Source organism: Pristiophorus japonicus, chromosome 6 (genome assembly GCF_044704955.1).
Source record: "Pristiophorus japonicus isolate sPriJap1 chromosome 6, sPriJap1.hap1, whole genome shotgun sequence".
NCBI lineage: Eukaryota > Metazoa > Chordata > Chondrichthyes > Pristiophoridae > Pristiophorus > Pristiophorus japonicus.
This window is the reverse complement of record NC_091982.1, coordinates 136094163-136236688: the sequence shown is the minus strand read 5'-3', so window position 1 is coordinate 136236688 and position 142526 is coordinate 136094163. Positions and strand designations below refer to the sequence as shown.

General features: G+C 48.1%; 1 pseudogene; it reads left to right on the top strand.

Annotated features, from left to right (window-relative positions):
* The first annotated feature begins 52993 nt into the window (after nt 1–52993).
* On the top strand, nt 52994–103076 carry LOC139266183 (large ribosomal subunit protein P2 pseudogene; annotated as a pseudogene).
* Nucleotides 103077–142526: the final 39450 nt, after the last annotated feature.

The window sequence follows — 142526 nt, the reverse complement described above, 5'->3', positions numbered from 1 at the left end:
CTAATTCTGCCCTCCTGAGCATCACTGATTATAATCGCTCAACCATTGGTGGCCGTGTCTTCAGTTACCTGGGCCCCAAGCTCTGGAACTCCCTCCCTAAACCTCTCCACTTCACTCCCTCTCTTTCCTCCTTTAAGACGCTCCTTAAAACCTCCCTCTTTGACCAAGCTTTTGGTCATCTGCCTTGATTTCTCCTTTTGTGGCTCAGTGTAAAATTATTTTGTCTTTATAGTGCCTTGTGACTTTTTACAACAATAAAGGCGCGATATAAATACAAGTTGTTGTTGCTGTTTTAGAGAGGGCGTTACTCCGTGCAGCGATGTCCAAAATCACAGTCGTGCGTGAAATCAGGCTTGGCACGTCGATTGACCTCACAATTTGCCCAGTTGAATTTGAGCGGGGCTCCCGACCGCGTGCAGCCCTTGTGTCCGGGCAGAAGCAATGTGACCACCAGTGTTTGAAGAAATACAGCACTAACAGTCGGAGGTAAGGTAGAGAATTTCTAGGCCCCTGTCTTCTCCAATACTCAGATTTACTTGATGTAAAATTTGACATAACTAAGAGTCTTCGAATGTCTCTATGTTCTTTCATTCTCGGGAGAATGATGTTTTATATTTAATATTCTGTCTCTTAACCTTTGCCTACAAAACTGTGCACTGCTTTTCTCTGATGAAAATGTTGCTGCATAAAACTGAACGATTCAATTCATTTTGATATTGAAATGTGTGCTGGTTCGTGCCCCGACAATTACACGAGCTGCCAGATTGCCTGTGAACAGTCAGCCCCAGAGCCCAGATACAAGCCTTTTGATGCAATTAAACAAAGTAACAGCAGCTGCTGACAACGCATTGAAAGCACCAATGGTTTCATCGGGAGAATCAAATGCACTTTTACAACTTTTCTCCAAACCTTATTGACAAATTGTCAAAGAAAACCCAACCAGAATTATTCAGCAGCAAGAGCAGAACTCCATAAAGCCATTCGCTGACCTCATGCTTTGAAGTTGGCGATCGCTTTGTCAAAGCAGACGTGATTTTTTTACTTTCAAATGGAAAAACGTACAAATATATTTATTGTGTTCCTAACACAGATGAGGCTGCACACAGGGAGGTTAAAGTAACAGTGACCTCAGTTTTTAATAAGACACTCCAGAGTGAGGAACAGGCCTCAGATGCCAGCTTTTTTACAGTGCCCTAAGGGATGCTGGGATCCCTTGGGACTTCAGGGGATGCGCTCCCTGGTGGCGGAACATGGGAGTGCATGCTTTACAACTGCACAACATCACTCCGCCGCCAAAGTCAAAGTGAAAACTATTTACAAGGTGAGGTGGTCGGGAGCCTTTCTTTCCCTGGTGGACCGCCTCGGTACAAATGTCTGTTCTGGTGTGTTGGCTGTGCCCTCGCTGGGCTGGTATGTTGTTGGCCCTGCAGGGCTTCTGGGTGAGCCTGGCCTTGCTGGGCTGTTGGGCGTGATGGGTTCGTTTTCCTGGCCCGGCGTGGTGTCGTTGATCCTTTGGGTGTGTGTTGTGGGCTCGAAAAAGGTGGTGTCTGCTGTGGGTTGTTCAGGGCAGTCTGTGAACCGCAACCTCGTTTGGTCCAGGTGCTTTCTGCAAATTTGTCCATTGTCCAGTTTGACTACAAACACCCTATTCCATTCTTTAGCTATCACCATGCCCGCGATCCACTTGGGACCATGTCCATAGTTTAGCACATACACAGGGTCATTTGGATCAATTTCCCATGACACAGTGTCGCGCCCATCGTTTACATTTTGTTGCTGCTGCCTGCTCTCTACCTGATCATGCAGGTTGGGGTGAACCAGCGAGAGTCTGGTTTTAAGTGTCCTTTTCATGAGTAGCTCAGCCGGGGGCACCCCTATGAGCTAGTGGGGTCTCGTGTGGTAGCTGAGCACTACTCGGGACAGGCAGGTTTGGAGTGAGCCTTCTGTGACTCGTTTAAGGCTGTTTGATGGTTTGTACTGCCCGCTCTGCCTGCCCATTGGAGGCTGGTTTAAACGGGGCCGAGATGACATGTTTGATCCCATTTCGGGTCATGAATTCTTTAAATTCGGCACTGGTGAAACATGGCCCGTTGTCACTGGCCAGTATGTCAAGCAGGCCGTGGGTGGCAAACATGGCCCTCAGGCTTTCAATGGTGGTGGTGGCGGTGCTTCCTGACATTATTTCACATTCAGTCCAATTTGAAAAAGCATCCACCACCACCAGGAATATTTTACCGAGAAATGGGCCTGCATAGTCGACCATGGTCTGGAGGGCCAGGACCACAAACTTAGTGGTGCCTCTCTGGGCACGTTGCTCAACTGAGCACATACGCTGCATTGCCGTACACAGGAATCTAAGTCAGAGTCGATACCGGGCCATCACACATGGGATCTGGCTATCGTTTTCATCATTACTATACCCGGGTGTGTGCTGTGGAGATCCGAGGTGAATGAGTAGCACTACATGGTTACCCACAACAGGCAGTCTGCTTGAATGGACAACTCATCCTTTCGCTGCTGGAATGGCTTTATTGGCTCCTGTATTTCAACGGGGATGCTGGCCCAGCTCCCATGCAGTACACAGTTTTTTACGAGGGACAGCAGGGGATCTTGGCTGGTCCAAGTCCTAATCTGGCGGACCGTGACAGGTGATTTATCATTTTCAAACGCTTCCATGACCTTCAACAAGTCTGCGAGCTGCGCCACCATCAACAAGTTTGCAGGCTGCGCTATTTCCACCCCCGTGGTGGGCAATGGTAGCCAACTAAGAGCATCCGCACAGTTCTCGATGCCTGGCCTGTGGTGGATGGTATAGTTATATGCTGATAGCATGAGTGCCCACCTTTGTATGCGGGCTGAGGCATTAGTATTTATCCCCTTGTTTTCAGCAAACAGGGATATGAGGGGCTTGTGATCGGTTTCCAGCTCAAATTTGAGGCCAAACAGGTATTGATGCATTTTCTTTACCCAGAACACACACGCTAATGCCTCTTTCTCAATCATGCTTTAGGCCCTCTCAGCCTTAGACAAGCTCCTGGAGGCATAGGCGACAGGTTGCAACTTCCCCACAACGTTAGCTTGTTGTAATACACACCTGACTCCGTAAGACGACACGTCACATGCTAGCACAAGTCTTTTACACGGGTTATACAATACAAGCAGCTTGTTGGAGCATAAAATGTTTCTGGCTTTCTCAAAAGCAATGACTTGTTTTTTTCCCCATACCCAGTTCTCACCTTTGCGCAATAACACATGTAGGGGCTCTAAAAGGGTGCTTGACCCCGGTAGGAAGTTACCAAAATAGTTGAGGAGTCCCAGGAACGACCGCAGCTCCGTGATGTTCTGCAATCTGGGCGCGTTCCTGACAGCCTCTGTCTTGGCGTCTGTGGGCCGAATGCCGTCCGTCGCGATCTTTCTCCCCAAAAACTCCACTTCCATTACCATGAAGACGCATTTTGACCTCTTCAGCCGCAGCCCTATGCGATCCAATTGCTGGAAGAGTTCCTCCAGGTTTTGTAGGTGCACGGCGGTGTTCCAACCCGTGACCAATATGTCGTCCTGAAAAAACACCATGTGTGGTACCGACTTGAGTAGGCTCTCCATGTTTCTCTGGAAGATCGCTGCCTCCGACCGAATTCCAAACGGGCATCTGTTGTAGATGAACAGTCCCTTGTGCGTGTTGATGCAGATGAGGCCCTTCAAAGACTCCTCCAGCTCCTGTGTCATGTAGGCCGAAGTCAGGTCGAGCTTGGTGAATGTCTTGCCTTCTGCCAGCGTCGCAGATAGGTCGTCTGCCATAGGTAGCGGGTATTGGTCCTGTTGCGAGAAACGATTAATAGTTCCTTTATAAATGCCGCAAATTCTGACCGTGCCATCACTTTTGAGTACTGAAACAATCGGGCTGGCCCACTCGCTGAATTCCACTGAGGAGATGATGCCCTCGCATTGCAGCCTGTCCAGCTCAATTTCCACTCTCTCCCTCATCATGTGAGATACCGCTCGTGCCTTGTGGTGAATGGGTCGTGCCTCTGGGACCAAGTGGATCCGCACAATTGCCCTGGAAAAGTTTCAATGCCTGGCTCAAAAAGGGAAGGAAATTTGTTAAGAACCTGGGTACATGAGGCCTCATCGACATGTGATAGCACTCGGATGTCATCCCAGTTCCAGCGGATTTTGCCCAGCCAGCTCCTTCCAAGCAGTGTGGGGCCATCGCCCGGGACAATACAGAGTGGCAGTTCGTGCACAGTGCCCTCGTAGGTGACCTTAACCATGGCACTGCCCAGGACAGTGATAAGCTCTTTGGTGTACGTTCTCAGTTTTGTGTGGATGGGGCTCAGGGCTGGTCTGAATGCCTTATTGCACCACAGTCTCTCAAACATCTTTTTACTCATGATAGATTGGCTAGCGCCAGTGTCCAGTTCCATGGCTACGGGTAAGCCATTCAATTTTACGTTTAGCATTATAGGTGGACTATTCATCGAAAATGTGTGCACCCCGTGTACTTCAGCATCTGCCTCCTCTCTCTGAGGCTCAAAATTGCTTTGATCCACCATGGACAGATCTTCCTCTGCCACGTTGTGGTTCGCAGGTTTTGCAGAGCTTGCAGCTCATTTGCAAGCTCGTTGGAGGTGCCCCATTATTCCACAGCTGTTGCAAACATACCCTTTGAAGCGGCATGAATAGGCTGAATGGAAGCCTCCACAACGCCAACAAGGTGTGAATTGCCTTGCATTCATCCTTTGTTGTGGACTCTGAGTCATTTGAGTCACCTGAGGCCTGCTGGCAGTTACAGACTCGTGGGTTCTGCCCTGTATATTTCTGCTCGCAAACACAGTTCCAGTTAATTTATGAATATTGCTAGCACTTGTGTGCTGAGAGATTTGTTTGGTGTTATCACTGGTAGACATAAACGCCTGTGTTATTGCAATGGCCTTACTGAGGGTCAGTGTCTCTACAGTCAAAAGTTTTCGTAGGATGGTCTCGTGGCCAATGCCCAGTGTAAAAAAGTCTCTGAGCATTTGCTCCAGGTAGCCATCAAACTCACATTGTCCTGCAAGTCGTCTTAGCTTGGTGACGTACCTCGCCACTTCCTGACCTTCAGATCGCTGGCACATGTAGAACTGATACCTCGCCATCAGCATGCTCTCCCTCGGGTTAAGATGCTCCCGAACCAGTGTACACAGCTCCTCATACGACTTATCTGTGGGTTTCACCGGAGCCAGAAAATTCTTCATGAGGCTGTAGGTCGGTGCCCCGCATACTGTGAGGAGGACCGCTCTCCTTTTTGCAGCACTTCCTTCTCCGTCCAGCTCTTTGGCTACAAAGTACTGGTCTAGCCATTCGACATAGGCTTCCCAGCCCTCACCCTCCGAGAACTTCTCCAGGATGCCCACAGTTTGCTGCATCTTTGCGTCGGATTCGTATTCTCGACGCCAGTTATTGTGTTCCTAGCACAGATGAGGCTGCACACAGGGAGGTTAAAGTAACAGTGACCTCAGTCTTTAATAAGACACTCCAGAGTGAGGAACAGACCTTAGGGGCCGGCTTATATACAGTGCTCCTAAGGAATGCTGGGATCCCTTGAGACTTCAGGGGATGAGCTCCCTGGTGGCGGAACATGGGAGTGCATGTTTTACAGATACACAACAATATTGTGTGTGTGTTTATGTATCTGTGTGCGTGTATCTGTGATAGTGTGTGTATGTGGTCTGTGTGTATCTGTGATAGTGTGTGTATCTGTCTAGAGAGAGGCTTTGTTTGTCGAGAGAGTGGTTTGTTTATCGAGAGAGTGGGTTTGTTTGTCGAGAGAGTGGGTTTGTTTGTCGAGAGAGTGAGTTTGTTTGTCGAGAGAGTGGGTTTGTTTGTCGAGAGAGTGGGTTTGTTTGTCGAGAGAGTGTGTTTGTTTGTTGAGAGACTGGTTTGTTTGTCGAGAGAGTGGGTTTGTTTGTTGAGAGAGTGGGTTTGTTTGTCGAGAGAGTGGGTTTGTTTGTCGAGAGAGTGGGGTTGTTAGTCGAGAGAGTGGGTTTGTTTGTCGAGAGAGTGGGTTTGTTTGTCGAGATAGTGGTTTTGTTTGTCGAGAGAGTGGGATTGTTTGTCGAGTGAGTAGGTTTGTTTGTCGAGAGAGTGAGTTTGTTTTTCGAGTGAGTGCGTTTGTTTGTCGAGAGAGTGGGTTGGTTTGTCGAGAGAGTGGGTTTGTTGTCGAGTGAGTGGGTTTGTTTGTCGAGAGAGTGGGTTTTTTTTGTCGATAGAGTGGGTTTGTTTGTCGAGAGAGTGGGTTTGTTTTTCGAGAGAGTGGGTTTGTTTGTCGAGTGAGTGGGTTTGTTTGTCGAGAGAGTGGGTTTGTTTGTCGAGAGAGTGGATTTGTTTGTCGGTGAGTGGGTTTGTTTGTCGGTGAGTGGGTTTGTTTGTTGAGACAGTGGGTTTGTTTGTCGAGAGAGTGGGTTTGTTTGACGAGAGAGTGGGTTTGTTTGTCGAGAGAGTGGGTTTGTTTGTCGAGAGAGTGTGTTTGTTTGTTGAGAGACTGGTTTGTTTGTCGAGAGAGTGGGTTTGTTTGTTGAGAGAGTGGGTTTGTTTGTCGAGAGAGTGGGTTTGTTTGTTGAGAGAGAGGGTTTGTTTGTCGAGAGATTGGTTTGTTTGTCGAGTGAGTGGGTTTGTTTGTCGGTGAGTGGGTTTGTTTGTTGAGAGAGTGGGTTTGTTTATCGAGAGAGTGGTGTTGTTTGTCAAGAGAGATGGTTTGTTTGTCGAGAGAGTGGTTTGTTTGTCGAGAGAGTGGGTTTGTTTGTCGGTGAGTGGGTTTGTTTGTCGGTGAGTGGGTTTGTTTGTTGAGAGAGTGGGTTTGTTTGTCGGTGAGTGGGTTTGTTTGTCGGTGAGTGGGTTTGTTTGTTGAGAGAGTGGGTTTGTTTGTCAAGGGAGTGGGTTTGTTTGTTGGTGAGTGGGTTTGTTTGTCGGTGAGTGGGTTTGTTTGTTGAGAGAGTGGGTTTGTTTGTCAAGAGAGTGGGTTTGTTTGTCGGTGAGTGGGTTTGTTTGTCGGTGAGTGGGTTTGTTTGTTGAGAGAGTGGGTTTGTTTGTCAAGGGAGTGGGTTTGTTTGTTGGTGAGTGGGTTTGTTTGTTGAGAGACTGGTTTGTTTGTCGAGAGAGTGGGTTTGTTTGTTGAGAGAGTGCGATTGTTTGTCGAAAGAGTGGTTTGTTTGTCGAGAGAGTGGGTTTGTTTGTCGAGAGAGTAGGTTTGTTTGTTGAGAGAGTGCGATTGTTTGTCGAAAGAGTGGTTTGTTTGTCGAGAGAGTGGGTTTGTTTGTCGAGAGAGTAGGTTTGTTTTTCGAGAGAGTGGGTTTGTTTGTCGAGTGAGTGGGTTTGTTTGTCGAGAGAGTTGGTTTGTTTGTCAAGAGAGTGGGTTTGTTTGTTGAGAGAGTGCGATTGTTTGTCGAAAGAGTGGTTTGTTTGTCGAGAGAGTGGGTTTGTTTGTCGAGAGAGTGGTTTGTTTGTCGAGAGAGTGGGTTTGTTTGTCGAGAGAGTGGTTTGTTTGTCGAGTGAGTGGGTTTGTTTGTCGAGAGAGTTGGTTTGTTTGTCGAGAGAGTGGGTTTGTTTGTCGAGAGAGTGGGTTTGTTTGTCGAGAGAGTGGGTTTGTTTGTCGAGTGAGTGGGTTTGTTTGTCGAGAGAGTTGGTTTGTTTGTCGAGAGAGTGGGTTTGTTTGTCGAGTGAGTGGGTTTGTTTGTCGAGAGAGTTGGTTTGTTTGTCGAGAGAGTGGGTTTGTTTGTCGAGAGAGTGGTTTGTTTGTCGAGAGAGTTGGTTTGTTTGTCGAGAGAGTGGGTTTGTTTGTCGAGAGAGTGGTTTGTTTGTCGAGAGAGTTGGTTTGTTTGTCGAGAGAGTTGGTTTGTTTGTCGAGAGAGTGGGTTTGTTTGTCGAGAGAGTGGTTTGTTTGTCGAGAGAGTGGGTTTGTTTGTCGGTGAGTCGGTTTGTTTGCCGAGAGAGTGGGTTTGTTTGTCGGTGAGTGGGTTTGTTTGTCGGTGAGTGGGTTTGTTTGTCGAGAGAGTGGGTTTGTTTGTCGAGAGAGTGGGTTTGTTTGTCGAGAGAGTGGTTTGTTTGTTGAGAGAGGGGGTTTGTTTGTCGAGAGAGTGGGTATGTTTGTCGAGAGACTGGTTTGTTTGTCGAGAGAGTGGGTTTGTTTGTCGAGAGAGTGGGTTTGTTTGTCGAGTGAGTGGGTTTGTTTGTCGAGAGAGTGGGTATGTTTGTCGAGAGACTGGTTTGTTTGTCGAGAGAGTGGGTTTGTTTGTTGAGAGAGTGGGTTTGTTTGTCGAGAGAGTGGGTTTGTTTGTTGAGAGAGAGTTTGTTTGTCGAGAGAGTGGTTTGTTCGTCGAGTGAGTGGGTTTGTTTGTCGGTGAGTGGGTTTGTTTGTTGAGAGAGTGGGTGTGTTTATCGAGAGAGTGGGTTGGTCTGTCGAGAGAGAGGGTTTGTTTGTCGAGAGAGTGGTTTGTTTGTCGAGAGAGTGGGTTTGTTTGTCGAGAGAGTGGGTTTGTTTGTCGAGAGAGTGAGTTTGTTTGTCGAGAGAGTAGGTTTGTTTGTCGAGAGAGTGGGTTTGTTTGTCGAGAGAGTGGGTTTGTTTGTCGAGTGAGTGGGTTTGTTTGTCGAGAGAGTGGGTTTGTTTGTCGAGAGAGTAGGTTTGTTAGTCGAGAGAGTGGGTTTGTTTGTCGAGAGAGTGGGTTTGTTTGTCGAGATAGTGGTTTTGTTTGTCGAGAGAGTGGGATTGTTTGTCGAGTGAGTAGGTTTGTTTGTCGAGAGAGTGGGTTTGTTTGTCGAGAGAGTGGGTTTGTTTGTCGAGAGAGTGAGTTTGTTTGTCGAGTGAGTAGGTTTGTTTGTTGAGAGAGTGGGTTTATTTGTCGGTGAGTGGGTTAGTTTGTCGGTGAGTGAGTTTGTTTGTTGAGAGAGTTGGCTTGTTTGTCGAGAGAGTGGATTTGTTTGTCGAGTGAGTGGGTTTGTTTGTCGAGAGAGTAGGTTTGTTTGTCGATATATTGGGTTTGTTTGTCGAGAGAGTGGGTTTGTTTGTCGAGAGAGTGAGTTTGTTTGTCGAGTGAGTAGGTTTGTTTGTCGAGAGAGTGGGTTTATTTGTCGGTGAGTGGGTTTGTTTGTCGGTGAGTGAGTTTGTTTGTTGAGAGAGTTGGCTTGTTTGTCGAGAGAGTGGGTTTGTTTGTCGAGAGAGTGGGTTTGTTTTTCGAGAGAGTGGGTTTGTTTGTCGAGTGAGTGGGTTTGTTTGTCGAGAGAGTGGGTTTGTTTGTCGAGAGAGTGGGTTTGTTTGTCGGTGAGTGGGTTTGTTTGTCGAGAGAGTGGGTTTGTTTGTCGAGAGAGTGGGTTTGTTTGTCGAGAGAGTGGTTTGTTTGTTGAGAGAGGGGGTTTGTTTGTCGAGAGAGTGGGTTTGTTTGTCGAGAGAGTGGGTTTGTTTGTCGAGAGAGTGGGTATGTTTGTCGAGAGACTGCTTTGTTTGTCGAGAGAGTGGGTATGTTTGTCGAGAGACTGGTTTGTTTGTTGAGAGAGTGGGTTTGTTTGTCGAGAGAGTGGGTTTGTTTGTTGAGAGAGAGGGTTTGTTTGTCGAGAGAGTGGTTTGTTCGTCGAGAGAGTGGGTTTGTTTGTCGAGAGAGTGGGTATGTTTGTCGAGAGACTGGTTTGTTTGTCGAGAGAGTGGGTTTGTTTGTTGAGAGAGTGGGTTTGTTTGTCAAGGGAGTGGGTTTGTTTGTTGGTGAGTGGGTTTGTTTGTTGAGAGAGTGGGTTTGTTTGTCGAGAGAGTGGGTTTGTTTGTTGAGAGAGTGCGATTGTTTGTCGAAAGAGTGGTTTGTTTGTCGAGAGAGTGGGTTTGTTTGTCGAGAGAGTGGGTTTGTTTTTCGAGAGAGTGGGTTTGTTTGTCGAGTGATTGGGTTTGTTTGTCGAGAGAGTGGCTTTGTTTGTCGGTGAGTGTGTTTATTTGTCGGTGAGTGCGTTTGTTTGTCGAGAGAGTGGGTTTGTTTGTCGAGAGAGTGTGTTTGTTTGTCGAGAGAGTGGTTTGTTTGTTGAGAGAGTGGTTTTGTTTGTTGAAAGAGTGGGTTTGTTTTTCGAGAGAGTGGGTTGGTTTGTCCAGAGAGAGGCTTTGTTTGTCGAGAGAGTGGTTTGTTTGTCGAGAGAGTGGGTTTGTTTGTCGAGATAGTGGTTTTGTTTGTCGAGAGAGTGGGATTGTTTGTCGAGTGAGTAGGTTTGTTTGTCGAGAGAGTGAGTTTGTTTGTCGAGTGAGTGCGTTTGTTTGTCGAGAGAGTGGGTTGGTTTGTCGAGAGAGTGGGTTTGTTGTCGAGTGAGTGGGTTTGTTTGTCGAGAGAGTGGGTTTGTTTGTCGATAGAGTGGGTTTGTTTGTCGAGAGAGTGGGTTTGTTTGTCGAGAGAGTGAGTTTGTTTGTCGAGTGAGTAGGTTTGTTTGTCGAGAGAGTGGGTTTATTTGTCGGTGAGTGGGTTAGATTTTCGGTGAGTGGGTTTGTTTGTTGAGAGAGTGGGTTTGTTTGTCGAGGGAGTGGGTTTGTTTGTCAAGGTAGTGGGTTTGTTTGTCGGTGAGTGGGTTTGTTTGTTGAGAGAGTCGGTTTGTTTGTCGAGAGAGTGGGTTTGTTTGTCGAGTGAGTGGGTTTGTTTGTCGAGAGAGTGGGTTTGCTTGTCGATAGATTGGGTTTGTTTGTCGAGAGAGTGGGTTTGTTTGTCGAGAGAGTGAGTTTGTTTGTCGATTGAGTAGGTTTGTTTGTCGAGAGAGTGGGTTTGTTTGTCGGTGAGTGGGTTTGTTTGTCGGTGAGTGAGTTTGTTTGTTGAGAGAGTGGGCTTGTTTGTCGAGAGAGTGGGTTTATTTGTCGAGAGAGTGGTTTGTTTGTCAAGAGAGTGGGTTTGTTTGTCGAGAGAGTGGGTTTATTTGTCGAGAGAGTGGTTTGTTTGTTGAGAGAGTGGGTTTGTTTGTTGAGAGAGTGGGTTTGTTTGTCGAGAGAGTGGGTTTGTTTGTCGAGAGAGTTGGTTTGTTTGTCGAGAGACTGGTTTGTTTGTCGAGAGAGTGGGTTTGTTTGTTGAGAGAGTGGGTTTGTTTGTCGAGAGAGTGGGTTTGTTTGTTGAGAGAGATGGTTTGTTTGTCGAGAGAGTGCTTTGTTTGTCGAGTGAGTGTGTTTGTTTGTCGGTGAGTGGGTTTGTTTGTTGAGAGAATGGGTTTGTTTGTCGAGAGAGTGGGTTTGTTTGTCGAGAGAGTGGGTTTGTTTGTCGAGAGAGTGGGTATGTTTGTCGAGAGACTGCTTTGTTTGTCGAGAGAGTGGGTATGTTTGTCGAGAGACTGGTTTGTTTGTTGAGAGAGTGGGTTTGTTTGTCGAGAGAGTGGGTTTGTTTGTTGAGAGAGAGGGTTTGTTTGTCGAGAGAGTGGTTTGTTCGTCGAGAGAGTGGGTTTGTTTGTCGAGAGAGTGGGTATGTTTGTCGAGAGACTGGTTTGTTTGTCGAGAGAGTGGGTTTGTTTGTTGAGAGAGTGGGTTTGTTTGTCAAGGGAGTGGGTTTGTTTGTTGGTGAGTGGGTTTGTTTGTTGAGAGAGTGGGTTTGTTTGTCGAGAGAGTGGGTTTGTTTGTTGAGAGAGTGCGATTGTTTGTCGAAAGAGTGGTTTGTTTGTCGAGAGAGTGGGTTTGTTTGTCGAGAGAGTGGGTTTGTTTTTCGAGAGAGTGGGTTTGTTTGTCGAGTGATTGGGTTTGTTTGTCGAGAGAGTGGCTTTGTTTGTCGGTGAGTGTGTTTATTTGTCGGTGAGTGCGTTTGTTTGTCGAGAGAGTGGGTTTGTTTGTCGAGAGAGTGTGTTTGTTTGTCGAGAGAGTGGTTTGTTTGTTGAGAGAGTGGTTTTGTTTGTTGAAAGAGTGGGTTTGTTTTTCGAGAGAGTGGGTTGGTTTGTCCAGAGAGAGGCTTTGTTTGTCGAGAGAGTGGTTTGTTTGTCGAGAGAGTGGGTTTGTTTGTCGAGATAGTGGTTTTGTTTGTCGAGAGAGTGGGATTGTTTGTCGAGTGAGTAGGTTTGTTTGTCGAGAGAGTGAGTTTGTTTGTCGAGTGAGTGCGTTTGTTTGTCGAGAGAGTGGGTTGGTTTGTCGAGAGAGTGGGTTTGTTGTCGAGTGAGTGGGTTTGTTTGTCGAGAGAGTGGGTTTGTTTGTCGATAGAGTGGGTTTGTTTGTCGAGAGAGTGGGTTTGTTTGTCGAGAGAGTGAGTTTGTTTGTCGAGTGAGTAGGTTTGTTTGTCGAGAGAGTGGGTTTATTTGTCGGTGAGTGGGTTAGATTTTCGGTGAGTGGGTTTGTTTGTTGAGAGAGTGGGTTTGTTTGTCGAGGGAGTGGGTTTGTTTGTCAAGGTAGTGGGTTTGTTTGTCGGTGAGTGGGTTTGTTTGTTGAGAGAGTCGGTTTGTTTGTCGAGAGAGTGGGTTTGTTTGTCGAGTGAGTGGGTTTGTTTGTCGAGAGAGTGGGTTTGCTTGTCGATAGATTGGGTTTGTTTGTCGAGAGAGTGGGTTTGTTTGTCGAGAGAGTGAGTTTGTTTGTCGATTGAGTAGGTTTGTTTGTCGAGAGAGTGGGTTTGTTTGTCGGTGAGTGGGTTTGTTTGTCGGTGAGTGAGTTTGTTTGTTGAGAGAGTGGGCTTGTTTGTCGAGAGAGTGGGTTTATTTGTCGAGAGAGTGGTTTGTTTGTCAAGAGAGTGGGTTTGTTTGTCGAGAGAGTGGGTTTATTTGTCGAGAGAGTGGTTTGTTTGTTGAGAGAGTGGGTTTGTTTGTTGAGAGAGTGGGTTTGTTTGTCGAGAGAGTGGGTTTGTTTGTCGAGAGAGTTGGTTTGTTTGTCGAGAGACTGGTTTGTTTGTCGAGAGAGTGGGTTTGTTTGTTGAGAGAGTGGGTTTGTTTGTCGAGAGAGTGGGTTTGTTTGTTGAGAGAGATGGTTTGTTTGTCGAGAGAGTGCTTTGTTTGTCGAGTGAGTGTGTTTGTTTGTCGGTGAGTGGGTTTGTTTGTTGAGAGAATGGGTTTGTTTATCGGGAGAGTGGGTTTGTTTGTCGAGAGAGAGGGTTTGTTTGTCGAGAGAGTGGTTTGTTTGTCGAGAGAGTGGGTTTGTTTGTCGAGAGAGTGGGTTTGTTTGTCGAGAGAGTGGGTTTGTTTGTTGAGAGGGTGCGATTGTTTGTCGAAAGAGTGGTTTGTTTGTCGAGAGAGTGGGTTTGTTTGTCGAGAGAGTGGCTTTGTTTTTCGAGAGAGTGGGTTTGTTTGTCGAGTGAGTGGGTTTGTTTGTCGAGAGAGTGGGTTTGTTTGTCGAGAGAGTGGATTTGTTTGTCGGTGAGTGCATTTGTTTGTCGGTGAGAGGGTTTGTTTGTCGAGAGAGTGGGTTTGTTTGTCGAGAGAGTGGGTTTGTTTGTCGAGAGAGTGGGTTTGTTTGTCGACAGAGTGGGTTTGTTTGTCGAGAGACTGGTTTGTTTGTCGAGAGAGTGGCTTTGTTTGTTGAGAGAGTGGGTTTGTTTGTCGAGAGAGTGGGTTTGTTTGTTGAGACAGAGGGTTTGTTTGTCGAGAGAGTGGTTTGTTTGTCGAGTGAGTGGGTTTGTTTGTCGGTGAGTGGGTTTGTTTGTTGAGAGAGTGGGTTTGTTTATCGAGAGAGTGGGTTTGTTTGTCTAGAGAGAGGGTTTGTTTGTCGAGAGAGTGGTTTGTTTGTCGAGAGAGTGGGTTTGTTTTTCGAGAGAGTGGGTTTGTTTGTCGCGAGAGTGAGTTTGTTTGTCGAGAGAGTGGGTTTGTTTGTCGAGAGAGTGGGTTTGTTTGTCGAGAGAGTGGGTTTGTTTGTCGAGTGAGTGGGTTTGTTTGTCGAGAGAGTGGGTTTGTTTGTCGAGAGAGTGGGTTTGTTAGTCGAGAGAGTGGGTCTGTTTGTCGAGAGAGTGGGTTTGTTTGTCGAGATATTGGTTTTGTTTGTCGAGAGAGTGGGATTGTTTGTCGAGTGAGTAGGTTTGTTTGCCGAGAGAGTGGGTTTGTTTGTCGAGAGAGTGGGTTTGTTGTCGAGTGAGTGGGTTTGTTTGTCAAGAGAGTGGGTTTGTTTGTTGATAGAGTGGGTTTGTTTGTCGAGAGAGTGGGTTTGTTTGTCGAGAGAGTGAGTTTGTTTGTCGAGTGAGTGGCTTTGTTTGTCGGTGAGAGGGTTTGTTTGTCGAGAGAGTGGGTTTGTTTGTCGAGAGAGTGGGTTTGTTTGTCGAGAGAGTGGGTTTGTTTGTCGACAGAGTGGGTTTGTTTGTCGAGAGACTGGTTTGTTTGTCGAGAGAGTGGCTTTGTTTGTTGAGAGAGTGGGTTTGTTTGTCGAGAGAGTGGGTTTGTTTGTTGAGACAGAGGGTTTGTTTGTCGAGAGAGTGGTTTGTTTGTCGAGTGAGTGGGTTTGTTTGTCGGTGAGTGGGTTTGTTTGTTGAGAGAGTGGGTTTGTTTATCGAGAGAGTGGGTTTGTTTGTCTAGAGAGAGGGTTTGTTTGTCGAGAGAGTGGTTTGTTTGTCGAGAGAGTGGGTTTGTTTTTCGAGAGAGTGGGTTTGTTTGTCGCGAGAGTGAGTTTGTTTGTCGAGAGAGTGGGTTTGTTTGTCGAGAGAGTGGGTTTGTTTGTCGAGAGAGTGGGTTTGTTTGTCGAGTGAGTGGGTTTGTTTGTCGAGAGAGTGGGTTTGTTTGTCGAGAGAGTGGGTTTGTTAGTCGAGAGAGTGGGTCTGTTTGTCGAGAGAGTGGGTTTGTTTGTCGAGATAGTGGTTTTGTTTGTCGAGAGAGTGGGATTGTTTGTCGAGTGAGTAGGTTTGTTTGCCGAGAGAGTGGGTTTGTTTGTCGAGTGAGTGCGTTTGTTTGTCGAGAAAGTGGGTTCGTTTGTCGAGAGAGTGGGTTTGTTGTCGAGTGAGTGGGTTTGTTTGTCAAGAGAGTGGGTTTGTTTGTTGATAGAGTGGGTTTGTTTGTCGAGAGAGTGGGTTTGTTTGTCGAGAGAGTGGGTTTATTTGTCGAGGGAGTGGGTTTGTTTGTCAAGGGAGTGGGTTTGTTTGTTGGTGAGTGGGTTTGTTTGTTGAGAGAGTGTGTTTGTTTGTCGAGAGAGTGAGTTTGTTTGTTGAGAGAATGGGCTTGTTTGTCGAGAGAGTGGGTTTGTTTGTCGAGAGAGTGGGTTTGTTTGTCGGTGAGTGGGTTTGTTTGTCGGTGAGTGGGTTTGTTTGTCGAGAGAGTGGGTTTGTTTGTCGAGAGAGTGGGTTTGTTTGTCGAGAGAGTGGTTTGTTTGTTGAGAGTGGGGGTTTGTTTGTCGAGAGAGTGGGTTTGTTTGTCGAGAGAGTGGGTTTGTTTGTCGAGAGAGTGGGTATGTTTGTCGAGAGACTGCTTTGTTTGTCGAGAGAGTGGGTATGTTTGTCGAGAGACTGGTTTGTTTGTTGAGAGAGTGGGTTTGTTTGTCGAGAGAGTGGGTTTGTTTGTTGAGAGAGAGGGTTTGTTTGTCGAGAGAGTGGTTTGTTCGTCGAGAGAGTGGGTTTGTTTGTCGAGAGAGTGGGTATGTTTGTCGAGAGACTGGTTTGTTTGTCGAGAGAGTGGGTTTGTTTGTTGAGAGAGTGGGTTTGTTTGTTGAGAGAGTGCGATTGTTTGTCGAAAGAGTGGTTTGTTTGTTGAGAGAGTGGGTTTGTTTGTCAAGGGAGTGGGTTTGTTTGTTGGTGAGTGGGTTTGTTTGTTGAGAGAGTGGGTTTGTTTGTCGAGAGAGTGGGTTTGTTTGTTGAGAGAGTGCGATTGTTTGTCGAAAGAGTGGTTTGTTTGTCGAGAGAGTGGGTTTGTTTGTCGAGAGAGTGGGTTTGTTTTTCGAGAGAGTGGGTTTGTTTGTCGAGTGATTGGGTTTGTTTGTCGAGAGAGTGGGTTTGTTTGTCGAAAGAGTGCGTTTCTTTGTCGGTGAGTGGGTTTGTTTGTCGAGAGAGTGGCTTTGTTTGTCGGTGAGTGTGTTTATTTGTCGGTGAGTGCGTTTGTTTGTCGAGAGAGTGGGTTTGTTTGTCGAGAGAGTGTGTTTGTTTGTCGAGAGAGTGGTTTGTTTGTTGAGAGAGTGGTTTTGTTTGTTGAAAGAGTGGGTTTGTTTTTCGAGAGAGTGGGTTGGTTTGTCCAGAGAGAGGCTTTGTTTGTCGAGAGAGTGGTTTGTTTGTCGAGAGAGTGGGTTTGTTTGTCGAGATAGTGGTTTTGGTTGTCGAGAGAGTGGGATTGTTTGTCGAGTGAGTAGGTTTGTTTGTCGAGAGAGTGAGTTTGTTTGTCGAGTGAGTGCGTTTGTTTGTCGAGAGAGTGGGTTTGTTTGTTGAGAGAGTGGGTTTGTTTATCGAGAGAGTGGGTTTGTTTGTCGAGAGAGAGGGTTTGTTTGTCGAGAGAGTGGTTTGTTTGTCGAGAGAGTGGGTTTGTTTTTCGAGAGAGTGGGTTTGTTTGTCGCGAGAGTGAGTTTGTTTGTCGAGAGAGTGGGTTTGTTTGTCGAGAGAGTGGGTTTGTTTGTCGAGAGAGTGGGTTTGTTTGTCGAGTGAGTGCGTTTGTTTGTCGAGAGAGTGGGTTTGTTTGTCGAGAGAGTGGGTTTGTTAGTCGAGAGAGTGGGTCTGTTTGTCGAGAGAGTGGGTTTGTTTGTCGAGATAGTGGTTTTGTTTGTCGAGAGAGTGGGATTGTTTGTCGAGTGAGTAGGTTTGTTTGCCGAGAGAGTGGGTTTGTTTGTCGAGTGAGTGCGTTTGTTTGTCGAGAAAGTGGGTTCGTTTGTCGAGAGAGTGGGTTTGTTGTCGAGTGAGTGGGTTTGTTTGTCAAGAGAGTGGGTTTGTTTGTTGATAGAGTGGGTTTGTTTGTCGAGAGAGTGGGTTTGTTTGTCGAGAGAGTGGGTTTGTTAGTCGAGAGAGTGGGTCTGTTTGTCGAGAGAGTGGGTTTGTTTGTCGAGATAGTGGTTTTGTTTGTCGAGAGAGTGGGATTGTTTGTCGAGTGAGTAGGTTTGTTTGCCGAGAGAGTGGGTTTGTTTGTCGAGAGAGTGGGTTTGTTGTCGAGTGAGTGGGTTTGTTTGTCAAGAGAGTGGGTTTGTTTGTTGATAGAGTGGGTTTGTTTGTCGAGAGAGTGGGTTTGTTTGTCGAGAGAGTGAGTTTGTTTGTCGAGTGAGTGGCTTTGTTTGTCGGTGAGAGGGTTTGTTTGTCGAGAGAGTGGGTTTGTTTGTCGAGAGAGTGGGTTTGTTTGTCGAGAGAGTGGGTTTGTTTGTCGACAGAGTGGGTTTGTTTGTCGAGAGACTGGTTTGTTTGTCGAGAGAGTGGCTTTGTTTGTTGAGAGAGTGGGTTTGTTTGTCGAGAGAGTGGGTTTGTTTGTTGAGACAGAGGGTTTGTTTGTCGAGAGAGTGGTTTGTTTGTCGAGTGAGTGGGTTTGTTTGTCGGTGAGTGGGTTTGTTTGTTGAGAGAGTGGGTTTGTTTATCGAGAGAGTGGGTTTGTTTGTCTAGAGAGAGGGTTTGTTTGTCGAGAGAGTGAGTTTGTTTGTCGAGAGAGTGGGTTTGTTTGTCGAGAGAGTGGGTTTGTTTGTCGAGAGAGTGGGTTTGTTTGTCGAGTGAGTGGGTTTGTTTGTCGAGAGAGTGGGTTTGTTTGTCGAGAGAGTGGGTTTGTTAGTCGAGAGAGTGGGTCTGTTTGTCGAGAGAGTGGGTTTGTTTGTCGAGATAGTGGTTTTGTTTGTCGAGAGAGTGGGATTGTTTGTCGAGTGAGTAGGTTTGTTTGCCGAGAGAGTGGGTTTGTTTGTCGAGTGAGTGCGTTTGTTTGTCGAGAAAGTGGGTTCGTTTGTCGAGAGAGTGGGTTTGTTGTCGAGTGAGTGGGTTTGTTTGTCAAGAGAGTGGGTTTGTTTGTTGATAGAGTGGGTTTGTTTGTCGAGAGAGTGGGTTTGTTTGTCGAGAGAGTGGGTTTATTTGTCGAGGGAGTGGGTTTGTTTGTCAAGGGAGTGGGTTTGTTTGTTGGTGAGTGGGTTTGTTTGTTGAGAGAGTGTGTTTGTTTGTCGAGAGAGTGAGTTTGTTTGTTGAGAGAATGGGCTTGTTTGTCGAGAGAGTGGGTTTGTTTGTCGAGAGAGTGGGTTTGTTTGTCGGTGAGTGGGTTTGTTTGTCGGTGAGTGGGTTTGTTTGTCGAGAGAGTGGGTTTGTTTGTCGAGAGAGTGGGTTTGTTTGTCGAGAGAGTGGTTTGTTTGTTGAGAGTGGGGGTTTGTTTGTCGAGAGAGTGGGTTTGTTTGTCGAGAGAGTGGGTTTGTTTGTCGAGAGAGTGGGTATGTTTGTCGAGAGACTGCTTTGTTTGTCGAGAGAGTGGGTATGTTTGTCGAGAGACTGGTTTGTTTGTTGAGAGAGTGGGTTTGTTTGTCGAGAGAGTGGGTTTGTTTGTTGAGAGAGAGGGTTTGTTTGTCGAGAGAGTGGTTTGTTCGTCGAGAGAGTGGGTTTGTTTGTCGAGAGAGTGGGTATGTTTGTCGAGAGACTGGTTTGTTTGTCGAGAGAGTGGGTTTGTTTGTTGAGAGAGTGGGTTTGTTTGTTGAGAGAGTGCGATTGTTTGTCGAAAGAGTGGTTTGTTTGTTGAGAGAGTGGGTTTGTTTGTCAAGGGAGTGGGTTTGTTTGTTGGTGAGTGGGTTTGTTTGTTGAGAGAGTGGGTTTGTTTGTCGAGAGAGTGGGTTTGTTTGTTGAGAGAGTGCGATTGTTTGTCGAAAGAGTGGTTTGTTTGTCGAGAGAGTGGGTTTGTTTGTCGAGAGAGTGGGTTTGTTTTTCGAGAGAGTGGGTTTGTTTGTCGAGTGATTGGGTTTGTTTGTCGAGAGAGTGGGTTTGTTTGTCGAAAGAGTGCGTTTCTTTGTCGGTGAGTGGGTTTGTTTGTCGAGAGAGTGGCTTTGTTTGTCGGTGAGTGTGTTTATTTGTCGGTGAGTGCGTTTGTTTGTCGAGAGAGTGGGTTTGTTTGTCGAGAGAGTGTGTTTGTTTGTCGAGAGAGTGGTTTGTTTGTTGAGAGAGTGGTTTTGTTTGTTGAAAGAGTGGGTTTGTTTTTCGAGAGAGTGGGTTGGTTTGTCCAGAGAGAGGCTTTGTTTGTCGAGAGAGTGGTTTGTTTGTCGAGAGAGTGGGTTTGTTTGTCGAGATAGTGGTTTTGGTTGTCGAGAGAGTGGGATTGTTTGTCGAGTGAGTAGGTTTGTTTGTCGAGAGAGTGAGTTTGTTTGTCGAGTGAGTGTGTTTGTTTGTCGAGAGAGTGGGTTTGTTTGTTGAGAGAGTGGGTTTGTTTATCGAGAGAGTGGGTTTGTTTGTCGAGAGAGAGGGTTTGTTTGTCGAGAGAGTGGTTTGTTTGTCGAGAGAGTGGGTTTGTTTTTCGAGAGAGTGGGTTTGTTTGTCGCGAGAGTGAGTTTGTTTGTCGAGAGAGTGGGTTTGTTTGTCGAGAGAGTGGGTTTGTTTGTCGAGAGAGTGGGTTTGTTTGTCGAGTGAGTGCGTTTGTTTGTCGAGAGAGTGGGTTTGTTTGTCGAGAGAGTGGGTTTGTTAGTCGAGAGAGTGGGTCTGTTTGTCGAGAGAGTGGGTTTGTTTGTCGAGATAGTGGTTTTGTTTGTCGAGAGAGTGGGATTGTTTGTCGAGTGAGTAGGTTTGTTTGCCGAGAGAGTGGGTTTGTTTGTCGAGTGAGTGCGTTTGTTTGTCGAGAAAGTGGGTTCGTTTGTCGAGAGAGTGGGTTTGTTGTCGAGTGAGTGGGTTTGTTTGTCAAGAGAGTGGGTTTGTTTGTTGATAGAGTGGGTTTGTTTGTCGAGAGAGTGGGTTTGTTTGTCGAGAGAGTGAGTTTGTTTGTCGAGTGAGTAGGTTTGTTTGTCGAGAGAGTGGGTTTATTTGTCGAGGGAGTGGGTTTGTTTGTCAAGGGAGTGGGTTTGTTTGTTGGTGAGTGGGTTTGTTTGTTGAGAGAGTGTGTTTGTTTGTCGAGAGAGTGAGTTTGTTTGTTGAGAGAATGGGCTTGTTTGTCGAGAGAGTGGGTTTGTTTGTCGAGAGAGTGGGTTTGTTTGTCGGTGAGTGGGTTTGTTTGTCGGTGAGTGGGTTTGTTTGTTGAGAGAATGGGCTTGTTTGTCGAGAGAGTGAGTTTGTTTGTCGAGTGAGTAGGTTTGTTTGTCGAGAGAGTGGGTTTATTTGTCGAGGGAGTGGGTTTGTTTGTCAAGGGAGTGGGTTTGTTTGTTGGTGAGTGGGTTTGTTTGTTGAGAGAGGGGGTTTGTTTGTCGAGAGAGTGGGTTTGTTTGTCGAGAGAGTGGTTTGTTTGTTGAGAGAGTGGGTTTGTTTGTCGAGAGAGTGGGTTTGTTTGTCGAGAGAGTGGGTTTGTTTGTCGAGAGAGTGGGTATGTTTGTCGAGAGACTGCTTTGTTTGTCGAGAGAGTGGGTATGTTTGTCGAGAGACTGGTTTGTTTGTTGAGAGAGTGGGTTTGTTTGTCGAGAGAGTGGGTTTGTTTGTTGAGAGAGAGGGTTTGTTTGTCGAGAGAGTGGTTTGTTCGTCGAGAGAGTGGGTTTGTTTGTCGAGAGAGTGGGTATGTTTGTCGAGAGACTGGTTTGTTTGTCGAGAGAGTGGGTTTGTTTGTTGAGAGAGTGGGTTTGTTTGTCAAGGGAGTGGGTTTGTTTGTTGGTGAGTGGGTTTGTTTGTTGAGAGAGTGGGTTTGTTTGTCGAGAGAGTGGGTTTGTTTGTTGAGAGAGTGCGATTGTTTGTCGAAAGAGTGGTTTGTTTGTCGATAGAGTGGGTTTGTTTGTCGAGAGAGTGGGTTTGTTTTTCGAGAGAGTGGGTTTGTTTGTCGAGTGATTGGGTTTGTTTGTCGAGAGAGTGGGTTTGTTTGTCGAAAGAGTGCGTTTCTTTGTCGGTGAGTGGGTTTGTTTGTCGAGAGAGTGGCTTTGTTTGTCGGTGAGTGTGTTTATTTGTCGGTGAGTGCGTTTGTTTGTCGAGAGAGTGGGTTTGTTTGTCGAGAGAGTGTGTTTGTTTGTCGAGAGAGTGGTTTGTTTGTTGAGAGAGTGGTTTTGTTTGTTGAAAGAGTGGGTTTGTTTTTCGAGAGAGTGGGTTGGTTTGTCCAGAGAGAGGCTTTGTTTGTCGAGAGAGTGGTTTGTTTGTCGAGAGAGTGGGTTTGTTTGTCGAGATAGTGGTTTTGGTTGTCGAGAGAGTGGGATTGTTTGTCGAGTGAGTAGGTTTGTTTGTCGAGAGAGTGAGTTTGTTTGTCGAGTGAGTGCGTTTGTTTGTCGAGAGAGTGGGTTGGTTTGTCGAGAGAGTGGGTTTGTTGTCGAGTGAGTGGGTTTGTTTGTCGAGAGAGTGGGTTTGTTTGTCGATAGAGTGGGTTTGTTTGTCGAGAGAGTGAGTTTGTTTGTCGAGTGAGTAGGTTTGTTTGTCGAGAGAGTGGGTTTATTTGTCGGTGAGTGGGTTAGTTTTTCGGTGAGTGGGTTTGTTTGTTGAGAGAGTGGGTTTGTTTGTCGAGGGAGTGGGTTTGTTTGTCAAGGTAGTGGGTTTGTTTGTCGGTGAGTGGGTTTGTTTGTTGAGAGAGTCGGTTTGTTTGTCGAGAGAGTGGGTTTGTTTGTCGAGTGAGTGGGTTTGTTTGTCGAGAGAGTGGGTTTGCTTGTCGATAGATTGGGTTTGTTTGTCGAGAGAGTGGGTTTGTTTGTCGAGAGAGTGAGTTTGTTTGTCGATTGAGTAGGTTTGTTTGTCGAGAGAGTGGGTTTGTTTGTCGGTGAGTGGGTTTGTTTGTCGGTGAGTGAGTTTGTTTGTTGAGAGAGTGGGCTTGTTTGTCGAGAGAGTGGGTTTATTTGTCGAGAGAGTGGTTTGTTTGTCAAGAGAGTGGGTTTGTTTGTCGAGAGAGAGGGTTTATTTGTCGAGAGAGTGGTTTGTTTGTTGAGAGAGTGGGTTTGTTTGTCGAGAGAGTTGGTTTGTTTGTCGAGAGACTGGTTTGTTTGTCGAGAGAGTGGGTTTGTTTGTTGAGAGAGTGGGTTTGTTTGTCGAGAGAGTGGGTTTGTTTGTTGAGAGAGATGGTTTGTTTGTCGAGAGAGTGGTTTGTTTGTCGAGAGAGTGGGTTTGTTTGTCGAGAGAGTGGGTTTGTTTGTTGAGAGAGATGGTTTGTTTGTCGAGAGAGTGCTTTGTTTGTCGAGTGAGTGTGTTTGTTTGTCGGTGAGTGGGTTTGTTTGTTGAGAGAATGGGTTTGTTTATCGGGAGAGTGGGTTTGTTTGTCGAGAGAGAGGGTTTGTTTGTCGAGAGAGTGGTTTGTTTGTCGAGAGAGTGGGTTTGTTTGTCGAGAGAGTGGGTTTGTTTGTTGAGAGAGTGGGTTTGTTTGTCGAGAGAGTGGGTTTGTTTGTTGAGAGGGTGCGATTGTTTGTCGAAAGAGTGGTTTGTTTGTCGAGAGAGTGGGTTTGTTTGTCGAGAGAGTGGCTTTGTTTTTCGAGAGAGTGGGTTTGTTTGTCGAGTGAGTGGGTTTGTTTGTCGAGAGAGTGGGTTTGTTTGTCGAGAGAGTGGATTTGTTTGTCGGTGAGTGCATTTGTTTGTCGGTGAGAGGGTTTGTTTGTCGAGAGAGTGGGTTTGTTTGTCGAGAGAGTGGGTTTGTTTGTCGAGAGAGTGGGTTTGTTTGTCGACAGAGTGGGTTTGTTTGTCGAGAGACTGGTTTGTTTGTCGAGAGAGTGGCTTTGTTTGTTGAGAGAGTGGGTTTGTTTGTCGAGAGAGTGGGTTTGTTTGTTGAGACAGAGGGTTTGTTTGTCGAGAGAGTGGTTTGTTTGTCGAGTGAGTGGGTTTGTTTGTCGGTGAGTGGGTTTGTTTGTTGAGAGAGTGGGTTTGTTTATCGAGAGAGTGGGTTTGTTTGTCTAGAGAGAGGGTTTGTTTGTCGAGAGAGTGGTTTGTTTGTCGAGAGAGTGGGTTTGTTTTTCGAGAGAGTGGGTTTGTTTGTCGCGAGAGTGAGTTTGTTTGTCGAGAGAGTGGGTTTGTTTGTCGAGAGAGTGGGTTTGTTTGTCGAGAGAGTGGGTTTGTTTGTCGAGTGAGTGGGTTTGTTTGTCGAGAGAGTGGGTTTGTTTGTCGAGAGAGTGGGTTTGTTAGTCGAGAGAGTGGGTCTGTTTGTCGAGAGAGTGGGTTTGTTAGTCGAGAGAGTGGGTCTGTTTGTCGAGAGAGTGGGTTTGTTTGTCGAGATAGTGGTTTTGTTTGTCGAGAGAGTCGGTTTGTTTGTCGAGAGAGTGGGTGTGTTTGTCGAGTGAGTGGGTTTGTTTGTCGAGAGAGTGGGTTTGCTTGTCGATAGATTGGGTTTGTTTGTCGAGAGAGTGGGTTTGTTTGTCGAGAGAGTGAGTTTGTTTGTCGATTGAGTAGGTTTGTTTGTCGAGAGAGTGGGTTTGTTTGTCGGTGAGTGGGTTTGTTTGTCGGTGAGTGAGTTTGTTTGTTGAGAGAGTGGGCTTGTTTGTCGAGAGAGTGGGTTTATTTGTCGAGAGAGTGGTTTGTTTGTCAAGAGAGTGGGTTTGTTTGTCGAGAGAGTGGGTTTATTTGTCGAGAGAGTGGTTTGTTTGTTGAGAGAGTGGGTTTGTTTGTCGAGAGAGTTGGTTTGTTTGTCGAGAGACTGGTTTGTTTGTCGAGAGAGTGGGTTTGTTTGTTGAGAGAGTGGGTTTGTTTGTCGAGAGAGTGGGTTTGTTTGTTGAGAGAGATGGTTTGTTTGTCGAGAGAGTGGTTTGTTTGTCGAGAGAGTGGGTTTGTTTGTCGAGAGAGTGGGTTTGTTTGTTGAGAGAGATGGTTTGTTTGTCGAGAGAGTGCTTTGTTTGTCGAGTGAGTGTGTTTGTTTGTCGGTGAGTGGGTTTGTTTGTTGAGAGAATGGGTTTGTTTATCGGGAGAGTGGGTTTGTTTGTCGAGAGAGAGGGTTTGTTTGTCGAGAGAGTGGTTTGTTTGTCGAGAGAGTGGGTTTGTTTGTCGAGAGAGTGGGTTTGTTTGTTGAGAGAGTGGGTTTGTTTGTCGAGAGAGTGGGTTTGTTTGTTGAGAGGGTGCGATTGTTTGTCGAAAGAGTGGTTTGTTTGTCGAGAGAGTGGGTTTGTTTGTCGAGAGAGTGGCTTTGTTTTTCGAGAGAGTGGGTTTGTTTGTCGAGTGAGTGGGTTTGTTTGTCGAGAGAGTGGGTTTGTTTGTCGAGAGAGTGGATTTGTTTGTCGGTGAGTGCATTTGTTTGTCGGTGAGAGGGTTTGTTTGTCGAGAGAGTGGGTTTGTTTGTCGAGAGAGTGGGTTTGTTTGTCGAGAGAGTGGGTTTGTTTGTCGACAGAGTGGGTTTGTTTGTCGAGAGACTGGTTTGTTTGTCGAGAGAGTGGCTTTGTTTGTTGAGAGAGTGGGTTTGTTTGTCGAGAGAGTGGGTTTGTTTGTTGAGACAGAGGGTTTGTTTGTCGAGAGAGTGGTTTGTTTGTCGAGTGAGTGGGTTTGTTTGTCGGTGAGTGGGTTTGTTTGTTGAGAGAGTGGGTTTGTTTATCGAGAGAGTGGGTTTGTTTGTCTAGAGAGAGGGTTTGTTTGTCGAGAGAGTGGTTTGTTTGTCGAGAGAGTGGGTTTGTTTTTCGAGAGAGTGGGTTTGTTTGTCGCGAGAGTGAGTTTGTTTGTCGAGAGAGTGGGTTTGTTTGTCGAGAGAGTGGGTTTGTTTGTCGAGAGAGTGGGTTTGTTTGTCGAGTGAGTGGGTTTGTTTGTCGAGAGAGTGGGTTTGTTTGTCGAGAGAGTGGGTTTGTTAGTCGAGAGAGTGGGTCTGTTTGTCGAGAGAGTGGGTTTGTTAGTCGAGAGAGTGGGTCTGTTTGTCGAGAGAGTGGGTTTGTTTGTCGAGATAGTGGTTTTGTTTGTCGAGAGAGTGGGATTGTTTGTCGAGTGAGTAGGTTTGTTTGTCGAGAGAGTGGGTTTGTTAGTCGAGAGAGTGGGTTTGTTTGTCGAGAGAGTGGGTTTGTTAGTCGAGAGAGTGGGTCTGTTTGTCGAGAGAGTGGGTTTGTTTGTCGAGATAGTGGTTTTGTTTGTCGAGAGAGTGGGATTGTTTGTCGAGTGAGTAGGTTTGTTTGCCGAGAGAGTGGGTTTGTTTGTCGAGTGAGTGCGTTTGTTTGTCGAGAAAGTGGGTTCGTTTGTCGAGAGAGTGGGTTTGTTGTCGAGTGAGTGGGTTTGTTTGTCGAGAGAGTGAGTTTGTTTGTCGAGTGAGTGGCTTTGTTTGTCGGTGAGAGGGTTTGTTTGTCGAGAGAGTGGGTTTGTTTGTCGAGAGAGTGAGTTTGTTTGTCGAGTGAGTGGCTTTGTTTGTCGGTGAGTGGGTTTGTTTGTCGAGAGAGTGGGTTTGTTTGTCGAGAGAGTGAGTTTGTTTGTCGAGTGAGTGGCTTTGTTTGTCGGTGAGAGGGTTTGTTTGTCGAGAGAGTGGGTTTGTTTGTCGAGAGAGTGGGTTTGTTTGTCGAGAGAGTGGGTTTGTTTGTCGACAGAGTGGGTTTGTTTGTCGAGAGACTGGTTTGTTTGTCGAGAGAGTGGCTTTGTTTGTTGAGAGAGTGGGTTTGTTTGTCGAGAGAGTGGGTTTGTTTGTTGAGACAGAGGGTTTGTTTGTCGAGAGAGTGGTTTGTTTGTCGAGTGAGTGGGTTTGTTTGTCGGTGAGTGGGTTTGTTTGTTGAGAGAGTGGGTTTGTTTATCGAGAGAGTGGGTTTGTTTGTCTAGAGAGAGGGTTTGTTTGTCGAGAGAGTGGTTTGTTTGTCGAGAGAGTGGGTTTGTTTTTCGAGAGAGTGGGTTTGTTTGTCGCGAGAGTGAGTTTGTTTGTCGAGAGAGTGGGTTTGTTTGTCGAGAGAGTGGGTTTGTTTGTCGAGAGAGTGGGTTTGTTTGTCGAGTGAGTGGGTTTGTTTGTCGAGAGAGTGGGTTTGTTTGTCGAGAGAGTGGGTTTGTTAGTCGAGAGAGTGGGTCTGTTTGTCGAGAGAGTGGGTTTGTTTGTCGAGATAGTGGTTTTGTTTGTCGAGAGAGTGGGATTGTTTGTCGAGTGAGTGGGTTTGTTTGTCGAGTGAGTGCGTTTGTTTGTCGAGAAAGTGGGTTCGTTTGTCGAGAGAGTGGGTTTGTTGTCGAGTGAGTGGGTTTGTTTGTCAAGAGAGTGGGTTTGTTTGTTGATAGAGTGGGTTTGTTTGTCGAGAGAGTGGGTTTGTTTGTCGAGAGAGTGAGTTTGTTTGTCGAGTGAGTAGGTTTGTTTGTCGAGAGAGTGGGTTTATTTGTCGAGGGAGTGGGTTTGTTTGTCAAGGGAGTGGGTTTGTTTGTTGGTGAGTGGGTTTGTTTGTTGAGAGAGTGTGTTTGTTTGTCGAGAGAGTGAGTTTGTTTGTTGAGAGAATGGGCTTGTTTGTCGAGAGAGTGGGTTTGTTTGTCGAGAGAGTGGGTTTGTTTTTCGAGAGAGTGGGTTTGTTTGTCGAGTGAGTGGGTTTGTTTGTCGAGAGAGTGGGTTTGTTTGTCGGTGAGTGGGTTTGTTTGTCGGTGAGTGAGTTTGTTTGTTGAGAGAATGGGCTTGTTTGTCGAGAGAGTGGGTTTGTTTGTCGAGAGAGTGGGTTTGTTTTTCGAGAGAGTGGGTTTGTTTGTCGAGAGAGTGGGTTTGTTTGTCGAGAGAGGGGGTTTGTTTGTCGGTGAGTGGGTTTGTTTGCCGAGAGAGTGGGTTTGTTTGTCGGTGAGTGGGTTTGTTTGTCGGTGAGTGGGTTTGTTTGTCGAGAGAGTGGGTTTGTTTGTCGAGAGAGTGGGTTTCTTTGTCGAGAGGGTGGTTTGTTTGTTGAGAGAGGGGGTTTGTTTGTCGAGAGAGTGGGTTTGTTTGTCGAGAGAGTGGGTTTGTTTGTCGAGAGAGTGGGTATGTTTGTCGAGAGACTGGTTTGTTTGTCGAGAGAGTGGGTTTGTTTGTTCAGAGAGAGGGTTTGTTTATCGAGAGAGTGGTTTGTTCGTCGAGTGAGTGGGTTTGTTTGTCGGTGAGTGGGTTTGTTTGTTGAGAGAGTGGGTGTGTTTATCGAGAGAGTGGGTTGGTTTGTCTAGAGAGAGGGTTTGTTTGTCGAGAGAATGGTTTGTTTGTCGAGAGAGTGGGTTTGTTTGTCGAGAGAGTGGGTTTGTTTGTCGAGAGACTGGTTTGTTTGTCGAGAGAGTGGGTTTGTTTGTTGAGAGAGAGGGTTTGTTTGTCGAGAGAGTGGGTTTGTTTGTCGAGTGAGTGGGTTTGTTTGTCGGTGAGTGGGTTTGTTTGTCGGTGAGTGAGTTTGTTTGTTGAGAGAGTGGGCTTGTTTGTCAAGAGAGTGGGTTTGTTTGCTGGTGAGTGGGATTGTTTGTTGAGAGAGTGTGTTTGTATGTCGAGAGAGTGGGTTTGTTTGTCGAGAGAGTGGATTTGTTTGTCGAGAGAGTGGGTTTGTTTGTCGAGAGAGTGGGTTTGTTTGTCGAGTGAGTGGGTTTGTTTGTCGAGAGAGTGGGTTTGTTTGTCGAGAGAGTGGGTTTGTTTGTCGGTGAGTGGGTTTGTTTGTCGGTGAGTGGGTTTGTTTGTTGTGAGAGTGGGATTGTTTGTCGAGAGAGTGGGTTTGTTTGTCGAGAGAGTGGTTTGTTTGTTGAGAGAGTGGGTTTGTTTGTCAAGGGAGTCGGTTTGTTTGTTGGTGAGTGGATTTGTTTGTCGGTGAGTGGGTTTGTTTGTTGTGAGAGTGGGATTGTTTGTCGAGAGAGTGGGTTTGTTTGTCGGTGAGTGGGTTTGTTTGTCGGTGAGTGGGTTTGTTTGTTGTGAGAGTGGGATTGTTTGTCGAGAGAGTGGGTTTGTTTGTTGAGAGAGTGGGTTTGTTTGTCGAGAGAGTGGGTTTGTTTGTCGAGAGAGTGGGTTTGTTTGTCGAGAGAGTGGTTTGTTTGTTGAGAGAGTGGGTTTGTTTGTCGTCAGAGTGAGTTTGTTTGTCGAGTGAGTGGTTTGTTTGTTGAGAGAGTGGGTTTGTTTGTCGAGAGAGAGGGTTTGTTTGTCGGTGAGTGGGTTTGTTTGTCTGTGAGTGGATTTGTTTGTTGAGAGACTGGCTTTGTTTGTCGTGAGAGTGGATTTGTTTGTCGAGAGAGTGGTTTGTTTGTTGAGAGAGTGGGTTTGTTTGTCAAGAGAGTGGGTTTGTTTGTTGGTGAGTGGATTTGTTTGTTGTGAGAGTGGGTTTGTTTGTCGAGAGAGTGGGTTTGTTTGTTGAGAGAGTGCGATTGTTTGTCGAAAGAGTGGTTTGTTTGTCGAGAGAGTGGGTTTGTTTGTCAAGAGAGTGGGTTTGTTTGTTGGTGAGTGGGTTTGTTTCTCGGTGAGTGGGTTTGTTTGTTGAGAGAGTGGGTTTGTTTGTCGAGAGAGTGGTTTGTTTGTTGAGAGAGTGGGTTTGTTTGTCGAGAGAGTGGGTTTGTTTGTCGAGAGAGTGGGTTTGTTTGACGAGAGAGTGGTTTGTTTGTTGAGAGAGTGGGTTTGTTTGTCGAGAGAGTGGGTTTGTTTGTCGAGAGAGTGGGTTTGTTTGTCGAGAGACTGGTTTGTTTGTCGAGAGAGTGGATTTGTTTGTTGAGAGAGTGGGCTTGTTTGTCGAGAGAGTGGGTTTGTTTGTTGAGAGAGAGGGTTTGTTTGTCGAGAGAGTGGGTTGTTTGTCGAGTGAGTGGGTTTGTTTGTCGGTGAGTGGGTTTGTTTGTTGAGAGAGTGGGTTTGTTTATCGAGAGAGTGGGTTTGTTTGTCGAGAGACTGGTTTGTTTGTCGAGAGAGTGGGTTTGTTTGTCGAGAGACTGGTTTGATTGACGAGAGAGTGGGTTTGTTTGTTGAGAGAGTGGGCTTGTTTGTCGAGAGAGTGGGTTTGTTTGTTGAGAGAGAGTGTTTGTTTGTCGAGAGAGTGGGTTGTTTGTCGAGTGAGTGGGTTTGTTTGTCGGTGAGTGGGTTTGTTTGTTGAGAGAGCGGGTTTGTTTATCGAGAGAGTGGGTTTGTTTGTCGAAAGAGAGGGTTTGTTTGTCGATAGAGTGGTTTGTTTGTCGAGAGAGTGGGTTTGTTTGTCGAGAGAGTGGGTTTGTTTGTTGAGAGAGTGGGTTTGTTTGTCGGTGAGTGGGTTTGTTTGTCGGTTGGTGGGTTTGTTTGTTGAGAGAGTGGGTTTGTTTGTCAAGGGAGTGGGTTTGTTTGTTGGTGAGTGAGTTTGTTTGTTGAGAGAGTGGGTTTGTTTGTCGAGAGAGTGGGTTTGTTTGTTGAGAGAGTGCGATTGTTTGTCGAAAGAGTGGTTTGTTTGTCGAGAGAGTGGGTTTGTTTGTCGAGAGAGTGTGTTTGTTTTTCGAGAGAGTGGGTTTGTTTGTCGAGTGAGTGGGTTTGTTTGTCGAGAGAGTGGGTTTGTTTGTCGAGAGAGTGGGTTTGTTTGTCGGTGAGTGGATTTGTTTGTCGAGAGAGTGGGTTTGTTTGTCGAGAGACTGGTTTGTTTGTTGAGAGAGTGGGTTTGTTAGTCGAGAGAGTGGGTTTGTTTGTCGAGAGAGTGGGTTTGTTTGTCGAGAGAGTGGGTTTGTTTGTCGGTGAGTGGGTTTGTTTGTCGGTGAGTGGGTTTGTTTGTCGAGAGAGTGGGTTTGTTTGTCGAGAGAGTGGGTTTGTTTGTCGAGAGAGTGGGTTTGTTTGTCGGTGAGTGGGTTTGTTTGTCGGTGAGTGGGTTTGTTTGTCGAGAGAGTGGGTTTGTTTGTCGAGAGAGTGGGTTTGTTTGTCGAGAGAGTGGGTTTGTTTGTCGGTGAGTGGGTTTGTTTGTCGAGAGAGTGGGTTTGTTTGTCGAGAGAGTGGGTTTGTTTGTCGGTGAGTGGGTTTGTTTGTCGGTGAGTGGGTTTGTTTGTCGAGAGAGTGGTTTGTTTGTCGGTGAGTGGGTTTGTTTGTCGGTGAGTGGGTTTGTTTGTCGAGAGAGTGGGTTTGTTAGTCGAGAGAGTGGGTTTGTTTGTCGAGAGAGTGGGTTTGTTTGTCGAGATAGTGGTTTTGTTTGTCGAGAGAGTGGGTTTGTTTGTCGAGAGAGTGGTTTGTTTGTTGAGAGAGTGGGTTTGTTTGTCGAGAGAGTGGGTTTGTTTGTCGAGAGAGTGGGTTTGTTTGTCGAGAGAGTGGGTTTGTTTGTCGAGAGACTGGTTTGTTTGTCGAAAGAGTTGGTTTGTTTGTTGAGAGAGTGGGTTTGTTTGTCGAGAGAGTGGGTTTCTTTGTTGAGAGAGAGGGTTTGTTTGTCGAGAGAGTGGTTTGTTTGTCCAGTGAGTGGGTTTGTTTGTCGGTGAGTGGGTTTGTTTGTTGAGAGAGTGGGTTTGTTTATCGAGAGAGTGGGTTGGTTTGTCTAGAGAGAGGGTTTGTTTGTCGAGAGACTGGTTTGTTTGTCGAGAGAGTGGGTTTGTTTGTCGAGAGAGTGGGTTTGTTTGTCGAGAGAGTGGGTTTGTTTGTCGAGAGAGTGGGATTGTTTGTCGAGTGAGTTGGTTTGTTTGTCGAGAGAGTGGGTTTGTTTGTCGAGAGAGTGGGTTTGTTAGTCGAGAGAGTGGGTTTGTTTGTCGAGAGTGTGGGTTTGTTTGTCGAGATAGTGGTTTTGTTTGTCGAGAGAGTGGGTTTGTTTGTCGAGAGAGTGGGTTTGTTTGTCGAGAGAGTGGGATTGTTTGTCGAGTGAGTTGGTTTGTTTGTCGAGAGAGTGGGTTTGTTTGTCAAGAGAGTGGGTTTGTTAGTCGAGAGAGTGGGTTGGTTTGTCGAGAGAGTGGGTTTGTTGTCGAGTGAGTGGGTTTGTTTGTCGAGAGAGTGGGTTTGTTTGTCGATAGAGTGGGTTTGTTTGTCGAGAGAGTGGGTTTGTTTGTCGAGAGAGTGAGTATGTTTGTCGAGTGAGTAGGTTTGTTTGTCGAGAGAGTGGGTTTATTTGTCGGTGAGTGGGTTAGTTTTTCGGTGAGTGGGTTTGTTTGTCGAGGGAGTGGGTTTGTTTGTCAAGGTAGTGGGTTTGTTTGTCGGTGAGTGGGTTTGTTTGTTGAGAGAGTCGGTTTGTTTGTCGAGAGAGTTGGTTTGTTTGTCGAGTGAGTGGGTTTGTTTGTCGAGAGAGTGGGTTTGCTTGTCGATAGATTGGGTTTGTTTGTCGAGAGAGTGGGTTTGTTTGTCGAGAGAGTGAGTTTGTTTGTCGAGTGAGTAGGTTTGTTTGTCGAGAGAGTGGGTTTGTTTGTCGGTGAGTGGGTTTGTTTGTCGGTGAGTGAGTTTGTTTGTTGAGAGAGTGGGTTTGTTTGTCAAGAGAGTGGGTTTGTTTGTCGAGAGAGTGGGTTTATTTGTCGAGAGAGTAGGTTTGTTTGTTGAGAGAGTGGGTTTGTTTGTCGAGAGAGTGGGTTTGTTTGTCGAGAGAGTGGGTTTGTTTGTCGAGAGAGTTGGTTTGTTTGTCGAGAGACTGGTTTGTTTGTCGAGAGAGTGGGTTTGTTTGTTGAGAGAGATGGTTTGTTTGTCGAGAGAGTGCTTTGTTTGTCGAGTGAGTGGGTTTGTTTGTCGGTGAGTGGGTTTGTTTGTTGAGAGAGTGGGTTTGTTTATCGGGAGAGTGGGCTTGTTTGTCGAGAGAGAGGGTTTGTTTGTCGAGAGAGTGGTTTGTTTGTCGAGAGAGTGGGTTTGTTTGTCGAGAGAGTGGGTTTGTTTGTTGAGACAGTGGGTTTGATTGTCGAGAGAGTGGGTTTGTTTGTTGAGAGGGTGCGATTGTTTGTCGAAAGAGTGGTTTGTTTGTCGAGAGAGTGGGTTTGTTTGTCGAGAGAGTGGGTTTGTTTGTCGAGTGAGTGGGTTTGTTTGTCGGGAGAGTGGGTTTGTTTGTCGAGAGAGTGGATTTGTTTGTCGGTGAGTGCATTTGTTTGTCGGTGAGAGGGTTTGTTTGTCGAGAGAGTGGGTTTGTTTGTCGAGAGAGTGGGTTTGTTTGTCGAGAGAGTGGGTTTGTTTGTCGACAGAGTGGGTTTGTTTGTCGAGAGACTGGTTTGTTTGTCGAGAGAGTGGCTTTGTTTGTTGAGAGAGTGGGTTTGTTTGTCGAGAGAGTGGGTTTGTTTGTTGAGACAGAGGGTTTGTTTGTCGAGAGAGTGGTTTGTTTGTCGAGTGAGTGGGTTTGTTTGTCGGTGAGTGGGTTTGTTTGTTGAGAGAGTGGGTTTTTTTATCGAGAGAGTGGGTTTGTTTGTCTAGAGAGAGGGTTTGTTTGTCGAGAGAGTGGTTTGTTTGTCGAGAGAGTGGGTTTGTTTTTCGAGAGAGTGGGTTTGTTTGTCGCGAGAGTGAGTTTGTTTGTCGAGAGAGTGGGTTTGTTTGTCGAGAGAGTGGGTTTGTTTGTCGAGAGAGTGGGTTTGTTTGTCGAGTGAGTGGGTTTGTTTGTCGAGAGAGTGGGTTTGTTTGTCGAGAGAGTGGGTTTGTTAGTCGAGAGAGTGGGTTTGTTTGTCGAGAGAGTGGGTTTGTTTGTCGAGATAGTGGTTTTGTTTGTCGAGAGAGTGGGATTGTTTGTCGAGTGAGTGCGTTTGTTTGTCGAGAAAGTGGGTTCGTTTGTCGAGAGAGTGGGTTTGTTGTCGAGTGAGTGGGTTTGTTTGTCAAGAGAGTGGGTTTGTTTGTTGATAGAGTGGGTTTGTTTGTCGAGAGAGTGGGTTTGTTTGTCGAGAGAGTGAGTTTGTTTGTCGAGTGAGCAGGTTTGTTTGTCGAGAGAGTGGGTTTATTTGTCGGTGAGTGGGTTAGTTTGTCGGTGAGTGGGTTTGTTTGTTGAGAGAGTGGGTTTGTTTGTCAAGGGAGTGGGTTTGTTTGTCAAGGTAGTGGGTTTGTTTGTCGGTGAGTGGGTTTGTTTGTTGAGAGAGTCGGTTTGTTTGTCGATTGAGTGCGTTTGTTTGTCGAGAGAGTGGGTTTGTTTGTCGAGTGAGTGGGTTTGTTTGTCAAGAGAGTGGGTTTGTTTGTCGATAGAGTGGGTTTGTTTGTCGAGTGAGTGGGTTTGTTTGTCGAGAGTGGGTTTGTTTGTCGATAGATTGGGTTTGTTTGTCGAGAGAGTGGGTTTGTTTGTCGAGAGAGTGAGTTTGTTTGTCGAGTGAGTAGGTTTGTTTGTCGAGAGAGTGGGTTTGTTTTTCGGTGAGTGGATTTGTTTGTCGGTGAATGGGTTTGTTTGTTGAGAGAGTGGGCTTGTTTGTCAAGAGAGTGGGTTTGTTTGTTGGTGAGTGGGATTGTTTGTTGAGAGAGTGGGTTTGTTTATCGAGAGAGTGGGTTTGTTTGTCTAGAGAGAGGGTTTGTTTGTCGAGAGAGTGGTTTGTTTGTCGAGAGAGTGGGTTTGTTTGTCGAGAGAGTGGTTTGTTTGGCGAGTGAGTGGGTTTGTTTGTCGAGAGCGTGGTTTGTTTGTCGAGAGAGTGGTTTGTTTGGCGAGTGAGTGGGTTTGTTTGTCGGTGAGTGGGTTTGTTTGTTGAGAGAGTGGGTTTGTTTATCGAGAGAGTGGGTTGTTTGTCTAGAGAGAGGGTTTGTTTGTCGAGAGAGTGAGTTTGTTTGTCGATTGAGTAGGTTTGTTTGTCGAGAGAGTGGGTTTGTTTGTCGGTGAGTGGGTTTGTTTGTCGGTGAATGGGTTTGTTTGTTGAGAGAGTGGGCTTGTTTGTCGACAGTGTGGGTTTGTTTGTCGAGAGTGTGGTTTGGTTGTCGGTGAGTGGGATTGTTTGTTGAGAGAGTGGGTTTGTTTGTCGAGAGAGTGGGTTTGTTTGTCGAGAGAGTGGGTTTGTTTGTCGAGAGAGTGGTTTGTTTGTTGAGAGAGTGGGTTTGTTTGTCGGTGAGTGGGTTTGTTTGTCGGTGAATGGGTTTGTTTGTTGAGAGAGTGGGTTTGTTTGTCGAGAGAGTGGGTTTGTTTGTCGAGAGAGTGGTTTGTTTGTTGAGAGAGTGGGTTTGTTTGTCGAGAGACTGGGTTTGTTTGTCGATAGAGTGGGTTTGTTTTTCGAGAGACTGGTTTGTTTGTCGAGAGAGTGGGTTTGTTTGTTGAGAAAGTGGGTTTGTTTGTCGAGAGAGTGGGTTTGTTTGTTGAGAGAGATGGTTTGTTTTTCGAGACAGTGGTTTGTTTGTCGAGTGAGTGGTTTTGTTTGTCGGTGAGTGGGTTTGTTTGTTGAGCGAGTGGGTTTGTTTGTCATGAGAGTAGATACGTTTGTCGAGAGAGTGGGTTTGTTTGTCCAGAGAGTGGGTTTCTTTGTCGAGTGAGTGGTGTTGTTTGTCGAGAGAGAGGGTTTGTTTGTCAGTGAGTGGGTTTGTTTGTCGGTGAGTGGGTTTGTTTGTTGTGAGACTGGGTTTGTTTGTCGTGAAAGTGGATTTGTTTGTCGAGAGAGTGGGTTTGTTTGTCGAGAGAGTGGTTTGTTTGTTGAGAGAGTGGGTTTGTTTGTCGAGAGAGTGGGTTTGTTTGTCCAGTGAGTTGGTTTGTTTGTTGAGAGAGTGGCTTTGTTTGTCAACGGAGTGGGTTTGTTTGTCGGTGAGTGGGTTTGTTTGTTGAGAGAGTGGGTTTGTTTGTCGAGTGAGTAGGTTTGTTTGTCAAGAGAGTGGGTTTGTTTGTCGGTGAGTGGGTTTGTTTGTCGGTGAGTGGGTTTGTTTGTTGAGAGAGTGGGTTTGTTTGTCAAGAGAGTCGGTTTGTTTGTTGGTGAGTGGGTTTGTTTGTTGAGAGAGTGGGTTTGTTTGTCGAGAGAGTGGGTTTGTTTGTCGAAGAGTGGGTTTGTTTGTCGAAGAGTGGGTTTGTTTATCGAGAGAGTTGGTTTGTTTGTCGGTGAGTGGCTTTGTTTGTCGAGAGAGTGGGTTTGTTTGTAGGTGAGTGGGTTTGTTTGTCGAAAGAGTGGGTTTGTTTGTAGGTGAGTGGGTTTGTTTGTCGAGAGAGTGGGTTTGTTTGTAGGTGAGTGGGTTTGTTTGTCGAAAGAGTGGGTTTGTTTGTAGGTGAGCGCGTTTGTTTGTCGAGTGAGTGGGTTTGTTTGTCGGTGAGTGGGTTTGTTTGTCGAGAGAGTGGGTTTGTTTGTCGAGAGAGTGTGTTTGCTTGTCGAGAGAATGGGTTTGTTTATCGAGTGATTGGATTTGTTTGTTGGTTAGTGGGTTTGTTTGTTGAGAGAGTGGGTTTGTTTGTCGAGAGAGTGGGTTTGTTTGTTGGTGAGTGGGTTTGTTTGTTGAGAGAGTGGGTTTGTTTGTCGAGAGAGTGGGTTTGTTTGTTGAGAGAGTGCGATTGTTTGTCGAAAGAGTGGTTTGTTTGTCGAGAGAGTGGGTTTGTTTGTCGAGAGAGTGGGTTTGTTTGTCGAGAGAGTGGTTTGTTTGTCGAAGAGTGGGTTTGTTTGTAGGGGAGTGGGTTTGTTTGTCGAGAGAGTGGGTTTGTTTGTAGGGGAGTGGGTTTGTTTGTCGAGAGAGTGGGTTTGTTTGTCGAGAGAGTGGGTTGTTTGTAGGTGAGCGCGTTTGTTTGTCGAGTGAGTGGGTTTGTTTGTAGGTGAGCGCGTTTGTTTGTCGAGTGAGTGGGTTTGTTTGTCGGTGAGTGGGTTTGTTTGTAGGTGAGCGCGTTTGTTTGTCGAGTGAGTGGGTTTGTTTGTAGGGGAGTGGGTTCGTTTGTCGAGAGAGTGGGTTTGTTTGTCGAGAGAGTGGGTTTGTTTGTATGTGAGCGCGTTTGTTTGTCGAGTGAGTGGGTTTGTTTGTAGGTGAGCGCGTTTGTTTGTCGAGTGAGTGGGTTTGTTTGTAGGTGAGCGCGTTTGTTTGTCGAGTGAGTGGGTTTGTTTGTAGGGGAGTGGGTTTGTTTGTCGAGAGAGTGGGTTTGTTTGTCGAGAGAGTGGGTTTGTTTGTCGGTGAGTGGGTTTGTTTGTAGGTGAGCGCGTTTGTTTGTCGAGTGAGTGGGTTTGTTTGTAGGGGAGTGGGTTTGTTTGTCGAGAGAGTGGGTTTGTTTGTCGAGAGAGTGGGTTTGTTTGTCGAGAGAGTGGATTTGTTTGTCATAGAGTGGGTTTGTTTGTCGAGAGAGTGGGTTTGTTTGTCGAGTGATTGGATTTGTTCGTCGAGAGAGTAGTTTTGTTTGTCGGTGAATGGGTTTGTTTGTCGCTGAGTGGGTTTGTTTGTTGAGAGAGTGGGTTTGTTTGTCGAGAGAGTGGGTTTGTTTGTCGAGAGAGTGGGCTTGTTTGTCGAGAGAGTGGGTTTGTTTGTTGAGAGAGTGGGTTTGGTTGTCGAGAGAGTGGGTTTGTTTGTCGGTGAGTGGGTTTGTTTGTTGAGAGAGTGGGTTTGTTTGTCGGTGAGTGGGTTTGTTTGTCGAGAGAGTGGGCTTGTTTGTCGAGAGAGTGGGTTTGTTTATCGAGAGAGTGGGTTTGTTTGTCGGTGAGTGGGTTTGTTTGTCGAGAGAGTGGGTTTGTTTGTCGGTGAGCTTGTTTGTTTGTCAAGAGAGTGTGTTTGTTTGTCGAGAGAGTGGGTTTGTTTGTCGAGTGAGTAGGTTTGTTTGTAGGTGAGTGGGTTTGTTTGTCGAGAGAGTGGGTTTGTTTGTCGAGAGAGTGGGTTTGTTTGTCGGTGAGTGGGTTTGTTTGTCGGTGAGTGGGTTTGTTTGTCGAGAGAGTGGGTTTGTTTGTCGAGAGAGTGGGTTTGTTTGTCGAGAGAGTGGTTTGTTTGTCGAGAGAGTGGGTTTGTTTATCGAGAGAGTGGGTTTGTTTTTCGAGAGAGTGGGTTTGTTTATCGAGAGAGTGGGTTTGTTTGTCGGTGAGTGGGTTTGTTTGTCGAGAGAGTGGGTTTGTTTATCGAGAGAGTGGGTTTGTTTGTCGAGTAAGTGGGTATGTTTGTCGAGAGAGTGGGTTTGTTTGTCGAGAGAGTGGATTTTGTTTGTCGAGAGAGTGGTTTTGTTTGTCGAGAGTGTGGGTTTGTTTGTCGAGAGAGTGGGTTTGTTTGTCGAGAGAGTGGGTTTGTTTATCGAGTGAGTGGGTTTGTTTGTCGAGAGAGTGGTTTTGTTTGTCGAGAGAGTGGATTGTTTGTTGAGAGTAGGTTTGTTTGTTGAGAGAGTGGGTTGGTTTGTTGAGAGAGTGGGTTTGTTTGTCAAGGGAGTGGGTTTGTTTGTCGGTGAGTGGGTTTGTTTGTTGAGAGAGTGGGTTTGTTTGTCGAGAGAGTGGGTTTGTTTGTCGAGTGAGTGGGTTTGTTTCTCGAGAGAGTGGGTTTGTTTGTCGATAGAGTGGGTTTGTTTGTCGAGAGAGTGGGTTTTTTTGTCGCAAGAGTGAATTTGTTTGTCGGTGAGTGGGTTTGTTTGTTGAGAGACTGGGTTTGTTTGTCGAGAGAGTGGGTTTGTTTGTCGAGAGAGTGGGTTTTTTTGTCGTGAGAGTGCATTTGTTTGTCGAGAGAGTGGGTTTGTTTGTCGAGAGAGTGTTTTGTTTGTTGAGAGAGTGGGTTTGTTTGTCGAGAGAGTGGGTTTGTTTGTCGGTGAGTGGGTTTGTTTGTTGAGAGAGTGAGTTTGCTTGTCGAGAGAGTGGGTTTGTTTGCCGAGAGACTGGGTTTGTTTGTCGAGAGAGTGGGTTTGTTTGTCTAATGAGTGGGTTTGTTTGTTGAGAGAGTGGGTTTGTTTGTCAAGGGAGTAGTTTTGTTTGTCGGTGAGTGGGTTTGTTTGTCGCTGAGTGGGTTTGTTTGTTGAGAGAGTGGGTTTGTTTGTCGAGAGAGTGGGTTTGTTTGTAGGTGAGCGCGTTTGTTTGTCGAGTGAGTGGGTTTGTTTGTCGGTGAGTGGGGTTGTTTGTCGGTGAGTGGGTTTGTTTGTCGAGAGAGTGGATTTGTTTGTCATAGAGTGGGTTTGTTTGTCGAGAGAGTGGGTTTGTTTGTCGAGTGATTGGATTTGTTCGTCGAGAGAGTAGTTTTGTTTGTCGGTGAATGGGTTTGTTTGTCGCTGAGTGGGTTTGTTTGTTGAGAGAGTGGGTTTGTTTGTCGAGAGAGTGGGTTTGTTTGTCGAGAGAGTGGGCTTGTTTGTCGAGAGAGTGGGTTTGTTTGTTGAGAGAGTGGGTTTGGTTGTCGAGTTAGTGGGTTTGTTTGTCGGTGAGCTTGTTTGTTTGTCAAGCGAGTGGGTTTGTTTGTCGAGAGAGTGGGTTTGTTTGTCGAGTGAGTAGGTTTGTTTGTCGGTGAGTGGGTTTGTTTGTCGAGAGAGTGGGTTTGTTTGTCGAGAGAGTGGGTTTGTTTTTTAGAGAGAGTGGTTTGTTTGTCGAGAGATTGGGTTTGTGTGTCGAGAGAGTGGGTTTGTTTTTTAGAGAGAGTGGTTTGTTTGTCGAGAGAGTGGGTTTGTTTGTCGATAGAGTGGGTTTGTTTCTCGAGAGAGTGAGTTTTGTTTGTCGAGGGAGTGGGTTTGTTTGTCGAGAGAGTGGGTTTGTTTGTCGAGAGAGTGGGTTTGTTTGTCGATGAGTGGGTTTGTTTGTCGAGAGATTTGGTTTGTCGAAGAGTGGGTTTGTTTATCGAGAGAGTTGGTTTGTTTGTCGGTGCGTGGGTTTGTTTGTCGAGAGAGTGGGTTTGTTTGTAGGTGAGTCGGTTTGTTTGTCGAAAGAGTGGATTTATTTGTCGGTGAGCGGGTTTGTTTGTCGAGAGAGTGGGTTTGTTTGTCGGTGAGTGGGTTTGTTTGTCGAGAGAGTGGGTTTGTTTGTCGGTGAGTGGGTTTGTTTGTCGAGAGAGTGGGTTTGTTTGTCGAGAGAGTGGGTTTGTTTGTAGAGAGTCTGTTTGTTTGTAGGTGAGTGGGTTTGTTTGTCGAGAGAGTGGGTTTGTTTGTCGGTGAGTGGGTTTGTTTGTCGAGAGAGTGGGTTTGTTTGTCGATAGAGTGGGTTTGTTTGTTGAGAGAGTGGGTTTGTTTGTAGGTGAGTGGGTTTATTTGTCGAAAGAGTGGTTTGTTTGTCGAGAGAGTCGGTTTGTTGTCGGTGAGTGGGTTTGTTTGTCGAGAGAGTGAGTTTGTTTATCGAGAGAGTCGGTTTGTTTGCCGAGGGTGTGGGTTTGTTTGTCGAGAGAATGGGTTTATTTGTCGAGGGAGTGGGTTTGTTTGTTGAGAGAGTGGGTTTGTTTGTACAGAGCTTTTTTTGTTGCAGAAGAAAAAATGCAATCTCAGCATCCCGAAGTTGCCCTTCAATTTAGAGTTGCCTTCCTGGAACTCCTGCTGCAAGGAGTTGTTGCCGGCAGGGAGGTCCTATTGCCTGATGATGGCAGGAACATGCCAGACTCAGACACCATGAAGTGGTTGGAGATAGTATCAGAAGAGTGCAGCAGGATTATGATACGCAGGCATCACTGGCAAGACCGGCATTTATTGCCCATCCTAATCGCCCTTGAGAAGGTGGTGGTGAGCCGCCTTCTTGAACCGCTGCAGTCCGTGTGTTGAAGGTGCTCCCACAGTGCTGTTAGGGAAGGAGTTCTAGGATTTTTACCCAGTGACGATGAAGGAACGGCCGATATATTTCAAAGTCGGGGGAGTGTGTGACTTGGAGGGGAACGTGGAGGTGGTGGTGTTCCCATGCGCCTGCTGCCCTTGCCCTTCTAGGTAGTGGAGGTTGTGCGTTTGGGAGGTGAGTTTTAAGCTGAATAAGCCTTGGCGAGTTGCTGCAGTGCATCTTGTAGATGGTGCACACTGCAGCCATGGTGCGCCGGTGGTGGAGGGAGTGAATGTTTAAGGTGGTGGATGAGGTGCCAATCAAGCGGGCTGCTTTGTCCTGGATGGTGTCGAGCTTCTTGAGTGTTGTTGGAGCTGCACTCATCCAGGCAAGTGGAGAGTATTCCATCACACTCCTGACTTGTACCTTGGAATGGCTTTGGGGAGTCAGGAGGTGAGACACTCGCTGCAGAATACCCAGCCTCTGACCCGCTCTTGTTGCCAATGTATTTATGTGACTGGTCCAGTTAAGTTCCTGGTCAATGATGACCCAGTCTGTTCATCCTTTCCTGATAGCTATACACTTGCAGTTCTGGTCTCATCCTTGTCAATCTGTTTTGCATCCTCTCCAGTGCCTCTATATCCTTCTTATAACATGGTGACCATCAGTCAGTGGTGAGAATGTAGAACTCGATACCATAAGGTATGATTGAGGGGAAGAGTCTCGATGCAATCAAGGGGAAGCTGGGTAAACACATGAGGGAGAAGGCACGAGAGGGATGTGTTGATAGGGTGAGATGAAGTGGGGTGGGAGGAGGTTTATGTGGAGGTTGAACACCAGCATGGACCCATTGGGTCGGTGGCCTGTTTCTGTGCTGTAAAATGTAATTCAATGTCAGATTTATGGGATGGTCACTGTTTTGTAAAGAAGTACCCTGTGCAGTGAAGGGTGGTTACAGAGAGAACTATCGATGAAATACAACCAAAGGGGGTCTGACAGACTGTGCAGTGACTACCCATTACAGGATGTGCTCAATATTTATATCCTTTATATTTAAAGGAGCTAAGTCTTTCATCACAGAATATTAAATAAAGAGGACTTAATGTCGTGAACATTTTTGTCATCACATCATTATACTCTTACCCACATCCTTTCCACCTCTGCTCGCAGATTCCAGCTTATCGCAGCAGACTGCTGTCGGACACTGTTGCTATGGTAACATCGTGAGCTTTCGTCAGTTGTTAGTCCGAAAGAGTTACTTCACACAATCCTTCAAATTATAATTTGCATCAGTAACATTATTTTTTTTACAATAATACTCTATGAAATAGTTCCTACATCTTAAAATAATGAATTTTAGTTACATTAAGGAAGACTTGCCTTTTGCAATCTCAGGTTGTCCCAAAGTGCTTTACAGCCAATGAAGTACTTTTGAAGAGCAGTTTCTGTTGTAATGTAGAAAACACGGCACCCAATATGCGCACTGCAAGCTCCCAGAAACAGCAATGTGATAATGGCCAGATAATCTGCTTCAGTGGTGTTTATTGAGGGATAAATATTGGCCAGGGCACCAGGGATAACTCCCTTGTTCTTTTCGAAATAGTGCCTGGGATCCTTCATGCCCACCTGAGGGGGCATGAAGGATCCGTTTAACGTCATATCCGAAAAATGGCAACTTCAACAGTGCAGCACTCCCTCCGCACTGCACTGAAGCACTGTAAGGTAAAAGTGATTTGACATATGAAGTTTTTTAGTGCAACAAACTAATATGCTGATAATAATGCTCACCAATTTCCCACCAAAACAATCTCTGCTGGCATCTTCCACAGGTTTACCCTAATTAATGGTGCGGTCCCAGCCTGTTTTGGGCCTGACTCTGAGAGCTAGGCAAAGGGAACAGATCGGATATCATAAGTGTCAATATCTTAACGGTAAGTGCCTGCACATGCAAGAGAAAAACCTGCCGCAAAGCTGCAATTATTTCAAACGTGTATAATTTTTGCCTTTCTAAAAACTGTGGGAAAAAACAGTGACGAGTTGAAATCAATGAATGGAAATATTAATGTGGAGTTAGGAAACGAGTCTGTGAGCAAATGTTGGAGCGGTGCAGTACCTGAACCATTGTCTGATCAATCATGACATAGATATGGTGCTGCGTGAAGTGCAATAGTTCGGGCTGCCCTGGTTGGTGCGACACGGCACCATCCCCAGATGATAGCATTCCTGCCAAGAAGTGGCAGCCCAGTCCAACACTGTGTGCATGATCATGGAACAGGTGGCACACCTTAAGGAAGCTGTCAAGATAAGGCTGCCAAACTGTGCCACTTACCAGGTACTTGGACTAAGGATGCCTGTAAACCATGGACTATTCACTGTGGGAGGAGAGTGACGGCAGTGAAGAGGGCGACTGGATTGGACGTCACCAAGGTCCAGGTCGGTGATTGGAGCGTGGGCAGGTACAGCAGGAGCGGCGAGTTCGGGGCGAAGGAGTGGCGAGAGATTATAGAGGGAGGTGATCGGGGCCCAGGAGAGGCGTGAGTTCGGGTCCCAGGAGAAGTGAGGGCCCACGGGCAGCATGGGCCAGCCCACACTGCGATATGTGTGCACACTAGGTCCGTGCAGCCGAGCTGGTCTCCAGTCATCTTGGTTAACCCTTGCCACTGGACCAAGACCTAGCTCTGTCAAGCCCGTGTGGTGGCTGGTGTGTAACGGTCACCCCATATTAAAAAAATCCATGCACAGGCATCTTCCAGATTTAGTTCCGGGACCTGGAATATTAGGTACTGCATTGAAACACCTGTGAATTTTTTGGCGTGGAAGCAAGTCATCCTCGATTCGAGGGACTGCCTATGGTGATGATGAAAGGAACAGTCAGACATATACGCTGCAATGAACAATTGAAAGCCTTGGCACACTGACCCCTTCAAATGGCTTTGATCATCAAATGCTGGGCACAAATCTGTCACTTGTGTATGTGCTCCTTCAATTTACAACACAGGAAGACTACTTTTATGGTAGTATAACAAGATGCCACCAAACGGAGGGGAGAGACCCAAACTGGAGCAGGGTAAGGAGCTGCAAGCCTTATGCTCTTTTCCAGTGGTACTATCGGTCTGGGGAAACACATCACCACGCTTCATTCTCAACTTCCAGGAATCCATTTTTATGTTTGCCTATTTTATTATTATTATTATCTTTGACCTTCTCTTCCCTCTCCCAACAGGAAGTGTCAGAAGTTTAGCCCCTGATCACCAGGATTCAGCACCATTTGCATATTTCCCACTTCCTGACCACTTCTTTGGTTTTTTTGCCTGCTCCAGGTACTCAAGTCCTCAAATCTGCCCCCATTTGTTGGGCTTCCAACCCATCTCTCCACTCAAGGAAACACTTCGTGATCTTGGCCACCTCAACAATCAGAGCCACAATCCCTGGCTTTGACCCATCTCTAATCAGAGTCACACTCCCTAACCTTGGCCATCTCTCCGCTCAGTCACACTCCCTGATTAAAGCTCACCTCTCCATCAGATTAATCAGAGTCTCACTTACTGACCTTAGCCTATCTCCAATCGGAAACACACTCCCTGACATAAACCATTGCTCCAATCAAAATCACACTCCCTGACTATGACCAAACCCTGCATATAGCGTCTCACACCATAACCTTGGCACATCTCTCCAATCAGAGTCAAACTCCTTGACTTTGGGCCAACTCTACAATTAGAATTTAACCCCTTGACCTTGTCCCATCTCTCCAATCAGAATCACTCTCCTTGAATTTTGCTCATCATACCAACCAGCATCACATTCCATAAGCTTGGCTGTAGGTTATATGGACTTCCAGAAGGCATTCGATAATGTTCTACATAAAAGACTTAGCTAAAATTAAAGATGTTGAAATTGAAGGCAAGTTATTGACCTGGTTAGGCAATTGGTTAGACAGTAGAAGTTAGAGTGTTTGAATAATTGGTATGCACTCAAATTAGAAGGGACATAAGAAATAGGAGCAGGAGTATGCCATACGGCCTCTCGAGCCAACTCCACCATTCAATAAGATCATGGCTGATCTTCTACCTCAACTCCACTTTCCCACCTGATCCCCATATCCCTTGATTCCCCATGATTCCAGAATTCTATCTATCTCAGCCTTGAATATATTCAGAGACTCAGCATCCACAGCTCTCTGGGGCAGAGAATTCCAAAGATTCACAATCCTCTGAGTGAAGAAATTCCTCCTCATTCTGTCCTAAATGGCCTTCCCCTTATCCTGATACTGTGCCCCCTGGTCCTAGACATTCCACCTCTCAGCATCTACCCTGTCAATCCCCTTCAGAATCTTGTATGTTTCAATGAGATCACCTCTCATTCTTCTAAACTCCAGAGAGTATCGGCCCATTCTATACAATCTGTACCATTTCCAAGACAATTATATCCTTCCTTAGATAATGAAGTGACTTGTGGTCCCACAAGGATATATGCTGGGACCTCAACTATTCATTATATTTATTAATGACTGAGCATAATAGAGACCCAAATATCCAAGTTTGGCGATGACACAAAGATGGGTGATGTAGTAAGTAGACGGGAAAGAGTTAGGCGTCCATGTACACAGATCACTAAAATATACAGGTACAAAAAATAATTGAAAAGCTAATGGAATGTTAAACTTTATCAATGGAGGGCTAGTATATAATGGGGAGGAAGATTTGTTGCAGCTTTACAAAGCCCTGGTTAGACCACACCTGGAGTGCTGGGTACAGTTCTGGGCACTGCACCTTAGCAAGGATATATTGGCCTTGGAAGGAGTGCAGAGCAGATTCACCAGAATATTACCCGGGTTCCAAGGGTTAGGTTATAAGGAGAGGTCTTGGAACTGCACCTTGCTTTGGGCTTTTTGCTCCTTCTCCAAGGCAGGTCTTCTCTCCTGTCCCTGCAACTACCTGGGCTTTCCCCGAGCAGCTCTTATTTCGTGGTGCAAAGTGGATTAACTTTGAAATGACAAGATCACCGCCTTTCACACCGCCTGGAACTCTGCCCTTCCCAACCCTCCTTAAAATCACATTCATCTTTCACCAAGGTCCAGTTCATCAATAGTAAGCTCTGTGAGGGTCATTTTAAGCTGCAAAAATGGATGGGTTTGGGTCATGTGGGATGTTGAAATGCAAAAAATTTAAAAATCTCAAACCCTAACCTAACCCGCTTTGAACCCGCCCATTTCCTGTTTTAACGAAGGCGGGATGAGGCCGGACAACCAACTCCCGCCCAGGAGGCCGGTTGCTAATTTAAATATTGTAATGAGGCTGTGTGCCTCAGAATTTATCTCTCTTCCTGCTTCAGGACACCCGGCAGCTAAATGAAGGCAGGGCCTGTTGGATGGAATAGCGAGGTGCCTTTGCAGCACTGCTTGTGGGCCAGGAGGGGCCGGTGTGCTACCCCCCACCCCCGCGCCCTCAAACTCAGCCCCCCAAACCTCAGCCCCCCAAACTCATCCCCCCCAACCTCAACCCCCCAAACTCAGCCCCCCCAAATCTCAGCCCCCCAAACTTCAGCCCCCCCAACCTCAGCCCCCCCAAACCTCAGCCCCCTAAACACAGCCCCCCAAGCCTCAACCCCCCACTCTCAGCACCCCCCAACCTCAGCCCCCCCAACCTCAGCCTCCCAAACCTCAGCCCCCCTAACCTCAGGCCCCCCCAAACCTCAGCAGCCCCTCCCAACCTCAGCCCCCCCAAACCTCAGCCCCCCAACCTCAGCCTCCCAAACCTCAGCCCCCCCCCCAATCTCAGCCCCCCGCAAACCTCAGCCACCCCAACCTCAGCCTTCCAAACCTTAGCCTCCAAAACTTCAGCTCCCCCAACCTCAGCCCCCCCAAACCTCAGCCCCCCAAGCTAACCTGCTTCCCTCCCACCCTGCGAACAGGATTTCCCCGCGGGCACGGAGCAAACCCATCAGAGCCCAAGCTGCGATCACTGAACCCCGATCTCCCATCTCTGCCCCCGATCTCTCTCCGACCATCCGCGCTCAGCCCCCGACCCTCCTCCCAACCCTCCACGCTCAGCCCCCGACCCTCCGCGCCACACTGTCCCCAGTGGCGTATCGAGAGGATGCGGGCCCCAATGCAAATATATAAAATAACTTTATTTAGACATAATTTAAATACAGCTGTTCAAAATTGTATCTTTATAAATAAAATATAGAGCAGAGACTTTTATTAATTAACAACTGTTGCATTAAATTTTCCATCTGAAAGAAAATAGTTTTACATTTTTTTTACAAAGAAAAATTATACGGTTTTCGGTCCTATTTCACGTTTGTTTGGTTAAGTTTTGCCGAAATATTTCCTTTTCTTAAAAACGAATTATTTAATGAAAAAATTTGTTTCAATTTTGCTTTTGTTCGATTCAATTTTACTTACTCCAAAAATGAACACTGAAATAAATCAACATTCAACTCCAACAACTCGTCAAAATTTTGCAAAAATAATTAATGAACGACGAGGAACAATAATAAAAAATCCTAATGATGGAAAGAACATTTCTGAAATTGCAGCATACAAGGGATTATCGCAGTACAGTGAGAAGTATTATAAAAAGATACTTAACAACTGAGTGTAACGTAGCCAAGTTTGCTGATGATACAAAGATGGGAGGAAAAGCAATTTGTGAGGAGAATACAAAAAATATGAAAAAGATCATAGAGAGGCTAAGTGAGTGGGCAAAAATTTTGCAGATGGTGTATAATGTTGGAAAGTGTGAGGTCATGCACTTTGGCAGGAAAAATTAAAGAGCAAGTTATTATTTAAATGGAGAAAGATTGCAGAGTGCTGCAGGACAGCGGGACCTGGGGGTACTTGTGCATGAAACACAAAAGGATAGTATGCAGGTATAGCAAGTGATCAGGAAGGCCAATGGCCTTTATTGCAAAGGGGATGGAGTATAAAAGCAAGGAAGTCTTGCTACAGTTGTACAGGGTATTGGTGAGGCCACACCTGGAATACTGCGTACAGTTTTGGTTTCCATATTTACAAAAGGATATATTTGCTTTTCGGCAGTTCCGAGAAGGTTCACTAGGTTGATTCCGGAGATGAGGGGGTTGACTTATGAGGAAAAGTTGAGTAGGTTGGGCCTCTACTCATTGGAGTTCAGAAGAATGAGAGGTGATCTAATTGAAACGTATAAGATTATGAGGGGGGCTTGTCAAGGTGGATGCAGAGAGGATGTTTCCACTGATGGGGGAGACAAGAATTAGAGGGCACGATCTTAGAAAAAGGGGCCGTCCATTTAAAACAGAGATGAGGAGAAATTTCTTCTCTCAGACGGTTGTGGATCTGTGGAATTCGCTGCCTCAGAGAGCTGTGGAAACTGGAACATTGAATAAATTTAAGACAGAAATATACAGTTTCTTAATCGATAAGGTATTAAGGGGTTATGGAGAGCGGGCAGGGAAGTGGACCTGAGTCCATGATCAGATCAGCCATGATCTTATTGAAAGGCGGAGCAGACTCGAAGGGCTGTATGACCTACTCATCTTCAAATTTCTTATGTTCTTATGTTATGTTTAAAACGTTACTTATATATCATATTACTATTCGAATTGTATAGTTATTTAAAATTTTAGCAAAATTGAATCGAAAACAATGATTAAATAATTTGTTTTTAGAGGTTAGGGAATTTTGCGACGAAATTGAACCGGGTTTTTTTATTAAATAATTAGTTTTTAAGATATGAAAATATTTAGGCGAAATTGAACTGAACAAAAGCGAAATAGGACAGAACACCCTATAAAATGAAAAGTTTTTTTTTTAAATCCTAAAATTCAAGGGCCCCCTTCAGGCGAGGGCCCCAATGCCGCTGCATTGGCTGCATTGGCGCAGTTACACCACTGGCTGTACCCACCCTACCCCCTCCCCATCGCTCCCCCAGGAGCAGGAGATCTACCTGCTCTTGGGATGCGGCTTCTTCTGCAGTGATCCCCATCCGACAGGAGTCCAGCCCATCAATCAGGCAGGCTTCCGGGCAGGGAACCTGTAAGTAAAACACGCACTCAGACCAGAACTCTACCTCCCCACCCACCCACACTTGGAAATCACGCCCCAGTACAGATCGGGGCTATGTATTTTCTGCTAAGTCATGCTTTCTATCACGGGTGTTATTTTCTGTGCTACAGAAGTTGACTGTGGAAGAATATCCCACATTAAAAAAGTTATAGATTATACTGATAATTCCAGCACTAATAAGTATATTTGAATTCTTTACAAAGTGAGTCTTATGCAACTGTTTGAAATTACTGTTCTCGTCAGTGGAAAGTAGAATGAAGTTGCAGATAGATTAAGTGTGTTTAATGAATGTACTTGGATTTATAATTTCTTGTTAAACACCACATTATTAATCATTTTAAAATGGATGTTATATTGTTACCACATTTTTTTGTGGTTGTTTTTGGCTTATTTTAAAACTCTGGTAGCTTGCCAAAGGGTAACACAATATCTGTTTTGTCAAATTGTCTGGCACATTCTGACTGAGAACAGAATGAATATCTCTCCTCCGTGTTATCTTAGCGAACATTTTACAGGAGGCCCACCACAATCTTGTCGAGACCCAGCAGTGAAGCATGCAGCCATTGTAAATTGCCTTGCAAAGGCATAGCTGCGTGCAGCTCAATGTGCTGCATTGTGGCTGGTATCAACGAATATTCCAACATCGGAAGGCCTCACCGGCAAGCCTGTACCGTTACAATGCACCAGACCAAAACCGTCTCAGAGAAATTATTATACATGTATTTTATTTTTTAAATCCCCATTTGGTAAAATTCAGCTTACATAAATTATCATAAACTGCTGGTGGTAGTAGAAGAAATGACAGAAAAGATGTGTTCATTTGCCCTTTTGCAAAATTTACATATCATTATAATATTAATGAGGCATATAATGATACTGTGCACAACATTAATGGCAAGACAAGTGGCACTTTGATACATAGATGCTGTGGTCTGCATGTAAATTGTGCAAACTCAGTGATTTGTGTGTCGATGTGGAATGTCCCACACTCTGACACCAATTCACTTATCGCATGGTCAGCCCTTTGAAGGTTGCAGTAGCATTTCTGAACAATAAGCATATTATATACATTATATATATATAAAACTAAATTCTTTCAGTGGGTAGCACTCTTGCCTCTGAGTCGAAAGGTTGAAGGTTCAAGTCCCACTCTAGGCTGACACTCCAGTGCAGTGCTGAGGGAGTGCTGCACTGTCAGAGGTGCCGTCTTTTGGAAGAGATGTTAAATCGAGGCCCTACCTGCCCTCTCAGGTGGATGGAAACGATCCCATGGTACTATTTCAAAGAAGAGCAGGGGCGTTCTCCCTGGTATACTGGACAAAATTTTAACTAACATCACTAAAAGAGATGATCTGGTAATTATCACATTATCAATTTGCTGTGCGCAAATTGGCTGCTGCAAAAGATTGAAGTATTGAGAAAGAAACTGATGAATGACGGAGCAGGAAATAGGGTAATTAGAGTCAAACTAGGTACAGAAAGATAAATAAAGAGAGAGAAAGAAAGATAGGATTAAGAGAGAAAGAGAGAAGGAACAACAATTGACTACCTCTAAGAATGAGACTCCACAGTTTCAATTGTTCCATCTGTGGGCCAGAGAGGTTGAATATCCATGCAGGAACAGAAATCTTGCCACTTAAAGGGTCCTTATGCTGTTAAATTCCAGCCCTAACTTTCTGCGGAGAGTTTATTAATGCACAAACGCAACGATTTTTCAAACTCCCGGGGAGGTTCAGGTCGAGTTATCGTTTTTCTGAGGCTAACGGAGGAGCGATGCAAATCATCCAGCAACTTGCGGCGATTCACAACTCATTGGGTATCTCTCCCTCATCGCAGGTTGCTGGATTATTTACATACTAATAACGGCGAGGGAATTCAACTCACTGTGAGTTTGGCAGAAAAATCTGGCCCAATGTTTCCCCTGGCTGGGGAGTCTAGAACCAGGGGTCACAGTTTCAGAATAAGGGGTCGGCCATTTAGGACAGAGTTGAGGAGAAACCTCTTCACTCAGAGGTTGGTGAATCTTTGGAATTCTCTACCCCAGAGGACTGTGGAGGCTCAGTCATTGAGTATATTCAAGACAGAGAGTGATAGATTTTTGAATATTAAGGTGATCATGGGAAATGGGGATCGGGCAGGAAAGTGGAGTTGAGGTCGAAGATCGGCCATGATCTCATTGAACGGTGGATCAGGCTCGGGGGACAGAATGGACTGCTCCTAATTCTTATGTTCTTGTGTTCTAAAACGTGCTTGCTGTGCAAATCACATAATACGCACCACAAATGAAAATATGTTCACATCTGGGCGCAAAATGCCTTAAATTGCAAACACAGTATGAAATGTAATTACTTTCAGAGCATAAAATAACTCAGTGATAATAAGGAAATACTTGCTTTTACTAATAAGGAATTACAGCTTACAATATCCAACTGCAATCTCAAACCACACATTCAATCAAACCTCGGGTCTGTGTGGCCCGGTTAGAAATGGGGAATGAACGGAGGAGGCACCACCAGCACGCTTAACTTAAAACAAATCACTCAAATTAACCAAAGCTGTTTTGTCATTAAGATCTTTACTTGGAATTTCCAGATATGCCAGAGGTTACTGATGTAGACCAATTACTCCCTACGCATCAACTGAATGCAGGGAGAGTGCCAGCATTTAACGATTTTGTCAAAGAATTAAATAAATTAAATAAACACAATCATACGCCATAACACACAGATAATGAAAAATTAAATGAGTCATGAATTATTTATTATTAGTGTCTAATCTGATATTAGCCTCTCAACAAAAATGTATAGACTGATTAAAGCCTTGGGACAAGCTATACTTGCTTGGGCTAACAACAAGTAAGATTTAAATCTATATTCACAAGGATTTGTCATTAACCAAATGAATTGTTAATACTGATCTTCCTTGGAGAGAAGAGAGAGGTTTATTTTACTTTACTGATGTGGCGACTGGTATTAAGGAGCTTGTTTAATGGAGCATACATTTCTCTATGGAAACAGGAGATATTTCAGGGGTAGATGAAAATCTTCTCACATCTGAGTGTGGGTCGAGGAGCCCTATATCTGGAGGGTGGGGGTGATTGGGTTGTCAACCCTGGTTGGATGCATTCTGGGAGGTTTCATCACATGATCACCTGGCCCATCACACACTCCCGCCATTGATGATCCGACCAGTCCATCCTTACTGCCTTCGCACGCCAATCGGCAAACAAACAGATGCCTGATTGGATGATTCTTGATGCTCTGTCAAACAAACCTTGCCCCATCTCCAATACTTTTATAACAAGAAAGTGAAAAAACACAGACAAACTTTTGTTACTAGCCCTATGATTATTCTCCTGAGCGGATCACAGCCATTTCCTGGAGATTCCTTTTCAATCCCGGGAGACCCCAGGACAATCCGGGAGGGTTGCTGACCTGAGGAGGGGCATGGAGCGGCAGTGGTCCAGGCTGCTTTTGTGGGGTTCGGCTTCCTCTACCTGGCACAGCAAATACAAAGAAGTACTTACCTTCAGCATCTGTCTGACAACCCACTGCGCTCCTAACATGGTAATCACAGGACATCGACTTAAATATTGAAATTAGACGCGCGCCCAATTCAGGCAGCTGACCGGGCCGCCGATTCACAGGACCCCAGCCAAATGGAAATGGCCGCAGGGGTGGGAGGGCTGTCATTTCTTGCTGGCCATTTTCGAGGTGCTACCCTCCTCGCTACCACCTGATAGGAGGCCTCAACACTCAGACCTTTCACCAAAAGTCTGGCTTGAATGACATGAAGGATTTAATCACTGGCAGTTCCCTACTTTACCACAGTGACTGCACTTCATTCGCTGTGAAGCTTTTTGGGACGTCCTGAGGCTTTGAAAGGCGCTATATAAATGCAATCCCACACAAGTCGGGGCTGGCACGCTGTCGGGTCCTTAAAAGGTGCGACGTGCAGCGGTCCGTGCACAATGTGGCGGCCCCGGCCTCCGTGGGAACATCAGCGGCAGGTTGGGGCCTTAAAAGGAGCGATATGCTGGGGTCCCTGGACAGCAAGGCAGCATACCACTGCAAGGAGCAGCACAAGCTGATGTAGGAGGACAACGGCAGTGAAGAGGGCGACTGGATTGGACGTCACCATAACCCAGGTCGGTGATTGGAGCGTGGGTAGGTACAGCGGGAGCGGCGAGGTCAAGGTGAAGGAGCAGCGAGAGATTGCAGAGTGATTTAATCAGGGCCCAGTAGAGGCGAGGGCCCAGGGGCAACACGGGCCAACCCACACTGCGATACATCTCATAGAAACATAGAAAATAGGTGCAGGAGCAGGCCATTCAGCCCTTCTAGCCTGCACCGCCATTCAATGAGTTCATGGCTGAACATGAAACTTCAGTACCCTCTTCCTGCTTTGTGTTGTCCTGATAAACCCTTGCCACTGGACCAAGACCAAGCTCTGTCAAGCCCATTTGGTGGCTGGTGTGCAACGGCCACCCCACGTTAAAAAAATCCATGCACAGGTATCTTCCACCCTTCAGGATATAGGTCAGGATCCGGAATATTATGTCCTTCATTGAAACACCTGTGAACTCATCCCTTTTTGGTGTTGAAGCAAGTCATCTTCAATTTGAGGGACTGCTTAAGAAGAAGATAAATGCAATGTCTGTCTTCTTTCTATAGTCAACTGGAAGTTAGTGAGGGGTAAGGGAGAGGGCAGGGCCTATATGGACAAGGGAAAGACGATTTGGTGGGTATTGCTATTTGTAAGAGGTAAATATTATTTAACAATTTTTAAGAAAGAATCATGGTATGATCACATCAGTCCATGTGGTCATGTGGTTCATTGAATTTTCAGAGGTCCAACGGATGTGAATCCTTCCAACGCCATCCATTCTTCTCACAGGTTCAGTTTCCAAATTTGTCAATCATTTTTGTGTTAGAACTTATAGGAGAGAGCCATTACTTTATACTGCACACTTTCCGGCCATCCAATTCTAAATTGAATGCTCCAATGCAAAAATGTTTTAAACCCACATTTAACAACAATAAGCTGAGAGAGTGTTCAAAACACAGGCATTCTAAGTCCATAACACACAACAGTAGTCTAATAAACTCTTACATTTTACCCTCGGGTGGAATGGAATCCATGAGGGGTTATAATGCACCATTTAACACATTGTTCAACCTTTCTGATCCTTAATAAACTAGTCCTGGTGATTTGCACAGCTATTGTATTTAACCTGTGGTATAGTGTGAAGGAAGGAGGGATATAGGTGCCTCAGTGCAGCTAGGTGGTCAGCTCAGTCATCAGTTAGTAATCAGATTGCCAAGAGTTCCTAGAACTGCATCTGCTGTTAAACGCTTTCCAAATCAGAGACATTCTGTTCTATAGACTGTCTCTTTTCAGACAAATCATTTCTTAATGAATTTATCAAACATGACCATTAATATAAAGGTGAAAAAACAGGGGTTTTTTTTAGCCTCAGCCCTTTTACGCTGAGTATATGTTCATTTAAAGGCAAAGGGGGAGAATTTTGGCTGCGCCACATTTGTGGCGGTAATCCAGGCGGTGCGGTAATTTTAGCGCCTTGAAAAAGTTTGTGCCCTCCGCCCAAAATTTGTCAGAATCGGGTGAGGAACTGACAGGGGCGCTAAGTCAGCCATTGCTCACCAGAGCTGGGGGGCGGCCATAACGAAAGTTTGGTCGGTACATTTTGCAGATCCACTGAACATGCGCTGTACTCCAAATCAGATCCAGACAACAGGCGGTTTTTTTCCGCGGCTGAGCATATGCTGGAGCGTGTGTGTCCGCTTCACTCGCCAAAATGCGTTACGTTACAGCTTCCCTCCTTATTGTACTGGCTGGCAATGATGCCCCAGCTTCAAAGGGCAGCAAGAAGATTCCGGAGAGTGTTGGTATTGAAGCCGATGATGAGCGACTGAATAAGGTTATCAGTGAGCTGAAAAGCAAGAATGTGGATGATGTCATCACTGCTGGCAAGGCCAAGCTTACGTGTGTCGCAGCTGCAGGTGTGTAACTGCTGGTGCTGTACTGGGGACTGCACCAGCTGCAGGTGTGTAACTGCTGGTGCTGTACTGGGGACTGCTCCAGCTGCAGGTGTGTAACTGCTGGTGCTGTACTGGGGACTGCTCCAGCTGCAGGTGTGTAACTGCTGGTGCTGTACTGGGGACTGCTCCAGCTGCAGGTGTGTAACTGCTGGTACTGTACCACGGACTGTTCCAGCTGCAGGTGTGTAACTGCTGGTGCTGTACTGGGGACTGCTCCAGCTGCAGGTGTGTAACTGCTGGTACTGTACCACGGACTGCTCCAGCTGCAGGTGTGTAACTGCTGGTACTGTACTGGGGACTGCTCCAGCTGCAGGTGTGTAACTGCTGGTACTGTATCAGGGAGTGCTCCAGCTGCAGGTGTGTAACTGCTGGTGCTGTACTGGGGACTGCTCCAGCTGCAGGTGTGTAACTGCTGGTACTGGACTAGGGACTGCTCCAGCTGCAGGTGTGTAACTGCTGGTGCTGTACCAGGGACTGCTCCAGCTGCAGGTGTGTAACTGCTGGTGCTGTACCAGGGACTGCTCCAGCTGCAGGTGTGTAACTGCTGGTACTGTACTGGGGACTGCTCCAGCTGCAGGTGTGTAACTGCTGTTACTGTACTGGGGACTGCTCCAGCTGCAGGTGTGTAACTGCTGGTACTGTACCATGGACTGCTCCAGCTGCAGGTGTGTAACTGCTGGTACTGTACTGGGGACTGCTCCAGCTGCAGGTGTGTAACTGCTGGTACTGTACTGGGGACTGCTCCAGCTGCAGGTGTGTAACTGCTGGTGCTGTACTAGGGACTGCTCCTGCTGCAGGTGTGTAAATGCTGGTACTGTACAAGGGACTGCTCCAGCTACAGGTGTGTAACTGCTGGTACTGTACTAGGAACTGCTCCAGCTACAGGTGCGTAACTGCTGGTAGTGTATCAGGGACTGCTCCAGTTGCAGGTGTGTAACTGCTGGTACTGTACTGGGGACTGCTCCAGCTGCAGGTGTGTAACTGCTGGTGCTGTACTCGGGACTGCTCCAGCTGCAGGTGTGTAACTGCTGGTACTGTACTGGGGACTGCTCCAGCTGCAGGTGTGTAACTGCTGGTGCGGTACTCGGGACTGCTCCTGCTGCAGGTGTGTAAATGCTGGTACTGTACTAGGGACTGCTCCAGCTACAGGTGTGTAACTGCTGGTACTGTATCAGGGACTGCTCCAGCTGCAGGTGTGTAACTGCTGGTATTGTACCATGGACTGCTCCAGCGACAGGTGTGTAACTGCTGGTGCTGTACCAGGGACTGCTCCAGCTGCAGGTTTGTAACTGCTGGTACTGTACTAGGGACTGCTCCAGCTGCAGGTGTGTAACTGCTGGTACTGTACCACGGACTGCTCCAGCTGCAGGTGTGTAACTGCTGGTACTGTACCGGGGACTGCTCCAGCTGCAGGTGTGTAACTGCTGGTACTGTACTGGGGACTGCTCCAGCTGCAAGTGTGTAACTGCTGGTACTGTACCATGGACTGCTCCAGCTGCAGGTGTGCAACTGCTGGTACAGTACCATGGACTGCTCCATTGCAGGTGTGTAACTGCTGGTACTGTACCACGGACTGCTCCATTGCAGGTGTGTAACTGCTGGTACTGTACTGGGGACAGCTCCAGCTACAGGTGTGTAACTGCTGGTACTGTACCACGGACTGCTCCAGCTGCAGGTGTGGAACTGCTGGTCCTGTACCATGGACTGCTCCAGCTGCAGGTGTGTAACTGCTGGTACTGTACTGGGGACTGCTCCAGCTGCAGGTGTGTAACTGCTGGTACTGTTCTGGGGACTGCTCCAGCTGCAGGTGTGTAACTGCTGGTACTGTACTGGGGACTGCTCCAGCTGCAGGTGTGTAACTGCTGGTACTGTACCAGGGACTGCTCCAGCTGCAGGTGTGTAACTGCTGGTACTGTACTGGGGACTGCTCCAGCTGCAGGTGTGTAACTGCTGGTACTGTACTAGGGACTGCTCCAGCTGCAGGTGTGTAACTGCTGGTACTGTACTGGGGACTGCTCCAGCTGCAGGAGTGTAACTGCTGGTAATGTACTGGGGACTGCTCCAGCTGCAGGTGTGTAACTGCTGGTACTGTACCAGGGACTGCTCCAGCTGCAGGTGTGTAACTGCTGGTACTGTACTGGGGACTGCTCCAGCTGTAGGTGTGTAACTGCTGGTACTGTACCATGGACTGCTCCAGCTGCAGGTGTGTAACTGCTGGTACTGTACCACGGACAGCTCCAGCTGCAGGTTTGTAACTGCTGGTACTGTACTGGGGACTGCTCCAGCTGCAGGTGTGTAACTGCTGGTACTGTACTGGGGACTGCTCCAGCTGCAGGTGTGTAACTGCTGGTACTGTATCATGGACTGCTCCAGCTGCAGGTGTGTAACTGCTGGTGCTGTACCATGGACTGCTCCAGCTGCAGGTGTGTAACTGCTGGTACTGTACTGGGGACTGCTCCAGCTGCAGGTGTGTAACTGCTGGTGCTGTACCACGGACTGCTCCAGCTGCAGGTGTGTAACTGCTGGTACTGTACCATGGACTGCTCCAGCTGCAGGTGTGTAACTGCTGGTGCTATATCATGGACTGCTGCAGCTGCAGGTGTGTAACTGCTGGTGCTGTACTGGGGACTGCTCCAGCTACAGGTGTGTAACTGCTGGTACTGTACTGGGGACTGCTCCAGCTACAGGTGTGTAACTGCTGGTAATGTACTGGGGACTGCTCCAGCTACAGGTGTGTAACTGCTGGTACTGTACTGGGGACTGTTCCAGCTACAAGTGTGTAACTGCTGGTACTGTACTGGGGACTGCTCCAGCTGCAGGTGTGCAACTGGTGGTGCTGTACCATGGACTGCTCCAGCTGCAGATGTGTAACTGCTGGTGCTGTACTGGGGACTGCTCCAGCTACAGGTGTGTAACTGCTGGTGCTGTACCAGGGACTGCTCCAGCTGCAGGTGTGTAACTGCTGGTACTGTACTAGGGACTGCTCCAGCTGCAGGTGTGTAACTGCTGGTACTGTACCATGGACTGCTCCTGCTGCAGGTGTGTAACTGCTGGTACTGTACCATGGACTGCTCCTGCTGCAGGTGTGTAACTGCTGGTGCTGTACTGGGGACTGCTCCAGCTGCAGGTGTGTAACTGCTGGTACTGTACTGGGGACTGCTCCAGCTGCAGGTGTGTAACTGCTGGTACTGTACCATGGACTGCTCCTGCTGCAGGTGTGTAACTGCTGGTGCTGTACTAGGGACTGCTCCAGCTGCAGGTGTGTAACTGCTGGTGCTGTACCAGGGACTGCTCCAGCTGCAGGTGTGTAACTGCTGGTACTGTACTGGGGACTGCTCCTGCTGCAGGTGTGTAACTGCTGGTACTGTACCACGGATTGCTCCAGCTGCAGGCATGTAACTGCTGGTGCTGTACTGGGGACTGCTCCAGCTGCAGGTGTGTAACTGCTGGTGCTGTACTGGGGACTGCTCCTGCTGCAGGTGTGTAAATGCTGGTACTGTACTAGGGACTGCTCCAGCTACAGGTGTGTAACTGCTGGTACTGTACTAGGGACTGCTCCAGCTACAGGTGCGTAACTGCTGGTAGTGTATCAGGGACTGCTCCAGTTGCAGCTGTGTAACTGCTGGTACTGTACTGGGGACTGCTCCAGCTGCAGGTGTGTAACTGCTGGTGCTGTACTCGGGACTGCTCCAGCTGCAGGTGTGTAACTGCTGGTACTGTACTGGGGACTGCTCCAGCTGCAGGTGTGTAACTGCTGGTGCTGTACTCGGGACTGCTCCTGCTGCAGGTGTGTAAATGCTGGTACTGTACTAGGGACTGCTCCAGCTACAGGTGTGTAACTGCTGGTACTGTACTGGGGACTGCTCCAGCTGCAGGTGTGTAACTGCTGGTGCTGTACTCGGGACTGCTCCAGCTGCAGGTGTGTAACTGCTGGTACTGTACTGGGGACTGCTCCAGCTGCAGGTGTGTAACTGCTGGTGCTGTACTCGGGACTGCTCCTGCTGCAGGTGTGTAAATGCTGGTACTGTACTAGGGACTGCTCCAGCTACAGGTGTGTAACTGCTGGTACTGTATCAGGGACTGCTCCAGCTGCAGGTGTGTAACTGCTGGTATTGTACCATGGACTGCTCCAGCGACAGGTGTGTAACTGCTGGTGCTGTACCAGGGACTGCTCCAGCTGCAGGTTTGTAACTGCTGGTACTGTACTAGGGACTGCTCCAGCTGCAGGTGTGTAACTGCTGGTACTGTACCACGGACTGCTCCAGCTGCAGGTGTGTAACTGCTGGTACTGTACCAGGGACTGCTCCAGCTGCAGGTGTGTAACTGCTGGTACTGTACTGGGGACTGCTCCAGCTGCAAGTGTGTAACTGCTGGTACTGTACCATGGACTGCTCCAGCTGCAGGTGTGCAACTGCTGGTACAGTACCATGGACTGCTCCATTGCAGGTGTGTAACTGCTGGTACTGTACCACGGACTGCTCCATTGCAGGTGTGTAACTGCTGGTACTGTACTGGGGACTGCTCCAGCTACAGGTGTGTAACTGCTGGTACTGTACCACGGACTGCTCCAGCTGCAGGTGTGGAACTGCTGGTCCTGTACCATGGACTGCTCCAGCTGCAGGTGTGTAACTGCTGGTACTGTACTGGGGACTGCTCCAGCTGCAGGTGTGTAACTGCTGGTACTGTTCTGGGGACTGCTCCAGCTGCAGGTGTGTAACTGCTGGTACTGTACTGGGGACTGTTCCAGCTACAAGTGTGTAACTGCTGGTACTGTACTGGGGACTGCTCCAGCTGCAGGTGTGCAACTGGTGGTGCTGTACCATGGACTGCTCCAGCTGCAGATGTGTAACTGCTGGTGCTGTACTGGGGACTGCTCCAGCTACAGGTGTGTAACTGCTGGTGCTGTACCAGGGACTGCTCCAGCTGCAGGTGTGTAACTGCTGGTACTGTACTAGGGACTGCTCCAGCTGCAGGTGTGTAACTGCTGGTACTGTACCATGGACTGCTCCTGCTGCAGGTGTGTAACTGCTGGTACTGTACCATGGACTGCTCCTGCTGCAGGTGTGTAACTGCTGGTGCTGTACTGGGGACTGCTCCAGCTGCAGGTGTGTAACTGCTGGTACTGTACTGGGGACTGCTCCAGCTGCAGGTGTGTAACTGCTGGTACTGTACCATGGACTGCTCCTGCTGCAGGTGTGTAACTGCTGGTGCTGTACTAGGGACTGCTCCAGCTGCAGGTGTGTAACTGCTGGTGCTGTACCAGGGACTGCTCCAGCTGCAGGTGTGTAACTGCTGGTACTGTACTGGGGACTGCTCCTGCTGCAGGTGTGTAACTGCTGGTACTGTACCACGGATTGCTCCAGCTGCAGGCATGTAACTGCTGGTGCTGTACTGGGGACTGCTCCAGCTGCAGGTGTGTAACTGCTGGTGCTGTACTGGGGACTGCTCCTGCTGCAGGTGTGTAAATGCTGGTACTGTACTAGGGACTGCTCCAGCTACAGGTGTGTAACTGCTGGTACTGTACTAGGGACTGCTCCAGCTACAGGTGCGTAACTGCTGGTAGTGTATCAGGGACTGCTCCAGTTGCAGCTGTGTAACTGCTGGTACTGTACTGGGGACTGCTCCAGCTGCAGGTGTGTAACTGCTGGTGCTGTACTCGGGACTGCTCCAGCTGCAGGTGTGTAACTGCTGGTACTGTACTGGGGACTGCTCCAGCTGCAGGTGTGTAACTGCTGGTGCTGTACTCGGGACTGCTCCTGCTGCAGGTGTGTAAATGCTGGTACTGTACTAGGGACTGCTCCAGCTACAGGTGTGTAACTGCTGGTACTGTACTGGGGACTGCTCCAGCTGCAGGTGTGTAACTGCTGGTACTGTACTCGGGACTGCTCCTGCTGCAGGTGTGTAAATGCTGGTACTGTACTAGGGACTGCTCCAGCTACAGGTGTGTAACTGCTGGTACTGTATCAGGGACTGCTCCAGCTGCAGGTGTGTAACTGCTGGTATTGTACCATGGACTGCTCCAGCGACAGGTGTGTAACTGCTGGTGCTGTACCAGGGACTGCTCCAGCTGCAGGTTTGTAACTGCTGGTACTGTACTAGGGACTGCTCCAGCTGCAGGTGTGTAACTGCTGGTACTGTACCACGGACTGCTCCAGCTGCAGGTGTGTAACTGCTGGTACTGTACCAGGGACTGCTCCAGCTGCAGGTGTGTAACTGCTGGTACTGTACTGGGGACTGCTCCAGCTGCAAGTGTGTAACTGCTGGTACTGTACCATGGACTGCTCCAGCTGCAGGTGTGCAACTGCTGGTACAGTACCATGGACTGCTCCATTGCAGGTGTGTAACTGCTGGTACTGTACCACGGACTGCTCCATTGCAGGTGTGTAACTGCTGGTACTGTACTGGGGACTGCTCCAGCTACAGGTGTGTAACTGCTGGTACTGTACCACGGACTGCTCCAGCTGCAGGTGTGGAACTGCTGGTCCTGTACCATGGACTGCTCCAGCTGCAGGTGTGTAACTGCTGGTACTGTACTGGGGACTGCTCCAGCTGCAGGTGTGTAACTGCTGGTACTGTTCTGGGGACTGCTCCAGCTGCAGGTGTGTAACTGCTGGTACTGTACCAGGGACTGCTCCAGCTGCAGGTGTGTAACTGCTGGTACTGTACTGGGGACTGCTCCAGCTGTAGGTGTGTAACTGCTGGTACTGTACCATGGACTGCTCCAGCTGCAGGTGTGTAACTGCTGGTACTGTACCACGGACAGCTCCAGCTGCAGGTTTGTAACTGCTGGTACTGTACTGGGGACTGCTCCAGCTGCAGGTGTGTAACTGCTGGTACTGTACTGGGGACTGCTCCAGCTGCAGGTGTGTAACTGCTGGTACTGTATCATGGACTGCTCCAGCTGCAGGTGTGTAACTGCTGGTGCTATACCATGGACTGCTCCAGCTGCAGGTGTGTAACTGCTGGTACTGTACTGGGGACTGCTCCAGCTGCAGGTGTGTAACTGCTGGTGCTGTACCACGGACTGCTCCAGCTGCAGGTGTGTAACTGCTGGTACTGTACCATGGACTGCTCCAGCTGCAGGTGTGTAACTGCTGGTGCTATATCATGGACTGCTGCAGCTGCAGGTGTGTAACTGCTGGTGCTGTACTGGGGACTGCTCCAGCTACAGGTGTGTAACTGCTGGTACTGTACTGGGGACTGCTCCAGCTACAGGTGTGTAACTGCTGGTAATGTACTGGGGACTGCTCCAGCTACAGGTGTGTAACTGCTGGTACTGTACTGGGGACTGTTCCAGCTACAAGTGTGTAACTGCTGGTACTGTACTGGGGACTGCTCCAGCTGCAGGTGTGCAACTGGTGGTGCTGTACCATGGACTGCTCCAGCTGCAGATGTGTAACTGCTGGTGCTGTACTGGGGACTGCTCCAGCTACAGGTGTGTAACTGCTGGTGCTGTACCAGGGACTGCTCCAGCTGCAGGTGTGTAACTGCTGGTACTGTACCAGGGACTGCTCCAGCTGCAGGTGTGTAACTGCTGGTACTGTACTAGGGACTGCTCCAGCTGCAGGTGTGTAACTGCTGGTACTGCACCATGGACTGCTCCTGCTGCAGGTGTGTAACTGCTGGTACTGTACCATGGACTGCTCCAGCTGCAGTGTGTAACTGCTGGTACTGTACCATGGACTGCTCCTGCTGCAGGTGTGTAACTGCTGGTACTGTACCATGGACTGTTCCTGCTGCAGGTGTGTAACTGCTGGTGCTGTACTAGGGACTGCTCCAGCTGCAGGTGTGTAACTGCTGGTGCTGTACCAGGGACTGCTCCAGCTGCAGGTGTGTAACTGCTGGTACTGTACTGGGGACTGCTCCTGCTGCAGGTGTGTAACTGCTGGTACTGTACCACGGATTGCTCCAGCTGCAGGCATGTAACTTCTGGTGCTGTACTGGGGACTGCTCCAGCTGCAGGTGTGTAACTGCTGGTGCTGTACTGGGGACTGCTCCAGCTGCAGGTGTGTAACTGCTGGTACTGTACTAGGGACTGCTCCAGCTGCAGGTGTGTAACTGCTGGTACTGTACCAGGGACTGATCCAGCTGCAGGTGTGTAACTGCTGGTACTGTACTAGGGACTGCTCCAGCTGCAGGTGTGTAACTGCTGGTGCTCCACCATGGACTGCTCCAGCTGCAGGTGTGTAACTGCTGGTACTGTACTGGGGACTGCTCCAGCTGCAGGTGTGTAACTGCTGGTGCTCCACCATGGACTGCTCCAGCTGGAGGTGTGTAACTGCTGGTACTGTACTGGGGACTGCTCCAGCTGCAGGTGTGTAACTGCTGGTACTGTACCAGGGACTGCTCCAGCTGCAGGTGTGTAACAGCTGGTACTGTACTGGGGACTGCTCCAGCTGCAGGTGTGTAACTGCTGGTACTGTACCATGGACTGCTCCAGCTGCAGGTGTGTAACTGCTGGTACTGTACCATGGACTGCTCCAGCTGCAGGTGTGTAACTGCTGGTACTGTACTGGGGACTGCTCCAGCTGCAGGTGTGTAACTGCTGGTACTGTACCATGGACTGCTCCAGCTGCAGGTGTGTAACTGCTGGTACTGTACTGGGGACTGCTCCAGCTGCAGGTGTGCAACTGCTGGTACTGTACCATGGACTGCTCCAGCTGCAGGTGTGTAACTGCTGGTACTGTACCATCAACTGCTCCAGCTGCAGGTGTGTAACTGCTGGTACTGTACTGGGGACTGCTCCAGCTGCAGGTGTGTAACTGCTGGTACTGTACTGGGGACTGCTCCAGCTGCAGGTGTGTAACTGCTGGTACTGTACCATGGACTGCTCCAGCTGCAGGTGTGTAACTGCTGGTACTGTACCATGGACTGCTCCAGCTGCAGGTGTGTAACTGCTGGTACTGTACCACGGACTGCTCCAGCTGCAGGTGTGTAACTGATGGAACTGTACCATGGACTGCTCCAGCTGCAGTGTGTAACTGCTGGTACTGTACCACGGACTGCTCCAGCTGCAGGTGTGTAACTGCTGGTACTGTACTGGGGACTGCTCCAGCTGCAGGTGTGTAACTGCTGGTACTGTACTGGGGACTGCTCCAGCTGCAGGTGTGTAACTGCTGGTACTATACCATGGACTGCTCCAGCTGCAGGTGTGTAACTGCTGGTACTGTACTGGGGACTGCTCCAGCTGCAGGTGTGTAACTGCTGGTACTGTACTGGGGACTGCTCCAGCTGCAGGTGTGTAACTGCTGGTACTGTACTGGGGACTGCTCCAGCTGCAGGTGTGTAACTGCTGGTACTGTATCATGGACTGCTCCAGCTGCAGGTGTGTAACTGCTGGTACTGTACCAGGGACTGCTCCAGCTGCAGGTGTGTAACTGCTGGTACTGTACCACGGACTGCTTATGCTGCAGGTGTGTAACTGCGGGTACTGTACTAGGGACTGCTCCAGCTGCAGGTTTGTAACTGCTGGTACTGTACTGGGGACTGCTCCAGCTGCAGGTGTGTAACTGCTGGTACTGTACCATGGACTGCTCCAGCTGCAGGTGTGTAACTGCTGGTGCTGTACTGGGGACTGCTCCAGCTGCAGGTGTGTAACTGCTGGTACTGTACCATGGACTGCTCCAGCTGCAGGTGTGTAACTGCTGGTACTGTACTGGGGACTGCTCCAGCTGCAGGTGTGTAACTGCTGGTGCTGTACTGGGGACTGCTCCAGCTGCAGGTGTGTAACTGCTGGTACTGTACCGGGGACTGCTCCAGCTGCAGGTGTGTAACTGCTGGTACTGTACCATGGACTGCTCCAGCTGCAGGTGTGTAACTGCTGGTGCTGTACTGGGGACTGCTCCAGCTGCAGGTGTGTAACTGCTGGTACTGTACTGGGGACTGCTCCAGCTGCAGGTGTGTAACTGCTGGTACTGTACCAGGGACTGCTCCAGCTGCAGGTGTGTAACTGCTGGTACTGTACTGGGGACTGCTCCAGCTGCAGGTGTGTATCTGCTGGTACTGTACTAGGTACTGCTCCAGCTGCAGGTGTGTAACTGCTGGTACTGTACCATGGACTGCTCCAGCTGCAGGTGTGTAACTGCTGGTACTGTACTTGGGACTGCTCCAGCTGCAGGTGTGTAACTGCTGGTACTGTACTAGGGACTGCTCCAGCTGCAGGTGTGTAACTGCTGGTAGTGTACCACGGATTGCTCCAGCTGCAGGCATGTAACTGCTGGTGCTGCATGAGGGCCTGCTCCAGCTTCTGCTGCTGTTGATGCAGAAAGGAAAGCTAAGAAGAAAGAAGAGTCTGAAGAATCAGATGATGCCATGGGCTTGGTCTCTTTGACTAAATGCAAAACAGTCTTAAAATTAACTGTGCTGTGTTCTAAAAAAATAACAGCCGAGTTTTGAAGGCACGGCACAGTAATGCATCCATTAATGTTTTCAAAATCACTTGTTATCAAGCTGCACTGTTATGTCTGTCTGCCGCTGCAAAGTGGGAGGCTCATGCACCATGCTGTGTGTAAACGTTGCAAAGACTGTGACTGAGGCTCACGCACTGTGCTGTGTGTAAACGTTCCACAGATTCACAACCCTCTGGGAGAAGAAATTCCTTCTCAACTCGGTTTTAAATTGGCTCCCCCGTATTTTGAGGCTGTGCCCCCTAGTTCTAGTCTCCCCGACCAGTGGAAACAACCTCTCTGCCTCTATCCTGTCGATCCCCTTCATTATTTTAAATGTTTCTATAAGATCACCCCTCATCCTTCTGAACTCCAATGAGTAAAGACCCAGTCTAATCAATCTATCATCATAAGATAACCCCCTCATCTCCAGAGTCAGCCTAGTGAATCGTCTCTGTACCCCTTCCAAAGCTAGTATATCCTTCCTTAAGTAAGGTGACCAAAACTGCACGCAGTACTCTAGGTGCGGCCTCACCAATACCCTGTACAGTTGCAGCAGGACCTCACTGCTTTTGTGCTCCATCCCTCTCGCAATGAAGGCCGACATTCCATTCACCTTCCTGATTACCTGCTGCACCTGCAAACTAACTTTTTGGGATTCATGCACAAGGACCCCCAGGTCCCTCTGCACTGCAGCATGTTGTAATTTCTACACATTCAAATAATATTCCCGTTGACTTTTTTTTCCAAGGTTGATGACCTCACATTTTCCGACATTGTATTCCATCTGCCAAACATTAGCTCATTCGCTTAACCTATCTAAATCTCTTTGCCGCCTCTCTGTGTAGTCTACACAACCCGCTTTCCCATTAATCTTTGTGTCAACTGCAAATTTTGTTACACTACACTCTGTCCCCTCTTCCAGGTCATCTATGTATATTCTAAACAGTTGTGGTCCCAGCACCGATCCCTGTGGCACACCACTAACCACCGATTTCCAACCCGAAAAGGACCCATTTATCCCGACTTTCTGCTTTCTGTTTGCCAGCCAATTCTCGATCCATGCTAATACATTTCCTCTGACTCCACGTACCTTTATCTTCTGCAGTAACCTTTTGTGTGGCATCTTATCGAATGCCTTTTGGAAATCTAAATACACCACATCCATCGGTACACCTCTATCCACCATTATCGTTATATCCTCAAAGAATTCCAGTAAATTAGCTAAACATGATTTCCCCTTCATGAATCCATGCTGTGTCTGCTTGATTGCACTATTCCTATCTGGATGTCCCGCTATTTCTTCCTTAATGATAGCTTCAAGCATTTTCCCCACTGCAGATGTTAAACTAACCAGTCTATAGTTACCTGCCTTTTGTCTGCCCCCTTTTTTAAACAGAGGTGTTACATTAGCTGCTTTCCAATCCGATGGCACCTCCAGAGTCCAGAGAATTTTGGTAGATTATAACGAATACATCTGCTATAACTTCCGCCATCTCTTTTAATACCCTGGGATGCATTTCAACAGGACCAGGGGACTTGTCTACCTTGAGTCCCATTAGCCTTTCCAGCACTACCCCCCTAGTGATAGTGATTGTCTCAAGGTCCTCCCTTCCCACATTCCCGTGACCAGCAATTTTTGGCATGGTTTTTGTGTCTTCCACTGTGAAGACCGAAGCAAAATAATTGTTTAAGGTCTCAGCCATTTCCACATTTCCCATTATTAAATCCCCTTTCTCATCTTCTAAGGGACCAACATTTACTTTAGTCACACTTTTCCATTTTATATATCGGTAAAAGCTTTTACTATTTGTTTTTTTGTTTTGCGCAAGTTAACGTTCGTAATCTATCTTTCCTTTCTTTATTGCTTTCTTAGTCATTCTTTGCTGTCGTTTAAAATTTTCCCAATCTTCGAGTTTCCCACTAACCTTGGCCACCTTACACGCATTGGTTTTTAATTTGATACTCTCCTTTATTTCCTTGGTTATCCACGGCTGGTTATCCCTTCTCTTACCGCCCTTCTTTTTCACTGGAAAATATTTTTGTTGAGCATTATGAAAGAGCTCCTTAAAAGTCCTCCACTGTTCCTCAATTGTGCCACCGTTTAGTCTGTGTTCCCAGTCTACTTTAGCCAACTCTGCCCTCATCCCACTGTAGTCCCTTTTGTTTAAGCATAGTATGCTCGTTTCTGACACAACTTCCTCACCCTCAATCTGTATTACAAATTCAACCATACTGTGATCACTCATTCCGAGAGGATCTTTTATGAGGAGATCATTTATTATTCCTGTCTCATTACACAGGACCAGATCTAAGATAGCTTGCTCCCTTGTAGGTTCTGTAACATACTGTTCTCAGAAACAATCCCGTATGCATTCTATGAATTCCTCCTCTTGGCTACCACGTGCGATTTGATTTGACCAATCGATATGTAGGTTAAAACCCCCATGATTACTGCTGTTCCTTTTTCACATGCCTCCATTATTCCCTTGATTATTGTCCGCCCCACCGTGAAGTTATTTTTTGGGGGCCTATAAACTATGCCCACCAGTGACTTTTTCCCCTTACTATCTCTAATCTCCACCCCACAATGATTCAGCATTTTGTTCATTAGATCCAATATCGTCTCTCAAAACTGCCCTGATATCATCCTTTATTAACAGAGCTACCCCAACTCCTTTCCCTTCTTGTCTATCTTTCCGAATTGTCAGATACACCTGTATGTTTAATTCCCAGTCTTGGCCACCCTGCAACCACGTTTCTGTAATGGCTACTAAATCATACCCATTTGTAATGATTTGTGCCGTCAACTCATTTACTTTATTTCGAATGCTGCGTGCGTTTAGGTAGAGTGTTTTAATACTTGTTTTTAAACCATGATTTTTAGTTTTGACCCCTCCTGCATCCCCTTTATATTCATACATATTGTCCCTTCCTATCACCTTGTGGTTTACACTTACCCCAGTGCTACTCTGCTCTGTTGCCTCCTGCCTTTTGCATTCTTTCTTGGGGTTCTGTTCATCTGAGCTCTCACCCACTCTAACTAGCTCAGAGCCCTCTCCTGGGTTCCCATCCCCTTGCCAAGCTAGTTTAAAGCCCTCCCAACCATACTATCGAAACCACCCGCGAGAACATTGGTCCGAATTGTACAGGTCCCACCTTCCCCAGAAGCAGTCCCAACTGTTCAGGAAACTAAAGCCCTCCCTCCTACACCAACGGGAGAGTGGAGAGCACCAGTTCCAACTGTCACAGGAGAGAGAGTGGAGAGCACCAGTTCCCACTGTCACAGGACAGAGAGTGGAGAGCACCAGTTCCAACTGTCACAGGACGGGAGAGTGGAGAGCACCAGTTCCAACTGTCACAGGAGAGAGAGTGGAGAGCACCAGTTCCAACTGTCACAGGACGGGAGAGTGGAGAGCACCAGTTCCAACTGTCACAGGAGAGAGAGTGGAGAGCACCAGTTCCCACTGTCACAGGAGAGAGAGTGGAGAGCACCAGTTCCAACTGTCACAGGAGAGAGAGTGGAGAGCACCAGTTCCAACTGTCACAGGACAGAGAGTGGAGAGCACCAGTTCCAACTGTCATAGGAGAGAGAGTGGAGAGCACCAGTTCCCACTGTCACAGGACAGAGAGTGGAGAGCACCAGTTCCAACTGTCACAGGACAGAGAGTGGAGAGCACCAGTTCCAACTGTCATAGGAGAGAGAGTGGAGAGCACCAGTTCCCACTGTCACAGGACAGAGAGTGGAGAGCACCAGTTCCAACTGTCACAGGAGAGAGAGTGGAGAGCACCAGTTCCCACTGTCACAGGACAGAGAGTGGAGAGCACCAGTTCCAACTGTCGCAGGAGAGAGAGTGGAGAGCACCAGTTCCAACTGTCACAGGACAGAGAGTGGAGAGCACCAGTTCCAACTGTCACAGGAGAGAGAGTGGAGAGCACCAGTTCCAACTGTCACAGGAGAGAGAGTGGAGAGCACCAGTTCCAACTGTCACAGGAGAGAGAGTGGAGAGCACCAGTTCCCACTGTCACAGGACGGGAGAGTGTAGAGCACCAGTTCCAACTGTCACAGGAGAGAGAGTGGAGAGCACCAGTTCCAACTGTCACAGGACGGGAGAGTGGAGAGCACCAGTTCCAACTGTCACAGGAGAGAGAGTGGAGAGCACCAGTTCCAACTGTCACAGGAGAGAGAGTGGAGAGCACCAGTTCCAACTGTCGCAGGAGAGAGAGTGGAGAACACCAGTTCCAACTGTCACAGGAGAGAGAGTGGAGAGCACCAGTTCCAACTGTCACAGGAGAGAGAGTGGAGAGCACCAGTTCCCACTGTCACAGGAGAGAGAGTGGAGAGCACCAGTTCCCACTGTCACAGGACAGAGAGGGGAGAGCACCAGTTCCAACTGTCACAGGAGAGAGAGTGGAGAGCACCAGTTCCAACTGTCACAGGACAGAGAGTGGAGAGCACCAGTTCCAACTGTCACAGGAGAGAGAGTGGAGAGCACCAGTTCCCACTGTCACAGGACGGGAGAGTGTAGAGCACCAGTTCCCACTGTCACAGGACGGGAGAGTGGAGAGCACCAGTTCCAACTGTCACAGGACGGGAGAGTGGAGAGCACCAGTTCCAACTGTCACAGGACAGAGAGTGGAGAGCACCAGTTCCAACTGTCACAGGAGAGAGAGTGGAGAGCACCAGTTCCAACTGTCACAGGAGAGAGAATGGAGAGCACCAGTTCCAACTGTCACAGGACAGAGAGTGGAGAGCACCAGTTCCAACTGTCACAGGAGAGAGAGTGGAGAGCACCAGTTCCAACTGTCACAGGAGAGAGAGTGGAGAGCACCAGTTCCAACTGTCACAGGACAGAGAGTGGAGAGCACCAGTTCCAACTGTCACAGGAGAGAGAGTGGAGAGCACCAGTTCCCACTGTCACAGGACGGGAGAGTGTAGAGCACCAGTTCCCACTGTCACAGGACGGGAGAGTGGAGAGCACCAGTTCCAACTGTCACAGGACGGGAGAGTGGAGAGCACCAGTTCCAACTGTCACAGGACAGAGAGTGGAGAGCACCAGTTCCAACTGTCACAGGAGAGAGAGTGGAGAGCACCAGTTCCCACTGTCACAGGACAGAGAGTGGAGAGCACCAGTTCCAACTGTCACAGGAGAGAGAGTGGAGAGCACCAGTTCCAACTGTCACAGGACGGGAGAGTGGAGAGCACCAGTTCCAACTGTCACAGGAGAGAGAGTGGAGAGCACCAGTTCCAACTGTCACAGGAGAGAGAATGGAGAGCACCAGTTCCAACTGTCACAGGAGAGAGAATGGAGAGCACCAGTTCCAACTGTCACAGGAGAGAGAGTGGAGAGCACCAGTTCCAACTGTCACAGGAGAGAGAATGGAGAGCACCAGTTCCAACTGTCACAGGAGAGAGAGTGGAGAGCACCAGTTCCCACTGTCACAGGACAGAGAGTGGAGAGCACCAGTTCCAACTGTCACAGGAGAGAGAGTGGAGAGCACCAGTTCCAACTGTCACAGGACGGGAGAGTGGAGAGCACCAGTTCCAACTGTCACAGGAGAGAGAGTGGAGAGCACCAGTTCCAACTGTCACAGGACGGGAGAGTGGAGAGCACCAGTTCCAACTGTCACAGGACAGAGAGTGGAGAGCACCAGTTCCAACTGTCACAGGACGGGAGAGTGGAGAGCACCAGTTCCCACTGTCACAGGACGGGAGAGTGGAGAGCACCAGTTCCAACTGTCACAGGAGAGAGAGTGGAGAGCACCAGTTCCAACTGTCACAGGACAGAGAGTGGAGAGCACCAGTTCCCACTGTCACAGGACGGGAGAGTGGAGAGCACCAGTTCAAACTGTCACAGGACAGAGAGTGGAGAGCACCAGTTCCAACTGTCACAGGAGAGAGAGTGGAGAGCACCAGTTCCAACTGTCACAGGACAGAGAGTGGAGAGCACCAGTTCCAACTGTCACAGGAGAGAAAGTGGAGAGCACCAGTTCCAACTGTCACAGGACAGAGAGTGGAGAGCACCAGTTCCCACTGTCACAGGACGGGAGAGTGGAGAGCACCAGTTCCAACTGTCACAGGAGAGAGAGTGGAGAGCACCAGTTCCAACTGACACAGGACGGGAGAGTGGAGAGCACCAGTTCCAACTGTCACAGGACAGAGAGTGGAGAGCACCAGTTCAAACTGTCACAGGAGAGAGAGTGGAGAGCACCAGTTCCAACTGTCACAGGACGGGAGAGTGGAGAGCACCAGTTCAAACTGTCACAGGAGAGAGAGTGGAGAGCACCAGTTCCAACTGTCACAGGACAGAGAGTGGAGAGCACCAGTTCCAACTGTCACAGGACGGGAGAGTGGAGAGCACCAGTTCAAACTGTCACAGGAGAGAGAGTGGAGAGCACCAGTTCCAACTGTCACAGGACGGGAGAGTGGAGAGCACCAGTTCCCACTGTCACAGGAGAGAGAGTGGAGAGCACCAGTTCCAACTGTCACAGGACGGGAGAGTGGAGAGCACCAGTTCCAACTGTCACAGGACAGAGAGTGGAGAGCACCAGTTCCAACTGTCACAGGACGGGAGAGTGGAGAGCACCAGTTCCAACTGTCACAGGACGGGAGAGTGGAGAGCACCAGTTCCAACTGTCACAGGACGGGAGAGTGGAGAGCACCAGTTCCAACTGTCACAGGACAGAGAGTGGAGAGCACCAGTTCCAACTGTCACAGGACGGGAGAGTGGAGAGCACCAGTTCCAACTGTCACAGGACAGAGAGTGGAGAGCACCAGTTCCAACTGTCACAGGACGGGAGAGTGGAGAGCACCAGTTCCAACTGTCACAGGACGGGAGAGTGGAGAGCACCAGTTCCAACTGTCGCAGGACAGAGAGTGGAGAGCACCAGTTCCCACTGTCACAGGACGGGAGAGTGGAGAACACCAGTTCCAACTGTCACAGGACGGGAGAGTGGAGAGCACCAGTTCCCACTGTCACAGGACAGAGAGTGGAGAGCACCAGTTCCAACTGTCACAGGACAGAGAGTGGAGAGCACCAGTTCCAACTGTCACAGGAGAGAGAGTGGAGAGCACCAGTTCCAACTGTCACAGGACAGAGAGTGGAGAGCACCAGTTCCAACTGTCACAGGACGGGAGATTGGAGAGCACCAGTTCCAACTGTCACAGGACAGAGAGTGGAGAGCACCAGTTCCAACTGTCACAGGACGGGAGAGTGGAGAGCACCAGTTCCAACTGTCACAGGACGGGAGAGTGGAGAGCACCAGTTCCAACTGTCGCAGGACAGAGAGTGGAGAGCACCAGTTCCAACTGTCACAGGACAGAGAGTGGAGAGCACCAGTTCCAACTGTCACAGGAGAGAGAGTGGAGAGCACCAGTTCCCACTGTCACAGGACGGGAGAGTGGAGAACACCAGTTCCAACTGTCACAGGACAGAGAGTGGAGAGCACCAGTTCCCACTGTCACAGGACAGAGAGTGGAGAGCACCAGTTCCAACTGTCACAGGATGGGAGAGTGGAGAGCACCAGTTCCAACTGTCACAGGACGGGAGAGTGGAGAGCACCAGTTCCAACTGTCACAGGACGGGAGAGTGGAGAGCACCAGTTCCAACTGTCACAGGACAGAGAGTGGAGAGCATCAGTTCCAACTGTCACAGGACAGAGAGTGGAGAGCACCAGTTCCAACTGTCACAGGACAGAGAGTGGAGAGCATCAGTTCCAACTGTCACAGGACAGAGAGTGGAGAGCACCAGTTCCAACTGTCACAGGACAGAGAGTGGAGAGCACCAGTTCCAACTGTCACAGGACAGAGAGTGGAGAGCATCAGTTCCAACTGTCACAGGACAGAGAGTGGAGAGCACCATTTCCCACTGTCGCAGGACAGAGAGTGGAGAGCACCAGTTCCAACTGTCACAGGAGAGAGAGTGGAGAGCACCAGTTCCAACTGTCACAGGAGAGAGAGTGGAGAGCACCAGTTCCAACTGTCACAGGAGAGAGAGTGGAGAGCACCAGTTCCAACTGTCACAGGACAGCGAGTGGAGAGCATCAGTTCCAACTGTCACAGGACAGAGAGTGGAGAGCATCAGTTCCAACTGTCACAGGACAGAGAGTGGAGAGCATCAGTTCCAACTGTCACAGGACAGAGAGTGGAGAGCACCAGTTCCAACTGTCACAGGACAGAGAGTGGAGAGCACCAGTTCCAACTGTCACAGGAGAGAGAGTGGAGAGCACCAGTTCCAACTGTCACAGGACAGAGAGTGGAGAGCATCAGTTCCAACTGTCACAGGACAGAGAGTGGAGAGCACCAGCTCCAACTGTCACAGGACGGGAGAGTGGAGAGCACCAGTTCCAACTGTCACAGGACAGAGAGTGGAGAGCATCAGTTCCAACTGTCACAGGACAGAGAGTGGAGAGCACCAGCTCCAACTGTCACAGGACGGGAGAGTGGAGAGCACCAGTTCCAACTGTCACAGGAGAGAGAGTGGAGAGCACCAGTTCCAACTGTCACAGGACAGAGAGTGGAGAGCATCAGTTCCAACTGTCACAGGACAGAGAGTGGAGAGCACCAGTTCCAACTGTCACAGGACGGGAGAATGGAGAGCACCAGTTCCAACTGTCACAGGAGAGAGAGTGGAGAGCACCAGTTCCAACTGTCACAGGACGGGAGAGTGGAGAGCACCAGTTCCAACTGTCACAGGAGAGAGAGTGGAGAGCACCAGTTCCAACTGTCACAGGACAGAGAGTGGAGAGCACCAGTTCCAACTGTCACAGGACAGAGAGTGGAGAGCACCAGTTCCAACTGTCACAGGACAGAGAGTGGAGAGCACCAGTTCCAACTGTCACAGGACAGAGAGTGGAGAGCACCAGTTCCAACTGTCACAGGACGGGAGAGTGGAGAGCACCAGTTCCAACTGTCACAGGACAGAGAGTGGAGAGCACCAGTTCCAACTGTCACAGGACAGAGAGTGGAGAGCACCAGTTCCAACTGTCACAGGACGGGAGAGTGGAGAGCACCAGTTCCAACTGTCACAGGAGAGAGAGTGGAGAGCACCAGTTCCAACTGTCACAGGACAGAGAGTGGAGAGCATCAGTTCCAACTGTCACAGGACAGAGAGTGGAGAGCACCAGTTCCAACTGTCACAGGACGGGAGAATGGAGAGCACCAGTTCCACTGTCACAGGACAGAGAGTGGAGAGCACCAGTTCCCACTGTCACAGGACGGGAGAGTGGAGAGCATCAGTTCCAACTGTCACAGGAGAGAGAGTGGAGAGCACCAGTTCCAACTGTCACAGGACAGAGAGTGGAGAGCACCAGTTCCAACTGTCACAGGACAGAGAGTGGAGAGCACCAGTTCCAACTGTCACAGGAGAGAGAGTGGAGAGCACCAGTTCCAACTGTCACAGGACAGAGAGTGGAGAGCACCAGTTCCAACTGTCACAGGAGAGAGAGTGGAGAGCACCAGTTCCAACTGTCACAGGACAGAGAGTGGAGAGCACCAGTTCCAACTGTCACAGGAGAGAGAGTGGAGAGCACCAGTTCCAACTGTCACAGGACAGAGAGTGGAGAGCACCAGTTCCAACTGTCACAGGAGAGAGAGTGGAGAGCACCAGTTCCAACTGTCACAGGAGAGAGAGTGGAGAGCACCAGTTCCAACTGTCACAGGACAGAGAGTGGAGAGCACCAGTTCCAACTGTCATAGGAGAGAGAGTGGAGAGCACCAGTTCCAACTGTCACAGGACGGGAGAGTGGAGAGCACCAGTTCCAACTGTCACAGGAGAGAGAGTGGAGAGCACCAGTTCCAACTGTCACAGGAGAGAGAGTGGAGAGCACCAGTTCCAACTGTCACAGGAGAGAGAGTGGAGAGCACCAGTTCCAACTGTCACAGGAGAGAGAGTGGAGAGCACCAGTTCCAACTGTCACAGGACAGAGAGTGGAGAGCACCAGTTCCAACTGTCACAGGAGAGAGAGTGGAGAGCACCAGTTCCAACTGTCACAGGACAGAGAGTGGAGAGCACCAGTTCCAACTGTCACAGGAGAGAGAGTGGAGAGCACCAGTTCCAACTGTCACAGGAGAGAGAGTGGAGAGCATCAGTTCCAACTGTCACAGGAGAGAGAGTGGAGAGCACCAGTTCCCACTGTCACAGGACGGGAGAGTGGAGAGCACCAGTTCCCACTGTCACAGGACAGAGAGTGGAGAGCATCAGTTCCAACTGTCACAGGAGAGAGAGTGGAGAGCACCAGTTCCAACTGTCACAGGAGAGAGAGTGGAGAGCACCAGTTCCAACTGTCACAGGACAGAGAGTGGAGAGCACCAGTTCCAACTGTCACAGGAGAGAGAGTGGAGAGCACCAGTTCCAACTGTCACAGGAGAGAGAGTGGAGAGCACCAGTTCCAACTGTCACAGGACGGGAGAGTGGAGAGCATCAGTTCCAACTGTCACAGGAGAGAGAGTGGAGAGCATCAGTTCCAACTGTCACAGGAGAGAGAGTGGAGAGCACCAGTTCCAACTGTCACAGGACAGAGAGTGGAGAGCACCAGTTCCAACTGTCACAGGAGAGAGAGTGGAGAGCACCAGTTCCAACTGTCACAGGACAGAGAGTGGAGAGCACCAGTTCCCACTGTCACAGGAGAGAGAGTGGAGAGCACCAGTTCCCACTGTCACAGGACAGAGAGTGGAGAGCACCAGTTCCAACTGTCACAGGAGAGAGAGTGGAGAGCACCAGTTCCAACTGTCGCAGGAGAGAGAGTGGAGAGCTCCAGTTCCAACTGTCACAGGACAGAGAGTGGAGAGCACCAGTTCCCACTGTCACAGGACAGAGAGTGGAGAGCACCAGTTCCAACTGTCACAGGAGAGAGAGTGGAGAGCACCAGTTCCAACTGTCACAGGACAGAGAGTGGAGAGCACCAGTTCCAACTGTCACAGGAGAGAGAGTGGAGAGCACCAGTTCCAACTGTCACAGGACAGAGAGTGGAGAGCACCAGTTCCAACTGTCACAGGACGGGAGAGTGGAGAGCACCAGTTCCAACTGTCACAGGAGAGAGAGTGGAGAGCACCAGTTCCAACTGTCACAGGACAGAGAGTGGAGAGCATCAGTTCCAACTGTCACAGGACAGAGAGTGGAGAGCACCAGTTCCAACTGTCACAGGACGGGAGAATGGAGAGCACCAGTTCCACTGTCACAGGACAGAGAGTGGAGAGCACCAGTTCCAACTGTCACAGGAGAGATAGTGGAGAGCACCAGTTCCAACTGTCGCAGGAGAGAGAGTGGAGAGCTCCAGTTCCAACTGTCACAGGACAGAGAGTGGAGAGCACCAGTTCCAACTGTCACAGGAGAGAGAGTGGAGAGCACCAGTTCCAACTGTCACAGGACAGAGAGTGGAGAGCACCAGTTCCAACTGTCACAGGACAGGAGAGTGGAGAGCACCAGTTCCAACTGTCACAGGACAGGAGAGTGGAGAGCATCAGTTCCAACTGTCACAGGAGAGAGAGTGGAGAGCACCAGTTCCAACTGTCACAGGACAGAGAGTGGAGAGCACCAGTTCCAACTGTCACAGGAGAGAGAGTGGAGAGCACCAGTTCCCACTGTCACAGGACAGAGAGTGGAGAGCACCAGTTCCCACTGTCACAGGAGAGAGAGTGGAGAGCACCAGTTCCAACTGTCACAGGAGAGAGAGTGGAGAGCACCAGTTCCAACTGTCACAGGAGAGAGAGTGGAGAGCACCAGTTCCAGCTGTCACAGGAGAGAGAGTGGAGAGCACCAGTTCCAGCTGTCACAGGACAGAGAGTGGAGAGCACCAGTTCCCACTGTCACAGGAGAGAGAGTGGAGAGCACCAGTTCCCACTGTCATAGGACAGAGAGTGGAGAGCACCAGTTCCCACTGTCATAGGACAGAGAGTGGAGAGCACCAGTTCCAACTGTCACAGGAGAGAGAGTGGAGAGCACCAGTTCCAACTGTCACAGGAGAGAGAGTGGAGAGCACCAGTTCCAACTGTCACAGGACAGAGAGTGGAGAGCACCAGTTCCAACTGTCACAGGACAGAGAGTGGAGAGCACCAGTTCCAACTGTCACAGGTCAGAGAGTGGAGAGCACCAGTTCCCACTGTCACAGGAGAGAGAGTGGAGAGCACCAGTTCCCACTGTCACAGGACAGAGAGTGGAGAGCACCAGTTCCAACTGTCACAGGAGAGAGAGTGGAGAGCACCAGTTCCCACTGTCACAGGACAGAGAGTGGAGAGCACCAGTTCCAACTGTCACAGGAGAGAGAGTGGAGAGCACCAGTTCCAACTGTCACAGGACAGAGAGTGGAGAGCACCAGTTCCAACTGTCACAGGAGAGAGAGTGGAGAGCACCAGTTCCAACTGTCACAGGACAGAGAGTGGAGAGCACCAGTTCCCACTGTCACAGGACAGAGAGTGGAGATCACCAGTTCCAACTGTCACAGGACAGAGAGTGGAGAGCACCAGTTCCAACTGTCACAGGAGAGAGAGTGGAGAGCACCAGTTCCAACTGTCACAGGACAGAGAGTGGAGAGCACCAGTTCCCACTGTCACAGGACAGAGAGTGGAGATCACCAGTTCCAACTGTCACAGGACAGAGAGTGGAGAGCACCAGTTCCAACTGTCACAGGAGAGAGAGTGGAGAGCACCAGTTCAAACTGTCACAGGAGAGAGAGTGGAGAGCACCAGTTCCAACTGTCACAGGACGGGAGAGTGGAGAGCACCAGTTCCAACTGTCACAGGACGGGAGAGTGGAGAGCACCAGTTCCCACTGTCACAGGACGGGAGAGTGGAGAGCACCAGTTCCAACTGTCACAGGACGGGAGAGTGGAGAGCACCAGTTCCAACTGTCACAGGACAGAGAGTGGAGAGCACCAGTTCCAACTGTCACAGGACGGGAGAGTGGAGAGCACCAGTTCCAACTGTCACAGGACGGGAGAGTGGAGAGCACCAGTTCCAACTGTCACAGGACAGAGAGTGGAGAGCACCAGTTCCAACTGTCACAGGAGAGAGAGTGGAGAGCACCAGTTCCAACTGTCACAGGAGAGAGAGTGGAGAGCACCAGTTCCAACTGTCACAGGAGAGAGAGTGGAGAGCACCAGTTCCAACTGTCACAGGAGAGAGAGTGGAGAGCACCAGTTCCAACTGTCACAGGACGGGAGAGTGGAGAGCACCAGTTCCCACTGTCACAGGAGAGAGAGTGGAGAGCACCAGTTCCAACTGTCACAGGACAGAGAGTGGAGAGCACCAGTTCCAACTGTCACAGGACGGGAGAGTGGAGAGCACCAGTTCCAACTGTCACAGGACGGGAGAGTGGAGAGCACCAGTTCCAACTGTCACAGGACAGAGAGTGGAGAGCATCAGTTCCAACTGTCACAGGACAGAGAGTGGAGAGCACCAGTTCCAACTGTCACAGGACAGAGAGTGGAGAGCATCAGTTCCAACTGTCACAGGAGAGAGAGTGGAGAGCACCAGTTCCCACTGTCACAGGACAGAGAGTGGAGAGCACCAGTTCCAACTGTCACAGGACAGAGAGTGGAGAGCACCAGTTCCAACTGTCACAGGACGGGAGAATGGAGAGCACCAGTTCCAACTGTCACAGGACAGAGAGTGGAGAACACCAGTTCCCACTGTCACAGGAGAGAGAGTGGAGAGCACCAGTTCCAACTGTCACAGGACAGAGAGTGGAGAGCACCAGTTCCAACTGTCACAGGAGAGAGAGTGGAGAGCACCAGTTCCAACTGTCGCAGGAGAGAGAGTGGAGAGCACCAGTTCCCACTGTCACAGGACAGAGAGTGGAGAGCACCAGTTCCCACTGTCACAGGACAGAGAGTGGAGAGCACCAGTTCCAACTGTCACAGGACAGAGAGTGGAGAGCATCAGTTCCAACTGTCACAGGACAGAGAGTGGAGAGCACCAGTTCCAACTGTCACAGGAGAGAGAGTGGAGAGCACCAGTTCCAACTGTCACAGGAGAGAGAGTGGAGAGCACCAGTTCCAACTGTCACAGGAGAGAGAGTGGAGAGCACCAGTTCCAACTGTCACAGGACAGAGAGTGGAGAGCACCAGTTCCAACTGTCACAGGACAGGAGAGTGGAGAGCATCAGTTCCAACTGTCACAGGAGAGAGAGTGGAGAGCACCAGTTCCAACTGTCACAGGACAGAGAGTGGAGAGCACCAGTTCCAACTGTCACAGGACAGAGAGTGGAGAGCACCAGTTCCCACTGTCACAGGACAGGAGAGTGGAGAGCATCAGTTCCAACTGTCACAGGAGAGAGAGTGGAGAGCACCAGTTCCAACTGTCACAGGAGAGAGAGTGGAGAGCACCAGCTCCAACTGTCACAGGACAGGAGAGTGGAGAGCATCAGTTCCAACTGTCACAGGAGAGAGAGTGGAGAGCACCAGCTCCAACTGTCACAGGACAGAGAGTGGAGAGCACCAGTTCCAACTGTCACAGGAGAGAGAGTGGAGAGCACCAGTTCCCACTGTCACAGGACAGAGAGTGGAGTGCACCAGTTCCAACTGTCGCAGGACGGGAGAGTGGAGAGCACCAGTTCCAACTGTCACAGGACAGAGAGTGGAGAGCACCAGTTCCAACTGTCACAGGACGGGAGAGTGGAGAGCACCAGTTCCAACTGTCACAGGACAGAGAGTGGAGAGCACCAGTTCCAACTGTCACAGGACGGGAGAGTGGAGAGCACCAGTTCCAACTGTCACAGGAGAGAGAGTGGAGAGCACCAGTTCCCACTGTCACAGGACAGAGAGTGGAGAGCACCAGTTCCAACTGTCACAGGAGAGAGAGTGGAGAGCACCAGTTCCAACTGTCACAGGACAGAGAGTGGAGAGCACCAGTTCCAACTGTCACAGGACGGGAGAGTGGAGAGCACCAGTTCCAACTGTCACAGGAGAGAGAGTGGAGAGCACCAGTTCCAACTGTCACAGGAGAGAGAGTGGAGAGCACCAGTTCCAACTGTCACAGGACAGGAGAGTGGAGAGCACCAGTTCCAACTGTCACAGGAGAGAGAGTGGAGAGCACCAGTTCCAACTGTCACAGGAGAGAGAGTGGAGAGCACCAGTTCCCACTGTCACAGGACAGAGAGTGGAGAGCACCAGTTCCAACTGTCACAGGACAGAGAGTGGAGAGCACCAGTTCCAACTGTCACAGGAGAGAGAGTGGAGAGCACCAGTTCCAACTGTCACAGGAGAGAGAGTGGAGAGCACCAGTTCCCACTGTCACAGGACAGAGAGTGGAGAGCACCAGTTCCCACTGTCACAGGACAGAGAGTGGAGAGCACCAGTTCCAACTGTCACAGGAGAGAGAGTGGAGAGCACCAGTTCCCACTGTCACAGGACAGAGAGTGGAGAGCACCAGTTCCCACTGTCACAGGACAGAGAGTGGAGAGCACCAGTTCCAACTGTCACAGGACAGAGAGTGGAGAGCACCAGTTCCAACTGTCACAGGAGAGAGAGTGGAAAAGCACCAGTTCCCACTGTCACAGGACAGAGAGTGGAGAGGCACCAGCTCCCACTGTCACAGGACAGAGAGTGGAGAGCACCAGTTCCAACTGTCACAGGACGGGAGAGTGGAGAGCACCAGTTCCAACTGTCACAGGAGAGAGAGTGGAGAGCACCAGTTCCAACTGTCACAGGAGAGAGAGTGGAGAGCACCAGTTCCAACTGTCACAGGACAGAGAGTGGAGAGCACCAGTTCCAACTGTCACAGGATGGGAGAGTGGAGAGCACCAGTTCCAACTGTCACAGGACAGAGAGTGGAGAGCACCAGTTCCAACTGTCGCAGGAAGAGAGAGTGGAGAGCACCAGTTCCAACTGTCACAGGACGGGAGAGTGTAGAGCACCAGTTCCAACTGTCACAGGACGGGAGAGTGGAGAGCACCAGTTCCAACTGTCACAGGACGGGAGAGTGGAGAGCACCAGTTCCAACTGTCACAGGGACGGGAGAGTGGAGAGCACCAGTTCCAACTGTCACAGGACAGTGAGTGGAGAGCACCAGTTCCAACTGTCACAGGACGGGAGAGTGGAGAGCACCAGTTCCAACTGTCACAGGACGGGAGAGTGGAGAGCACCAGTTCCCACTGTCACAGGACGGGAGAGTGGAGAGCACCAGTTCCAACTGTCACAGGAGAGAGAGTGGAGAGCACCAGTTCCCACTGTCACAGACGGAGAGTGGAGAGCACCAGTTCCAACTGTCACAGGACGGGAGAGTGGAGAGCACCAGTTCCAACTGTCACAGGACGGGAGAGTGGAGAGCATCAGTTCCAACTGTCACAGGACGGGAGAGTGGAGAGCACCAGTTCCCACTGTCACAGGACGGGAGAGTGGAGAGCACCAGTTCCCACTGTCACAGGACGGGAGAGTGGAGAGCACCAGTTCCAACTGTCACAGGAGAGAGAGTGGAGAGCACCAGTTCCAACTGTCACAGGACGGGAGAGTGGAGAGCACCAGTTCCAACTGTCACAGGACGGGAGAGTGGAGAGCACCAGTTCCCACTGTCACAGGACGGGAGAGTGGAGAGCACCAGTTCCAACTGTCACAGGAGAGAGAGTGGAGAGCACCAGTTCCCACTGTCACAGGAGAGAGAGTGGAGAGCACCAGTTCCAACTGTCACAGGAGAGAGAGTGGAGAGCACCAGTTCCCACTGTCACAGGACGGGAGAGTGGAGAGCACCAGTTCCAACTGTCACAGGACGGGAGAGTGGAGAGCACCAGTTCCCACTGTCACAGGAGAGAGAGTGGAGAGCACCAGTTCCCACTGTCACAGGACGGGAGAGTGGAGAGCACCAGTTCCCACTGTCACAGGAGAGAGAGTGGAGAGCACCAGTTCCAACTGTCACAGGATGGGAGAGTGGAGAGCACCAGTTCCAACTGTCACAGGACGGGAGAGTGGAGAGCACCAGTTCCAACTGTCACAGGAGAGAGAGTGGAGAGCACCAGTTCCAACTGTCACAGGACGGGAGAGTGGAGAGCATCAGTTCCAACTGTCACAGGACGGGAGAGTGGAGAGCACCAGTTCCCACTGTCACAGGACGGGAGAGTGGAGAGCACCAGTTCCCACTGTCACAGGACGGGAGAGTGGAGAGCACCAGTTCCAACTGTCACAGGAGAGAGAGTGGAGAGCACCAGTTCCAACTGTCACAGGAGAGAGAGTGGAGAGCACCAGTTCCAACTGTCACAGGAGAGAGAGTGGAGAGCACCAGTTCCAACTGTCACAGGAGAGAGAGTGGAGAGCACCAGTTCCAACTGTCACAGGACGGGAGAGTGGAGAGCACCAGTTCCCACTGTCACAGGAGAGAGAGTGGAGAGCACCAGTTCCCACTGTCACAGGACGGGAGAGTGGAGAGCACCAGTTCCAACTGTCACAGGAGAGAGAGTGGAGAGCATCAGTTCCAACTGTCACAGGACAGAGAGTGGAGAGCACCAGTTCCCACTGTCACAGGACAGAGAGTGGAGAGCACCAGTTCCAACTGTCACAGGACAGAGAGTGGAGAGCACCAGTTCCAACTGTCACAGGAGAGAGAGTGGAGAGCACCAGTTCCAACTGTCACAGGACGGGAGAGTGGAGAGCACCAGTTCCAACTGTCACAGGAGAGAGAGTGGAGAGCACCAGTTCCAACTGTCACAGGACAGAGAGTGGAGAGCACCAGTTCCAACTGTCACAGGACAGAGAGTGGAGAGCACAAGTTCCAACTGTCACAGGACGGGAGAGTGGAGAGCACCAGTTCCAACTGTCACAGGAGAGAGAGTGGAGAGCACCAGTTCCCACTGTCACAGGACAGAGAGTGGAGAGCACCAGTTCCCACTGTCACAGGACAGAGAGTGGAGAGCACAAGTTCCAACTGTCACAGGACGGGAGAGTGGAGAGCACCAGTTCCAACTGTCACAGGACGGGAGAGTGGAGAGCACCAGTTCCAACTGTCACAGGATGGGAGAGTGGTGAGCACCAGTTCCAACTGTCACAGGAGAGAGAGTGGAGAGCACCAGTTCCAACTGTCACAGGAGAGAGAGTGGAGAGCACCAGTTCCAACTGTCACAGGTCAGAGAGTGGAGAGCACCAGTTCCAACTGTCACAGGACAGAGAGTGGAGAGCACCAGTTCCAACTGTCACAGGTCAGAGAGTGGAGAGCACCAGTTCCAACTGTCACAGGACAGAGAGTGGAGAGCACCAGTTCCAACTGTCACAGGTCAGAGAGTGGAGTGCACCAGTTCCAACTGTCACAGGACAGAGAGTGGAGAGCACCAGTTCCAACTGTCACAGGACAGAGAGTGGAGAGCACCAGTTCCAACTGTCACAGGACGGGAGAGTGGAGAGCACCAGTTCCAACTGTCACAGGAGAGAGAGTGGAGAGCACCAGTTCCAACTGTCACAGGACAGAGAGTGGAGAGCACCAGTTCCAACTGTCACAGGTCAGAGAGTGGAGAGCACCAGTTCCAACTGTCACAGGACAGAGAGTGGAGAGCACCAGTTCCAACTGTCACAGGAGAGAGAGTGGAGAGCACCAGTTCCAACTGTCACAGGACGGGAGAGTGGAGAGCACCAGTTCCAACTGTCACAGGAGAGAGAGTGGAGAGCACCAGTTCCAACTGTCACAGGACAGAGAGTGGAGAGCACCAGTTCCAACTGTCACAGGAGAGAGAGTGGAGAGCACCAGTTCCAACTGTCACAGGAGAGAGAGTGGAGAGCACCAGTTCCAACTGTCACAGGACGGGAGAGTGGAGAGCACCAGTTCCAACTGTCACAGGAGAGAGAGTGGAGAGCACCAGTTCCAACTGTCACAGGACAGAGAGTGGAGAGCACCAGTTCCCACTGTCACAGGAGAGAGTGGAGAGCACCAGTTCCAACTGTCACAGGACAGAGAGTGGAGAGCACCAGTTCCAACTGTCACAGGACAGAGAGTGGAGAGCACCAGTTCCAACTGTCACAGGAGAGAGAGTGGAGAGCACCAGTTCCAACTGTCACAGGAGAGAGAGTGGAGAGCACCAGTTCCAACTGTCACAGGAGAGAGAGTGGAGAACACCAGTTCCAACTGTCACAGGACGGGAGAGTGGAGAGCACCAGTTCCAACTGTCACAGGACAGAGAGTGGAGAGCACCAGTTCCCACTGTCGCAGGAGAGAGAGTGGAGAGCACCAGTTCCAACTGTCGCAGGACGGGAGAGTGGAGAGCACCAGTTCCAACTGTCACAGGAGAGAGAGTGGAGAGCACCAGTTCCAACTGTCGCAGGACGGGAGAGTGGAGAGCACCAGTTCCAACTGTCACAGGAGAGAGAGTGGAGAGCACCAGTTCCAACTGTCACAGGAGAGAGAGTGGAGAGCACCAGTTCCAACTGTCACAGGAGAGAGAGTGGAGAGCACCAGTTCCCACTGTCACAGGACGGGAGAGTGGAGAGCACCAGTTCCAACTGTCACAGGAGAGAGAGTGGAGAGCACCAGTTCCAACTGTCACAGGAGAGAGAGTGGAGAGCACCAGTTCCAACTGTCACAGGAGAGAGAGTGGAGAGCACCAGTTCCAACTGTCACAGGACAGAGAGTGGAGAGCACCAGTTCTCACTGTCACAGGACAGAGAGTGGAGAGCACCAGTTCCAACTGTCACAGGACAGAGAGTGGAGAGCACCAGTTCAAACTGTCACAGGAGAGAGAGTGGAGAGCACCAGTTCCAACTGTCACAGGACGGGAGAGTGGAGAGCACCAGTTCCAACTGTCACAGGACAGAGAGTGGAGAGCACCAGTTCCAACTGTCACAGGACGGGAGAGTGGAGAGCACCAGTTCCAACTGTCACAGGACAGAGAGTGGAGAGCACCAGTTCCCACTGTCACAGGACAGAGAGTGGAGAGCACCAGTTCCAACTGTCACAGGACGGGAGAGTGGAGAGCACCAGTTCCAACTGTCACAGGACAGAGAGTGGAGAGCACCAGTTCCCACTGTCACAGGACAGAGAGTGGAGAGCACCAGTTCCAACTGTCACAGGACAGAGAATGGAGAGCACCAGTTCCAACTGTCACAGGACGGGAGAGTGGAGAGCACCAGTTCCAACTGTCACAGGACAGAGAATGGAGAGCACCAGTTCCAACTGTCACAGGAGAGAGAGTGGAGAGCACCAGTTCCCACTGTCACAGGACAGAGAGTGGAGAGCACCAGTTCCAACTGTCACAGGACGGGAGAGTGGAGAGCACCAGTTCCCACTGTCACAGGACAGAGAGAGTGGAGAGCACCAGTTCCCACTGTCACAGGACAGAGAGAGTGGAGAGCACCAGTTCCAACTGTCACAGGACAGAGAGTGGAGAGCACCAGTTCCAACTGTCACAGGACAGAGAGTGGAGAGCACCAGTTCCCACTGTCACAGGACAGAGAGAGTGGAGAGCACCAGTTCCAACTGTCACAGGAGAGAGAGTGGAGAGCACCAGTTCCCACTGTCACAGGACGGGAGAGTGGAGAGCACCAGTTCCAACTGTCACAGGAGAGAGAGTGGAGAGCACCAGTTCCAACTGTCACAGGAGAGAGAGTGGAGAGCACCAGTTCCAACTGTCACAGGAGAGAGAGTGGAGAGCACCAGTTCCAACTGTCACAGGACGGGAGAGTGGAGAGCACCAGTTCCTACTGTCACAGGACAGAGAGTGGAGAGCACCAGTTCCAACTGTCACAGGACAGAGAGTGGAGAGCACCAGTTCCAACTGTCACAGGACGGGAGAGTGGAGAGCACCAGTTCCTACTGTCACAGGAGAGAGAGGGGAGAGCACCAGTTCCAACTGTCACAGGACGGGAGAGTGGAGAGCACCAGTTCCAACTGTCACAGGAGAGAGAGTGGAGAGCACCAGTTCCAACTGTCACAGGAGAGAGAGTGGAGAGCACCAGTTCCAACTGTCACAGGACAGAGAGTGGAGAGCACCAGTTCCCACTGTCACAGGAGAGAGAGTGGAGAGCACCAGTTCCAACTGTCACAGGACGGGAGTGTGGAGAGCACCAGTTCCCACTGTCACAGGACGGGAGTGTGGAGAGCACCAGTTCCCACTGTCACAGGAGAGAGAGTGGAGAGCACCAGTTCCCACTGTCACAGGACAGAGAGTGGAGAGCACCAGTTCCAACTGTCACAGGACGGGAGAGTGGAGAGCACCAGTTCCCACTGTCACAGGACGGGAGAGTGGAGAGCACCAGTTCCAACTGTCACAGGACAGAGAGTGGAGAGCACCAGTTCCAACTGTCACAGGACGGGAGAGTGGAGAGCACCAGTTCCAACTGTCACAGGAGAGAGAGTGGAGAGCACCAGTTCCAACTGTCACAGGACAGAGAGTGGAGAGCACCAGTTCCAACTGTCACAGGAGAGAGAGTGGAGAGCACCAGTTCCAACTGTCACAGGAGAGAGAGTGGAGAGCACCAGTTCCAACTGTCACAGGACGGGAGAGTGGAGAGCACCAGTTCCAACTGTCACAGGAGAGAGAGTGGAGAGCACCAGTTCCAACTGTCACAGGACAGAGAGTGGAGAGCACCAGTTCCAACTGTCACAGGACGGGAGAGTGGAGAGCACCAGTTCCAACTGTCACAGGACGGGAGAGTGGAGAGCACCAGCTCCAACTGTCACAGGACGGGAGAGTGGAGAGCACCAGTTCCAACTGTCACAGGACGGGAGAGTGGAGAACACCAGTTCCAACTGTCACAGGACAGAGAGTGGAGAGCACCAGTTCCAACTGTCACAGGACAGAGAGTGGAGAGCACCAGTTCCCACTGTCACAGGATGGGAGAGTGGAGAGCACCAGTTCCCACTGTCACAGGACAGAGAGTGGAGAGCACCAGTTCCAACTGTCACAGGACGGGAGAGTGGAGAGCACCAGTTCCAACTGTCACAGGAGAGAGAGTGGAGAGCACCAGTTCCAACTGTCACAGGACAGAGAGTGGAGAGCACCAGTTCCAACTGTCACAGGACGGGAGAGTGGAGAGCACCAGTTCCAACTGTCACAGGAGAGAGAGTGGAGAGCACCAGTTCCAACTGTCACAGGACAGTGAGTGGAGAGCACCAGCTCCAACTGTCACAGGAGAGAGAGTGGAGAGCACCAGTTCCAACTGTCACAGGACAGTGAGTGGAGAGCACCAGCTCCAACTGTCACAGGAGAGAGAGTGGAGAGCACCAGCTCCAACTGTCACAGGACAGAGAGTGGAGAGCACCAGTTCCAACTGTCACAGGACGGGAGAGTGGAGAGCACCATTCCAACTGTCACAGGAGAGAGAGTGGAGAGCACCAGTTCCAACTGTCACAGGACAGTGAGTGGAGAGCACCAGCTCCAACTGTCACAGGAGAGAGAGTGGAGAGCACCAGTTCCAACTGTCACAGGACAGAGAGTGGAGAGCACCAGTTCCCACTGTCACAGGACAGAGAGTGGAGAGCACCAGTTCCCACTGTCACAGGATGGGAGAGTGGAGAGCACCAGTTCCCACTGTCACAGGACAGAGAGTGGAGAGCACCAGTTCCAACTGTCACAGGACGGGAGAGTGGAGAGCACCAGTTCCAACTGTCACAGGAGAGAGAGTGGAGAGCACCAGTTCCAACTGTCACAGGACAGAGAGTGGAGAGCACCAGTTCCAACTGTCACAGGACGGGAGAGTGGAGAGCACCAGTTCCAACTGTCACAGGAGAGAGAGTGGAGAGCACCAGTTCCAACTGTCACAGGACAGTGAGTGGAGAGCACCAGCTCCAACTGTCACAGGAGAGAGAGTGGAGAGCACCAGTTCCAACTGTCACAGGACAGTGAGTGGAGAGCACCAGCTCCAACTGTCACAGGAGAGAGAGTGGAGAGCACCAGCTCCAACTGTCACAGGACAGAGAGTGGAGAGCACCAGTTCCAACTGTCACAGGACGGGAGAGTGGAGAGCACCATTCCAACTGTCACAGGAGAGAGAGTGGAGAGCACCAGTTCCAACTGTCACAGGACAGTGAGTGGAGAGCACCAGCTCCAACTGTCACAGGAGAGAGAGTGGAGAGCACCAGTTCCAACTGTCACAGGACAGAGAGTGGAGAGCACCAGTTCCCACTGTCACAGGACAGAGAGTGGAGAGCACCAGTTCCCACTGTCACAGGACGGGAGAGTGGAGAGCACCAGTTCCAACTGTCACAGGAGAGAGAGTGGAGTGCACCAGTTCCAACTGTCGCAGGACAGAGAGTGGAGAGCACCAGTTCCAACTGTCACAGGACAGAGAGTGGAGAGCACCAGTTCCCACTGTCACAGGACGGGAGAGTGGAGAGCACCAGTTCCAACTGTCACAGAAGAGAGAGTGGAGTGCACCAGTTCCAACTGTCGCAGGACAGAGAGTGGAGAGCACCAGTTCCAACTGTCACAGGAGAGAGAGTGGAGAGCACCAGTTCCCACTGTCACAGGACAGAGAGTGGGGAGCACCAGTTCCCACTGTCACAGGACAGAGAGTGGAGAACACCAGTTCCAACTGTCACAGGACGGGAGAGTGGAGAGCACCAGTTCCCACTGTCACAGGACGGGAGAGTGGAGAGCACCAGTTCCAACTGTCACAGAAGAGAGAGTGGAGTGCACCAGTTCCAACTGTCGCAGGACAGAGAGTGGAGAGCACCAGTTCCAACTGTCACAGGACGGGAGAGTGGAGAGCACCAGTTCCAACTGTCACAGGAGAGAGAGTGGAGTGCACCAGTTCCAACTGTCGCAGGACAGAGAGTGGAGAGCACCAGTTCCAACTGTCACAGGACAGAGAGTGGAGAGCACCAGTTCCAACTGTCACAGGACAGTGAGTGGAGAGCACCAGTTCCAACTGTCACAGGAGAGAGAGTGGAGAGCACCAGTTCCCACTGTCACAGGAGAGAGAGTGGAGAGCACCAGTTCCAACTGTCACAGGACGGGAGAGTGGAGAGCACCAGTTCCAACTGTCACAGGAGAGAGAGTGGAGAGCACCAGTTCCCACTGTCACAGGAGAGAGAGTGGAGAGCACCAGTTCCCACTGTCACAGGAGAGAGAGTGGAGAGCACCAGTTCCCACTGTCACAGGAGAGAGAGTGGAGAGCACCAGTTCCAACTGTCACAGGACGGGAGAGTGGAGAGCACCAGTTCCAACTGTCGCAGGACAGAGAGTGGAGAGCACCAGTTCCAACTGTCACAGGACAGAGAGTGGAGAGCACCAGTTCCAACTGTCACAGGACGGGAGAGTGGAGAGCACCAGTTCCAACTGTCACAGGAGAGAGAGTGGAGAGCACCAGTTCCAACTGTCACAGGACAGAGAGTGGAGAGCACCAGTTCCAACTGTCACAGGACGGGAGAGTGGAGAGCACCAGTTCCAACTGTCACAGGAGAGAGAGTGGAGAGCACCAGTTCCAACTGTCACAGGAGAGAGAGTGGAGAGCACCAGTTCCAACTGTCGCAGGAGAGAGAGTGGAGAGCACCAGTTCCAACTGTCACAGGACAGAGAGTGGAGAGCACCAGTTCCAACTGTCACAGGACGGGAGAGTGGAGAGCACCAGTTCCAACTGTCACAGGACAGAGAGTGGAGAGCACCAGTTCCAACTGTCACAGGAGAGAGAGTGGAGAGCACCAGTTCCAACTGTCACAGGAGAGAGAGTGGAGAGCACCAGTTCCAACTGTCACAGGAGAGAGAGTGGAGAGCACCAGTTCCAACTGTCACAGGAGAGAGAGTGGAGAGCACCAGTTCCCACTGTCACAGGAGAGAGAGTGGAGAGCACCAGTTCCAACTGTCACAGGACGGGAGAGTGGAGAGCACCAGTTCCAACTGTCACAGGACAGAGAGTGGAGAGCACCAGTTCCCACTGTCACAGGACAGAGAGTGGAGAGCACCAGTTCCCACTGTCACAGGACAGAGAGTGGAGAGCACCAGTTCCCACTGTCACAGGACAGAGAGTGGAGAGCACCAGTTCCAACTGTCACAGGAGAGAGAGTGGAGAGCACCAGTTCCAACTGTCACAGGACAGAGAGTGGAGAGCACCAGTTCCAACTGTCACAGGACAGAGAGTGGAGAGCACCAGTTCCAACTGTCACAGGACAGAGAGTGGAGAGCACCAGTTCCAACTGTCACAGGACAGAGAGTGGAGAGCACCAGTTCCAACTGTCACAGGAGAGAGAGTGGAGAGCACCAGTTCCCACTGTCACAGGACAGAGAGTGGAGAGCACCAGTTCCAACTGTCACAGGAGAGAGAGTGGAGAGCACCAGTTCCAACTGTCACAGGAGAGAGAGTGGAGAGCACCAGTTCCAACTGTCACAGGACGGGAGAGTGGAGAGCACCAGTTCCAACTGTCACAGGACGGGAGAGTGGAGAGCACCAGTTCCCACTGTCACAGGACAGAGAGTGGAGAGCACCAGCTATAAAAGGCTCAGCAGTCCGGGGAGCGTCGAGAGAGGCGGGAGTCCAGAGAGGCAGCGGCCTATAAAAGGCTCAGCAGTCCGGGGAGCGTCGAGAGAGGCGGGAGTCCAGAGAGGCAGCGGCCTATAAAAGGCTCAGCCGTCCTGGGAGCGTCAAGAGAGGCGGGAGTCCAGAGAGGCAGCGGCCTATAAAAGGCTCAGCCGTCCGGGGAGCGTCGAGGGAGGCGGGAGTCCAGAGAGGCAGCGGCCTATAAAAGGCTCAGCAGTCCGGGGAGCGTCGAGAGAGGCGGGAGTCCAGAGAGGCAGCGGCCTATAAAAGGCTCAGCAGTCCGGGGAGCGTCGAGAGAGGCGGGAGTCCAGAGAGGCAGCGGCCTATAAAAGGCTCAGCCGTCCGGGGAGCGTCGAGAGAGGCGGGTGTCCAGAGAGGCAGCGGCCTATAAAAGGCTCAGCAGTCCGGGGAGCGTCGAGAGAGGCGGGAGTCCAGAGAGGCAGCGGCCTATAAAAGGCTCAGCAGTCCGGGGAGCGTCGAGAGAGGCGGGAGTCCAGAGAGGCAGCGGCCTATAAAAGGCTCAGCAGTCCGGGGAGCGTCGAGAGAGGCGGGAGTCGAGAGAGGCAGCGGCCTATAAAAGGCTCAGCAGTCCGGGGAGCGTCGAGAGAGGCGGGAGTCCAGAGAGGCAGCGGCCTATAAAAGGCTCAGCAGTCCGGGGAGCGTCGAGAGAGGCGGGAGTCCAGAGAGGCAGCGGCCTATAAAAGGCTCAGCAGTCCGGGGAGCGTCGAGAGAGGCGGGAGTCCAGAGAGGCAGCGGCCTATAAAAGGCTCAGCCGTCCGGGGAGCGTCGAGAGAGGCGGGAGTCCAGAGAGGCAGCGGCCTATAAAAGGCTCAGCAGTCCGGGGAGCGTCGAGAGAGGCGGGAGTCCAGAGAGGCAGCGGCCTATAAAAGGCTCAGCAGTCCGGGGAGCGTCGAGAGAGGCGGGAGTCCAGAGAGGCAGCGGCCTATAAAAGGCTCAGCAGTCCGGGGAGCGTCGAGAGAGGCGGGAGTCCAGAGAGGCAGCGGCCTATAAAAGGCTCAGCAGTCCGGGGAGCGTCGAGAGAGGCGGGAGTCCAGAGAGGCAGCGGCCGATAAAAGGCTCAGCAGTCCGGGGAGCGTCGAGAGAGGCGGGAGTCCAGAGAGGCAGCGGCCTATAAAAGGCTCTGCAGTCCGGGGAGCGTCGAGAGAGGCGGGAGTCCAGAGAGGCAGCGGCCTATAAAAGGCTCAGCAGTCCGGGGAGCGTCGAGAGAGGCGGGAGTCCAGAGAGGCAGCGGCCTATAAAAGGCTCAGCAGTCCGGGGAGCGTCGAGAGAGGCGGGAGTCCAGAGAGGCAGCGGCCTATAAAAGGCTCAGCAGTCCGGGGAGCGTCGAGAGAGGCGGGAGTCCAGAGAGGCAGCGGCCTATAAAAGGCTCAGCAGTCCGGGGAGCGTCGAGAGAGGCGGGAGTCCAGAGAGGCAGCGGCCTATAAAAGGCTCAGCAGTCCGGGGAGCGTCGAGAGAGGCGGGAGTCCAGAGAGGCAGCGGCCTATAAAAGGCTCAGCAGTCCGGGGAGCGTCGAGAGAGGCGTGAGTCGAGAGAGGCAGCGGCCTATAAAAGGCTCAGCAGTCCGGGGAGCGTCGAGAGAGGCGGGAGTCCAGAGAGGCAGCGGCCTGTAAAAGGCTCAGCAGTCCGGGGAGCGTCGAGAGAGGCGGGAGTCCAGAGAGGCAGCGGCCTATAAAAGGCTCAGCAGTCCGGGGAGCGTCCAGAGAGGCGGGAGTCCAGAGAGGCGTAGCGGTGCAGCTCCAGCTGGGAGAGAAGGCAAAAAAGAAGTAGAAGGAAATCAAAAGGTGACGTCACAGCCAACGTGGTAAGTGATTGGCTGCTGATTGGTGAGTAGTTTTTCTTTTTCTTTATTAGTCAGTAACTTTTAACATTGTTGTCGGCAATTTTAGTGTATCTAAGGGTTAAGTCATGGCAGGACAGCTCGGTCACGTGATATGCTCCTCCTTTACCATGTGGGAACACGGGGACAACACCAGTGTCCCTGACGACTACATATGCGGGAAGTGTGTCCACCTCCGGCTACTGACGGTCCGCGTTGCGGAGTTGGAGCTGAAGGTGGATTCACTCTGGAGCATCCACGATGCTGAGAATGACGTGAGTATCACGTGTAGCGAGTTGGTCTTACTGCAGGAGAAGGGTCCACAGCCAGCGAGGGAATGGAAGACCAGCAGGAAGAGTAGTGCAAGGAAGGTAGTGCAGGGGTCCCCTGTGGTCATCCCCCTGCAAAACAGATACACCGCTTTGAGTACTGTTGAGGGGGATGACTCATCAGGGGAGGGCAGCAGCAGCCAAGTTCATGGCACCGTGGCTGGCTCTGTTGCACAGGAGGGCAGGAAAAAGAGTGGAAGAGCGATAGTGATAGGGGATTCAATTGTAAGGGGAATAGATAGGCGTTTCTGCGGCCGCAACCGAGACTCCAGGATGGTATGTTGCCTCCCTGGTGCAAGGGTCAAGGATGTCTCGGAGCGGGTGGAGGATATTCTAAAAAGGGAGGGAGAACAGCCAGTTGTCGTGGTGCACGTTGGTACCAATGACATAGGTAAAAAAAGGGATGAGTTCCTACGAAATGAATTTAAGGAGCTAGGAGCTAAATTAAAAAGTAGGACCTTAAAAGTAGTAATCTCGGGATTGCTACCAGTGCCACGTGCTAGTCAGAGTAGGAATCGCAGGATAGCTCAGATGAATACGTGGCTTGAGCAATGGTGCAGCAGGGAGGGATTCAAATTCCTGGGGCATTGGAACCGGTTCTGGGGGAGGTGGGACCAGTACAATCCGGACGGTCTGCACCTGGGCAGAATCGGAACCAATGTCCTCGGGGGAGTGTTTGCTAGTGCTGTTGGGGAGGAGTTAAACTAATATGGCAGGGGGATGGGAACCAATGCAGGGAGATAGAGGGAAACAAAAAGGAGGCAAAAACAAAAGACAGAAAGGAGATGAGGAAAAGTGGAGGGCAGAGAAACCCAAGGCAAAGAACAAAAAGGGCCATTGTACAGCAAAATTCTAAAAGGGCAGAGGGTGTTAAAAAAACAAGCCTAAAGGCTTTGTGTCTTAATGCAAGGAGTATCCGCAATAAGGTGGATGAATTAACTGTGCAAATAGATGTTAACAAATATGATGTGATTGGGATTACGGAGACGTGGCTCCAGGATGAGCAGGGCTGGGAACTCAACATCCAGGGGTATTCAACATTCAGGAAGGATAGAATAAAAGGAAAAGGAGGTGGGGTAGCATTGCTGGTTAAGGAGGAGATTAAGGCAATAGTTAGGAAGGACATTAGCTTGGATGATGTGGAATCTATATGGGTAGAGCTGCAGAACACCAAAGGGCAAAAAACGTTAGTGGGAGTTGTGTACAGACCTCCAAACAGTAGTAGTGATGTTGGGGAGGGCATCAAACAGGAAATTAGGGGTGCGTGCAATAAAGGTGCAGCAGTTATAATGGGTGACTTTAATATGCACATAGATTGGGCTAACCAAACTGGAAGCAATACGGTGGAGGAGGATTTTCTGGAGTGCATAAGGGATGGTTTTTTAGACCAATATGTCGAGGAACCAACTAGGGGGGAGGCCATCTTAGACTGGGTGTTATGTAATGAGAAAGGATTAATTAGCAATCTCGTTGTGCGAGGCCCCTTGGGGAAGAGTGACCATAATATGGTGGAATTCTGCATTAGGATGGAGAATGAAACAGTTAATTCAGAGACCATGGTCCAGAACTTAAAGAAGGCTAACTTTGAAGGTATGAGGCGTGAATTGGCTGAGATGGATTGGCGAATGATACTTAAGGGGTTGACTGTGGATGGGCAATGGCAGACATTTAGAGACCGCATGGATGAACTACAACAATTGTACATTCCTGTCTGGCATAGAAATAAAAAAGGGAAGGTGGCTCAACCGTGGCTATCAAGGGAAATCAGGGATAGTATTAAAGCCAAGGAAGTGGCATACAAATTGGCCAGAAATAGCAGCGAACCTGGGGACTGGGAGAAATTTAGAACTCAGCAGAGGAGGACAAAGGGTTTGATTAGGGCAGGGAAAATGGAGTATGAGAAGAAGCTTGCAGGGAACATTAAGACGGATTGCAAAAGTTTCTATAGATATGTAAAGAGAAAAAGGTTAGTAAAGACAAATGTAGGTCCCCTGCAGTCAGAATCAGGGGAAGTCATAACGGGGAACAAAGAAATGGCGGACCAATTGAACAAGTACTTTGGTTCGGTATTCACGAAGGAGGACACTAACAACCTTCCGGTTATAAAAGGGGTCAGGGGGTCTAGTAAGGAGGAGGAACTGAGGGAAATCCTTATTAGCCGGGAAATTGTGTTGGGGAAATTGATGGGATTGAAGGCCGATAAATCCCCAGGGCCTGATGGACTGCATCCCAGAGTACTTAAGGAGGTGGCCTTGGAAATAGTGGATGCGTTGACAGTCATTTTCCAACATTCCATTGACTCTGGATCAGTTCCTATGGAGTGGAGGGTAGCCAATGTAACCCCACTTTTTAAAAAAGGAGGGAGAGAGAAAACAGGGAATTATAGACCGGTCAGCCTGACATCGGTAGTGGGTAAAATGATGGAATCAATTATTAAGGATGTCATAGCAGTGCATTTGGAAAGAGGTGACATGATAGGTCCAAGTCAGCATGGATTTGTGAAAGGGAAATCATGCTTGACAAATCTTCTGGAATTTTTTGAGGATGTTTCCAGTAGAGTGGATAAGGGAGAACCAGTTGATGTGGTATATTTGGACTTTCAGAAGGCGTTCGACAAGGTCCCACACAAGAGATTGATGTGCAAAGTTAGAGCACATGGGATTGGGGGTAGTGTACTGACATGGATTGAGAACTGGTTGTCAGACAGGAAGCAAAGAGTAGGAGTAAATGGGTACTTTTCAGAATGGCAGGCAGTGACTAGTGGGGTACCGCAAGGTTCTGTGCTGGGGCCCCAGCTGTTTACACTGTACATTAATGATTTAGATGAGGGGATTAAATGTAGTATCTCCAAATTTGCGGATGACACTAAGTTGGGTGGCAGTGTGAGCTGCGAGGAGGATGCTGTGAGGCTGCAGAGCGACTTGGATAGGTTAGGTGAGTGGGCAAATGCATGGCAGATGAAGTATAATGTGGATAAATGTGAGGTTATCCACTTTGGTGGTAAAAACAGAGAGACAGACTATTATCTGAATGGTGACAGATTAGGAAAAGGGGAGGTGCAAAGAGACCTGGGTGTCATGGTACATCAGTCATTGAAGGTTGGCATGCAGGTGCAGCAGGCGGTTAAGAAAGCAAATGGCATGTTGGCCTTCATAGCAAGGGGATTTGAGTACAGGGGCAGGGAGGTGTTGCTACAGTTGTACAGGGCATTGGTGAGGCCACACCTGGAGTATTGTGTACAGTTTTGGTCTCCTAACCTGAGGAAGGACATTCTTGCTATTGAGGGAGTGCAGCGAAGGTTCACCAGACTGATTCCCGGGATGGCGGGACTGACCTATCAAGAAAGACTGGATCAACTGGGCTTGTATTCACTGGAGTTCAGAAGAATGAGAGGGGACCTCATAGAAACATATAAAATTCTGACGGGGTTAGACAGGTTAGATGCAGGAAGAATGTTCCCAATGTTGGGGAAGTCCAGAACCAGGGGTCACAGTCTAAGGATAAGGGGTAAGCCATTTAGGACCGAGATGCGGAGGAACTTCTTCACCCAGAGAGTGGTGAACCTGTGGAATTCTCTACCACAGAAAGTTGTTGAGGCCAATTCACTAAATATATTCAAAAAGGAGTTAGATGAGGTCCTTACTGCTAGGGGGATCAAGGGGTATGACGAGAAAGCAGGAATGGGGTACTGAAGTTGAATGTTCAGCCATGAACTCATTGAATGGCGGTGCAGGCTCGAAGGGCCGAATGGCCTACTCCTGCACCTATTTTCTATGTTTCTATGTTTCTAGGACAGAGAGTGGAGAGCACCAGTTCCAACTGTCACAGGACAGAGAGTGGAGAGCACCATTTCCCACTGTCACAGGACGGGAGAGTGGAAAGCACCAGTTCCAACTGTCACAGGACAGAGAGTGGAGAGCACCATTTCCCACTGTCACAGGAGAGAGAGTGGAGAGCACCAGTTCCCACTGTCACAGGAGAGAGAGTGGAGAGCACCAGTTCCAACTGTCACAGGACGGGAGAGTGGAGTGCACCAGTTCCAACTGTCACAGGACAGAGAGTGGAGAGCACCAGTTCCCACTGTCACAGGACAGAGAGTGGAGAGCACCAGTTCCCACTGTCACAGGACAGAGAGTGGAGAGCACCAGTTCCAACTGTCACAGGACGGGAGAGTGGAGTGCACCAGTTCCAACTGTCACAGGACAGAGAGTGGAGAGCACCAGTTCCCACTGTCACAGGACAGAGAGTGGAGAGCACCAGTTCCCACTGTCACAGGACAGAGAGTGGAGAGCACCAGTTCCAACTGTCACAGGACAGAGAGTGGAGAGCACCAGTTCCAACTGTCACAGGACGGGAGAGTGGAGAGCACCAGTTCCAACTGTCACAGGACAGAGAGTGGAGAGCACCAGTTCCAACTGTCACAGGAGAGAGAGTGGAGAGCACCAGTTCCAACTGTCACAGGACAGAGAGTGGAGAGCACCAGTTCCAACTGTCACAGGACAGAGAGTGGAGAGCACCAGTTCCCACTGTCACAGGAGAGAGAGTGGAGAGCACCAGTTCCCACTGTCACAGGAGAGAGAGTGGAGAGCACCAGTTCCAACTGTCACAGGAGAGAGAGTGGAGAGCACCAGTTCCAACTGTCACAGGACGGGAGAGTGGAGAGCACCAGTTCCAACTGTCACAGGACAGAGAGTGGAGAGCACCAGTTCCAACTGTCACAGGACAGAGAGTGGAGAGCACCAGTTCCAACTGTCACAGGACAGAGAGTGGAGAGCACCAGTTCCAACTGTCGCAGGACGGGAGAGTGGAGAGCACCAGTTCCAACTGTCACAGGACGGGAGAGTGGAGAGCACCAGTTCCAACTGTCACAGGAGAGAGAGTGGAGAGCACCAGTTCCAACTGTCACAGGACAGAGAGTGGAGAGCACCAGTTCCAACTGTCACAGGACGGGAGAGTGGAGAGCACCAGTTCCAACTGTCACAGGAGAGAGAGTGGAGAGCACCAGTTCCCACTGTCACAGGAGAGAGAGTGGAGAGCACCAGTTCCCACTGTCACAGGACAGAGAGTGGAGAGCACCAGTTCCCACTGTCACAGGAGAGAGAGTGGAGAGCACCAGTTCCCACTGTCACAGGACAGAGAGTGGAGAGCACCAGTTCCAACTGTCACAGGACAGAGAGTGGAGAGCACCAGTTCCCACTGTCGCAGGAGAGAGAGTGGAGAGCTCCAGTTCCAACTGTCACAGGAGAGAGAGTGGAGAGCACCAGTTCCAACTGTCACAGGACAGAGAGTGGAGAGCACCAGTTCCAACTGTCACAGGACAGAGAGTGGAGAGCACCAGTTCCCACTGTCACAGGACAGAGAGTGGAGAGCACCAGTTCCCACTGTCACAGGAGAGAGAATGGAGAGCACCAGTTCCCACTGTCGCAGGAGAGAGAGTGGAGAGCTCCAGTTCCAACTGTCGCAGGACAGAGAGTGGAGAGCACCAGTTCCAACTGTCACAGGACGGGAGAGTGGAGAGCACCAGCTCCAACTGTCGCAAGAGAGAGAGTTACACCAGGAATATGTCAGGATCGGAGCGATCGTCAGCAGCCGGGCGCTAGCGATTTGTGCCCCCGGTGGGCCTCTAATGAATTTCCCGTTGGGACACTAAACGCTGCGCTCCCGGTCGGTAACCTCTTACGCTCCCATTAACGCCCGCTCTGACTGCTGACTGAGGCGTAGACTACTGTGCTCCCGTGAAGTGTCTTCGGACATTTTACCATATTAAGGACGCTATATAAATAAAAGTTGTTGTTATTAAGCTCCCAATATTTTTTTATTCGTTCATGTCAAGGCCAGTATTTATTGCCCATCCTTAATTGCCCTCGAGAAGGTGGTGGTGAGCCACTTTCCTGAACCGCTGCAGTCTGTGTGGTGAAGGTACTTCCACAGTGAATTTGTTCCAGCAGTTTGGCACAACTGAGTGTCTCGCTTGCCCATTTCAGAGGGCAGTTAAGAGTCAACTACATTGCTGTCGGTCTGGAGTTACATATAGGCCAGACCAGGTAAGGGTGGAAGATTTCCTTCCCTAAAGAACATTAGTGAACCAGATGGGTTTTTAATGACATTCCGGTACTTTCAAGGTCACCATTATTGCGAGTAGTTTTTTGTTCCAGATTAATTTATTTAACTGAATTAAAATTCCCCAGTTGCCAAGGTGGGATTTGAACTCATGTCACCTGATCGAAAGTCCAGGCCTCTGGATTATTTTGTTCCAATCCTACTCGGGTCCCCTCCCTCACCTCTTTTTCCGGTACATTGATGACTGTATCGGTGCCGTTTCCTGCTCTCGCCCTGAACTAAAAAATGTCATTCACTTTGCATCCAATTTCCACCCTTCCCTCACCTTCACATGGTCCAACTCCGACTCTTCCCTTCCCTTCCTCGACTTCTCCATCTCTATCTCTAGGGAGAGGCTTTCGACCAGTATCCACTATAAGCCCACTGACTCCCACAGCTACCTGGACTACACTTCCTCCCACATTGCATCCTGTAAGGACTCCATTCCATTCTCCAAGTTTCTCCGTCTCCGTTGCATCTGCTCTGGCGATGCCATATTTCATACTAGTGCCTCAGACATGTCTTCCTTTTTCCTCAACCAAGGATTCCCCTCCACCGTGGTTAACCTGGCCCTCGACCGTGTCCGTTCCATTTCCTGCACCTCTGCTCTCACCCCTTCCCCTCCCTCTCACAACCAGGACAGGGTTCCCCTTGTTCTCACCTTTCACTCCATCAGCCTCCACGTTCAACAGATCATTCTCCGCCATTTCCGTCACCTCCAGCGTGATCCCACCACCAATCACACCTTCCCCTCCCCTCCCCTCTCAGCATTCCGAAGGGACCACTCCCTCCGCAACACCCTGGTCCATTCCGCAGTCACCCCCAGAGCCCCCTCCCCTTCCCCGAGCAACCCCTCCCCTTTCCACGGCACCTTCCCGTGCAAGCGCAGGAGATGCAATACCTGCCCTTTTACCCCCTCCCTTCCCACTATCCAGGGCCCCAAATACTCCTTCCAGGTGAAACAGCGATTTATTTGTACTTCTGTCAATTCAGTATACTGTATTCGCTGCTCACGATGTGGTCTCCTCTACATTGGGGAGACCAAGTGTAGATTGGGTGACCGCTTTGCTGAACACCTCCGTTCAGTCCGTAAGTGTGACCCTGAGCTTCCGGTCGCCTGTCACTTTAATTCCCCGCTCCACTCCCACTCTGACCTCTCCGTCCTCGGTCTCCAACACTGTGCCAATGAAGCTCAATGCAAGCTCGAGAAACAGCACCTCATCTTTCGTTTAGGCACTTTACAGCCGTCTGGACTCAACATCCAGTTCAACAATTTCAGACCATAACCACTGGCCCTATTTTGCTCCCTCCCCCACAGCCCCCCCACCCCCGCTCCCCCTCCCCCCGATCTTACATTTTTTTCCTTGTCGCTAATGGGAGCTGGTCATTATCCCACCATTCACACCCTATCTGGATTAACCTTTCTCTAACTCCTGCCATTATCATTTCAAGTCAGCCCATCATCCCTTTTGTCTCTCTAATCTCTCTTGCCTTCCCCCTATCACTGACCTTCCCTTTTGTTCTTTCCTCCCTCCCCCTTTCAGTGCTCCTTAAGAATCTGTTCATTTCGAACATTCGCCGGTTCTGACGAAGGGTTGTCGACCCAAAATGTTAACTCTGTTTCCGTCTCCACAGATGCTGCCTGACACGCTGAGATTTCCAGCATTCACTGTTTTTATTAACTCTGGATTACTAGTCCTGTAACATAGCTACTGTGCATGGAGGAAGAGCACACAGATATCCAGCCAGAAGTACACCAGCAGCCAGATTGGGAAAGGACATAAAATTGTTGTTCAGTGCCTCCGCCTGAATCAGACATTAGCTCCTTTGCATATGCAAGTAAAGGACCACAAGCCACAGTGTAAGATCGGTTTACACTGAGGCAGCCTGTGCCTGCTACACTGAAAAAAAACAAAAGCTTGGGACCGCCTATTATGCCGCAACCAACAAGATACATTTTTGACATTTACTTGAATATAAAGCTGGGATGAGCAGGAGTTCTCCTGGCCCCACATTGAGAGAATGTGGGCTGCTGCACCTCCTTCCCTCCCCCAGAATTGCCACTGCCCCCCACCCCCACCCCCACCCCACTGACCAAGCCTCCAATACCCTCACCCCGGACCTAACGTACCCGAGGGTCTCTGCAATGCTAGACTGCTCCTCTCACATTGCTGGTTTATTGGAAGTGAGCCGAGGTCCCAGATGTGAATGGGTGTGCCACAATTACTTTGCAGCAGAGCAGTGTTCTGGCACATCGCAAGGAGCCCCATTTTACTGTTGTTGGAGGGTGGGTTTGACCCCTGCTTGTGGTTACCCTGCGTTTCTCAGGCTGTCTACATGACTGACAGGCTGACCGTAACAAGTGGGGCCATGTGATCTCACAGCAAAGGTTTCAGTGAGATTAACGGTATGGCAATTTCAGAAAACAAAATGTAAACCCATCCAGTGTCAGGATGATTAAACTCGTCTGCTCATTAACCCTTTCCTGGATTTGTTCATTAAAACAACTCCGAGCTCGATATGTCATGTCTGTGACGCAATGATTCTGATCTTTAGAGATCATTGGCTGAAGGGCTGAATTCCAGCCATCCTGAGACAAATTCTGTGTTTGTGTTTCCCTCCAAAATGAAAAGAGGTTCCGACAGAAAAGTAAAGATAGTATTTTCAACTTTTCAAATTACATAAAAAGTGAAAATATCACTCTAGCAAACACCAGCTGGTTGAAACTGCGGGGTATGGTCGTGTACTGGGTATGTTACTCGACTAATAATTCAGAGAACATGAGCTCAAGTCCCACCATGGCTATTTCAGACTTTGAATGGACTTTTAAAGGCCTGGTATTGAAAAGCCGGTATCAGTAAAAGTGACCATGCAGCTTTCAGAATTTCAATAATGAGCTTTCAGGAAGGAAACTTGCTGCCCTTACCCGGTCTGGCCTAGATGTGACTCCATTCCCTCACTAATGTAGTTAATGTTTACTGCCTGAAGTGGGTGAGCAAGCCGTTCAGGTCTATCAAACTGCTGCAAAGTATAACAAGAATCACAACAAATACTGCACTGGTTCAAGAAGGTGATCAACCACAACATTCTTAAAGCAATTAGCTACAGGCAATAAATGCCGGACATCACATCAACACCCACATCACAAGAATTAATTTTTTAAAGTTTATATAGGGCTCGACTTTCCATTATCTTTGCATGCATACCGCCCACTTAATGTTCATTTTAATGCAGAAATGAGGTATAACACCCAGATATTGCCCATTTAGCCACAAAATGGAAACTAACGCCCATTTCTCGGTCACCTATCGGCCAGCGTTACTTTCGGCATGTACTTTACGCCGATAAAAAACTATACCGCCCGCCCACTTTTTTGGGGCAAATGATCAGAACGGGTGAACCCAATGCCCAGAATGTCGCCCAGCATTACTTTCGGCATGTAATTAACGCCGACATTCAATAATACCAACCGCCACTTTTTTTTGTCGTAAAGATCACATTTGCCGAAACGAACACCCAAAATATCGTCCATCCTGACTTTCAGCACCTCGCACACATATCGCCCACAATCTTGCTCGCCGAAAAAACCGCTGTGAAAAAGTTGAGCTGACCTGAACTAATCACAGCAGTGTGGATACCATTATGTAAATCGCAGGTCGCTTCATTTAAAATGCTGCTTCAACTTCTGGGGTGTTTGGATGTATCTGGAGGTCTTTTAAGGTGATGTGATCACCTGAACAACATCTTATCATACTGTGGACGACTGGAATTTACTTTAGGTGTCTTAACGGGGATATTTATTGCTTGTGAACAATCGGTGTAATACTGATAGTTATTGGAATGGAGCCAGCCATTTCGCAGCCTGTCTTGATGACAACGCAGATGCTGCAGAGTAGAGATGGCAGAAGATATATTCGACAACATGATGCGCATGATGTGCTCGACTGATGAGGAGGACCAGATCTTACACCCCCTGCACTTACAGGGAGAAGCGGTCTTACCTCAAATTATCCGAGAACATCTGCCTTCGGAGACTGCGCTTCCACAAAGAGGTTATCACTGAGATATGCCAACTCATCAGGGCAGATCTGCAGCCTGCCAGCACCATCAGGACCGCACTGTCCATCGAGGTCTAGGTGACTGCGGCACTTTTGTTCTATTTGTCGGGTTCCTTTCAGGCCTCCGCAGGCAACATAGAAACATAGGGCTCGACTTTCCACTCGGTAGCTAAGGCCCAAAAAATGGGCCTTGTTCCAGCGATGTGGGATGCATTGCCTGTGCTGATCGTCGGCACAAGGCCCTTTTTTTTTTTGCGATTTTCCACTCAGCCTTACCCCAGCGATGTCAAATGGGTAATCTGATTTCCCATCGCCCAAAGAACATGGAAGTGAATGAAAAAAAAGCTTCCCTAGCCACGCTATACTGCGCATGTGTAGCTTGAATTTTTATTATGTTGATTTTCTTTGCCATGTTTTGAGAGGTCAGGGGGTCGTCACACATGCTCAGTAGCTCTGTGAGGGTTGGGGAGAGAGAGGAAGGAGAAAGGAGAAAAGAGAAAGGAAAAAGCAGTTACTGGATTATTTGAATTTATATAATAATATTACCCATATTTTGAAAATGGTGGAATCAATGGAAAGGCGAAGGGCCAAGCCCTTCAGCGAGGAGGCCAATGAGGCCCTCGTGAACATAGTCAGTGCGAGGTGGGAGGATCTGACATGGGGTGGGCATGGGAAATCTCCACCCCGTGCATATCGGAGGATTTGGGCAGAGATTGCCGACGTGGTCACGTCGGCATCAAATGAAGCGCAGACACCGGACCAGTGCCACAAAAGATGGAACAGCCTACTGGTGGCTGCCAGAGTAAGTTGAAATTTATATTTAAAATCATCCATATGTATTATTTAATGATGTATGGAAATTGTAACTAGAATCTGCAATGTTATTTTGTAATTTTTAAACATAACTAAATTATGAATACATTTTTGCACCTCAACATAAAGTTGAATGTTATAGTATGAAATATTTTATTCCTATGCAATGAAATGCAAATTTGTAATTGAACATATAAATCTGTCAGTCTTAAATGTTTATTGCCAAATCCATTTGCTTATGCCGTGCAATGTTATCTTATCATTTACAGAAGAAGATATTTATCAACCACCACGAGTAAAACACGACGGGCGAGGGCTGTGCCATGCTGCAGTATCTAAGTGCTTATGAGGAGCTTGCGGTGGCCTTGGTGGGGCCAGAAAGCCGTTTGGACACAACCAATGGTGTGGCCGAACTCACCCTTGAGTCACGTGAGTAATGAGAACTGTGCATTGTGCAATGTGTGAATCAATAGTAAATACTACATATATCTTAGTTACGCATGTAATGTTATGCAATTATAATGTCATTTGATATATAATTGAGGTTTACTATTGGTCTTCAAATGAGGTCATGTTAGGCCTGGTGATCGCTTGTGCATATGGGGTAATGGAAAGCATTGTAATGTTTTGAGTTCTTGAAACATTGAGATATATTGATCTGAATTGTTAAATGTTGTTTGTATAAATTTCATTTGTCTTCAAAAGGTCAACAAGTGTCTGTGGAGTCGTCCACTGACCCTTCTGGAACTTGGCAGGAGGAAGAGCCAGAGGAGGAGCCACTGCAGATTCCTGTTGCTGTGCATGAGCAGGAGGAGGAGGAGGAGGAGAAGGAGGAGCAGGAAGAAGAAGAGATTTTTTTTGTCAGGGGGGGAAACAACCTACGGCCATCTCTTTTGAGATGGATGAGGCACCGGGACCAAGCGGTGTGCAGATGGTGAAGCCAAGGCATGTGACATTGCACACGCCAACCCCATGGAGGTCCGGTCAGCATGAAATGCACTCGTTTGCCACGGAGGACCAGACGGAGAGCTTACTATCACTGTGCAGGGAGACAGTCGTGATCGGTCGCGACCTTATCCACGGATTTGTGGGTTTCTCATCAAATTGGAGCCAGTTCTCCACAACCTGGAGCGAGTTTTGCATGCGCTTCTCCAGCTGGTCTTCTGAGCAGTCACAGACTGCTCGGGAAACGTTTGAGGCAATTAGAGAGCAGACAGCCGCAACAAATGCCCTACGGCATGCGTTGCTGGCTGGACACGGCGCTGCATCCCAAGGTGTCGCGTCCACTCGCAGGGAGACCCCGAGCACGCAAGCGAGTACGGAAGACACCGTTCCTCCTGACTCAGAAGTAGAGCCTGAGGCAGGAAGTCTTGCCGTCACAAACTGCACAACGCATTCGTGTCGGTCTGCGTCGACCAAAACGGGCGGATGGGGTGCGAATACGAGATGGGACAGGATCTGGAGGGAAACATGGCCGCAGGTACGGAGGGGGGAGTGTTTTTCAATAGTTCCATGGGTTGTTACTTAAATGTTCACTTGTTATTATTACTTAAATGTTCAATTTCTTCATGTTATAACGTTTTGGGTATCTGAGGGAAGGGTAGGTTGGTGCGGGGGCGGGGGGTTGGAGGGAGGGTGTTGTTCATTAGTTAATAAAAAAAATTCTATCTTTGTTAATAAAAAAAAAATTTATACCACAACTTTTGTGCCTTCTCTCTTAGCTGCATTAGTTTTCAAACGTACAGTTTTTCATCCATATTTGTTTGTTAATTCTGTTATTATACCAGTACTTTTACGATGCCAGTACTTTAAACTTTACTTAAACTAATTCAGATGATATGCCAGTGCAGGAAAGACAACAAGGAAACCCCACGCAAATGAAACTTTTGATTAACCCTAACTGTAATTGAACATTTGAAAATCCACAATTAATAGTTCATGCAAAGCGTTCATTAATGAGCTGCTAACGCAAAAGCTTAGCGGCCGTGTAACTGCCACTGGCTACTGGTCTTCGGGAAAGGTGTGGTGGTATCAGTGCTAGATCACCAGGCTGATTAAGCTCCCCTATGTCCTCGCCCGCGGCCTCTCCTGCCTGTTCCTCCTCTTCATCCTCGCCGGCTGCATCTTCTGTCTCATCGTCTTCTGGAAGTGGACCTGCAGCATGATCTGGCATTATTTGTCCTCTCTTTATAGCTAGATTATGCAGTATGCAACACACCACAATAAACTCAGTGACTTGCTGAGGGTGGTACTGTCGGCTGCCTCCAGAATGATCCAGGCATCTGAAGCGCTGCTTTAGGACTCCAATTGTCTTTTCAACGATGTTGCAAGTCACTATGTGGTTTTCATTGTACCGTTTCTGTGCTTCAGTGATGGGATTACACAGAGGGGTCATCAGCCAACTTGCAAGGCCATATCCCTTATCCCCCAGCATCCAACCGTGACCTTCTGGCTGATTGATAAACAGGTTAGGGATTGTACTTTCACGTAGGATGTGCGCATCATGGTTGCTGCCAGGAAATGTAGCATTTACTGTCAGAATTGTTTGATTGTGGTCAACAACAAGCTGCACATTTAGTGAGTGGAACCCCTTTCTGTTATGAAACACCTCTGCATTCTTTAAGGGTGCTTTCAGGGCAATGTGCGTGCAGTCTATTGCTCCCTGCACCTTTGGGATGTCTGCTATTCTTGAGAAACCCAAAGCCCTCTCGGTCTGTGCCTCCCTGGTCATTGGGAAGCTTATGAAGTCCATCCTGCGAGTGTAAAGGGCTGCAGTCATCTGTCAAATGCAGCACTGTGTAATGTGCTGGGAGATATGGCAGATGTCGTCAGCTGAAGCCTGAAAAGATCCCGATGCATAGAAGGCTAGGGCGCCAGTAATCTTCACCTCAACGGACAGTGCGGTTCTGATGGTGCTGGAAAGCTGCAGATCATCCTTGACGAGTTGACATATCTCATCGATGACCTACTTCCAGAATCGCAGCCTCTTAAGACAAGCATTTTCAGACAAGTTCAGGTAAGATTGCTTTTCCAAGTACCTGCATTGGCTGTACGGTCTCCTCCTCTGTCTTCACCTCCGTCTACAGGTTACTGTGCATCTCTTCGATTGATCTTTTCAATAACCAGTGTGTGAGCAGTTGCAATTAAAGGCAGGGAAAGCATGGGCCATCACTATCGATAATTACTTTCACTAATTTTAATAATCTCTCTACTCTATATTCTCTAATCACTGTACTCTGCACTCTCTACACTCTCGACAATGTATACCAGTCAGTTTGATAGGCCCCAACAATATCAGTAAATAATTTCACTATGTAAAAGCTATTTACAAAATAATTTCAATATATAAAAACTATTTACCAAAAATAATTTGATAATACCTGTTTAAATTCCCTGACCCAATATTCTGAGTACAATTATCTTTAACTTAACTTTCTAAATAACTCACAACTTATTCTCCACCCTTCCTCTAAAGTCATAATGGCATCCGTAGTGCCCATTTCCTTCTCTAAGGCCCAAAAAAAACAATCTTTTGGGCCTTGCATCAGCCCAGTGAAGTGCATGCTAGGTGCTGAAACTTGGGATGGGCCTTGGGCTAGACTTTCCACTTCACATCGCCCATCTATGGCCCATATATCGCCAAAAACGGACCTCTATCGCCCATTTTGAGCAAAAAGTGGAAATTAGGCTCAAAATATCACCGTAAACAGGTGCCTAAGTTTCCACTTTGATAGCCAAGAAGATTGCCGAAATTATAGCCCACATAAGGCCCATTCCAAGTTTTGGCATCTAGCATGAACTTCGCTGGGCCGATGCAAGGCACAAAAGAGTATTGAAAAATAGTGGAGGGTGAAGGATTAGTTGTGAATTATTCAGAGAGTTAATTTAAAGATAATTGTACTCAGAATATTGGGTCAGGGAATATAAAGAGGTATTATGAAGTTATTTTTGGTAAATAGGGTTTATAAATTAAAATTATTTTGTAAATAGCTTTTACATAGTGAAGTTATTTACTGATATTGTTGGGGCTTATCAAACTGACTGGTATGTAGCGTCGAGAGTACAGAGAGTGCAGAATACAGTGATTAGATATTGTTAAAAGATTATTAAAATTAGACAGGTGACTGCAGCTCTTTACGCTTGTGGAGGGACTTCATCACAATGACCAAGGAGGCATAGACCGAGAGTACTTTCGGTTTCTCAAGAATAGCAGACTTCCCCAAGGTGCAGGGAGCAATAGACTGTACGCACATTGCCCTCAAAGCACCCTTAAAGAACGCGGAGGTCTTTCGTAACAGAGAGGGGTTCCACTCGCTCAATGTGGACATTCAGATGTTGATTTACAGTTAGGGTTAATCAAACATTTCAATTGTGTGGGGCTTCCTTGTTGTTTTGCCTGCACTGGCCTATCATCAGAATTTAAGCTTATTTTATAAGGTTTAGTGTAAGTAAAGTACTTGTATAGTAAAAGAATAAACAAATATGGATTAACAACGGATTAATAACTAATGTAACTAAGAGTGAAGACACACACAATTTATTGAAATAAGAAATTTTTTTTATTAACAAATATGAACAAAAACTTAAATAAACTATCCCTCTAGCCCCCCGGCCACCTCCCCCCGCCCCCGCTCCCTGCCCCCCGTGCCCTGCCCCCCAGCCCCCCGCACCCTGCACCCCGCCCCCCCGCCCCCGCACACTGCCCCCGCCCCCCGACTCCGGCCCCCTCCCCCTGGCCCCCGGCCCTCGCCCCCCGTCCCCGCACACTGCCCCCGCCCCCCGACTCCGGCCCTCTCCCCCCGGCCTCCGGCCCTCGCCTTCCCCGCCCCTGCACCAATCCACCCTTCCCTCAAATCCGCAAAATCGTAACAATTAACAATTAGCAAATAACAAAACAAGAACAATTGAACAAGTGAACACTGAACAAATATACATTTGGAAACACTTCCCCCTCCCTACCTGCGGCCACGTTTCCCTGCAGGTCCAGTCCCACCTCATGTACGTACCCCACTCGCCCGTTTTGGTCTTCGCAGACCGACACCAAGACGTCGTGCAGAGTGGGACTGCAACACTTCCTGCCGTGGTGGAGTTGACAGAGCAGAAGCAGAAGCCTGAAGCTCCACTTCCGAGTCAGGAGGAACTGTGTCCTCCGTACTCGCTTGCTTGCTCGGGGTCTCGCTGCGAGCAGACACGACACCTTGGGGTGCAGAGCCGTGTCCTGCCAGCAATGCATGCCATAGCGCATTGGTTGCAGCTGTCTGCTGCTGAATGACCTCCAATGTCTTCCTTGCAGTCTGTGTTTGCTCGGAAGACCAGTTGGAGAAGTTCGTGCGGAACACGCTCCAGGTTGCTGGAAACTGGCTGCAGTTCACGGAGAACTGGCTCCAGTTGGCAGAGAATCCCACGTAACCCTGGATAAGGTCGCGACCAATCCTGACCATCTTCCTGCACAGGGATATTAAGCTCTCAGTCTGGCCCTCCATGGTAGGCGATTGCTCACCCCGCTGACCGGACCTCCGTGTGGTCGGTGTTTGCAAAATTACACACCTGGGCGTTGCCACCTGCACACCGCTTGGTCCCAGTGCCTCTTCCATCTCAATTGTGATGGCCGCAGGTTGTTCCGCCCCACAAAAACAATCTCATCCTCCTCTTCCTCCTCCTCCTCATCCTCCTCTTGCTCCAGCTCAAATTGAGTTAAGGATTGAGTGTTAACATCCTTCTCCTCCATCTCTTCCTCCTGCGAGCTGTTGGAGGGGTCAATATTTGCGGATGTCTCTGCTGCATCACCTGGCTCAATGGACACTTGACCTTCGAAAGATGAATGACATTTCTAAACAACTTATAACAATACATAACAATATATATCAATATTTCAATATCAATATCAATATTTCAATAACCCAAAACATTGCAATATTTTTCAAAACCCCACATGCACAAGGGTTCACCATGGGTAACATGGACTCATTCGTAGATCAAGAGTACATCAAAATTAAAGAATTATAATTGCATAACATTACATGCATAACTACGATATTCTTACTATGTGTTTAGTAATGTTTCACACATTGCACAGTTCCCATTACTCACGAGACTGAAGGGAGGGCTCGGCCACACCACGGGTCGTGACTGATCGGCTTTCAGGCCCCACCAAAGCCACCGCAAGCTCCTCGTATTGTGTAAGTACGTGCACCGTTGCGGAGCTGCCACCCATGCTTCTTTGCTCCGCGCAGTTGTTAATTATCTTCTTCTGTAAATGATAAGATAACATTGCACGGCATAAGCTAATGCACTTGACAATAAACATTTAAGACTGGCAGATTTAAATGTTCAATTATTACTTAACATTGTAGTGCATATGAATAATTTTTAATACTATAAGATTCAACTTAGTGTTAGGGTGAATAAATGTATTTATAATTTATAATTTAATTATTTTATATTATATTATATTATGTTATATTATATTGTATTATATTATATTATATTATAAATAAATAAATGAATGGCATTGAGGATTCTAATTACAATTGATATACAATTTATAAACATCAAGTAAATAATACATATGTATGATTTTAAATATGACTTTTAAAGATGTTTCAAATATAGAATATAAAATGCAATTTACTCTGGCTGCTGCCAGCAGGGGCTGTTACATAAGAACATAAGAATTAGGAACAGTAGTAGGCCACCTAGCCCCTCGAGCCTGCTCCGCCATTCAACAAGATCATGGCTGATCTGGCCGTGGACTCAGCTCCACTTACCCGCCCGCTCCCCATAACTCTTAATTCCCTTATTGGTTAAAAATCTATCTGTCTGTGATTTGAATACATTCAATGAGCTAGCCTCAACTGCTTCCTTGGCCAGAGAATTCCACAGATTCACAACCCTCTGGGAGAAGAAATTCCTTCTCAACTCAGTTTTAAATTGGCTCCCCCGTATTTTGAGGCTGTGCCCCTAGTTCTAGTCTCCCCGATCAGTGGGAAAAACCTCTCCGCCTCTATCTTGTCTATCCCTTTCATTATTTTAAATGTTTCTATAAGATCACCTCTCATCCTTCTGAACTCCAACGAGTAATGACCCAGTCTACTCAATCTATCATCATAAGGTAACCCCCTCATCTCCGGAATCAGCCTAGCGAATCGTCTCTGTACCCCCTCCAAGGCTAGTATATCCTTCCTTAAGTAAGGTGACCAAAACTGCACGCAGTGCTCCAGGTGCGGCCTCACCAATACCCTGTACAGTTGCAGCAGGACCTCCCTGCTTTTGTACTCCATCCCTCTCGCAATGAAGGCCAACATTCCATTCGCCTTCCTGATTACCTGCTGCACCTGCAAACTAACTTTCTGGGATTCATGCACAAGGACTCCCAGGTCCCTCTGCACCGCAGCATGTTGTAATTTCTCCCCATTCAAATAATATTCCCTTTTACTGTTTTTTTTCCCAAGGTGGATGACCTCACATTTTCCGACATTGTATTCCATCTGTCAAATCTTAGCCCATTCGCTTAACCTATCTAAATCTCTTTGCACCCTCTCTGTGTCCTCAACACAACCCGCTTTCCCACTAATCTTTGTGTCATCTGCAAATTTTGTTACACGACACTCTGTCCCCTCTTCCAGATCATTTTTGTATAATGTAAACAGTTGTGGTCCCAGCACCGATCCCTGTGGCACACCACTAACCACCGATTTCCAACCCGAAAAGGACCCATTTATACCAACTCTCTGCTTTCTGTTAGCCAGCCAATTCTCTATCCATGCTAATACAATTCCTCTGACTCCGCGTATCTTTAGTTCACCAGACTGATTCCCGGGATGGCGGGACTGACATATCAAGAAAGACTGGATCAACTGGGCTTGTATTCACTGGAGTTCAGAAGAATGCAACGTTTAAAAATCTGACAGGTTTAGACAGGTTAGATGCAGGAAGAAACATAGAAACATAGAAACATAGAAAATAGGTGCAGGAGCAGGCCATTCAGCCCTTCTAGCCTGCACCGCCATTCAATGAGTTCATGGCTGAACATGAAACTTCAGTACCCCCTTCCTGCTTTCTCGCCATAACCCTTGATCCCCCGAGTAGTAAGGACTTCATCTAACTCCCTTTTGAATATATTTAGTGAATTGGCCTCAACTACTTTCTGTGGTAGAGAATTCCACAGGTTCACCACTCTCTGGGTGAAGAAGTTTCTCCTCATCTCGGTCCTAAATGGCTTACCCCTTATCCTCAGACTGTGACCCCTGGTTCTGGACTTCCCCAACATTGGGAACATTCTTCCTGCATCTAACCTGTCTAAACCCATCAGAATTTTAAACGTTTCTATGAGGTCCCCTCTCATTCTTCTGAACTCCAGTGAATACAAGCCCAGTTGATCCAGTCTTTCTTGATAGGTCAGTCCCGCCATCCCGGGAATCAGTCTGGTGAATCTTCGCTGCACTCCCTCAATAGCAAGAATGTCCTTCCTCAAGTTAGGAGACCAAAACTGTACACAATACTCCAGGTGTGGCCTCACCAAGGCCCTGTACAACTGTAGCAACACCTCCCTGCCCCTGTATTCAAATCCCCTCGCTATGAAGGCCAACATGCCATTTGCTTTCTTAACCGCCTGCTGTACCTGCATGCTAACCTTCAATGACTGATGTACCATGACACCCAGGTCTTGTTGCACCTTCCCTTTTCCTAATCTGTCACCATTCAGATAATAGTCTGTCTCTCTGTTTTTACCACCAAAGTGGATAACCTCACATTTATCCACATTATACTTCATCTGCCATGCATTTGCCCACTCACCTAACCTATCCAAGTCACTCTGCAGCCTAATAGCATCCTCCTCGCAGCTCACACTGCCACCCAACTTAGTGTCATCCGCAAATTTGGAGATACTGCATTTAATCCCCTCGTCTAAATCATTAATGTACAATGTAAACAGCTGGGGCCCCAGCACAGAACCTTGCGGCACCCCACTAGTCACTGCCTGCCATTCTGAAAAGTCCCCATTTACTCCTACTCTTTGCTTCCTGTCTGACAACCAGTTCTCAATCCACGTCAGCACACTACCCCCAATCCCATGTGCTTTAACTTTGCACATTAATCTCTTGTGTGGGACCTTGTCGAAAGCCTTCTGAAAGTCCAAATATACCACATCAACTGGTTCTCCTTTGTCCACTTTACTGGAAACATCCTCAAAAAATTCCAGAAGATTTGTCAAGCATGATTTCCCTTTCACAAATCCATGCTGACTTGGACCTATCATGTCACCATTTTCCAGATGCACTGCTATGACATCCTTAATAATTGATTCCATCATTTTACCCACTACTGAGGTCAGGCTGACCGGTCTATAATTCCATGTTTTCTCTCTCCCTCCTTTTTTAAAAAGTGGGGTTACATTGGCTACCCTCCACTCCATAGGAACTGATCCAGAGTCAATGGAATGTTGGAAAATGACTGTCAATGCATCCGCTATTTCCAAGGCCACCTCCTTAAGTACTCTGGGATGCAGTCCATCAGGCCCTGGGGATTTATCGGCCTTCAATCCCATCAATTTCCCCAACACAATTTCCCGACTAATAAAGATTTCCCTCAGTTCCCCCTCCTTACTAGACCCTCTGACCCCTTTTATATCCGGAAGGTTGTTTGTATCCTCCTTAGTGAATACCGAACCAAAGTACTTGTTCAATTTGTCTGCCATTTCTTTGTTCCCCATTATGACTTCCCCTGATTCTGACTGCAGGGGACCTACGTTTGTCTTTACTAACCTTTTTCTCTTTACATACCTATAGAAACTTTTGCAATCCACCTTAATGTTCCCTGCAAGCTTCTTCTCGTACTCCATTTTCCCTGCCCTAATCAAACCCTTTGTCCTCCTCTGCTGAGTTCTAAATTTCTCCCAGTCCCCGGGTTCGCTGCTATTTCTGGCCAATTTGTATGCCACTTCCTTGGCTTTAATACTATCCCTGATTTCTCTCGATAGCCACGGTTGAGCCACCTTCCCTTTTTTATTTTTACGCCAGACAGGATTGTACAATTGTTGTAATTCATCCATGCGGTCTCTAAATGTCTGCCATTGCCCATCCATTGCCCATCCCCTAAGTATCATTCGCCAATCTATCCTAGCCAATTCACGCCTCATACCTTCAAAGTTACCCTTCTTTAAGTTCTGGACCATGGTCTCTGAATTTACTGTTTCATTCTCCATCCTAATGTTCCCAATGTTGGGGAAGTCTAGAACCAGGGGTCACAGTCTAACGATAAGGGGTAAGCCATTTAGGACCGAGATGAGGAGAAACTTCTTCACCCAGAGAGTGGTGAACATGTGGAATTCTCTACCACAGAAAGTTGTTGAGGCCAATTCACTAAATATATTCAAAAAGGAGTTAGATGTAGTCCTTACTACTAAGGGGATCAAGGGGTATGGCGAGAAAGCAGGAATGGGGTACTGAAGTTGCATGTTCAGCCATGAACTCATTGAATGGCGGTGCAGACTCGAAGGGCCGAATGTCCTACTCCTGCACACTACTTCCTCACCCACAATCTGTATTACAAATTCAACCAAACTGTGATCACTCATTCCGAGAGGATCTTTTACTAGGAGATTGTTTATTATTCCTGTCTCATTACACAGGACCAGATTTAGATAGTTTGCTCCCTTGTAGGTTCTGTAACATACTGTTCTAAGAAACAATCCTATATGCATTCTATGAATTCCACCTCCAGGCTACCCCATGCGAGTTGATTTGATCAATCGATATGCAGTTTAAAATCCCCCATGATTACTGCCATTCATTTTTTACATGCCTCTATTATTCCCTTGATTATTGTCCGCCCCACTCTGAAGTTATTATTTGGGGGCGTATAAACTGCGCCCACCAGTGACTTTTCCCCCTTACTATCTCTAATCTCCACCCACAATGATTCAACATTCTGTTCATTCGAGCCAATATTATCTCTCACAACTGCCCTGATATCATCCTTTATTAACAGAGCTACCCCACCTCCTTTCCCTTCTTGTCTATCCTTCCGAATAGTCAGATACCCGTGTATGTTTAATTCCCAGTCTTGGCCACCCTGCAGCCACGTTTCTGTAATGGCCACCAAATCATACCCATTTATAATGATTTGTGCCGTCAACTCATTTACTTTATTTCGAATGCTGCATGCGTTTAGGTAAAGTGTTTTAATACTAGTTTTTAAACCATGATTTTTAGATTTGACCCCTCCTGCAGCCCCTTTATATTCATACATATTGTCCCTTCCTGTCACCTTGTGGTTTACACTTACCCCAGTGCTACTCTGCTCTGTTGCATCCTGCCTTGTTCATTCTTTCTTGGGGTCCTGTTCATCTGCACTCTCACCCACTCTAACTAGCTCAGAACCCTCTCCTGGGTTTCGAATACTCCTCGCATTGAGGCACTGAGCTTTCAGGCTTGCCTTTTTATTACACTTTGACCCTTTAGAATTTTGCTGTACATTGGCCCTTTTTGTTTTTTGCCTTGGGTTTCTCTGCCCTCCACTTTTACTCATCTCCTTTCTGTCTTTTGCTTCTGTCTCCATTTTGTTTCCCTCTGTCTCCCTGCATTGGTTCCCATCCCCCTGCCACATTAGTTTAACTCCTCCCCAACAGCACTAGCAAACACTCCCCCTCGGACATTGGTTCCGGTCCTGCCCCGGTTTATACTGGTCCCATCTCCCCCAGAACCGGTTCCAATGCCCCAGGAATTTGAATCCCTCCCTGCTGCACCACTGCTCAAGCCACATATTCACCTGCGCTATCCTGCGATTCCTACTCTGACTAGCACGTGGCACTGGTAGCAATCCCGAGATTACTACTTTTGAGGTCCTACTTTTTAATTTAGCTCCTAGCCCCTTAAATTCGTATCGTAGGACCTTATCCCTTTTTTTACCTATGTTGTTGGTACCAATGTGCACCACGACAACTGGCTATTCTACCTCCCTTTTCAGAATATCCTGCACTCGCTCCGAGACATCCTTGACCCTTGCACCAGGGAGGCAACATACCTTCCTGGTGTCTCGGTTGCGGCCGCAGAAACGCCTATCTATTCCCCTTACAATTGAATCCTCTATCACTATCGCTCTCCCACTCTTTTTCCTGCCCTCCTGTGCAACAGAGCCAGCCACGGTGCCATGAACTTACCTGCTGCTCTCCTCCCCTGATGAATCATCCCCCTCAACAATACTCAAAGCAGTGTATCTGTTTTGCAGGGGAATGACCACAGGGGACCCCTGTACTACCTTCCTTGCACTGCTCTTCCTGCTGGTGTTCCATTCCCTAGCTGGCTGTGGACCCTTCACCTGCGGTAAGACCAACTCGCTACACGTGCTACTCACGGCATTCTCAGCATCGTGGATGCTCCAGAGTGAATCCACCCTCAGCTCCAAATCCGCAACATGGTCCATCAGGAGCTGGAGGTGGATACACTTCCCACACAGGTAGTCATCAGGGACACCGGAAGTGTCCCTGAGTTCCCACATGGTACAGGAGGAGCATATCACGTGACCGAGTTCTCCTGCCATGACTTTACCCTTAGATACACTTAATTTGGTGACAACAATGTTAACAGGTTACTTACTGATATAAAAAAGAAAAAGACAACAATGTTAATGGCTTACTTACTGATATAAAAAAGAAAAAGAAAAGCTACTCACCATTCACCAACCAATCACTTACCCCTTTGACTGTGACGTCACCTTTTGATTCCTTTCTACTTCTTTTTTGCTTTTTCTCCCGGCTGGGCCTTTATAGGCCTCACCACGCACCTCGGACTCGCTCTGCTCGAACTCCCGCTCCTCCTCCGACGTTGGGCCTTTATAGGCCTCACCATGCACCTCGGACTCGCTCTGCTCGAACTCCCAGTCCTCCTCCGACGTTGGGCCTTTATAGGCCTCACCACGCACCCCGGACTCGCGCTGCTTGAACTGCTGTTCCTCCTCCGATTCTGGGCCTTTATAGGCCTCTCCACGCACGCCGGACTCGCGCTGCTTGAACTGCCGCTCCTCCTCCGATGATGGGCCTTTGCAGGCCTCACCAAGCACCCCGGACTCGCACTGCTCGAAATGTTCCATCTCTTGCGGCACTGGTTAGCAGTCCGCACCTCATTAGGTGCTGATGTCACAACATCGGCAATCTCCACCCATATTCGACGATATGCACGGGGTGGAGGTTTCCCATGCCCACCCCGTGTCAAGTCCTCCCACCTAGTTATCACTACATTAACAAGGGCCTCGTTGGCCTCCTCACTAAAGGCTTTGGCCCTTCTCCTTTCATTCTCCCTTTCCTTTTGTAGTTGCATTGACATTGATTTAAGATACTTTAAGATACTAGATACTAGATACTCGATACTAGATACTAGAAACTAGATACTAGATACTAGATTAGTCAAATATACTAGATTAGTCAAATATTTCACAGAGCGCACGAAAAAGTCCTCTCTCCTTCTCTCCCACGCTCTCTCACCCTCCCTGTGCCTCTGAGCATGTGCGATGACCCATGACCTCTCCAAATGTGGCAAAAAAAATCAACCAAAAAAAAAAATCCCACACATGCGCACAATAACGTTGCTAGGGAAGCTTTTTTTTTCTATCACTTCCGTTTGACTTCCACTTTCTTTGGGCAATAGTGAGCTCGCCAAAAAATCAGATCACCCATTTGACATCGCCGGGGTAAGGCCGAGTGGAAAACTGCAAAAAAAATGGGCCTTGTGCTGGCGATCAGCAAGGCCGAAACATCGCTGGAACATGGCCCGTATTTTTGGGCCTTAGCCACCTAGTGGAAAGTCTAGCCCATAGAAAATAGGTGCAGGAGAAGTCTATTTGGCCCTTCGAGCCTGCATCATCATTCAATATGATCATGGCTGATCATGCAACTTCAGTGCCCCATTCCTGCTTTCTCTCCATACCCCTTGATCCCTTTAGCCGTAAGGGCCACATCTAACTCAATTTTGAATATATCTAACAAACTGGCCTCAACAACTTTCTGTGGTAGAAAATGCCACAGGTTCACAATTCTCTGGGTGAAGAGGTTTCTCCTTATTGCGGTCCTAAATGACTTACCCCTTATCCTTAGACTGTGACCCCTGGTTCTGGACTTCCCCAACATCAGGAACATTCTTTCTGCATCTAACCTGTCCAATCCCATCAGAATGTTATATGTTTCTATGAGATTCCCTTTCATTCTTCGAAATTCCAGTGAATATAAGCCAAGTCGATCCAGTCTTTCTTCATATGTCAGTCCTGCCATCCCGGGAATCAGTCTGGTAAACCTTCGCTGCACTCCTTCAATAGCAAGAATGTCCTTTCTCAGATTAGGAGACCAAAACTGTACACAATATTCAAGATGTGGCCTCACCAAGGCCCTGTACAACTACAGTAAGACCTCCCTGCTCCTATATTCAAATCCTCTAACTATGAAGGCCACCATGCCATTTGCCTTCTTCACTGCATGCTATACCTGCACGCCAACTTTCAATGACTGATGTACCATAACACCCAGGTCTCATTGCACTCCCCTTTTCCTAATCTGTCACCATTCAGATAATATTCTGCCTTTGTGTTTTTGCCACCAAAGTGGATAACCTCACATTTATCTACATTATACTGCATCTGCCGTGCATTTGCCCACTCACCGAACCTGTCCAAGTCACCCTGCAGCCTCTTAGCATCCTCCTCACAGCTCACACTGCCACCCAGCTTAGTGTCATCTGAAAACTTGGAGATATTACATTCAATTCCTTCGTTCAACTCATTAATGTATATTGTAAATAGCTGGGGTCCCAGCACTGAGCCTTGCAGTACCCCACTAGTCACTGCCTGCCATTCTGAAAAGGATTTGTTTATTCCTACTCTTTGCTTCCTGTCTGCCAACCAGTTCTCTATCCACATCAATGCATTACCCCCAATACCATGTGCTTTAATTTTGCACACTAATCTCTTGTGTAGGACCTTGTCAAAAGCCTTTTGAAAGTCCAAATACACCACATCCACTGATTCCCCCTTGTCCAATCTATTAGTTATATCCTCAAAAAATTCTAGAAGATTTGTCAAGCATGATTTCCCTTTCATAAATCCATGCTGACTTGGACCGATTCTGTCACTGCTTTTCAAATGCGCTGCCATTAAATCTTTAATAATTAAATTTGCACTATATCTCAGCATGCCACACACTGCTGCATTCGACAGGTCACTGAAGCCATGTACGCATGCAGGATGGACTTTATCAGCTTCTCTATGACCACGGAGGCTCAGACTGAGATGGCTCTAGGATTCTACCCAATTGCTAACTTCTCCAATGTGCAGGGAGCAATAGACTGTACGCACGTTGCCTTGCAGGCACCTTTTCAGGATGCAGACGACTTTTGGAACCGAGAAAGATTTCACTCCCTGAGGATGCAACACGTTGTCGACCACAACCAGATAATTATGGCAGTAAGTGCCAAATTTCCCGGCAACATCCATGATGCTCACATCCTGCGTGAGAGCGCTGTATCTGACATGTTTACCAGTCAGCTACAAGGTCAGTGCTGGATGCTCAGGAATGATCAGACACACATGTAGGAATAATCAGACACACCTGTAGGAATGATCAGAAACACCTGTAGGAATGATCAGGAAGACCTGTAGCTATGAGTGATGCGGCACATCTGTAGGAATGAGTTATCAGACACACCTGTAGGAATTATCAGATGCACCTGTAGGATTGATCAGATACACCTGCAGGAATTAGTGATCAGTGACACCTGTAGAAATGATCAGACACACCTGTGGGAAAGATCAGACACACCTGTAGGAATGATCCGACACACCTGTAGGAATGATCAGACGCACCTGTAGGAATGATCAGATACACCTGCAGGAATTAGTGATCAGTGACACCTGTAGAAATCATCAGACACACCTGTGGGAAAGATCAGACACAGCTGTAGGAATGATCATACTCACCTGTTGGCATGATCAGACACACAGGTAGGAAAGATTAGATACAGCTGTGGCAATTATCAGCCCATTTTTAGGGATGATCAGGCACACCTTTAAAATAGTCAGACACTCCTGTAGGAATGATCAGACACACCTTTAAAATGATCAGACATTCCTGTAGGAATGATCAGACACACCTGTAGGAATGATCAGACACACCTGTGCAAATGATTGATCAGACACACCTGTAAGACTGCTCAGGCACAGCTGTCAGAATGATCAGACACACCTGTATGAATGATCAGATCCACCTGTATAATTAATCAGACACACCTGTAGGAATGATCAGTCACAGCTATGGGAATGATCAATGCATTTGTAGGGATGATCAGACACACCTGTAGGAATGATCAGACACACCTGTAATAATGAGTGATCAAACACACCTGCAGGAATGATCAGGAAGATCTGTAGCTATGAGTGATCAGACACAGCTGTAGGAATGAGTGATCAGGGACATCTCTTGGGATCACTAGGCACATCTATAGGAATGTTGGCACATCTGTAGGAATGATCAGATACACCTGTGGGAATGATCAGACACACCTGTTGGAATGATCAGACACACCTGTTGGAATGATCAGACACATCTGTAGGAATGATCAGACACACCTGTTGGAATGATCAGACACATCTGTAGGAATGATCAGACACACCTGTTAGAATGATCAGACACATCTGTAGGAATGATCAGACACACCTGTTGGAATGATCAGAAACACCTGTAGGAATGATCAGACATAACTGTAGGAATGATCAGACACACCTGTAGGAATGATCAGACACACCTGTAGGAATTATCAGAAACACCTGTAGGAATGATCTGACACACCTTTAGGAATGATCAGGAAGACCTGTAGCTATAAGCGATGTGGCACATCTGTAGGAATGAGTGATCAGACACACCTGTAGGAATGATAAGACACACCTGTAGGAATTATCAGAAACACCTGTAGGAATGATCTGACACACCTTTAGGAATGATCAGGAACACCTGTAGCTATGAGTGATGTGGCACATCTGTAGGAATGAGTGATCAGACACACCTATAGGAATGATCAGATGCACCTGTAGGATTGATCAGATACACCTGCAGGAATTAGTGATCAGTGACACCTGTAGAAATGATCAGGCACACCTGTGGGAAAGATCAGACACACCAGTAGGAATGATCAGACACACCTGTAGGAATGATCAGACGCACCTGTAGGAATGAGTGATCAGGCACACCTGTAACAATTCTCACACACATCTGTAGAAAAGTTCAGAAACACCTGTAGAAATGAGCAGACACACCTGTAGCAAGAACCAAACACACACCTGTAGGACTGATCAGACACACCTATAGCAATTATCACACACCTGTAGAAATGATCACACACACCTGTAGAAATGATAAGACACACCTGTAGGAATGATCAGACACACCTGTAGGAATTATCAGACACACCAGTAGGAATGATCAGACACAACTGTGTGAATGATTGATCAGACACACCTGTAGAAACAATCAGATACACCTGTAGGATTAATCAGACACACCTGTGCAAATGATTGATCAGACACACCTGTAAGACTGCTTATACACACCTGTAGAATTAATCAGACACACCTTTATGAATGATCAGTCACAGCTGTGGGAATGATCAGCGCATTTGTAGGGATGATCAGACACACCTTTAAAATGGTCAGACACTCCTGTAGAAATGATCAAAGTCAGTTGTAGGAATGATCAGACACACCTGTAGGAATGATCAGCCACACCTGTAGGAATGATCAGACACACCTGTAGGAATGATCAGACACACCAGTAATAATTAGTGATCAAACACACCTGTAGGAATGAGTGATCAGGGACACCTCTAGGGATGACTAGGCACATCTGTAAGAATGCAGCACATCTGTAGGAATGATCAGATACACATGTAGAAATGATCAGACACACCCGTTGGAATGATCAGACACACCTGTAGTAATGATCAGAAACATCTGTAGGATTAATCAAACACACCTGTAGGAATGATCAGACACACCTGTAGGAATGATCAAACACATCTGTAGGATTAATCAGACACACCTGTAAGAATGATCAGACACATCTGTAGGAATGATCAGAAACACCTGTAGGAATGATCAGGCACACCTGTAGGAATGATCAGAAACACCTGTAGGATTAATCAGACACACCTGTAAGAATGATCAGACACACGTGGAGGAATGATCAGAAACACCTGTAGGAATGATCAGGCACACCTGTAGGAATTATCAGAAACACCTGTAGGAATGATCAGACACACCTGTAGGAATGATCAGACATAACTGTAGGAATGATCAGACACACCTGTAGGAATGATCAGACACACCTGTAGGAATTATCAGAAACACCTGTAGGAATGATCTGACACACCTTTAGAAATGATCAGGAAGACCTGTAGCTATGAGTGATGTGGCACATCTGTAGGAATGAGTCATCAGACACACCTGTAGGAATGATCAGATGCACCTGTAGGATTGATTAGATACACCTGCAGGAATTAGTGATCAGTGACACCTGTAGAAATGATCAGGCACACCTGTGGGAAAGATCAGACGCACCTGTAGGAATGATCAGACGCACCTGTAGGAATGAGTGATCAGGCACACCTGTAACAATTCTCACACACATCTGTAGAAAAGTTCAGAAACACCTGTAGAAATGAGCAGACACACCTGTAGCAAGAACCAAACACACACCTGTAGGACTGATCAGACACACCTATAGCAATTATCACACACCTGTAGAAATTATCACACACACCTGTAGGAATGATAAGACACACCTGTAGGAATGATCAGACACACCTGTAGCAATGATCAGACACATCAGTAGGAATGATCAGACACACCTGTAGGAATGATCAGACACACCTGTAGCAATGATCAGACACATCAGTAGGAATGATCAGACACACCTGTAGGAATGATCAGACACACCTGTAGGAATTATCAGACACACCTGTAGGAATGATCAGACACACCTGTAGAAATGATCAGACACATCAGTAGGAATGATCAGACACACCTGTAGGAATGATCAGACACACCTGTAGGAATTATCAGACACACCAGTAGGAATGATCAGACACAACTGTGTGAATGATTGATCAGACACACCTGTAGAAACAATCAGATACACCTGTAGGATTAATCAGACACACCTGTGCAAATGATTGATCAGACACACCTGTAAGACTGCTAAGACACACCTGTAGAATTAATCAGACACACCTTTATGAATGATCAGTCACAGCTGTGGGAATGATCAGCGCATTTGTAGGGATGATCAGACACACCTTTAAAATGGTCAGACACTTCTATAGAAATGATCAAAGTCAGTTGTAGGAATGATCAGACACACCTGTAGGAATGATCAGCCACACCTGTAGGAATGATCAGACACACCTGTAGGAATGATCAGACACACCAGTAATAATTAGTGATCAAACACACCTGTAGGAATGAGTGATCAGGGACACCTCTAGGGATGACTAGGCACATCTGTAAGAATGCAGCACATCTGTAGGAATGATCAGATACACATGTAGGAATGATCAGACACACCCGTTGGAATGATCAGACACACCTGTAGTAATGATCAGAAACATCTGTAGGATTAATCAGACACACCTGTAGGAATGATCAGACACACCTGTAGGAATGATTAGAAACATCTGTAGGATTAATCGGACACACCTGTAAGAATGATCAGACACATGTGGAGGAATGATCAGAAACACCTGTAGGAATGATCAGACACACCTGTAGGAATGATCAGACACACCAGTAATAATTAGTGATCAAACACACCTGTAGGAATGAGTGATCAGGGACACCTTTAGGGATGACTAGGCACATCTGTAAGAATGCAGCACATCTGTAGGAATAATCAGATACACATGTAGGAATGATCAGACACACCCGTTGGAATGATCAGACACACCTGTAGTAATGATCAGAAACATCTGTAGGATTAATCAGACACACCTGTAGGAATGATCAGACACACCTGTAGGAATGATCAGAAACATCTGTAGGATTAATCAGACACACCTGTAAGAATGATCATACACATGTGGAGGAATGATCAGAAACACCTGTAGGAATGATCAGGCACACCTGTAGGAATGATCAGAAACACCTGTAGGAATGATCAGATACATCTGTAAGATTAATCAGACACACCTGTAAGAATGATCAGACACACATGTAGGAATGATCAGAAACACCTGTAGGAATGATCTGACACACCTTTAGGAACGATCAGGAAGACCTGTAGCTATGAGTGATGTGACACATCTGTAGGAATGAGTGATCAGACACACCTGTAGGAATGATCAGACACACCTGTAGGAATGATCAGACATACCTGTAGGAATGATCAGACGCACCTGTTGGAATGATCAGATACACCTGCAGGAATTAGTGATCAGTGACACCTGTAGAATTGATCAGACACACCTGTGGGAATGATCAGACACACCTGTAGGAATGATCAGACACACCTGTAGGAATGATCAGAAACATCTGTAGGATTAATCAGACACACCTGTAAGAATGATCATACACATGTGGAGGAATGATCAGAAACACCTATAGGAATGATCAGGCACACCTGTAGGAATGATCAGAAACACCTGTAGGAATGATCAGATACATCTGTAAGATTAATCAGACACACCTGTAAGAATGATCAGACACACATGTAGGAATGATCAGAAACACCTGTAGGAATGATCTGACACACCTTTAGGAACGATCAGGAAGACCTGTAGCTATGAGTGATGTGACACATCTGTAGGAATGAGTGATCAGACACACCTGTAGGAATGATCAGACACACCTGTAGGAATGATCAGACATACCTGTAGGAATTAGTGATCAGTGACACCTGTAGAATTGATCAGACACACCTGTGGGAATGATCAGACACACCTGTAGGAATGATCAGACGCACCTGTAGGAATGATCAGATGCACCTGCAGGAATTAGTGATCAGTGACACCTGTAGAAATGATCAGACACACCTGTGGGAAAGATCAGACACACCTGTAAGAATAATAAGGCACAGCTGTAGGAATGATCAGGCACATCTCCAGGAATGATGAGATACATCTGTAGGAATGAGTAATCAGACATACCAGAAGGGAATGATCAGACACAACGAAAGGATTGATCATACACATACACACCTGAAGGTATTGTAAGGGATACTGCAGGCAAAGAGCAGACAGATAGGTGGACAGAACACAATGCTGAAGGTAGTGAACTAATCAGTATTAGGAGGGTCTGAGGAATCGGTAGTTGTATGGATTACAATTGCCTATTATATGTAACACTAGCTTATGTAGATATAGCACACTTATAACGAATTAAAACTGTATGATTAAATCATTCTTAATAAGAACATAAGAAATAGGAACAGGAGTAGGCCATACGGCCCCTTGAGCCTGCTCCGCCATTCAATAAGATCATGACTGATCTGATCATGGACTCAGGTCCATGTCCCTGCCCGCTCCCCATAACCCCTTATCCCCTTATCGTTTAAGAAACTGTCTATTTCTGTCTTAAATTTATTCAATGTCCCAGCTTCCACAGCTCTCTGAGGCAGTGAATTCCACAGATTTACAACCCTCTGAGAGAAGAAATTTCTCCTCATCTCGGTTTTAAATGGGCGTCCCCTTATTCTAAGGTCATGCCCTCTAGTTCTAGTCTCCCCTATCAGTGGAAGCAGCCTCTCTGCATCCACCTTGTCAAGCCCCCTCATAATCTTATATGTTTCGATAAGATCACCTCTCATTTTTCTGAATTCCAATGAGTAGAGGCCCAACCTATTCAATCTTTCCTCATAAATCAACCCCCTCATCTCTGGAATCAACCTAGTGAATCTTCTCTGAACTGCCTCCAAAGCAAGTATATCCTTTTGGAAATATGGAAATCAAAACTGCATGCAGTATTCCAGGTTAACCTTAGTAACACATAACGAAACAGCAGAAGTCAGCAGTTACAATTTTGATTAGAAGTCTCCGAGGAAGAGGTAAGAAAGCCAGTATTTTGGAACAGTTACTTCAGGCGTCATATAGACTATGGCAAAGTGCAAATCACGGAACAAACACAATTAACATATAATGGGAGATGGACAATTGCATGTACCACTCAGAGCCAGTCTGATAAGAGATGACAAATCAATGTAACTCTGCTGATAGCAATAGACCTATCGATGATTTTGTAGGAGGGTAGCTCCTCTCAAAAAGCTGTATAAATTATACTTGAAACCCCTTGTATTTTGAAGGTTCCACAATTGAACCTTCCCTTGCATTTGCTTGAAATAAAGCCGGTTGAACCTAAGGTTTTGTTTGTTTTAGTCCGTGGTCATTATGCGAAGGTTGAGGTGTCGATTACCTTTATCAGGTAGTCCAACCGGAGGGAGAGAAGTCTTCCTTTTACCCCAACATTTGACTGTGTGCAGGGTACAGACCCTTCGACCTCGAAGCTAGCAATGGCAGTGAGTATGTTTTTTTTGTACCACCTGCAGCTGTAGCATTGATGGGGAAGGAGGTAATCTGTAGAACAAAGTTATAGCGTACCACGGAAGGATGAAAACCAATGTAGGGGATAGGTGTCTTGCCTGAACAAGAAGGAATACGACCTAAAGGGATCTAGAAAAATGACCAAGAGATAGATAGATGTATTGCTAAACAAGAAGGAATACAACCTAAAGGGGGTTGGGACCCCAAGATGTTTACAAAAACTGGCCAGTGGGATAAAATGAAGACCAAGAGGGGTCTCTGAGATATGGACCAAAAGGGTCCCGGGTATAAATGCTCGCAGAAAAGATGAAAAATTGGAAAAGAGATAAAAGATACTCTATGTTGATAAATTGCGAGAAAGTTTCACTGCAATGAAGGAGATTTATATTTCGGGTTTGAAAACCTTTTTAAAATGGACGGTGCTTATAAAACCAACACTTCCAGTTGGAGTAACCAGGTTATGGAGGCAAGCAGTATTGTTAGTCCGGCCGGACATTCGAGGGGTCCAAAGGCTTGGAAATAGTATATGGAATCTGGTAGAGGGGTAAATGTACCCAGATGAAAAATGGCATGCATTAAGTTGCTGAAAAAACATAGGATAAGCTGTATTTGGCGTGAATGTCTGTCTTTAAGTGAAAGTGTTCGCGTGGAAGCTTTCTTGACTGTTGAATTCACAAAGGACGACTTGTTTATCAAAAGATAAAAGATGCTGAATAATTGGTGGCTCTCACCGAGGCTCTTAGGCTGGCATGGGGAAAAAGAATAAACATCTATACAGACAGTCGGTATGCTTTTGGAGTAGTGCATGATTATATGATAGCCTAGAGTAGACGGAGATACATGACCTCAGGAGGAGGGACAATAAAACACTGATCAACATCAACAGGGAAATGCATGGGCAGACGAGGCAGCCAAGCGGGTGACGGAGGCAGGTACACTGGCCGGGGAAGCCCAGGTCAGAGCATCGGGCCTGAGGAAGTAAACAAGCTTAAGGTACAGGGAGAAGCCACGCCACAGGAAAAGGAGGGGTGGAAGCAGAGAGGGGCCCAACAAGGGACCGACGGGATATGGAGGAAAGATGGGAATGTGGTGGCCCCGGAATGCATCCAGAGGAACCTACTAAATTTATACCACGAGTATGTCCATACAGGTAGAACCAACAGGATAAGCTCGATGTCCAGATGCTGGTGGTGGAAGGGAATGGGTAGAGATATAGAGCACCACTGTAGAAGGTGCGTGACATACACAAAATACAACCCAGGGGGGAAAATAAAGGTCAGAATGGGACGTCAACCCCGGCCGAAAGGCCCTGGGAAAACTTGCAGTTAGATTTTACTGGACCATTACCCAGCAACAAGGGGAAGATAATAGACCAGTTTACAAAGTGGATAGAAGCTTTCGCCACTCGAAATTGTTCATCGGAGACCATGGCCAGGATCCTAGCAGAGGAAATAATGTCACTACAGCTGGACTCAGATCAAGGTACACACTTCACAGGGAAGCTCTATGAAGCGGGCCTGCACGTTACAAGGGACCAGGCAAAAATAAACTCAGGGCAGCCCCTAGTCAGACGATAGTACTGACATCCTTTGAACTAATGACCGGAAGGGCTATGAGATCGCCAGAGGTCTTGGTTACAGGAAGCAAGGATGAAGCAAGGATAAAGACAGAATACAAAGGTTTGTGATGCAACTCTGTAAGCAGTTACATGACTTAAAAGCACAAGCTAGAGATCAGCTAGTAATCAAGGATTTCGAGAATTACACTAATTAACAGAAGGTCCAAATACCCCAAAGGAACCAATCAGGTGATCGGGACGATGGTAAGGGACATGTGCGCCTGCTTAGTTTTAAGGGGTATCGGCAAGTGGAAACATTGGACCCAGATAAAAAAGCAAGGTCACTAACTTACCCGAGAAATAGCTTTTTTGCAGGACTCTGGTGCTCGTGGAAACAACGTGGGGTAACGCAGCCTCATATCGAGGACAACAGGCTGAGGGACGGCAAGGCCTATATTACAGGGACTCGGGTGACATTAGTTTAATAAAGAATCAAAAACACTGATGGTGACGGACGGAGGAACAGTAAATAACCGACTTAAAACAACATACTGAGGAAAGGAAACAACATTGGGGTTGGGCCAATAATACAGGACCAATTATTGGGAATAAGACCGTGGTGTGTTTTATAATCAGGAGGGACAACGATGGTGATGGAGGGTTATCTCCCGAGATAAACCCACCAACACGGCCCCACCCACTACTTTAGCAACAGTGAGCACTGGGCCTTGACCACCACACCCCCAGTGCCACAAACGTGTCCAACTATGAATGCTGGGGCAAAAGGGGGATTGATAAGGCAGACCAAGGATAAGATACACTCCGGGGTACATCAGCGAATAATTACAGTATTCCTAAATAACCATCCCCAACTTCTGCGGGTTAAACACAATAAGCCTGTATAAAAACCTGACCTGCGGGCACTTAAAGGCCTTGAATCAAAAACCATAAGTTTAATGTGGAAAGAGGGTCAGGTAAAAAGCAGGACTGGGGAAAAAGAGGGATACTAGAAATGGTAGGAGCGGGATACGCGGCGGGATACCCGGCGGGATATGCGACGGGATATGCGGCGGGATACGCGACGGGATACACGGTGGGATACGCGGTGGGATACCCGGCGGGTTACGCAATGGTAAACACTATAGATGATCGAGTTGATGCCCTAACATGAACCTTACAGGGATTGTTGGGGAGAAATGGAGGAGAAACTCGCGTGCGGTACCATGACAATCCAGAAATGTAACTGAAGAGAACAACAGTACTAAGAGTCTCAGCATAGATGATTGTTATAAAAATAACCAAGTTGTTTTATATCGAGATCCACTATGAATGATCAAAGATGACTGTGGATATAACCAAGTGGACAGGTGCACCTTGAGTATCAGTCCCCTAACACAGGACCACAAAATTATTGCTGTTCCACGAGGAAATATGTGAGCACCACGGCAACTGTATTGAAGAAAGGAACACCTCATGTACCATTATGGATTCTGCTTTAGCCTGATGACGAGACAGATATAAATGGGTTTATTATAACCCCTGAACTAAAGGAGGAAATCATCGCTGGGACTATGATGGACATTACCCGAGGAGATTATGCGAAGGCCATCGGGCCGCAAGGAAAACCGATACTCGAACTGAATGAGGAACAAACTTGACTGAATTGGACACCATAGTGAAGACCCCAAGTGGAGGAAAGTTAGAAGAAACAGAGGATACCCCAAGCGGGGCATAAATCGAACACCGAGTAATGTTGGCAAAAAAGGACTTATACACAAACTATGCTGGACTCAATGGCCCCAAGTTTCCACACGCGGCGAAAAAGGCGCCCCTCAGAGCTGGGCGCCTGTTTCTCGCACCGAAAACGGCGCCTGAAAAAAAACGCGGTATTCTCGAGCTCCTTGCAGCTCGATGTCTGCTTGGCGTGGCGCACAGGGGGCGGAGCCTACCACTCGCGTCGATTTTGTAAGTAGGAGGGGGCGGGTACAATTTAAATGAGTTTTTTTGGTGCCGGCAACCCTGCACGTGCGCGTTGGAGCGTTCGCGCACGCGCAGTCTGAAGTAAACATTGGTACTCGGCCATTTTTAAAAGTGCTGCAGAAAAAGTGAAAATTTGTTTATTGAACCCTTGCAAAAGCTTGCATTTTAATTTTCTTGATATTTCTGTGTGTGAGGGAGTGCTTTTAGCAGTCAGTCCCCCTCACAGCTCGAAGGCTGCTGCTGCTCCCGGCCAGCCACTGACGCCGCTGCAATCCCATGGCCGAATGGCCTCAAGTCTGTCCGGGTGCTGCATCTTCGCGGGGAATGAAGGCCTGCCTCAAGCACCAAGGCTGCTTGCTACCTGCCCCTGCCCCCGAGACCGACGCCACACCGCTGCCTGAAGCGCTGCTTGCTGCCTGCCCCGAGACCGACGCCACACCGCTGCCTGAAAGGCCTGCCTGAAGCACTTTCACACAGGTAGGAACATGGTTTATTTAATCTTTTCTTTGCTTATAAATTTTTATTCAGGTTGGATTTATTTGTATAATATTTGTATTAGTATAACTAAGGATTGATTGTAGAATTTTAATGACTTCCCTTCACCCCGCCCCCCCCAACTCCCACACCTCGTTCCCGACACCTAATTTGTAACCTGCACCTGATTTTTTAAAGTGTAGACAAGGTTTTTTCAAGCGTACAAAAATCTTCACTTGCTCCATTCTAAGTTAGTTTGGAGTACGTTTTCACTGTGGAAACTTTCAAATCAGGCGTCAGTGGCCGGACACGCCCCCTTTTGAAAAAAAAATTCAGTTCCAAAGTGCCTGTTCTACCTGACTAGAACTGCAGAAAACTAAATGTGGAGAATTCCAATTTCTAAGATACTCCGTTCTACACCAGTTGCTCCTAAAAATCAGGAGCAAATTATGTGGAAACTTGGGGCCTATATACTGGTTGTAGTGCAAAGGAACTCAGCTTGCTAGTATTACCCTGCAAAAAGGTGTAACCGACGTAACAGGCAGGCGCTAGCCCAAAATCTAGTTAAAAGTTTGAATAAAGGGAAATTAGACAGTCCGGCAGAAAGGACTTATTTAGTATAACCTTGATTGGAAAGCCAACTGAGTGATCAGACACTCGTGTCCTTCCTATAGGTGTGTCTGGTCATTCCAACAGGATTGTCTGGTCATTCCTACAGGTGAGTCTGATCATTTCTATAAAGGAGTTAGATGTAGTCCTTACTACTAAGGGGATCAAGGGGAATGGCAAGAAAGCAGGAATGGGGTACTGAAGTTGCATGTTCAGCCATGAACTCATTGAATGGCGGTGCAGGCTAGAAGGGTCGAATGGCCTACTCCTGCACCTATTTTCTATGTTTCTATGTTTCTATGTTTCTATTCCAACAGGTGTGTCTGGCAATTACTACAGGATTGTCTGGTCATTCCACCAGGTGAGTCTGATCAATCCTACAGGTGTGCCTGATCAATCCAGCAGGTTTGTCTGATCGTTCCTACAGTTGTGCCTGATCATTCATACAGGTGTGTCTGATTATTCCTGCAGGTGTGTCTGATCAATCATTCCTAAAGGTGAGTCTGATCATTCCTACAGGTGTGTCGGATCATTCCTACAGTTGTGCCTGATCATTCATACAGGTGTGTCTGATCATTCCGACAGGTGTGTCTGATCATTCCGACAGGTGTGTCTGATCATTTCTACAGGCGTGTCTTATCAGTCCTACGGGTGTGTCTAATCATTCCTACAGGTGTGTCTGATCAGTCCGACAGGTGTGTCTGATCATTCCAACAGGTGTGCCTGATCAGTCCTACAGGTGTGTCTGCTCATTCCTGCAGGTGAGTCACAGAAATAAAGAAACAGTGAAAATAGGTGCAGAAGTAGGCCATTTGGCCCTTCGAGCCTGCACCACCATTCAATAAGATCATGGCTGATCATTCCCTCAGTACCCCTTTCCTGCTTTCTCTCCATACCCCTTGATCCCCTTAGCCGTAAGGACCATATCTAACTCCCTCTTGAATATATCCAATGAACTGGCATCAACAACACTCTGCGGCAGGGAATTCAACAGGTTAACAACTCTCTGAGTGAAGAAGTTTCTCCTCATCTCAGTCCTAAATGGCCTATCCCTTATCCTAAGACTATGTCCCCTGGTTCTGGACTTCCCCAACATCGGGAACATTCTTCCCGCATCTAAACTATCCAGTCCCCTCAGGATCTTATACGTTTCTATGAGATCTCCTCTCATCCATCTAAACTCCACTGAATAAAGGCCCAATTGATCCAGTCTCTCCTCATATGACAGTCCAGCCATCTCTGGAATCAGTCTGGTGAACCTTCGCTGCACTCCCTCAATAGCAAGAACATCCTTCCTCAAATTGGGAGACCAAAACTGAACACAATATTCCAGGTGAGGCCTCACTAAGGCCCTGTACAACTGCAGTAAGACCTCCCTGCTCCTATACTCAAATCCCCTAGCTATGAAGGCCAACATACCATTTGCCTTCTTCACCGCCTGCTGTACCTGCATGCCAACTTTCGATGACTGATGAACCATGATACACAGGTCTCCTTGCACCTCCCCTTTTCCTAATCTGCTGCCATTCAGGTAATATTCTGCCTTTGTGTCTTTGCCCCAAACATGGAAAACCTCATATTTATCCACATTATACAGCATCTGCCATGCATTTGCCCACTCACCTAACCTGTCCAAGTCACCCTGCAGCCTCTTAGCGTCCTCCTCACAGCTCACACTGCCATCCAGTTTAGTGTCATCTGCGAACTTGGAGCTATTACACTCAATTCCTTCACCTAAATCGTTAATGTACATTGTAAAGAGCTGGGGTCCCAGTACTGAGCCCTGCGGCACTCCACTAGTCACTGCCTGCCATTCTGAAAAGGATCTGTTCATCCCGACTCTCTGCTTCATGTCTGCCAATCTGGGGCATTGGAACCGGTTCTGGGGGAGGTGGGACCAGTACAAACCGGACGGTCTGCACCTAGGCAGGACCAGAACCAATGTTCTAGGGTGAGTGTTTGCTAGTGCTGTTGGTGAAGAGTTAAACTAATATGGCACGGGGATGGGAACCAATGCAGAGAGACAGAAGGAAACAAAATGGAGACAGAAGCAAAAGACAGAAAGGAGATGAGTAAAAGTGGAGGGCACAGAAACCCAAGGTAAAAAATAAAAAGGGCCACTTCACAGCAAAATTCTAAAGGGTCAAAGTGTAATAAAAAGGCAAGCCTGAAAGCTTGGTTCCTCAATGCGAGGAGTATTCGGAACCCAGGAGAGGGCTCTGAGTTAGAGTAGGTGAGAGCGCAGATGAACAGGGCCCCAAGAAAGCATGCAAAAGGCAGGAGGCAACAGAGCAGAGTAGCACTGGGGTAAGTGTAAGCCACAAGGTGACAGGAAGGGACACTATGTATGAATATAAAGAGGCTGCAGGAGGGGTCAAAACTAAAAATCATGGTTTATAAACAAGTATTGAAACACTCCACCCAAACGCACGCAGCATTCGAAATAAAGTAAATGAGTTGACGGCACAAATCATTACAAATGGGTATGATTTGGTGGCCATTACAGAAACGTGGTTGCAGGGTGGCCAAGACTGGGAATTAAACAGACATTGGTATCTGCTAATTCGGAAGGATAGACAAGAAGGGAAAGGAGGTGGGGTAGCTCTGTTAATAAAGGATGATATCAGGGCAGTTGTGAGAGATGACATTGGCTCTAATGAACAAAATGTTGAATCATTGTGGGTGGAGATTAGAGATAGTAAGGGGAAAAAGTCGCTGGTGGGCATAGTTTATAGGCCCCCAAATAATAACTTCACAGTGGGGTGGACAATAATCAAGGGAATAATGGAGGCATGTGAAAAAGGAACGACAGTAATCATGGGGGATTTTAACCGACATATCGATTGGTCAAATCAAATCGCACGGGGTAGCCTGGAGGAGGAATTCATAGAATGCATGCAGGATTGTCTCTTAGAATAGTACGTTACAGAACCTACAAGGGAGCAAGCTATCGTGGATTGGTCCTGTGCAATGAGACAGGAAGAATAAACGATCTCCTAGCAAAAGATCCTCTCAGAATGAGTGATCACAGTATGGTTGAATTTGTAATACAGATTGAGGGTGAGGAAGTAGTGTCTCAAACGAGCATACTATGCTTTATCAAAGGGGACTACAGTGGGATGAGGGCAGAGTTAGCTAAAGTAGACTGGGAATACAGACTAAACGGTGGCACAATTGAGGAACAGTGGAGGACTTTTAAGGAGCTCTTTCATATTGCTCAACAAAAATATATTCCAGTGAAAAAGAATGGTGGTAAGAGAAGGGATAACCAGCCGTGGATAACCAAGGAAATAAAGGAGAGTATCAAGTTAAAAACCAACGTGTATAAGGTGGCCAAGGTTAGTGGGAAACTAGAAGATTGGGAAAATTTTAAACGACAACAAAGACTGACTAAGAAAGCAATAAAGAAAGGAAAGATAGATTTCGAAAGTAAACTTGCGCAAAACATAAAAACAGATAGTAAAAGCTTTTACCGATATATAAAACGGAAGAGAGTGACTAAAGTAAATGTTGGTCCCTTGGATGATGAGAAGGGGGATTTAACAATGGGAAATGTGAAAATGGCTGAGACCTTAAACAATTTTGCTTTGGTCTTCACAGTGGAAGACACAAAAACCATGCCAAAAATTGCTGGTCACAGGAATGTGGGAAGGGAGGACCTTGAGACAATTACTTTCACTCGGGAGGTAGTGCTGGACAGGCTAATGGGACTCAAGCTGGACAAGTCCCCTGGCCCTGATGAAATGCATCCCAGAGTATTAAAAGAGATGGCGGAAGTTATAGCAGATGCATTCGTTATAATCTACCAAAATATCTCTGGACTCTGGGGAGGTACCAGCGGATTGGAAAGCAGCTAATGTAACGCCTCTGTTTAAAAAAGGTGGCAGACAAAAGGCAGTTAACTATAGGCTGGTTAGTTTAACATCTGTAATGGGGAAAATGCTTGAAGCTATCATTAAGGAAGAAATAGCGGGACATCTAGATAGGGATAGTGCAATCAAGCAGACGCAACATGGATTCATGAAGGGGAAATCATGCTTCACTAATTTACTGGAATTCTTTGAGGATATAACGAGCATGGTGGATAGAGGTGTACCGATGGATGTGGTGTATTTAGATTTCCAAAAGGCATTCGATAAGGTGCCACACAAAAGGTTACTGCAGAAGATAAAGGTACGCGGAGTCAGAGGAAATGTATTAGCATGGATCGAGAATTGGCTGGCTAACAGAAAGCAGAGAGTCGGGATAAATGGGTCCTTTTCAGGTTGGAAATCGGTGGTTAGTGGTGTGCCACAGGAATCGTTGCTGGGACCACAACTGTTTACAATATACATAGATGACCTGGAAGAGGGGACAGAGTGTAGTGTAACAACATTTTCAGATGACACAAAGATTAGTGGGAAAGCGGGTTGTGTAGAGGACACAGAGAGGCTGCAAAGAGATTTAGATAGGTTAAGCGAATGGGCTAAGGTTTGGCAGATGGAATACACTGTCGGAAAATGTGAGGAAAATGTGGGAAAAAAAACAGTAAAAAGGAATATTATTTGAATGGGGAGAAATTACAACATGCTGCGGTGCAGAGGGACCTGGGGGTCCTTGTGCATGAATCCCAAAAAGTTAATTTGCAGGTGCAGCAGGTAATCAGGAAGTCGAATGGAATGTTGATCTTCATTGCGAGAGGGATGAAGTACAAAAGCAGGGAGGTCCTGCTGCAACTGTACAGGGTATTGGTGAGGCCGCACCTGGAGTACTGCGTGCAATTTTGGTCACCTTACTTAAGGAAGGATATACTAGACTTGGAGGGAATACAGAGACGATTCACTAGGCTGATTCCGGAGATGAGGGGATTACCTTATGATGATAGATTGAGTAGACTGGGTCTTTACTCATTGGAGTTCAGAAGGATGAGAGGTGATCTTATAGAAACATTTAAAATAATGAAAGGGATAGACAAGATAGAGGTAGAGAGGTTGTTTTCACTGGTTGGAGAGACTAGAACTAGGGGGCACAGCCTCAAAATATGGGGGAGCCAATTTAAAACCGAGTTGAGGAGGAATTTCTTCTCCCAGAGGGTTGTGAATCTGTGGAATTCTCTGCCCAAGGAAGCAGTTGAGGCTAGCTCATTGAATGTATTCAAACCACAGATGGATAGATTTTTAACCAATAACGGAATTAAGGGTTATGGGGAGCGGGTGGGTAAGTGGAGCTGAGTCGACGGCCAGATCAGCCATGATTTTTTGAATTGCACCTGAGAGCACATCCCCTGAAGTCCCAAGGGATCCCAGCATCCCTTGGGAGCACTGTATAAAAGCCGGCCTCTAACGCCTGTTCCTCACTCGTGAGTGTCTTCTTAAAGACTGAGGTCACTGTTACTTTAACCTCCCAGTGCGCAGTCTCATCTGTGTTAGGAGCACATTAAGTCTAATCATTCCAACAGGTGTGTCTGACCATTTCACAGACGTGTCTAATCATTCCTACAGGTGTGTCTGATCGTTTCCACAGGTTTGTCTGATCATTCATACAGGTGTGCCTGATCATTGAATCTTACAGCTGGGTTTGATCACTCCTTCCTAAAGATATGTGTGTACATTTGTACAGGTGTATGTGATCACACATTCCTTCAGGTGGGTCTGATCATTCCTCAGGCAAATCTGATGATCATTACATGTGTGTACAGAGGCTGAACTCCAGGACACAGTCGATGTATTTACTGAGGCGTACGAAAGCATGGGTCTTACGCTAAACATCCGTAAGACATAGAAACATAGAATCATAGAAGTTAGGTGCAGGAGCAGGCCATTCGGCCCTTCGAGCCTGCACCACCATTCAACAAGATCATGGCTGTTCATTCAACCTCAGTATCCCTTTCCTGCTTTCTCTCTATACCCCTTGATCCCTTTGGCCATAAGGGCCATAGCTAACTCCCTTTTGAATATATCTAATGAACTGGCCTCAACAACTTTCTGTGGTAGAGAATTCCACAGGTTAACCACTCTCTGAGTAAAGATGTTTCTCCTCATCTCGGTCCTAAATGGTTTACCCCTTATTCTTAGACTGTGACCTCTGGTTCTGGAACTCCCCAGCAACGGGAACATTCTTCCTGCATCTAACCTGTCCAGTCCAGTCAGAATTTTATATGTTTCTGTGAGATCCCCTCTTATTCTTCTAAACTCCAGTGGATAGAAGCTCAGTTGACCCAGTCTCTCCTCATATGTCAGTCCCATCATCCCAGGAATCAATCTGGTGAACTTTCGCTGCACTCCCTCAATAGCAAGAACGTCCTTCCTCAGATTAGGAGACCAAAACAGAACACAAATTCCAGGTGAGGCCTCACCAAGGGCCTGTACAACTGCAGTAAGACCTCCCTGCTCCTATACTCAAATCCTCTAGCTATGAAGGCCAACATGCCATTTGCCTTTGTCACCGCCTGCTGTACCTGCATGCCTACTTTCAATGACTGATGTACCATGACATCCAGGTCTCGTTGCACCTTCCCTTTTCCTAATCTGTCACCATTTAGATAATATTCTGCCTTCCTGTTTTTGCCACCAAAGTGGATAACCTCACATTTATCCACATTATACTGCATCTGCCATGCATTTGCTCATTCACCTAACCTGTACAAGTCACCCTGCAGCCTCTTAGCATCCTCCTCACAGCTCACACCTCCATCCAGCTTCGTGTCACCTGCAAACTTGAAGATATTACATTCAATTCCTTCATCTAAATCATTGATGTATACTGTAAATGGCTGAGGTCCCAGCACTGAACCCTGCAGTACCCACTGTTCACTGCCTGTCATTCTGAAAAGGATCCGTTTATTCTGAGTCTCTGCTTCCTGTCTGCCAACCAGTTCTCTATCCACGTCAATACATTAACCCCAATACCATGTGCTTTAATTTTGCACACTAATCTCTTGTGTGGGACCTTGTCAAAAGCCCTTTGAAATTCCAAATAATCCACATCCACTGGTTCTCCATTGTCCACTCTGCTAGTTACATCCTCAAAAAATTCTAGAAGATTTGTCAAGCATGATTTCCCTTTCATAAATCCATGCTGACTTGGACCGATCCTGTCATGGTTTTCCAAATGCGCTGCTATTTCATGTTTAATAATTGATTCCAATATTTTCCCCACCACCGATGTCAGGCTAACCAGTCTATAATTCCCTGTTTTCTCTCTCCCTCCTTTTTTAAAAAGTGGTGTTACATTAGCTACCCTCCAGTCCATAGGAACTGATCCAGATTCGATAGAGTGTTGGGAAATGATCACCAATGCATCCACTATTCCTAGAGCCACTTCCTTAAGTATTCTGGGATGCAGCCTATCAGGCCCTGGGGATTTATTGGCTTTCAATGCCATCAATTTCCCGAACACAATTTCCTGACTAATAAGGATTTCCCTCACCTGGGAGTCTCTGGCCAAAGATCGCCCTAAGTGTAGATAGTGCATCCGGGAGGGCGCTGAGCACCTCGAGTCTTATCGCTGAGAGCATGCAGAAATCAAGCACAGGCAGCGGAAAGAGCGTGCAGCAAATCTGTCCCACACTCCCTTATCCTCAATGATTATCTGTCCCACCTGTGACTTGGACCGTGGTTCTCATATTGGACTGTTCAGCACCTAAGGACTCATTTTAAGAGTGGAAGCAAGTCTTCCTCGATCCCGAGGGACTGCCTATGATGATGATGATGTCTGATCTCTCCTACATGTGTGTCTGATCATTCCTATAGGTGTGTCTGATCACTCCTCCCGGTGTGCCTGATAATTCCTACCGGTGTGCCTGATCATTCCTACAGGTGTGCGTGATCATTCCTACCGGTGTGCCTGATCATTCCTACAGGTGTGCGTGATCATTCCTTCAGGTGTGCGTGATCATTCCTACTGGTGTGCCTGATCATTCCTACCGGTGTGCCTGATCATTCCTACAGGTGTGCGTGATCATTCCTACAGGTGTGCGTGATCATTCCTACAGGTGTGTCTGATCATTCCTACAGGTGTGCCTGATCACTTAATCCAACACATGGGTTTGATCACACATTCTTCAGAAATGTCTGACCATTCCTACAGGTATGTCTGATCATTCTTATAGGTGTGTCTGTTCGTTCATTCCTACAGGTGTGTCTGATCATTCCTACAGGTGTGTCTGATCTCTCATTCCTACAGGTGTGTCTGTTCATTCCTAATGGTGTGTCTGATCACACATTACATAAGAACATAAGAAATAAGAACAGGAGTAGGCCATATGGCCCCTCGAGCCTGCTCCGCCATTTAAAAAGATCATTTTCTATCCATGTCAATGTATTACCCCCAATAGCATGTGCTTTAATTTTGCACACTAATCTCTTGTGAGGGACCTAGTTGTAGCTTTTATACTCCATCCCCTTTGCAATAAAGGCTAAGATACCATTGGCCTTCTTGATTACTTGCTGTACCTGCATAAGGATACTTTTGTGTTTCATGCACAAGTACCCCCAGGTTCCGCTGTACTGTGATACATTGCAATCTTTCTCCATTGAAATAATAACTTGCTCTTTGAATTTTTCTGCCAAAGTGCATGAACTCACACTTTCCAACATTATACTCCATCTGCCAAATTTTTGCCCACTCACTTAGCCTGTCTACGTCCTTTTGCAGATTTTTTGTTTCCTCACACATTGCCTTTCCTCCCATCTTTGTGTCGTCAGCAAACTTGGCTACATTACACTCAGTCCCTTCTTCCAAGTCGTTAATATAGTTTGTAAATAGTTGGGGTTCCAGCACTGATGCCTGCGGCACCACTAATTGCTGGTTGCCATCCAGAAAATGAACCATTTATCCCGACTCTCTGTTCTCTGTTAGTTAGCCAATCCTCTAGGAATGTGTGACCAGGCACAACTGTAGGATCACACGTTCCTACAGGTTTGTCTGATCTATCCTACAGGTGTGTCTGATCATTGCTACAGGTGTGTGTGATCATTCCTACAGGTGTGTCTGATCATTCCTGCAGCTGTGTCTGAATAATTATTCCTACAGGTGTGTCTGATAATTCCTACAGTTGTGCCTGATCATTGCTACAGGTGTGTCTGATCATTCTTACAGGTCTGCCTTTTAATTTAATCCTACACGTGGGTTTGATCACACATTCTACGGACATGTCTGAACATTCCTACAGGTGTTTCTGATCATTACTGCAGATGTGAATGATCAGTCATGCTTACAAGTCGGTCTGATTGATCCTACAGTTGTGCCTGATCACACATTCCTCAGGTGGGTCTGATTATATTTACATTTTAAGTCTGATCATTCCTACATATGTGCCTTATCACTCAATCCAACAGGTTTGCCTGATCATTCCTACAAATATGTTTGATCATTCCTACAGGTGTGTCTGATAATTTCTACAGGTATTTCTATAGGAGGCTTTGGAGGGGAGGAACTTAATACAGTCACAATCACTTAGGAGGTGGTACTCGGTAAGATAATGGGACTAAAGGCGAATAAATCGCCTAGATCTGCAGGCTTGCATCCTAGGGCCTTAAGAACAGTAGCGGCAGGGATAGTGGATGCATTGATTGTAATTTACCAACATTCCCTGGATTCTGGGGAGGTCCCAGCAAATTGGAAAACTGCAAATGTAATGCCCATATTTAAAAAAGGAGGCAGACAAAAAGCAGGAAACTATAGACCAGTTAGCCTAACATCTGTGGTTACGAAAATATTGGAGTCCATTATTAAAGTAGCAGTAGCAGGACATTTGGAAAAGCATAATTCAGGCAGGCAAAGTCAGCATGGATTTATGAAGGGGAAGTCATGTTTTACAAATTTGCTGGAATTCTTTGAGGATATAAGGAACAGGGTAGATAAAGAGAAACCAGTGGATGTGATGCATTTGGACTTCCAGAAGGCATTTGACGAGGTGCCACATAAAAGGTTACTGCACAAGATAAAAGTTCACGGGGTTGGGGGTAATATATTAGCATGGAGAGAGGATTGGCTAATGAACAGAAAACAGAGAGTCAGGATAAATGGTTCATTCTCGGGTTGGCAATCAGTAACTAGTGGGATGCCGCAGGGATCAGTGCTGGGACCCCAACTATTTACAATCCATATTAATAACTTGGAAGAAGGTACCGAGTGTAACGTAGCCAAGCTTGCTGATGATACAAAGATGGGAGGAAAAGCAATGTGTGAGGAGGACACAAACAATCTGCAAAAGGGCGTAGAAAGGGTAAGTGAGTGGGCAAAAAATTGGCAGATGGAGTATAATGTTGGAAAGTGTGAGATCATGCACTTTGCCAGAAAAAAAATCAAAGAACAAGTTATTATTTCAATGGAGAAAGATTGCAAAGTGCAGCAGTACAGCGGGACCTGGGGGTACTTGTGCATGAAACACAAAAGGATAGTATGCAGGTACAGCAAGTGATCAGGAAGGCCAATGGAATCTTGGTCTTTATTGCAAAGGGAATGGAAATAAAAGCAAGGAAGTCTTGCTCTAGTTATACAGGGTATTGGTGAGACCACGCCTGGAATACTGCGTACAGTTTTGGTTTCCATATTTAAGAAATATATACTTGCTTTGGAGGCAGTTCAGAGAAGGTTCATTAGGTTTATTCTGGAGATGAGGGGGTTAGAAACATAGAAACATAGAAAATAGATGCAGGAATAGGCTATTTGGCCATTCAAGCCTGCACCACCATTCAATATGATCATGGCTGATCATGCAACTTCAGTACCCCATTCCTGCTTTCTCTCCATACCCCTTGATCCCTTTTGCTGTAAGGGCCACATCTAACTCCCTTTTGAATATATCTAACGAACTGGCCTCAACAACTTTCTGTGGTAGAGAATTCCATAGGTTCACAAATCTCTGAGCGAAAAAGTTTCTCCTCATCTCGGTCCTAAATGGCTTACCCCTTATCCTTAGACTGTGGCCCCTGGTTCTGGACTTCCCCAACTTCAGGAACATTCTTACTGCATCTAATCTGTCCAATCCTGTCAGAATTTTATATGTTTCTATGAGATCCCCTCTCATTCTTCTAAATTCCAGTGAATATAAGCCTAGTCAATCCAGTCTCTCTTCATATGTCAGTTCTGCCATCCCGGGAATCAGTCTGGTGAACTTTCGCTGCATTCCCTTAATAGCAAGAATGTCCTTCCTCAGATTAGGAGAACAAAACTGCACACAATACTCAAGGTTTGGTCTCACCAAGTCCCTGTACAACTGCAGTAAGACCTCCCTGCTCCAATACTCAACTTCCCTCGCTATGAAGGCCAGAATACCGTTTGTTTTCTTTACTGCCTGCTGTACCTGCATGCGTACCTTCAATGACTGATGTACCATGATACCCAGGTCTCGTTGCACCTCCCCTTTTATGAATCTGTCACCATTCAGATCATAATCTGCCTTCCTGTTTTTACCACCAAAGTGGATAACCTCACACTTATCCACATTATACTGCATCTGCCATGCACTTGCCCATTCACCTAACCTGTCCAAGTCCCCTGTAGCATCCTAGCATCATCCTCTCAGCTCGCACTGCCTCCAAGCTTAGTGTCATCTGCAAACTTGTAGATATTACATTCAATTTCTTCGTCTAAATCATTCATGTATATTGCAAATAGCTGGGGTTCCCAGCACTGAACCCGGCTGCACCCCACTAGTCACTGCCTGCCATTCTGAAAAGGACTTGTTTATTCACACTCTTTGCTTCCTATTAGCCAACCAGTTCTCTATCCACGTTAGTACATTACCCCCAATATCACGTGCCTTAATTTTGCACACTAGTCTCTTGTGTGGGGCCTTGTCAAAAGCCTTTTGAAAGTCCAAATACACCACATCTACTGGTTCTCCCTTATCCACACTACTAGTTACATCCTCAAAAAATTCTAGAAGATTTGTCAAGCATGATTTCCCTTTCATAAATCCGTGCTGACTTGGACCGATCCTGTCACTGCTTTCCAAATGCTCTGCTATTTCATCTTTAATAATTGAGTCCAGCATTTTCCCCACTACCAATGTCAGGCTAACCAGTCTATAATTCCCTGTTTTCTCTCTCCCTCCTTTTTTAAAAAGTGGGGTTACATTAGCTACCCTCAAATCCATAGGAACTGAACCAGAGTCCATGGAATGTTAGAAAATGACCACCAATGCATCCACTTTATCTAGGTTCACTTCCTTAAGTACTCTGGGATGCAGATTATCAGGCGCTGGGGATTTATCGGCCTTCAGTCCCTTCAATTTCCCTAACACAATTTCCTGACTAATAAAGATTTCCCTCAGTTCCCCCTTCTTGCTAGACACTCGGTTCCCTAGTATTTTCGGGAAGTTATTCGTGTCTTCCTTAATGAAGACAGAACCAAAGTATTTGTTCAATTGGTCTGCCATTTCCTTGTTCCCCATTATGAATTCCCCTGATTTTGACTGCAAGGGACCTACATTAGTCTTCACTAATCTTTTTCTCTTCACATATCTGCAGAAGCTTTTGCAGTCAGTTTTATGTTTCCTACAAGCTTACTTTCATACTCTATTTTCCCCCTCCTAATTAAACCCTTAGTCCTCCTCTGCTGAATTCTAAATTTCTCCCAGTACTCAGGTTTGCTGCTTTTTCTGGCCAATTTATATGCCTCAGCCTTGGATTTAACACTTTCCCTAATTTTCCTTGTTAGCCACGGTTGAGCCACCTTCTCTTTTTTATTCTTATGACACGAAGGGATATACAATTGTTGTCGTTCATCCATGTGATATTTAAATGTCGGCCATTGTCTATCCACCATCAACCCTTTAAGTATCATTCGGCAGTCTATCCTTGCCAATTCACATCTCATATCGACAAAGTTTCCTTTCTTTAAGTTCAGGACCCTAGTTTCTGAATTGACTGTGTCACTCTCCATCTTAATGAAGAATTCTACCATAATATGGTCACTCTTCCTCAAGGGATGCCACACGACCAGATTGCTAATTAATCCTCTCTCGTTACACAAGATCCAGTCTAGGGTGGCCTGCTCTCTCGTTAGTTCTTCGACATATTGGTCTGGAAAACCATCCCTAATACACTCCAGGAAATCCTCCTCCACAGTATTGCTACCAGTTTGGTTAGCCCAATCTATATGTAGATTAAAGTCATCCATGATAACTGCTGTACCTTTATTGCACACATCCCTTATTTCTTGTTTGATGCCATCCCCAACCTCCCTACTCATGTTTGGTGGTCTGTACACAACTCCCA